Source organism: Pinus tabuliformis, chromosome X (assembly GCF_031772625.1).
Source record: "Pinus tabuliformis cultivar Carrire ecotype Pingquan chromosome X, CPIR1, whole genome shotgun sequence".
NCBI lineage: Eukaryota > Viridiplantae > Streptophyta > Pinopsida > Pinales > Pinaceae > Pinus > Pinus tabuliformis.
Window position 1 is genome coordinate 827,551,518 of NC_142308.1, and position 144,179 is coordinate 827,695,696.

A 144,179-nucleotide genomic window follows, 5' to 3' on the forward strand; every position below is an offset into this window, starting at 1 on the left:
CTGAGAAGACACGGGGGTTTGACATTTTTGTCGAACTGCGCCTTGACTCGTTTCTTGTGGGCTTCGTTAGCCAAAGCGGCATCACGACGGGTTTCATCCAATTGGATTAATTCCAAGAAACGGGCCTCTTCTTCTGAAGTTCCAGGGAGGATATCAATTGCAAGTTTAAGAGACGAGATTTCACACTGGACTGGTAAGACTGCTTCCAGGCCATATACCAGTTGGAAAGGCGTGAACCCGGTCGCATTCCTTACCGATGTTCGGTAAGCCCACAAGGTTGAGTACAGGATTAGGTACCACCTTCTTTTGTGAACTCCGATCATCCTTTGCAACATACGCTTCAGGACTTTGTTGATTGCTTCAACTTGTCCGTTGGCTTGCGGATAATACGGGGTAGAGCTGTCGTGAGATAGCCCTAGCTTGGCAGCTAATTCTACCATCATGTGATTGCGAAAATGCGATCCATGATCCGTAACTATAGCCTGTGGTACGCCGAATCTGGCGACTACATGATTGAAAAGGAAAAGGGCAGCTGTTTCACCAGTGTTATCTAATGTAGGCATCGCCTCGGCCCATTTGGTAAAATAGTCAACGGCGACTATAATATACCCATGCCCCCCGGTCGAGGTGGGGTTACATGTCATGAAATCGATGCCCCATTTGGCGAAAGGCCCAACAGCAACTATTGGCTGTAAAGGTGCGGGTGGTCTTCTGGTTTTGCTATCAAAAATTTGACAAGCATGGCAACTTCTGACTGCGGTTATGCAATCTTTGAACATGGTTGGCCAAAAGTATCCTTCTCGTAAGATTTTTTGTGCTGTAGCATATCCAGATTGATGCCCCCCACACGCGCCTGAATGACACTCATTCAGGGCTTTTTCGGCCTCCTCATGGGTGAGGCACCTTCTCAGAACTGTATCGATACCACGACGGTAAAGCGTATCACCGACGATCATGTAGTCTTTTGCTTGGTATCGTATACGTTTCTGTTCTGAGTGGGAGGTGTTAGGCCTGAACTTTTGGGTTTGGAGATAAATTATTATATCTCCATACCACTCATTGCTTGTAGATATCAGAAACAAATTCTTGTCCACGATTGATTCTTCGGATGTTTCATCGTTGGACGATGATGGGAGATCGCACAATAATTCTGCGAAAACTAGAGCTTTCTTTGATTTGGATTTTACAAATTCCAGATCAAACTCTTGAAGGATTGCTATCCATTTTGAATATTTTCCCCCCAGCAAGTGTCGCGACAATATATAAGTCATGGGGTTGCAATCAGACAAAATGGTAGTTTTCCGAAAGAGGACATAGTGTTGAAACCTTTGTATCGCTTGAATAGCTGTAAGCGCTAGTTTTTCAACATAATAATATTTACTTTCTGTATCATTTAAGTTTCTACTTAAATAATATATAGGGTGTTCAACTCCATCGACTTCTTGAACTAAAACCATTGCGATGGTTGTATCTGCTGCAGCCAGATACAAGTTAAAGTCTCTTTGATAATCGGGTGCATACATTAATGATGCTTTTATTAAGGAATCCCTTAAAGCATCAAAGGAAGCTTGCGCAACCTGATCCCAGACGAAGGGTACCTCCTTTTTCAAAAGACGTGTATAACCTTTAGCAAGTTCGGCGTAATTTGGAATGAACCTCCTCAACAATTTTAGATACCACTGCCTTGGAGCCGGTTTTAAGCCATACAAGCTCTTCTTCAACCTGCACAATAGTTTCTCCTTCCCTTTCACCTCATATCCTTGTGGCTGCTGCATATATATCTCTTCCTCCAAATCCCCATGGAGAAAGGTTGTCTTTACATCTAACTACTCAAGATGCAAATCTTCAGCTGCTACAAGACTTAAAATAGTTCTGATTGAAGTCATTTTAACAACAGGAGAAAATATTTCATCAAAATCAATACCTTTCTTCTGTGCAAACCCCTTCACCACAAGTCTAGCTTTATACCTCTGTTTTCCTCCATCTTCTTCCTTCAGCCTGTAAACCCATTTATTCTTCAATGTAGTTTTTCCTACAGGCAACCTGACTAAATCCCAAGTCTGGTTATGCATTAAGGAGTCCATCTCTTCTTCCATGGCTACCTCCCACTTCTTCCTGCTTTCAACCTACATTGCTTCTTCATAACATTCGGGTTCACCGAAATCAGTCAGCAATAAATAATATAATGAAGGAGAGTATCGTTCAAGGGGTCTACTTATCCTGGTAGATTTTCTAACACCACTTTCAGGTGTTTCGGGTGCCTGTTGTTGTTGTGGTGGTTGTTGTTGTTGTGGTTGTTGATTATTATTATTTTCAGGCACCTTTACTTTTTCAGTGATTTCATCAAAAACTGCGTATTCCTTGTTTTCCTTTTCCTGTTTCTTTTCCTGCAACTGATTCTTATACAAGACCTTTTCATTGAATATTACATCTCTGCTCCTAATGATTTTGTGATTTTCGTAATCATATAAGCGATAACCAAAATCATTAACACCATATCCAATAAAGGTACATTTCTTTGACTTTGCCTCAAGCTTTGTTCTATTTTCTTTATCAATATGGACAAAGGCCTCACAACCAAAAGGCTTTAAAATAGAGTAGTTTACCTTTTTACCTGTCCATGCTTCCTCTGGAACACCACCATCCAAGGAACTTGAAGGCCCTCTGTTTATTAGATAAACAGCAGTATCTACAGCATCTGCCCAAAACTGTAAAGGCAATCCTGCATGCAATCTCATCCACCTTGCACGCTCCATGATTGTTCTGTTCATCCTTTCTGACACACCATTTTCTTGTGGTGTTCTTGGAACTGTCTTCTCTCTGCGAATTCCATGCTCTGAACAGTACCTATCAAACTCTTTGCTGCAATATTCACCTCCATTGTCTGATCTAAGACACTTCAATTTCTTTCCTGTCTCAATCTCAACCAAAGCTTTCCATTTCTTGAAAGTATCAAATACATCAGATTTATTCTTAATACAATAAATCCAAGTTTTTCTAGTTGCATCATCAATAAAAGTAACATAATAACGAGAGCCACCGAGAGATGATACCTGAGCAGGTCCCCATACGTCTGTATGCACAAGCTCTAATTTTTCGTTCTTCTTTTCTTTCCCAACTCTGAGAAATCTGACTCTCTTCTGTTTTCCATAAATACAGTTCTCACAGAAGTCCAAATCAACATTCTTCAAACCCGGCAACAAATTCCTTGAGTGAAGAATCTTCATCCCCTTTTCACTCATGTGTCCGAGCCTATGATGCCATAATGCTGCATCTGCTCCTTTGGAAGTTAAAGCATTAACAGAGTTAGAAATACCATTGCATAAATACAATGTACCAACCTTTTCGCCTTTTGCTATTACCAGGGCTCCTTTGGTGACCTTCCAAGCTTTATCTGTGAAAGTTGTCACACAACCTTCACCGCCTAACTGCCCTGTTGAAATCAGATTTTTCTTTAGATCTGGAACATGCCTTACCTCCTTTAATAGCCATTGGTTTCCATTCTGCTGTTTTACAAGAACCTTATCCATTCCAACGATTTTACAGGGTTTATCATCACTTAGACGAACTTGTCCAAAATCTCCTTGAACATAGTCATGAAAATATTTCTTATCAGGTGTGGCATGGAATGAAGCCCCTGAATCTACCACCCAGGAATTAGTAATATTTTCGAAAGAAAGAATCAAAGAATCTTGTAACACCTCACCTGTCACATTTGCTTCATGATTGTTTTCTTGCTGTGCATCTCCTTCTTTTCCCTTCCGAGATCTACAGTCTTTCTTTAGGTGTCCTTTCTTTCCACATTTCCAGCACACTATTCCCAATCTGGACTTGGATCTGCCTTTCCTTGATTTACTGTGATATCCTGAACTCTTTCCTCTTTCCATTTTTCTTCCTCTAGACTCTGCACTCAAAGCATTTCCCGATGTCTCACCGGAGCTTTTCCGTTGCATTTCCTCGCTAAGGATAGCACCGACAACATCATTAAACTTTAAAGTACTAGATCCAGAAACGGAGTTACTAATGGCCATTACCAAACCATTCCAACTTTCTGGTAATGAGCACAAGAATAACAGAGCTCTAACTTCATCATCAAAGTTTACCCCTACAGAACTTAACTGACTTGTAACTGTATTAAAATCATTTAAATGGTTTGCAACAGATCCACCTTCCGACATATTCATATTAAATAACCGTTTCATAAGAAATACCTTGTTTGAGGCCGAGGGTTTTTCATATAGTTTCGACAATGTCTGCATCAAACCCTCTGTCGTGGTTTCCTTCGAAATATTGAAGGCGACTGACGCAGCAAGGCACAACCGTATTGTTCCGAGTGCCTTTCTATCGAGAAGGTTCCATTCTTCGTCTTTCATACCCGTCGGCATCTTTGTTTTTCCGCCCAATGGTAGGTATAGATCTTTCTGATACAGATAATCTTCCATCTGCATCTTCCACAGCGAGAAGTTTTGGCCGTTAAATTTCTCGACCCTAAACTTACCATCTTCCGCCATTGCTCCCACTCGAACCAGGAACCCTTCTTTCCTGCGAGTTTATCAGCCAAATAGACCTTCGGCTCTGATACCAGTTGTTAGAAAATTATATATTACAGAGCAATGGAACACATAAAATATTGCAGAAATATAAACACACAAAACGCACAAAACAAGAGAGACACAGATATACGTGGTTCACCCAGTTTGGGCTACGTCCACCCTGAACAGCCAGTCCTTCCTTTTATTATCCAGCAAAATGAAGAAACACAACCTACAGCAAATCCGCTGTAATATCCTCTGTTTTCTCTCACAGTCTCACCTCTATGTTTCTCGCTCACATAATACACATCTATCACACAGCCTCAAATACAATACCCTCATACAAATAGAGGGGTTGCCTTCTAGGGCAAAAAACCCTAAACTAAACATAAGTTTTACCGTCAGATCATCCGCCTAATGAACGACCCAGATTGACTAGAAATTACTATACTTTTACAAGGCAATTTTACAGTTGTTTTTAGCTTCGAGGGCGCTGCCCCCGAAACCCCCCGCCAGGGGGGGGCTCCCAAAGGTCGCAGCCGCCCCCCCCTGGACCCCCCCTGCAGCGAACATTTTACGGGCGGCGTTGCCGCCCCCATTTCGAACTGGGGTCCTATGTGGCGATACCTTTGAATATAGAAGATAATCAGGCTCCACACCCAACAGAATCTTATTTAAGAGTTTATTAAATCGCGAGTTGAAATCTTTGATAGTTTCTCTTGATTCAATTTTAAGATATGAGAGGTCATTGATTAATGTCGTTGTAGACCTATCATCATCGAACTTTGTCAAGAAATGCTCTTGGAAAATATTCCAACTAGTAATGAATCCTGAGGGTAATGAAAAATACCAGGACCCGGCCGCTCCTTGTAAGGTATATGGGAAAAGCCTAACAACAGCGTCTTCTTCCGTAACTCCATTTAAGTTTATTGACAACATAAATTTGTTTATGTGTTCTTCTGCCAGTATGCCTGCATTTGGGTTAAACTTTGGTAGCCATTTTTCGGGATGAGCCAGAAATTGACTTAAGGGTGCAGGCATTGTGACTGCCCCTGGATTGTTCCATGGTATCTGTGCCATTGTTGAGATACTAACAGAGGAAAGCGCAGATGAAGTTACAAGTCGTTGGGAAGACGATGTTGAAGTTCCAGTACCCTGTTGGACAACGATATGGAGTTGGGGAGTGGATGGTTGACTTTGTAATGGATTAGATGAAATGGATGATGATGATGAAAGAGTCTCACTATCATACCCTTCTGGTGTCTTCCTTGCTCTTTTTCTTTTGGGCAGAGGAAATTCTATTAGTTCAATACCAAGCTTTTCACTCTGTAATTTGGTAAGAGGATGGGAAGGAATGTATTGTGAAGTCACACTGCCTTGAGATAACTCAAACTTCTGCAGTGATATGGAAAATCCTTGAAGTTTATGAATTAAACACTGAAGTTCAAGAGGTTCAAGAGTGGATTTATCTGAGATGTTCAAGTTTTCAGCAGAGGTTGTTGTTTTCTCAACTTCTTGCTTAGAATTTGGAGATTCAGAATGCGATGGAGAAGTCGGAGGAGATGTTGAGGGTGATTTACTCTCAGAATGGGTTATGGATTTAAATTTGCTCGCCATTCATAGTTCAGGCCCTCCTTCTAGCACCAAATATGTTGAAGGCCCAAAATCAGGTTTACAAAAAGGGGGATAACCACCCGGTCTGGACCTTGAAAGTAGCTCCTTTTCTGTTTGGAATAGTGGCTCCGACTGGGGGTGATGGAACCAGTTTCCCAATTTGTTAATGATGGTACACTCAGGGGATGATGTTTTTCTTTTTAAAGGTTTATGGGGAGAATGCTTTATTCTAAATCTAATCTAACATATGCAATTTTATTCTAATGAAGGAAAACATCTAACTTAAACTATCCCGGGAGTAACACCTTGTTTATGCGATCTAAGATAACTTCCAACAACGATTGCTAATAAAAATCATTCAATCACTACTTAGAAAAGAATACATTAAAGGCGATTGTTTCATATAAGAAATTAGCCGAAACAATTATGATAAACACATCACATAATAAGTTATTCATACACTTAGCATAAATAGAATAGTTATCACCATACAAAAGTGCAAAAATGATAACTGAGCATTCAGGCTTTCATATATAAACAACTCGAAATAATATATCACTTGGTACATAAGCAAAAAGTATTAAGAGATAAAAGTACCATTGATAATAGGTTCTACTCATGAGCTTCGACAATATAGATTTATCTTCAAATAATTCAATATCCACTAAGAGTACAGAAGTGCATTTCAGTAGCAGACATTAAACTCAGATATAAATAAATCTTGTTCCATTCATTTATCAAAACCTCCTCAGAGGGGGCAAAAGTGCATGTTCTGAAGAATTGTTTTTTTACAAATTTTTGAACCCCTCTCTAAATACATGAGAGGGGTTTAAATACTACTCTAATGAAAACTAAAAATAGTTATTACAAAAATAGATGAGGAGGTTCAAAACGACCATCCTCATTTTAGGCAAAAATGAACTAAAATTAAACTAAAACTATATCTATGCTAAATCATGTATCTATTCTTTTAAGTTGCAAATGTCCAGCATGGGCTTCAAGAGCGTCGGTTGGCCGACTTCAGCCTTCAATTGACCTGCGAATACGGAATCGGTGAGCGCTGGTGCTATCTTCTCGGTGGAGGTTATGAGGCACTTCAAAGTCATCCACTGGCTATGTGGTTTTACTAGGAACTGCCAGTAAGTATCCCAGTTTAACTTGCTTATCTGTTTAATTGACTCTGCCTTTTCCTCTGTCGTTTTCTTCCACCTAGTTTGAAGCTGTTGTGCCTTTGGGAGGAATCCTAGAGTGGTCTTTGATATTAAATTTGTTGTATGCAGATTTTCGTTGATGCAGTCGATGACGTTGCTTGCAGTCGTTGTTGCCTCCTCCATCGCTTGCTCGGCTTCCTTGAGCTGTGCATCCCATTTCGCAAATAGCATTTCTTTGTGGGATTCATCAATCCTAGGAAATTCTGCTCTTTTTCCATCCTCCGATTTCTACCAATTCACAAAGTCAGAAACTTTCTGAAAAACTAAATCATAATCAAGTCGTAAGTCTACAACTTGATTTGTAATGTAGTCACTTTTTTGGCAATGGGAATTCCATTGTGAAATCCTTTGGCAAAGCATTTCTTCCTGCTGTAAGAGTTGGTCATTGAGGGCAAGGGCTTCTGTGACGAATTCTTCAATTTTAGGGTCGTCTTTATGCAGTTCTATTGTGGCCTGTAACTGTTGTTCTTTATCGGCCAAATTGTTTTGATAACCCAACTGCATTTGCTGGAAATCCTGTTGTAGCTTTGCCAATTGTATTTTTGATTCTCGACTGACACTGGCCTGCTGTAGTTGCTATTCCAAAAATAGGATCTTATCCTCCTTTTCTTTTAATAGTGTTTGAACTTCTGACACTTTATCAATGGTTGTAGAAGCATATGCCCCTACAATCTGAGAGAGCCTAGTGAGGTTTTCTGTTGGATCGGTGGTCGGGTCTTGCCAAAGAACATCCAAAGGTTCAGCCTCTGGAGAAAGTACAGTATCTATTTTTCGTTTCTTTCTTTGTCTCCTAACAACAGCCTTATGTTGCGGGCTATAAAATACATCCAGAGGAGGGATCTCCTCTATTTTCAGCACAATTTTAGATGACGGAGCAACAGGAATATGCTCTGTCTCTTGAGTATTAATAACCTCTTCTATTATCATCTCTATGGCTATCTCCCCTGGGTTTATTAATGGCTTTGCACTCTGTTCCTCGGTGTTGATTAGCTCATTAAAATTCTCCCACTCCTTTTCTAGGTCTACTACAATTGGACTTGTTGGCTTTGCGAGGGGAGTGGGAGTCTCAACCTGTTTTGGGGACAAAACCTGTTGGTCATGCTTTTCTATAGACTGAGTTGTATCTTTGATTAACGCTTCACTTCTGCTGTGATCACTTTTTGACTGTTCATCGGATTTTTCAACTGATTCCCTCTCGGACTTTGATTTAGACTCCTCTTCTCTTGAACTTCCACTTATGCTAATACTGGGAGTGGGCTCCCTTATTGATTCAATGCGCAATTTGTCCAATGGGACACTTGCCAATCTCTGTTCTCTATAATGGTTAAACTCTGGAAGCTTCGCTTGGTCAAACTGAATTTGTGCCATATGTAGAATCTCTCTGAGAGAGCTCTTCTGCAAAAAGACGTCATCGAAGATATCATCTTCTTTAGTAAACACTTCTATTTTGACCATCGTTGTAAAATTCTTGATAGTATCCAAGGGATCATACTGCCTCCCTCCGAGCTTTGGTAGCTTCAGACTTAGCATATTATTAACCTCTTTAAAAGCGTGTTCCAAATCAAATAATGTGAAGGCCCTGCAGACCACAGGGAATTGAGGCCAGATGGCCTTATTCTTATCCTTGAGTTCTCTGCTCATTCCCCCAACACCACAGGTCTGGTAAGCTATCTCTCGGGCCATAAGTTTGTCGGGAACATACAAGGGAAGCACATGAGTCAAGGCAATGCTCCCAAATACCCTAATGTAGGTGAATAACTCCTCCCCAAACCACCTTCCCATAGGGAGAATGTCAATTTCAGCTTCTGGGGAGAATCTTGGGGCGTCTGTGTTATATAACATTTTATGAATGGGAAGCATTACTCCATGACAAATCTTATAGAAATGTGGGACGAAATTAGATTCCCACAGTTCTTTATGGTAGACTTGAATAGGTAGAGGGTTCTGTACTATCCATTTCCACCCCATGGTGGGAAAATCAGAGACGAAACAAATAGCATCCATGACGTAGGCAGCTAAAAAGAATGGAGGATAAAACCTCTGAGCAAAACTTCTTTTAGTTTGATAATTCAAAATAGCAGAAGCTAAATTATCCGATAAAATTTGGGCCCAATCCATGATGGTGGCATTGGTGGTCGCATCCAATAAAGGCAACCATTCTGGTGAAAACTTATTTATAGTTGGCTTCCCAAATAGTCTACATAACATTGCAACAGCAAAACAATAGGGAGAAGCGAGGGAGCCAATGGTGTACATACCATTTTTGTTCTTCTTTAATGGTTCTTCCTTCGCGGACCATCTCTTTGTGCAGTTTGTCAAATCCTTGTTCTCTTTGGCGAATTTTTCCACAAACTATTTGTTATAACTGGCTTGGGGTTCTGGCAAGTGATACATATGCCTCAAATTACCTGGGGTAAATGACCCCATAACCTCCTGGTTTCGTGTCTTGAATTCCCTGTCAGATATATCAACAGGGTTTATAATCCATTTTACCATTTCCGTGTAAGGGAGTATCTTCGACCTCGCTGCAACACAGTACAGAAACGAGCATGCAAGCTTTGTTAGTGATGCTTTGGATGACCCACGTCCATCTGCCATAACTGTAACCTCCATAACTCTCGGTTTTTCTTCTTCTAACAGTTGGTACATGCCTTCCCAAGTAGATATCCCTGCTTCCCTGGTACAAGTGGTGTTTGTAAATAACAGAGTCATCTCTAATTTTTCAGATGCAGGAGCTTTGCCTTTCTTTCCCATTACGTTTTGCGTGTTGTTCTGCATTCTACTCTGCGTACTACTCCTGAAAATAGTAAGCAGAGAACAAAGATACAATAAGGATGATGGTGAATAATGAACAACAATAAGGTGACGGGAAAGCTTTTAATTTTTTAAAATCATATCAAAGATATCACCTTACGTGAAATAATCCTTTAAACCAGATCTGATTCGTTTTTAATAAATACCATCAATGGACCGTTAAGTTAACATTAATGCTCATAACTCTTGCATAGAACGACGGAAAGTACTATCATTGAACTCTAAGCCCTTAGATTTGCGATAAAGCGATTTTGCGATTTGCTTCGCAATATCGCAGATCACGATATCGCAAAACCTATTATCTTTAACAATCATTTGTTTCATCGTGCAACTGCGAGATGCGATTTGCGAGAGCTTTATCACATTTCGCAATATCTGGGCGGTTTGTATTAAGTGGCGCTGCAATCAATGGAATCTGCGATATGCGATTTGCGAGAGCTTTATCGCATTTCGCAATATCTGGGCGTTTTGTATTAAGTGGCACTGCGATCAATGGAATCTGCGATATGCTATAAGTTTGTAAGGCTTGTGATCTCGCATTCTCGCTTTTTCTCATTTCGAAGAGTTTCTTAGTAAAGGATGTCCACCGTTACCCTTTTTGCGATGCGATGCTTATCATTTAAGATTGGGTTTATTAAAGTTTTGCTTAGTACTCAAGACTTTCTGCTTACAAGGGTTTTCCTAGCTTTGTGATTGTATAACACTTTTCATAAGGGGGCTTAACAATTATAACATTTTTCATGCGCATGAAGCATGAAAAGGTAGAAATTCATATTGTTGAGAGTTTTGCTTTGATATCATGTTTTATTGAAAACAAAAAGGCAATCTTAAGTGCTCAGTTTTGATTTTTTAGAAGGGTCCCCATTTATTAATGTTATTGCTAACACTAATGAGGGGAGTTGTTGATGGTCACAACACATTCTTATTATTTTACTTTTATCAAAATTACCCAAATATATATCATGTTTATGAAAATAAATACATAGAAATTTTATATTTAAAATTTTAATTTAAAAAAAAAAAAAAAAGAAGAAGAAGAAGAAGTAAATTTAAAATTTAAATCATCATTCAAAAACACTCTCAACCCATGATTTACCCTTCATCGGCATTATAACTTTTATAGAATAAGATATTATTTTTATTTTTAATACTTAATGTAGTTTTGTGTCACTTGGGCACAATTCACCCTTAAGGCAAGTAAATAATATTTCTTGGTATTATAACTTTTATTGAATAAGATATTAATTTTATTTTTAATATTTAATGTAGTTTTGTGTCACTTGGGCACAATTCACCCTTACGATAGGTAAATAATATTACTATAAAAAAAATGGGTGCCTAGTCACACCTGTATCTCTTTTGAATTTTAAAGGATTTTGATTGGTTGACATATTATGGCGTAGAAATTCAATATTAACTTTTTAAAATCAAATTTCCTCATGGTGCACATGTAGAAGATTATCATAGGTAGGGCATGTTGCTATATCATCATAACAAACTTTGTATTCCTAAACATGAAAAGATCCATGTAATTAGAGAAGCTCGTACTTCTCTCATCTCAGGGCATTTTGAAGTAGGAAAGATTGTAGCTCATTTACAAAGATTTTGTTACTGGCCTCGAATGAAGGATATTGAGTCCAAATATGTAAAAGGGTGTGTGATGTGTGCCACTAGTAAACTCACCAATAAAAAGTTGGGTCTATATACACCTCTCTGTGTTCCTTCTCATCCATGGGAGAGTATCTCTATGGATTTTGTAGGGGGGTTACCTAGTCAAAGAATGGTCATGACTATTTGTATGTAGTTCTGGATAGATTAAACAAGATGTGCATCTTGATGCCATGTAAAAAGTAGGTGACGGTTAAACAAACCACATACTTATTATTTTAGCATGTATGGGTTCACTTTGGATTGCCAACATCCATTAATTATTATCGAGACTCATGCTTCCTTGGGGAGCTTTGGTCAAGTTTGTGAGGTATGCTGGACACCAACCTATAGAGAAGTATTGCTTTCCATCCATAGGCCAATGGATAAAAAGTTATCATTAGAACTGTGGTGCATTTGCTCCAAGAGTACTACAACAAACATCCTAAGCTTTGGGATGAGCACCTACACTATGTGCAACATGCCTACAACATAGCCTTGCATTCTTCTCCTCATAGTTCTATGTTCAAGACTTGCTTTAGGTACCTACCAAAGTCTCTATTGGATTTGATTTTTAGAAAAGATGATGATTCAGATGAGCAATGCAATGAAGACAAACCCTAAAAATTCATTCAAAAGATCTAAATGATTCATTAAACAGTGGAGGAATAGCTGGAGAAGAGTCAAGCCCAATAAAAATCATGAGTTGAGAAACATTGTATAAATCATCAATTTCAAGTAGGTGATCAAGTTTGGTTGCATATTAATAAAGGGAGGTTAAAGGGGGATGGTAAAAATCTCAAGTCAATCTGATATGGTCCATTCACAATCTTGGAGAAAATTTGCACTAATGATTTTTTGCAGATGTATTTAATGACCTTATTTCAGTATGAGAGTATTCAAGTTCCCGCCATTGATGATTTTTCTCCTAAGTACATGAATGAGTTGGAAGAAGATGTCATTCTAGACAAGAAGACTAGGACTTCACATAGAAGTGATGTGGAGTATCTATGATTAGGGATTAAATGAATAAATCCAAGTAAAGCATTGTGGATTGAGCTTTGGAAAGTGAGGGAGTTATACCCTCACTTGTTTGTTGATTAATGTTTTGGTGGTCCAAAAGTTTCCCAGTGGAGAGGAATGATCTAGGAGGATCTTAGATGCCTCAAATTTTAAAGATATCAAAAATTGATTCAAGTGCTTCCATGTCGAAGGGCTCGACAAGAGCTTTCCAACGCAACTTGAACGAGCGAAAAAGGACTTCATATGTGAAAGTTATGATGTTCTGAAGTTTTTGCAAAACAAGAAGAAAAAAAAGTAGGACAGTTGACACCCCCACACACACAAGGTGACACATGGCAGGCCATACAGAGGCCAGGTGGCAATCTGTACAGACACATGGTAGGGCCTACAAAGGATAGGTGGTAGAAAGTCTATGTGGCATGACAACATGGCACTAACATGGCTACATACTTAGCGGACAAGTGCCATTTTTCTGGCAGTGATTGCCACGTGGCAACCTTTGACTAGCCAATAAATAGTTCTACAAGTAGGGAAATTTGACGGACGGACTCGAACCCCTGAACTTGATGGAAATTTCGAAGTAGTTTAGTTGTTGTCCCGTGGTAACAAAAATTAACTATAAATATTTAAAGAATACATTTAATGTGATTGTGTTTGGTTAAAATGGGTTAGTCGGGGTCGAACCTTCCACCTCCAGCCAACTAAATCAATCCATGTCATCAACTGTGTTTTGAATGTCTATCCGCCAATCCTTTTTCACACAAGTGTTAACAATATATACAAGTGGAGGCTCACGGGTTTGACCTTGGGACCTGCCACTCGATTCAAACAATGTAATCCGCTATGTTTTCCATTTCAATGCTCGACAAATATTTAGTGTTGAGAACAAATTGTGGTCGGTGAGGGGTATGACCGACAGCCTCCAGGATTACCCCAGATATGTTAGGCCTAAAACATTATAATAACCTTTGGACCCTTTGAATGGAAGCTAGTAGAGAAGGGAGTTAAACCTGACCGGGTCGAATACAATTTTTTTATGCAAAGTTTGTGTAGTGTTCTTATGCAGACACCCTGGAGGTGATAGGGGTTTGGTATACCTATTATATTTGCTCAAAACCTTGTCTTTTATTAATGTATGGGAGAAAAGGAGCTGAGAGACGAATACAGGGACTCAATAGTGGTTCTATCGAGCCCAATTAGCAGTGGGACTATTGAGCCCATTAACAACATACTAGCAGAGAGATGAGGTCAAGCAACGGATCCACACACATCACTGTTTCTCTTTTGTAATTTCAATCCAATTTTATCCCTTTGGAGAATAGCAAAGGGGAGATTTGTTCAGTTCTTGCAATTCATCGTGTGTTTGTACAACAGAGAACTAGTAGAGCAAACTGATGTAATTTTTCCCTTTTGCATCATTAATAAAGAGGCCTTCCCACTGTGTAATAGACTAGGAAATGTAGCCCACATCTTGGGTGAACCTTGATAACAAATTGGTTGAGTCTTCTTGTTTCTTTGTTGTTAACTTCTACTCTTAAATTCTCTTTTTTATTCTTTAACTCTAGTATTTGCACCCTTTAAAAAGAACCTTCTAAGCTTATCAAAATAAGATCCAGATCACTTCTTCTCAACATATTTGATAATGCACACAACAATAGTCTAGCGCATATCTCTAACAATACACTACCCTAAGGGAGGGTACTCTAAAAATGTCTCCACAACCATGGTTTTGGTGGGAATCATTTGCATAAAGCCAACATCTCCATTTTTCAAAATCTTGAGTTCTTTCTCCACCTCCTTTCCAGATTGCCTATTCGCTTTAGAAAGAATCTCACCAAATTTCACAGCAATGTGAGAGGTGTGGCAATCTATTACAAGAGGGTACCCATTTTTAATATGGTCAGGATGGTTGGTTATAATACTTGAGAGGTAAAGTTTGTAGCCTCCTTAACAGGTTCTTTCTTAGAGTTGAAAGCCACGTGCCCTTGCTTGAGATTGTTGAAAACAACATGCTTAACATTGAAGCCAACAATGTCACTAGGAAAATATTCTTGCAATGCCTCGTGGTGCATCTCCACAGACTTAACTTCAATGGTGACCCTAATGGGTCCAAAAGTAACCACCATACTTGGCTAGAGATTTCTAGTGTCTACACTGCCAAAGGGCACAATTTCAATACAGCCAATTGTGTAAACATCCTGGAGTGGCAACCTCAAATGTTTATTTGAAGGATGCTTGGGCTCTTGATCATGTCCAAGGCTGCTAAGAGCATAGGTCCCTTGTACCAATACAAATTTGTAGAGCGGTCAATCATGTTGTCTCCCTCAAACCCTGAGATGGGAACAAAGGGAATCTTGTTTGTGTTGTACCCAACCTTCTTCAGATATGAAAACACCTCTTCTACAATTTCATCATAATCAACCTATGAATACTTGGGAGTAGTAGCCTCCATCTATAGAAATAGAAATATGATACAGAAATTAGGTGTAATGGAAAATAAATAACATAAATAAATTTGCATGGCAAGCAACTGCGTAGTCTATAACCCACCTTGTTACAGCAACAAATCATTTGCTTCATGAGTGAAGGCCAAGAGAGCATGCTCTAGTGTTTGGCTATCCATGGAAATTCCAGCTTCAAAACCACTAGGTTGAATCGATGATAAATATAGCACAGTTAGCCTACACCAAGAATCACCAACATGAGATCAATTAAACCAAACAAATTGCAAATTGATGTGATAATACAACCTGTAAAGGAAACAAATTTGTGAGAATACAACCCATGAGGTACCAATGATCATGTTCTTGGTGAAGTTGCGGTGACCAAGGGCATCGATGACACACCAAGACAATATGGAATTCCTATACGATGGGCAATTTTATAAAACATAATTTACCCAACAAAATTAGGAATAAACAAAGATCAAAGCTTGATTACAGAGAAATTTTGGGGCTTGTTGGTCTTTTCATAGTTACATTAAGAAAAAAGGGACTTGGCTAAAAAACAACAATTGGAAATGGGTTCAACTCAAAACAATAACAAAACATGGAAATCGCTTCAACTGAGAACAATAAACATAACTTGTGTAAGGATGAGTGACTAGCCTAGATCCATATTAACCCTAGATCTATCAAGCGCCGAGAGGGGTTAAATCTTCAGGGTGGAAACCTCTTTTTTGAGCGCAAAACTTGAGGAAATGTCTGAACCTCGAGAGATTTGAGCCCTCTCGACACTTGATAGGTTAGGGGTTAAGATGGATCTAGGCTAGTTTCAGTGATGCGCGATCACACCAAATTTGTCGAACATCTAATTATTCTTATCTTTTTAAATATGCTAAATATGTCTAAGATTAATATGGTCATTTCATTTTAATTATAAATTTGCTCAGTTACCTCAATTTGTTGAGATGGTAGAGACTGTTAATAACCTATTTAAGTCTCTCTCCCTGAGTCATCCAAAAAGCGCAATAACTTTTGTAAGGACCAATCATCCTTGCGCTTTGCGTGACACCTACGATCACTATTCCCATCATTGTCCTAGGTTACCTCACTTTTGGGCCGCCCTTGAGATGGTCCATCATGTTAATGCCATGCCTTTGCATGATGAAATAAACAAATTTGAATGCAAAGAGACAATGTAATAATGTTGAATTAGAAAATGTGAATAATAAGAATGTATTCAATTACAAAAAGTCTTCATTGTGATCAATCTCAAAGTATTTGCTTCTATTGTTCTTATTTGTCGCACCTATTAGTTTTGTCATCTTTCATATCAATCGGGCAGTTGAAATCGTAAACCATTCAAATCTTTAAAACAAGCTATTGTAGTAAACATCATACCTTGTCTCTCTTTCTCTCCAATATTAATAGTAGTTTTCTCCAAATTCAATCATTGTGACCTATGGTTAAACACCAAGTAATTTTCAATGGTAGTTGTTTTATATTACCTTGTTTGAATGCAAAGTGACTAACAATGTTGAATGATGGAAATGGGAATAATAAGAATGTATTCAATTACAAATAGTTTATAGTTTCAAGAAAAAACATTTCAGGTAAGGTGAACATTTTATTTAAGATGAAAATTCAAACATTTTATTTATGGTTGAATTATTGTAACACAGAAATCAATGCACGTCGTCAATAATTTTTTGTGCTTACATTGAAATCAATGCACACTATTAATCTAATTACTTTGAAATTAATGTACATCATACATCTAACTAGATCAAATCAGAAATCAACATCTACATTAAAATCAATGCATCTAGTATAAGCAACCAATAGAATTAAAAATCAATATCTACACTTTGCACATTGCATCTAGTGCAAACAATCAAATAGGGTTAGAAATCAACAATTACACTGAAATCAATGCATCTAGTGCAAACAATCAAATAGGGTTAGAAATCAACAATTACACTGAAATCAATGCATTTAATGCAATCAATCAAATAGGATTAGGAATCAACAAGTACATTGAAATCAATGTCTCATGTGCAATCAATCAAACAAGATTAGGAATCAACATCTACACTGAAATAAATGCATATATTTCATAGATAAACCACTTTATTCATAAGATGAAAGAGTTTGTCTCTCTCCCTCTAGTGCAAGCAATCAAATATCATTAGAAATCAATGCATCTAATACAAGCAATTAAATAAGATTAGAAATCAACATCTACACTGAATCAATGCATCTAGTGCAAGCAATCAAATATGATTAGAAATCAACAACTACACTAATCAATTCATCATGTGCAATCAATCAAATAGGATTAGAAATCAACATCTACACTGAAATCGACGCATCTATTTTGGTGAAAAATCAAAATATTCATAAGATGAAAGAGAATGTCTCCCTCCCTCTCTCTATCTCTCACTTAGCTGTCCATATCCATATCTCCCTCCATCTCTCCTTTATCTCTCTATCTCACCCCCCCCCCAAACACACGTGTTTTCTCTCTCTCCGCTGCCTCCCCCCCCCAAACACACGCGTTCTCTCTCTCCCCTGCCTCCCCCCCCAAAACACACACGTTCTCTCTCTCCCCTGCCTCTCCCCCGCCCTCCCCCAAACATACACTCTCTCCCCATATCTATCTATCTCTCTCTCCCTCTTCTTCTCCCTCTTCCTCTCCCTCCTCTTCTCTTTTTCTCCCCTCTCGCTCTCCTCTCTCCCTCACTCTCTTTCCATCTCTCCCTTATCACTCTATCTCTCTCTCCACCTTTCTCTCTGTAAGTTTTTCTTCTTTCCTCCCTCTCTCTCCCCCTCCAACTCCATCTCTCTCACTCCCTCTCTCCTCTCTATTTATTATATAATATAATATTAATATCCATAATTTTGAAACTTAATATTCATGCATATAATGTAATATTATATTATATTAAATGTAATATTTTATTACAACTCTTTATCCTAATATATTAATATATATTATAATATATCAAATTTAATATTATATAATATATTACAAAAATAAAAATTTTAATATATTACAATTAAATATAATTGATTATTAAATTATAATTTAGAATGTTAAGTGTTATTAACCATGTTTAATTAATCACAATGACCATGTATTAAAATTTAATCTAAGTGTGAATATGTAAATTATGGACTCACAATCTGGTGCGAATATATTAGGGTATAGTCAATTATTTATCATTGATCTAATTCTCTAGTGGAGGTAAGGATTGAGGGAAAACGACATTGTTCTGTAAGAATAGACGTTGACTACAATATCATATCAGAGAACCCATGCATTAAGATGCAACATCGACATATTATGAAGATTCATATATCAAGATCATTACAATACTAACTTCCAACTTGGTTAACATTCCCAAAGAATCCGGGAAACATTTCAATCTATGGCTATACCCTAGCCGCAATTCATTATCGTTGAGGGAGGGCAACAGCTCTTCTCACAAGGAGTTTTCTAATTCCAAAACTTCCAAATTGTAGAGGCTTTCAATAGCACAGGGAAATTTTGCTATATGTAATTCCTGGAGTGTTCACGGAAGTTAGAGAGCCCTCCATACCTTGTTACTCTCCCTAAACTGTCTGCAGAAGATCTTAAACCACAACGCCTACCGATCACCCCTCTCCCTCAACCTCAGCGACTCCCTCTCTTCTGGCCTTTCCGAGGGGAGATTTCCATGGTTTTTGGTCGAGAATATTAAATCAATGTTACCTCTTAGATTAAGATATTTAAGTCTAATTAGATCCTCAAAGAATTCAAAAGTCTTGCCAAACTATGGGAGGAGTCCAAATTGAGATGTTCGAGGTTGGTCAAATTAGCAATGAAATCCGATAGTGACTTCATTTTCACAGCGTTAACTTAAAACACTTCAAAGAGGACAACTAGCAATGATCTCATATTATTCCCTACGGGTAAGCAAATGCAAATTTGTTTGAGGTGCTTCAATTGTCTAATGGACTTCAAAAACTTTGAGAGAGGAGCCAAAATTTGTAACTCCTATAGCTTCAAAGGTGCCTACGAAAAAAATAAAGCATTTCAGCTATAATAAAGATACATATATTCAACCTTGTGGTGTAATATATCCATATTGATTACACCAAAACTCATTGACAAATTCTTATTTCTGTGTGCTTTGTCTTGCCACAATATCAAATTGATAGATAAATGTTAAAAAATATTGACATGCTTACATATAACATCTAACGCCTACACATCTCCCCTATAAAGTTGACATTTAGAAAATGTTGACATACAATCTTTCTTACATTACGCCTAACGCCTACACATCTCCCCAATTTTGGGTTTTAGAGCACCTCTCAGCGCAATTAGCTACTTACAAGCATGTTAAGTCATAGTCTGTCCCACGAGGAGTCAATTGAACAAGGAAAGGAGGGAATACTTCAAACTTATTTGATCATTTTGGCTTTGCTTTTGGTTTTGGTTTTGGAGGGGCAATTTGATTTTATATGAACATGTTTGAGCATAATAAAATGTTTGGGCATATTCAGACTAACAATCTCATGGTTCACAATCCTATCACCTAACCCCAAGTATTAGCAGTAATCCTATGCCACTTACTCTTAATCTTACTCACAAATTTGTTGTGTAGTGTCATGCTTTCTTTTTTTATTTTTGACTTCAATATGGCTAGCACTTGACCGCGCTACCATTAATGTACACCATGTATGAGTGTGGGTTATTCTTCATCAAACTCAATGGCACACTTGAGCAATAGTTTAGCGGTGACGCTAAATTTGTTAAGTGTGAGTGCCAAGGTGGAAACATCAACCCTGCATATGTAAATGGATGCCTTATTGGTTATACCAAACAATGCAAGTAATGGAAAATCTAATGCAATTGTTGATCTATTGTGAAGACATTGTCTCATCATGGAATGCATGTCCAACCATCCTATATATATATATATATATATATATATATATATATATTACTTCTCTTCACGGGTGGGAGATGTCAAGGTAAGGAGACGCAAGTTTTTTGAGGGAGAGATGATAAAAACCCTAAATTGAGCTATACATGTGGAGGCAAATTGAATTAGCTAATTCTAAGCCTACACTCATCTAATATCTATAGATCAAATTAACAGTCACTTGGCATTTTGGATTCCTTTCGTTGTTCAATTCCTTTGTTTAAGCTAAATTCCCCTTTGAAAGAAGAAGCCATTTTAATATTAGGAGAGTATGAAAGCATATATCCATTTATTTCAAGAATAAGTTGTGTTTTTTTAGATAGAGGCCACTAGTTCATATAAGAGATGAGATGATGAGCGTGCATCACTTTTAGTGGACCTAGGTATGTAGCCCATATGGATGAACTTCATTCTCAATTTACTAAGTATAGCTTGTGTTATTTCTCAATTCTTGTTTAATCCTCAATTAATTGACTAAGCATTTTTTCCATGAAATTGCAAGGAATTGAGAAGCGTGTTAATAGAATCTAAGTTAGTTGTTTAAACCAAAGCCATTAGCACTAATTTCATCGCTCATGGCTAGGATCTTATTAAATACCTCTCAGTGGTGGATGTTGTGAGGGAGACACCTAAGCCCATTTCCTTAGTGGGTGTAGCTCTAACCTCCACATTGAAGATATCTACCACTATGATTCTTATGGGCATGGTGTTAGCATTCCAAATTAATCTAAAAGTGTTAATACTATATTTGGGAGTGCTTCAATAAATTCAAGTTATATGGTGTATCATTAGCCCCTGAATGGTCTTTTATATATTTTCACATTAGAGATGGCTTCTTCAATGGTTTCTTAACTTTGTGGATGCTTGCACGACATTTTTCTTTGAAACATTAGATATATCCAAACAACTTGGTGGCATTTTACACATTAGCCAGATGGAGAAAGTTACTTGCATAGAGAATGCCCTATATTGGAGGAGAAATATTAGACTTTGCAAAGAAGGGGATTGAATGATAGATATCTTTGAAGCATTAGATATATCCAAACAACTTCGTGGCATTTTACACATTGGCCAGATGGAGAAAGTTACTTGCATAGAGAATGCCCTACATTGGAGGAGAAATATTAGACTTTGCAAAGAAGGGGATTGAATGATAGACAGCATGGGATATCTTGGATGTTTACATAGAAGCTTGGAGTTGACTTCGGGATGGTTGGATTGCAACAATAACCCTGCAATGGGGTGTGGACCTAGTGGAGCACATGGCTTAGGAGGAGCACTAGAGTATACAAATGTTGGATTCATGTGTCATATCGTTGCATTGGAGGCTTGCTTATCTATAGCAGCACCTTGGAGCTTGACAAATATACACTTGGACTATATTTCTCCACGTGTGGCCTTACTTATGGATTTCTAGGTTGTTTGTAATGGTTTTAGCCTAAATATATATATAATTGTTCTCTCTTGCCTTTCATATATAGAGAGGTAGGAGAGTATCCTTTCTTCATTCACCATTGTACTCTTTTCTTTGTTCTTGTCTTCTAGGAGTAAGACAATAGGGTTCATGAGGAAACCCTACGTGTTATTATGAAGAACAAGAGGACATTTTTGTTGGAGGAATCTTATGAGATACTAGGGTTTACTCTTGTGAACAAAATGTTTGAAATGATGATTGTAAGAATATCAAATCACCATATTGTGTTAGAGATTTGAGAAGAGGAGTTCACTTGCCTCTCTCTCTCTCTCTCTCTCTCTCTCTCTCTCTCTCTCTCACACACACATTATTTCAACTTCATACTTTATATGTTTTGGAGGTGTTAGGGTTTCTTAGAGCTTGTGGAGCATATTAAATACTAGGGCTAGAGTTTTGTCCCTTAGAGATATTGGAGCTAGAGTTTTTTATTATACATTAGATTGCACTAGTTAGAAGTGGAAAAAGAAATTGTCATGCCTCGGAGGACTTACTAGGGTGATGCTTTCTCGTTGAAGCATTTTTGGTGTTGGTTAGGGTTTTATTTGCTTTTCCCTAGCTATGGTTTTGGAGGGTTAGAGAATTGTATTAGATTTAATATGACAAGGCTTTGGTATTGTATTGGATTTAATATGACAAAGTTATTGAAGACTTTGATACACTCAATTGTTCATGATACAATCACCATGGACAAAGCCATTCTCACAGATATTAGAACCTGTTTACAAGGTTCACGTGACAAAATTGAGTTTCTGCAAATCAAATCTCAGCTCCAATGAGATGAACTACAATAGAAGAGTCATCATTCTAAATTTGTGTTTGTTCAGAACAACTCTCTATTTGAGATTGATTCCAATCAGCGACTAGCACATGATCAAAATAATGAGGCCATTTCATAAGCAAATTTGCATGAAGACGCAAAATTTCATCTTGCACTTCCCAAGCCCATCATCATACCTTAGGAAGAAGTTATCAACAACAAGGATAGAACTAGTCCTGGATATGAAAAGGAATCACCATACCTTGGGAAGAAGTTATCAACAATAGGGATAGAACTAGTCCTGGATATGAAAAGGAAGTGTCCTTTCATATTCCAAACTACACTAAACCCATCAAGCTTCAAAGTGTTGGGTTTCTTCAGGATGATTCATCTATGCTTGCTCCTCCTCCACATTCACATCAAATTTACAAATGTCAACATTATGATCAGATTGGCCACACGAAAGATCAATGTTTTGACCTTCACCCTTGTGAGCATTGTGGAAAACACACTCATCGTTCTGAGAGATGTTCCAGACACAAGACTCCTGCAAAAGAAAAAATTCACCTTAGATGGATCGCTTCTTGGTGATGGTCCTTAACAACCAAAAAGATATATCAATCATACCCCAGAGTTCATTCTCGAGTATTGCCATATCTTGTAGTGGAGATATCTTCATCTTCTCACCTTGTATCTAACAAGGATGGAATTGATGGTCAGCTACCAAATTCAAAGATATATCAAGTGAGCCTGAGCCTGAACTGAACTACAGCGAGTTGTCAAAGGCTAGAGCCAGAGTCAGCCAATGCCAAAATTGAAGTTGTATCTAGAGACAAACTCATGTTCTATGAGCATGATTTGGTTGGTGGCTAGCTTTAAACCGTCACCTGTAAAAGACTTTCGCTTTTGCAACCCACTTGATGATCAGGGAACACTTCCACTTCATAGAAGACTTCAACTTCTAGCCAAATTCGGAATTGTGCCAAGAACTGCTCCAGGCCAAGTTCCAGAGTTGGTGGTCAACCTTAAACCACCACCGATAGAAGACTTCAATGTCTGCTACCTCATTTGGTTTGTGGTCTCCTTTAAACCACCATTTTAGAGAGCACATTCAGCGATTGGTCGACATACACTTTTGTATTTCAGTTCTCTTCTTGGACTCATATACACCCCTTCAGCGTACGGGGGGGAATGTTGGAAGCATAATCTTTTGGGTTATGTGAACTTGGACTATTCACTTGAGAGAGCGAAAAGCCTGGAGTGTTATGGGAAATCCAAGAGACCTCTTGGAAGATGAAAACCAAAGGTCAATAGAATTGTATTAAATACATATATCTTGTGAATAAAATGCATCACACGAATTATCTAAATCTTGCCTATTATTTTTGTGTTTAACAAATAACATGATAAAATTTCATATTTGTTATATATTTTAATGGCTTTTCCTAAGCAAACCTATTTTGACATTACGTGCACAAAAAGCAATGTCACGAAAGACTCAATAACATTGAAATGCTGAGAGAAACTCTTGCAAAGTGTCTGTCGCAAATGATGGCATCCATCCAACATGCACACAACTCTATTGTGAATAATATTCATGTGAGAAATGCAGAGAGGATAGTTGAAATATACTCTCAGCTTGAATTGATATTGTATATGTATACACTATTTTAAAACAATACTCTTGGAAAACATATGCCCAATTTGTGGATCTTTATTTTGCCTTTATATACATTTCACTCAAACATGTTTTTTTCCCTGCGCTAAGTTGTAAAATTTAAATTGATACTATGAATGAATAATATTTTAATGTCCACAAGACTAAAAATAGTCTATGGGACAAAAGCTCCCCATTTTTATTGGTCTAAAGTGGAAGTCAGCTTAATCTTCTAGATTCTGCTGCCCTAGGGAGTTGAAGATAGTTGAGAAAGGATGCAGGTACCAAAACAATGGGAATTAACAATGGGAATTAAACCTTGACTAGTTAAGAAAAACTCCCACAGGTTTACTGCTGAACCATAGCCCAACTGGGCTTAAATTGGTATTTTATTCATGTAATAATTCTTTAAAACAACGTTCTTTTAACTTTATAATAATAATAATAATCTACCCAGTTTGTGAATCTTTATCTTTTATCTACATTGAATGGGTACAGTCTGAGACTTAGCGATCCCTACATTCCATGGGTACAGTCTATCACAATTAGCTATCTTTACTAAAACGTAAAGAAAACATAGAATATATGTCTGTTTGGTTCTATTTTGTAAAATGTAAATGAAGTGAGATGTTAAGCTGTCGTCTAAATTTCATTAGATGGATAGTTATCGCCACCAAATGCCATGACCGCAACTTTCAGACTATCCAGAGAAATGACTACCGTAAGGTGACCCTACAAGACAACACATCTCCATCCACAAGCTATTCTCCAATTAAAGTATTATTAATTCCATGCTTCCTTTGACGTTGCTTGAGAATATTCCAAAATACGTGATAGAATTGTAATATCAAGTAATATTTAGGCAATCCGCCGATAAAAACAGACATGAAAGGGGACAAAAGCTTATCATCTAGAAATTGTAAATCTGAAATAGTGCACTCCATTGTTTTTTAGGAAGATGTTGCATGCATGATTATACTTGAAAATTTCAGATGCAGAAAATACATATAATTTTTACAGCACCAAAAATTATGTTTTCTAAAGATGCCCTGTAGAAAAGAATGAGCATGATTAGTGTATGTTTGACAAAATTTCTTCTTAAGATTAAGTTTTTAGTCATGCTTTGAGGAAAACTAAGACCTGGCCTTCCCAAATAACACAATCAAGGGAATGATCAATATAATTTCAACTTAGGAGCAGTTTGTGTCCAACTAACGCGAATTTCAAATGTAGGCAAAAGTATAGTACTTCTGAAGGGTCATAACCTTTTTTCCCAAGATTAAAAATACATCTTCGATATTTCAAGGAGGGATCAAAATACACATAGCAAAGTCCCTGTCCAGCACTCCCAGAGGACAAATCTCTCTGCTTCTTCAACAAAAAACTAATTTACAAGACTGCTTATGTAAGCCTGTCAAAAAAATGCATGCGAAGCAGATATGAAGGAGCTGGCAATCTACAAAGGCTCTCAAATTACTATGGGCTCCAATTCAAAGGTAGGCATTGTACATCATGCCACATCAAGAAGGTAAGAAAAAAAAAAGAGACAATTTTCAGTATATCTCCTTTGCGTATTTACATAGAGAGGTGACCTGCTATCACAAGACACAAGACACTGCACAGGTATTATCAATTAAACTTCACATAGAGCACTCAATTGAGGGTCTCTCCCAGTTTTATTTTGAGAATGTATCATTGAGTTTTGAAATAAACAGCCCCTCAAAGCAACACCTGGAATGACAGAGTGACCAGAAGCCACTATGCAAGATGTTGTGGCAACTCTGGATAGTACCTACCATATAATTGTTGTATATGAGTACTACTTTTATAATAAAATGAGTAGGCCTTTTTTCATTTAGAAAATAAAGATCTGTCAATACAGAGTCCATTACAGGAATTTTATCCTTATTTCTGTGGATTATGAAGGGACATGACCTCCTGAGGGGGAGAAAATCCTTCACCTGTTTCAACTAAACTCAACAGACTCTTTATTAGTTTCAACTTTCTTTGAACCCAGAATCATATTTAGTGCCCAATAAAATATGCTCAAAACAAACAATAAAATTCAGATTTGATTTTTATACACCTAACACACTGACTTCTTAACTTAACATGCACAGCAAAACCAAAAACAACAATGAAACCAAACACATACACAGTATGACAGTTTTATCCCGGAAACCCCAATATAGGGAAAACCAGCAAACTTGGGTTCTATTCAGCTTCTAAAAATGGTGATTACAATTTTCCCAGAAAATTACAGCAGCAGGAAACTCGGTCTTTTCCCAGTACAGCTCTGCCCAAAACAACTCATGTGACCCAGCTGTACGGCCCAACAAATTCAGCCTGTTCAGCCCTGCAAATTCGTGGCTGTACAACCTGATATTTTCGCCCTATTAGCTGCTCCTGAAGTCAACTTGTGTGTTGTTCCTCTTTTGTTGTCAGTTTGACCCTCTACTTTTTTATTGAATGCCCAATCTCGCTTGTGCCAAATCAAATGCCCCCTCAACAAATCGATTTCCTCTTCATATAGCAGCTGACCTAATCTCCATATAGATTGAAGGATGAGATTGTTTCTCCACTCTTGAGATCAATGGTTACGACTTAATCTGTCATTGGCCTTTTTCCCTTTATGAAAAGTTTGTCTTAGCCTGAAGTTTAGACTTGGGAAATATTTAAATTTACTTGTAGAAGTAAATTTAGGTGACTGATTGATCATGGAATCTGACCAATGTGGAATCACCTTCCAAGCTACAGTTACAACACTCCCTCTTAGCAAAGAAAGTGTTCTGCACAACACCCAACTTATCCCTAAAGAATACACACTTACCCTTCATCAAGACCTTGGTCAGGATGTCTGTTATCTTTTCATCTGTAGGTATGCACTACAGCTTCACAGTCCCCTTCTGCACACAATCTCCGATGAAGTGGTACATGATCTGAATGTGTTTCGACCTGTCGTGAAACACCGGATTCTCAGAGAGCTTCATGCAACTCTGATTGTCACAGTGAATGACAAGCTCCAACTCCTCATCAAACAGCCCAATGAGGAGCTTCTAAAGCCAAATGACCTGACAGGTTGCCAGGCTAGCAACCATGTTTTTGGCCTTAGCAGAACTCGGCGCAATTGATCTTTGTTTCCTGTTGAACCAAGAAACAACAACTCTTAATCCTAGACTGAAACAGCACCTCCTAATCCTAGACTGAAACAATACTCGAAAGTGTTTTTTCTATCAGTTGTACTGCCTACCCAATCTACATCAGTGGACCCCTCCAGCTTCACTCCATTCTACTAAACATAACTCAGCCCATAATCGATTGAAGATATCTCAACACATGTTTTGCAGCTACCCAGTGAACTCGCTTAGGTTGTACCATGAACTGACTAAGTGTGTTAACTACAAAACAGATATCCAGTCTGGAATTGACCAGATACATGAGAGAGCCGATCGACTGTCTGTATAAGGTAGGGTCCACTGACTTTGATCTAGAAGTGTCAATTTTCTTCCAGTTGATCACTAGAGGGATAGCCATGGGTCTGCAGTCCTCCATCCTGAATTGCTTCAAGATCTCAACTATATACTTCCCCTGTCCAGGTAAGAACTCTCCCTCTTTCTGCTACACCTCCAAACCTAGAAAATATTGCATCTACCCTAAATCCTTCATCTTGAACTTTATAGCTAGGTCCCTCTTGCATTTTACTACGCCTCTCAAAACCTTTGCAAAATAGGTCATCAACATAAAGCACCAAAATGCGAGGTTCTCCCTTTATATGAATGTAATGCAAGTTCAGGTCTGCCTCACTCTTAGTGAAGCCCACGCCCTGCAAGTGTTGAGATTTGTATCTTGGGAGGTACTACAAGTCCTAGGGTTTGGGATTCAGGGCTCCAGAGGAATGGGCTCCACAAATGGATTTGTTGGCTTAGAACCCAAGGTGTGGGCTTTGCACACAAGCTTGTGGGTGTGAAACCACAAAGAGATTTTGACACCTAATCCTTGGAGATTGTAGAGGCCCCTAAAAGGATCTAGAGGACGCAAATAACACCAAGATTGGGTTAGTGGTTTGGGATATTTGAATTTATTTGTGTGTTGGTTGGGTTTGCAGTGTGCACAATAAAAAGTCAAGTCGGCTCAGGTAAAAACTAGCCCCAAGGATAGTTTGATTGGCACCCAAAGGAAGCATATAAATATGTGTGACATTGAGGCTTGAAAAGACACATCCAAGAGAAAACACATCAAGGTTATCTCCTCTATTTTTGGCCAGCAGATCAGGAGCAAAATTCAGCAGGGAAGGAGTCATTTGGGACTGTTTGAAGGCTAATTTGTTCTGTAGTGCAGGCCAAGTACTATAGGAAAAAGGCTGAGGGCATAGGGAGCAGATCTGGGTTGTTTAGGTGTGTTCTGAGTTGCATTTGGTTTAAGGTCTAGCCTGCAGACCCTTCTGAAGCAACAGTAGGCTTGGACACTTTGTTTAGAGGAGGTCGAGAGGCTTAGAAGCCAGTTCTGCCTAGGCTGCAGTCATAGGAAGGACCAACGAAGTTTTTGAGCCTATCTTGAGGGTAAACGCAGGGGTTTGTAGGAGGTTAGGTTGACATGTGCCCTAACCAGGTCTGTCATAAACTCAGAGAAATGTGCATTTGCCTAGGACAAGGAGAGATGGAAAAAATATGATTTGTCCCTTCTTGTTGATGTTGTTTTGCTAGGGGATGAGTAGTCCAGATTGGACAGATTGGTATTGGGCATCTTGTGGTTGTTGGAGGGCAACAAGTAGGTGCTCAAAGTAGCCCTAGATCAGCTTGCCAAGAAGGATATTGACAGCTGGAAGGAACGGTGAAGATTGGGTAATCTCCGGACTGATTCTTGAAGGACAAAGAAAGGAGGTCAAGGGAGCAGATTACATCAGCCTAAGTTCATTCTTGGAGGAGGACATATTGCAGTGAAAGGTGGAAGCCCTCCGGCCCGAAGTTTGTCTTCATTGGAGCAATGCAGGGAGGCATTAGAGGGAAGAAGTCCCAAAGGAGTTGAGGAGCAATAGTGGGAAGTTGAGAGTTGTTCACAAACGGACTCAACAGGAGTCTATTGATGCATTGATGGACTAACGATCAGCTAGAGAGTGGATTGGAGAGTTGTGTTTAGTCACTTTAGTGACCTAAAGGAATGGAACCATTGATAGAGGCAGCAGCTACAAATTGGGAGCACAAGGACCAGCAATTGTGTTCAAGGTACGATCGAGTTGTGATGGTGCGCAACATCAGCTAGATGATCAGTGTATCTTGTTCTCGTAGTCTTGTACTAGTGGATGTATGAAGGCCATTATCCCTGGTACAGGAGCCCTAGACAATTGTATTATCAATTTCTTAATATAACAAAGTTGGGTTTTGTAAAAAGTTGTCTATGTTTGTGCATGTGTTGATTTACTGCATTTTATATTTTGTTGTGCAAAGTAGTTTGTTGTGATACTTGGATTGGTAGCATCAATTATTGTAAGATTCTAACCTAGACTCCAGTATTGTGGAAAAACAACATGGAATCAGAGATACTTTGAAGGGCCAATGAATCAGAGTGTGCACAGTGAAGTACAACTCAAGCGGCAGTCGGTCCCATTTTTGTTGAAGGGCTCACAACAATGTCAAAGTTGTAGGTTGGTGTACAATATGAGGACAAGTTGGAAGGCTTGTCCAACTATAGTCCATGGAAGGAAAGGATCAAGTTGGTTCTAATAGTGAACAAGATATAGGACTTTGCTGAGAAAGCAATCAAGAAGCCAACAAACAGTAAGGAGTTGGAAGTGTACAAAGAGTTGGATACGAAGACAAAGTTGAACATTCTAGATGGTGTCAAGGATTCCTTAATACCTCATCTGTCCGGGAAGAACACTGCCCATGAGATGTGCGAGACTCTTCAAAATCTGTTCCAAAATAAGAATGAGAACCAAATATTGGTGTTATAGGATAAGTTGAAGGCCATCAAGATGATACACGATGAAGGGGCAACTTCTTATTTGACAAGGTTGTCTTAGGTTCGTGATGAGATTGTCGTCATCGATGAGACTATTTCATATTGTGAGATGGTAAGGATTGCCTTGAAGGGGTTTACTCCAGAGTGGAAGCCATTCATCAAGGGGATCATTGCCAGGGACAAGTTGCCAAACTGGAACAGGTTGTGGGATGACTCTAATCAAGAAAAATTGCAAGATGAGGATCTTCATCTGAACAAGAAGACCTTTGATGATGACGTGGTTCTTGCAGCGAAAATGAAGGGCAAGTAGAAGGAATTGAGTAAGATCAAGTGTCTCAATTGTGGCGAGTTTGGTCATTATTCAACGAAGTGTCCAAGGAAGAAGCAAGGAGATGACGAGAAGAAGAAGGGGAAGCAGGTTGAAGGTGTCACCACTTTCGCCAAGATAGATGATCTCTCCAGGAGATTGGAAAGTGAGGACTTTGCCTTGATCTCTCATTTCTCTCGGGGTACCATCAATGAGGCTGCATGGTACATGGACAGTGGTGCGTCAAAGCACATGACAGGTTCGTTGGATCTGTTTAAGAATCTAGCTGAGTGGGACTAGAAGTTGCACATGGTGTTGGGCGACAAGAGTCAGAAAGAGATCAGAGGATCAGGTGTTGTTCCATTCAAGATGGATTCAGGTCAGGTGATACGAGTTTAGGATATATTGTTTGTACCAAGACTCAAATATAACGTGATGTTTGTCTCAACGATCAAGCAGAAGCGGTTAGAGGTCTTGTTCCAAGGTGGGAAGCGCAAGACTCAGGCCCAAAGACTCTAGCTTCACAAGTGTTGTGATTGGATTCAGATAGCATGGTCTATATAGGCTGACGGGGAAGCCTATAGTGTTGAAGTATGTTACTAAGTTTGGTCTTCATAAATATGAAATGTACTCTTGATTCTTGTATATTGTAAAAAGAAAGAAAAATTATTATTGTTATTTTTGTAGCATGGGTTTCATGCTCAAGATCAATTTATTTGTAGGTCAAGCACCCATTGAGTGCTTTTAGGGTTTATGATGAGCCTCATCATTGGGTAATTATATGGGCCTTAATTCACCTCCTAGCTTAGTCAAACCAACTATTCTCATAACTTATTGCATACTTTTGATTATGTTTTGTTTATGGGATGAGTTAGAGTTGGATATTTTGCTTTGTGGTCTAATGTGCATTTAATGTAGGATTAAAGGATAAAAGCAAGGAATTTTGGCAAAGACCAAGGCCAAAACTCGAATGGGACAAGGGAGAGGGATTATAGGAGGTAAATCCTCCTCATTTACTACCCCTCCATTCGAATATTCCTCCATCAACTCGGAGTGCAAACAGCCAAATCATGAGGACTAGAAGGCAGCCAAACAAGTGAAAGACAAAGCACCAGTTTATCTCGAGTTTGGGAGTCGAGCCTCCCTAATTTTAAGGAAGTCGTGGAGACTTTAGATGTATAAGTAGATAGGCCTAGGACCTCAGTAGGATTCGGATTTTTTTATTGTAAAACTCTACTCTATTTTCGAGCTGCAAGACTTGTGACAGTTTTTTATGTTATCCATTGTTTTGGTAATAAGAATGAGTTTTGTTTTGAGCCAACACTAAGTTAACTCAAAGGGCTGAAGCTCTTGGGTTAGGGCCCAACCCTAGCAGCCAAGGCTCCTCTTTATTGTACATGTATGCTAGTATAGATTCATAGCTTAATTGTTCATTTGCTTAGTAGATGCATTTCCATTACAGCAGTATAGATTAGATTGGTTGTGTGATAGTTTGCTTCCATTTATGCCTTCTTTCAAGTAGCAGGTTAGCAAGGAGAAAAAGGATCACCACAAGGTTGGCAACAGGTGTCTCGGCCTCACTTCCTCCCTCTGGGACCATGACTTGAGGAAGGGACTCTTCAGCAGCCCCAAAAACATGGATTTCTAGTTCTTGTATGAGCTTTGGAGTTTGTTGTCTTTGATTCAATATTTGGTTCATGTTGCAAGGTAGATTTCATTGTCATCTTTTTCCATCTCCATTTCTGCAATAAGATCTCACTCATGCTTTCATTCCCTTCAGCAACTTTCTTCATGCATAATATAGGCAATTGATTCATTCTTTTCTAGTTTACGAAAATGTATCTTGTTGTATAGTTTTTGGAAGACACACATGTTTTATGCAGAGCAGGTACTTCAGGAGGAGACCCAGACTTCATCACCGGCAGCCACCTTCCACTTCATCCACCGTAGCCATCTCTTGTTTCACCATCACCCTCACTAGTTTTTCATCATTTTTCATTGAAATTCCCCTAGATACATTGAGCGAATCTAGCCATCTCTTATCTTGGATATTGACTCCTGAGTGCACTAGACCTTCTAACATCGCATTCCACTCATCACACACCTTTCCCAAGCTTCCCAACACCTCCAACACCTCACAATTAGCTCTCGGTTGTATCCTGTAGGTTTCCTGTAATTCCTACAGGATCATCCTGTAGGTTTCTAGTACATCCTGTAGGCTTTCTTGAAATGGCCTGTGATCCTGTAGGTTTCTAGTACATCCTGTAGGCTTTCCTGAAACGGCCTGTTTTGAGGCCAAATTGATGGGAAACCTCTAGGAAGTCACAAAAAGCCTCCTAGGACCCCTCCACACCATCCAACCACTTCATAAACCTTCTAGCCATCCTCAAACACCTTCCATCCACCTGTCACATCCACAAGAACAATTAGTTTGCATACTTGATTTTGCCTTAAAAAACCAAAAAAAGGTGAAAACAGATTTAGTTTGGTTTTTTGCTTGCACATTAGTATGGTTTGATGCTTTTTACTTCTGCAACTTAGATAGTAGCATTTGTTTAGTGTTGATTTAGCAATTCTGCTTAACATTGCTGCTTAAATGGTTAATTAGCGTATGGTGTGATTTAGCATTACATGTTGTTTTTTTCATTACTGCAGTAGAGTAGCTCTCTTAGAGTAGATTTGCCCTTCTTCCATCAAAGAATCAAGCTTCTTTTGACTCTATAGAAGTCTGGCTTGGAACCCCAGTGGTCTCTCGCCAACTGAACAATGACAACAAGCAGGACCATCACTTTTACTTGTGTATACAGCACTGCCACCTTCAAGTTTGTACGAAACCCGGGTTGATAAGTAAAGTTGGTAGCCCAGGAGTTGCAGCATCCTTGCTGCAATACTGGTGCTCATCACTTTATCGTAGAGTTAAGAAGTCAATTGAATCATTGTCATATATGAAATTCCCCATTGGGCATTTTGTATCATGTAAAAGAAATTAATTTAGAGTTAAAAGACTCAAAGAGTCAAATGTCCTCCTCCAAGACCAAGTTGGCTTGCATAAGTTAAGTCGGCCTAAGTAGAGACAAGTCGGCCTCATGAAGGGTCGTTAAACCTCTATAAGAAGCTTATATATAGAAAAGAATTCGACCTCATCAAGAAGCATCCATCCAAGTTAGATATAGCACAAGAAGGACAAGTATAGTCATCGAAAAAGAGGGAAACAAGAGGAAAGCTAAAGCGAAGCTTTTGGAGGACTTTTTAGGGACAAATTCCGCACACATGCGAAAAGGAATTAGAGCATCTCTTAATTGCAACAAAATTGAATTGCAGTCACATCCAGGAGCCGAATATAGTGCCAACAAGAATAAAGATTGAAGGTCGAATCATCAAGGAAAGAGAAGCTCATCAAGCAAAGGAAGAAGGAGATCAAATTCACCATCTTTTCTCACACATGCCAAATTAGTGTTTTTGTAGTAGAGGTTGAAAATTGCAGTCCTAAAGTAGCAGCAGAATTTCTGAAGAAGAGGTCGAAATCTGAAGTTCTGAAGCAAGTTGACTTGGGGTTGACTTTGTGAGAAGCAAGTTCATCAAGAAGAGGTTTCACTTGGTCTTGGAGGAGTCTTTGTCAAGGGTCTTAGGTCTTGGAATTCGTCATTTGAAGATTCTATAAGAAGAGAAGAATTCTTGTGGGGTTTCTTTCAGGAGGAGAGGTACATCAAGTTAAGTAAAGAACATCACAAGCAGTTATCAAAGTAAGAGAAATCACCCTAATCTAACTGCCCTTGATTTCTCAACATGGTATCAAAGCAAAGGTGACAAGAAGAAGAGGCAGCTTGAAGATCACACCATTGAAAAAGGATACATAAGGGTCGAACACACTAAGAAGCATCAAGGAGGACTATCCATCTCATCACAAGGATCATCCGATCATCTCATCTAGAAGGAACAACACTTTGAAGAAGAAGAAGACCTCAAGGACCCCACCTCCACTCAAGGACTCTACACTTGAAGCATTCTTGGGAAGCTTACACATTCATCAACCAAAGGAAGCAAGAAGAAGCACTTCATCATCATCAAAGGAATCAAAGTGATCCCCCTCACATTGAAGAAAATATCACATCTCAAACAACCTTGAAGAAGATCATCAAGCAATCATCATCAAGGAGGCATCTTCAATAGTCACCAACAAAGGAGTAGTGGAAGCCAACATCATCAAGAAGGCATCTAGTTGAATATATCATCATCAAAGGATCATCTTCACTTGACAAGTAAGTATTCTATATTTTATGTCTCAATCTACAATGACTTCTTTCTGCAAGGAGAACAACAAACTTGTTGGGTCATCGAATTACATTGCATGGAAAAAGAGAATAGATATTAGAGAAATTTTGAGGTCTAAAATGGGCCTCCTAAGGAATATTATAAAATAATAGTGGAAATAATAAAATAAGATTAGATTACCTCATCAAGTTTTGGAGGGAAAAAATAAAAAACTACTTTTTCATCTCATATTTTTAGTTGATCTCCCTACGATTTTACTCAAATTTAGAGTGGGAGCACTCGGATGCAGAATTAAATTTTGCATCCGAGTACCCATGTTGCATACTTTAGATGGACCCTACTACACGAAAAATATGAAATACATGAAAAAATGTGATTGCAATTATGTTTTTCATGTATTTCACATTTTCCGTGTAGAAGTGTCCTTTGAAAGTATGCAACATCGGTACTCCTTAGATGCAAAGTCAAAGAGTGCTTCCACTCTAAATTTGAGTAAAATCGTAGGGAGATAAGTTGAAAATACGAGTTGAAAAAATAGTTTTTTTTATTTTTTTATCTTTTTACCTTCTTACTCCAAAAATGGTGAATCATCCTCCATGGTTGACATCATCTTATTGAATCCTATCAGTTCTTTTAAAGTTTATTTTTGTTGTACACTTTTGTTTTGAGGCCCATTTTAGACCTCAAAATTTCTCTAACGTTTGATCCTCATACAAAATGAAGTTAGTGAATATGTCATGGATCAATCACCAAACCTTCTCAAGAGAAATCTCAAGCACTATAAAAGTATATGAAAGGAGAAGTAAGAGCTCAAAGAATCGTTATTGAGTCAATCAAGGATTCTCTCATTCCTTATGTAGCAAAGTTGAAGACATCAAAAGGGATCTATGAAAAATTAGTGGAATTGTTCTCTATAAGTACTGCAGGAGATTTTATATCGTTAAGAACCAAACTATACAAGATGAAGGTATCAAAGGAAGAAGCGGTAGCCTCATATCTTATGAGGGTATCTCAAATAAGAGATCAACTACAAGAGCTAGGAGAAGTAATGTCGGATCAAGAAATGACCACCATTGTGCTCAATGCACTACCTAATGAATGGGGCAACTTTGTATCAAGTATCGATGGAAAAAAGAAAACCATCCCATTCAATGATTTATAGTTATTACGCAAAATTGAAGAAACTAGGTTGAAGGCAAAGAATGATGTTGGATCAAATGAACAAACTCAAGCATATGTAGCGATGGCCAGAAAGAAAGGAAAGTCTCGAAAAAAAATTCAAAAGAAAATCGACATGTCAAAGACTCAATGATATGAATGTGATGAATATGGGCATTTCAAAAGGAATTGTCCTAAACTCAAGAAGGATAACAAGAAGAGAAAGGAAATAAATGAAGCCCATGTCACCGAAGAAGTGGAAGAACCAGAAAATAAGAAGTCAAAGAAGGAGGAAGTAAAAGGCCTCTACTATGACTGAGATATCATCATATACTTAGTTATTTTCAGTTTGTAGAAGATAGTAGTCATGATGGAAAGCATCACAAGTATGAAGGATGCATTGTAGAAGTGATTGAGATGGCATGAGATGGCATTGTAAGTAGTCATCATGATAGAAAGGAAATAGCATGTGACATCATCATAAACATAGAAGGACAACTAAAGTAAGCAACTTACATGGTTGGATAAAGTCATCTAGCAAGATAGGAAGATAAAAGTTTGTCACACCTCATATTCATTAGAAGGAAGCATTTGCAAAATGAGGATCATCAAGATCCTCCATTGGAATCTTCATTAAAAGATTCACCTCTACTTAGAAGAAGCAACTAGCAAGTGTCTCGCAGATAGTCTACATTCCACCTTATGTGGGATCCATAGTTTAGAAGGATGGTGGTATGATGACAAAGATGTGTAGCATGTCAAGTTGGTTGAAGCATTTTTCGTCTTCAAACAAGGAAAGGAAGTTGCCAAAGAAAGCCTAGATGACCACATGAAGGAAGAGGCATGTATATATTTGGTAATAGATAGATAAAGTCATGTCATCATATAATTGTAGATAGAATGGTTGAATTCTCTATCTCATGAGCATGATTGAAGAAGAATGGACTCTTCCTTATGAATGATAAATAAAGGTATGACTACAATGTACCTTGAACTCTTCTACATATTGACAAGATGAAATCAACATGGTATGACCTCATGGAGAATATGAGATGGTTCGCAACTATGGTTCCTATAATGAAGGAACTATGTATAGAAGATCCTTAGGAAGAAATGTGTGAAGAAGATAAAAGAAGAGTTCGTGAAAGATGTATCTATACTCACATAAGATAAGTGATCAACATCTAATAACAAGAAGGATTAGCTATGACATCTCCATGGAGAAGGTATGAAGACCCTAATATGTATGTTGGAAAAGGAGAACCTTGGTAATGAATGTCTTGGAGATGGATTCATACATGTGCAGGATGTTGATGTTGCAAGAAGTTGATGTCATGACGAAAGGCCATCATAAAGAGGTAACTTTGATTTAATGTTCATTGACAATTTTGAGAAATGCATCTGGTTGGGTTGTAACAGGGCTACCGAAAGAGGGTTGTAAAAAGTCACCTACAACTAGTACTCATGAGATTGGATGGAAGATCCTGAAAGAAACATGACTTGGAAAAGGTAGTTGTATGAAGGATAGCCAGATGTGGACTAGAAGGTCACTTCCCAATGAAGAAAAGGATGACATGACTATTGGTTCAACACTATGTTTCATTGAAGGGAAGTGATGGAGAAGATGGTTGATGCCCTACGAAGAAGTTCTAGAAGAATCTAAAGTTGATGCTCCATGATGAAGTTAAAGTTCATCCATGACATGATGCCGAAAGCAGGAGCTCTACAAGCAACAAATAGTACCATTATCTCCACCGAATAGCAGATAATTGTTGTTGGTAACAAGTACCTAGTTAAGAGGGAGCTTGGGTATATTTCTTTTAAAAGGAATAAGTAGATCCTCCCTAGTTGAGAGGGAGAGATAGACACATCATTCTTGTCTTCATTATGAAGAAAGAATAGAGTATTGTGTAAGCATTTGATACTGATATTGATACTCTTTGAGGATGAGGTGGGACATCCTATAGGTAAGAGTAGTCGAAGAGGAAATTCCTTGAGGATACGTTAATCCAAGATAGAAATGGTCCTAGAAGGACATACATTGTGAACATCCAAATGGGGTATGTGCCTTGAGAGACAATCATGAAGGTGTCTATAAATCATTTGTCTCCCCGACATTGTGCTCTAATCTTGTGGAGAGATAGAGTTGTTAGTCAAGGCCTTGCTATGTGACAATGTTGGTTGATATGATGAGATGCATTGATAGAAGTTAAGAAGATAGCTTATGAGATGGCTTACCAATCCAACTCTTCTTATGAGCATTCTTCAGTATGAGAATTTCCAAGTACCTTGTATGTATTATAAATACCTCCCTAGTTAAGAGGGAGTTTTGAAGTATGTGACTAGGTTTGGTCTTCATAAATATGAAATTTACTCTTGATTCTTGTATATTGTAAAAAGAAAGAAATATTATTATTATTATTTTTGTAGCATGGTCTTCATGCTCAAGGTCAATTTATTTGTAGGTCAAGCACCCATTGAGTTCTTCTAGGGTTTGTCATAGAGTCAAGAAGTCAATTGAGTCATTGTCATATATGAAAGACCCCATTAGGCACTTTGTATCATGTAAAAGAAATTTATTTAGAGTCAAAAGAGTCAAATGTCCTCCTCCAAGACCAAGTCGGTCTGCATAAGATAAGTCGGCCTAAGCAAAGAAAAGTCGGCCTCATGAAGGGTTGTTCAACCTCCATAAGAAGCCTATATATTGAAAAGATCTCAACCTCATCAAGAAGCATCCATCCAAGTTCGATATAGCACAGGAAAGACAAGTATAGTGATCGAAGAAGAGGGAAACAAGAGGAAAGCTAAATCGAAGTCTCTGGAGGACTATTTTAATGACAAATTTCACACATGCAAAAAGGAATTAGGGAATCTCTTAATTGTAGTCACATCAAGGAGCCGAATATAGTGTCAAGAAGTATCAAGATTGAATGTCGAATCATCAAGGAAAGAGAAGCTCATCAAGCAAAGGAAGAAGGAGATAAAATTCACCAGCTTTTCTCATACGTGCCAAGTTAGGGTTTCTGCAGTAGAGGTTGAAATCACAGTCCTCAAGCAATGGCCAAATTTCTAAAGAAGAGGTCGAAATCTGATGTTCTAAAGCAGGTTGACTTGGGGTTGACTTTGAGAGAAGCAAGTACATCAAGAAGAGGTTTGACTTAGTCTTGGCGGAGTCTTTGTCAAGGGTCTTAGGTCTTGGAATTCGTCATTTGAAGATTCTATAAGAAGAGAAGGATTCTTGTGGATTTTCCTCTCAAGAAAAGAGATTTTGGCTTTGGCTAGCAGCTTACATTTTGTTTCCTCTTGTCTCATTGATCTTCATAGTTTGGTAGTTGTTTGATGATAAGAACACTATAATGATCAAGTAAAGAAGAAGTTAACTACAAAGTACATCAAGTTAAGTAAAAGAACAACACAAGCAGTTATCAAAGTAAGAGAAATCACCCTAATCTAGTTGCCCTTGATTTCTCAACATATAGATCATGAGAAGAAGCAAAACCACGTCCAGGTTCCAGAACTAGGTTCCAGAGAAAAAGGCCTGGGTTCCAGAGAAGAAGGTCCAAGTTCCAAAAGTTCATAGGTAGTTGAGTTCTAGAGGGATTTTGTAGGTTTAGAGCGAGAATGTGTAGCCCAAAAAGAGTGCATGGTCAGTGGGGAATAAGGGTACTTCTACAACTGGCAGGAAGGAATCTTGCATTGGCTTGAAGGTTATCTCAAGGTTATCTCCTCTATTTTTGGACCACAGATCAGGAGCAAACTTCAGCAAGGAAGAAAGAGGCGTTTGGGATTGTTTGAAGGGTAATTTGTTCTATAGTGCAAGCCGAGTACTATAGGTAGAGGGCCGAGGAAATAGGGAGGAGATCTTGGTTGTTTAGGTGTGTTTTGAGCTACGTTTTGTTTTAGGTCTAGGCCACAAACCCTTCTAAATCTACAACAGGATTGGACCCAAGGCCACATCCATAGGAAGGACCAGCGAAATTTTTGAGCCTGTCTTGAGGGTAAACACAGGGGTTTGCAACTGAAGGTTAGGGCGAATATGTGCCCTAACCACGTTTGTCATAAACTTAGAAAAATGTGCATTTGCATAAGACAAGGAGAGCAGGAAATGGTATGATTTGTCTCTTCTTTTTTATGTTGTTTTGCGAGGGGATGAGTAGTCCAAATTGGAAAAATTGGTATTGGGCATCTTGTGGTTGTTGGAGGGCAACAAGAAGGTGCTCAAAGTAGCCCTAGATCAACTTGCCAAGAAGGATATTGACAACTGGAAGGAAGGGTGGAGATTGGGTAAGCTCGGGACTGATTCTTGAAGGACAAATAAAGGATGTCAAGGGAGCAGATTATATCAGCCCAAGTTCATTGTTGGAGAAGGAAATCTTGCAGTGATAGGTGGCAACCCTTTGGCCCGAAGTTTGTCTTCATTGGAGTAGCGCAAGAAGGCATTAGAGGAAAGAAGTCCCAAAGGAGTTGAGGAGCAGCAGTGGGCAATTGAGAGTTGTTCACAAACAGAGTTGTTAACAACTCAACAAGAGTCTCTAAGTCTTGATGCGTTGATGGACTAATGATCAGCCAGAGAGCAGATTAGAGCGTCGTGTTTAGTGACCTAAAGGAGTAGGACCATTGATAGAGGTGAGAACTGCAAATTGGGAGCACAAGGACCAGCAGTTGTGTTCAGGGCACGATCAAGGAGTTGTGATGGTGCGCAACATCAACTAGATGATCAATGTATCTTGTTCTTGTAGTCTTGTAGTCTTGTATCAGTGGATGTATGAGGGCCATTATCCCTGGTAAGGGAGCCCTAGATAGTTGTATTATCAATTTCTTAATATATCGAAGTTGGGTTTTGTAAAAAGTTGTCTATATTTGTGCACATGTTGATTTATTGCATTTTATATCCTATTGTGCAAAGTAGTTTGTTGTGATAATTGGATTGGTAGCATTAGCGATTGTAAGATTCTAACCTAGACTCCAGTATTGTGGAAAAACAATAGCAAGTAATTGTCTATCCCAGCGTACCTCGGGCCTAGGAGCCTACTTGAGTCCATATAAAGCTTTCTTCAATATGCACACATGAGAGTCTCACCTATGTAATTCAAAACACTCTGGTTGCTCAATATAGATCTCTTCCTCGACCACACCATTACGGAAGACCATCTTCATGTCCATGTAATGAATCCTCCAACCCATCTGTGTTGCAATAGAGATAATTGCCCTGATCGATGAGTACCTAGCTACAAGGGTGAGGGTCTCATCATAGTCAATCCCTTCCTTCTGAGAAAACCCCTTAGCTACGAAATGGACTTTGAACCTCTCCACAGTGCCATCTGCAACATGCTTGATCTTGCATACCCACCTGGAGCCAACCACTGATTTTCCCTCTAGCCGTGGCACTACCACCCATACGTTAAGCTTCATGATGGAAGAATACTCCACCATGGCATCCATCCACACTTAATGCTTGGACGCCTCCTAAAAACTGGCAGTTTCAGCCTCAATCAATTCACTCATCAGCACCATGTAACTAGAATAGCGTTGAGGTAGTTTGCTTGTCTAACTGAATATCTAGGGGTACCCACATACTCCTTGGCCCCTCTTAGTGTCTGCTCTTCCCACTTAGTTCTCTTCCTCCCTGTGCTGGGAATCTAGGTATAAGTGTGAGGAGCCCTTTTCCCTTCATCCTGTTCTTCTAGCTTGGCATGCTTGCTCTGCTCTCCACTCTACATGACAGTTCTTTAAGGGGTCTGTGTTATTTGAACCTTTAGCGCATGTTTCTCTTGAACCTCCATTGTAGATGAATTTGTGTTGCAAGACTTACAAAGAGCCCTTTCCTCTTTAAATTTCACATCCTTGCATATCATTTTCTTCCTAAGAGCAAGAATGTATACTTTGTAGGCCTTTGAAGTCTCGTTGTACCCCACAAGAATCCCCTTCTTTGCAGTAGGCTCCAACTTCATTCTCTTCTCTAAAGGAACATTTCAATACACAAAGCATCCAAAGATGCGAATGTGCCCTAGGTCTGGTTTCTTCCTTGTAAATGCCTCCTTGGGTGTCAATCTTCTCAACACCTTGTGTGGGATTTTATTTTGCAAATAGTTAGCAGTGTTGCAAGCCTCTGCCCATAAAAACATAGGTAGCTCCTAGTCATGAAGCATAGCCTTGGTCACTCCAACAATGGCTCCATTCTTTCATTCTGCAACCCCATTCTGTTGAGGGTTGTCAAGAACTATCAACTCCTTTTTGATGCCCTCACGCGCACAAAAGTCCTTGAAGGCATTAGAGGTGTACTTGCCTCCATTGTCAGACCTAAGTGTCTTAATCTTCCTCCTGGTCTAGTTCTCTACAAGAGCTTTAAACTCCTTGAACCGACTGAAAACTTTGTCTTTATTCTTCATGAAGTATATCCAAGTCTTCCTGGAGAAGTCATCTATGAAGGTCACATAGTAATGGTACCCACTTAAGGATATAGCTAACATGGGCCCACATATGTCTGAATGTATCAGGACCAAAATGCCTTTGGCCCTAGTGTCGCTGCTCGGAAAGTTGGTCTTGGCATATTTACCCAATGCGCAGCCTTGCACACTTCATGTTGCCGACCTTGAACTTTGGCAACCTTGTCACAATCTCCTTGAGCACATTGAGTCCATATTGAAGATGTGCCATCCTCTCCCCCAACCCTCAATTGTAACTTACTAGTGCCTACGCTAGCTCAAACTGCAGTCTGAACAAATTGCCCTTTTTTACTCCTATCACCTTGGTCGTCTTGGAATTCTTAGGTCGAATGTATACTTTACCCTCCTCAAAGGTCACAATGTAACCCTTATCCTCCAAGGTAGCCACTTGAATCATATTCTTGATCATGCCCAGAATGTACAACACATCCTCCACCAACAAGGGAATTTTGCCTCCAAAATTACAACTCGGCCAAGAAACAAGTCATGCCCCTTGGGCATCTCAAAAACACTATAAGTACTCATTCAACCCCTCCATTTGGGAAATCAACTCAGATCATCTCATAACTTTTGAGGTTATGTTCACACGTATGAAGGAGAGAAGTCTTCTGAGATTTGACTAATATTGACCAGCTTTGACCAAATTCTTTTGAGGCAGTTTCTGAAAAAGTTTTCTAGTTGTTGACCAAACTTTTCTAGGTTGTTGACAACAAATTTGACTAAGTATTTTTTTTACCTTCGTTGACCGCATTCTAGGCAAATTCTTGACCAAAGTTTGATCGAACTGCAGGAGGCCCAAATTCAGTCTGTTGAACAGATCTTGACCAAGTTGCAGGAGGTTGAAAAGGTTGTATGTTTGACTAGGTTTGACTTATTGGAATTTGTGGCTTGTTTGACCTAGTTTGAATGGAAAATCAGATTTTTACATTTTTGTTGAATTGAACAATTTCTCCTAAGAAAAGATTCATGGGTTTTTCCCTAGATAGGATTTTCCTAGGGTGAAAAATTGTGCCTTGTGTTTGGTTGTCTCTTCATGATCCTTCTGTCATTATTGTTTTACTGTTGAGATTTTCTATGTATAATTGCTTAATGAGAAGATGAAATAATTAAGAAATCATTGGAAAGTAATCATTATACTAGAAGATCATGAAAAATCAACAGGATTTACCAAACTCCCTTTAAAACATGACAATGCCAACTCTCATTGCATGGTACTTGGCATTGTCCCCCAGTTCTATATGGAAGTCCAAGTCTTTCTCCTTCAAACTGGGAAGCATTCCCTGACTACCGTCACGCGACAAGAAGCCTCGCTATCAATGTACCACACATTGGTGGTTACTGAGCTCGAGAGCTAAGCAATGAGTGAGAAATCATTTTCAAAACTTGCTACAAATTCGTCCACTTCGATTGAGGTCGCAACCTACTTCTTTTGTTTTCCCTTTCTCTTGTGAGGGCACTAGTTGGCGAAGTGTCCTAGATGATGGAAAACAAAACACTTTAACTTGCTTAGGTCTTTCTTCTTCTCACCCTTTGAAGTAGACCCATCACTTGGCCCCTTCTTGGCCTTAGACTTTCCCTTGCCTGCGAGGGCAAGATTCTCCTCCTCTCAAACCTCTTCTTCTGGTCACCACGTTGACCTCCTTCTCTGATTTCCTCTTGAATGAAATCGTCCCACATTCTCTCCCAGGAGGGCAGGTGCTCTCGACCAACAATACACTTCACAAACACCTCCCACTGCTTCGTAAAGCCATTTAAGGTTATACGCACAAGCTCTTCTTCAAGGAGTGTATCCTAGTAGTTTCCATATTATCCCTCAACTGTATGATCCTGCTCAAGTAGGCAACCACGCCTTCACCCTTGGACATTCTAATGCTATGAAGCTTGTCCCTCAACACCATTTTACGACTCTGATAGTCGCTCTGGTACAACTTGGTGAGTGTATTCCACATCTTTTTAGCAGTATCCTTCTCTGACAAATGGAGTATTAAGTGGTATTTGACGCCATCTAGAATGATTCTTTGCACCTTAGCCTCTTTAACCTTGTGAAGATCTAGGGCAAAGGGATTTGAAGTTAGCAAAACCATGGTTGTGACGAAGTTCCATAGCTTGTTCTCCATGAGAACTGTTGTGATTCGAACCCTCCATTGAAGATAGTTCAAGGAACCTTCTAGTTTGTATTCGTACTGAACGTTGTTATCCATGGTAAAATAAACCCTAGAAAATGTTTGTTCATTGAACTCTTGATCACTTGAGTTGGCACCTGTGTCAAATCGCTTGTCGTACTCAAGGTACTCTAACTTCGATACCATGTTAGTTTCTTTTGAACCCAAATTCAGATTTAGTGCCCAATAAAATATACTCAAAACAGAAAATAAAATTTAGATCTGATTTTTATACACCAAACACACTGGGTTCCTAACTTAACATGCATAGCAGAAGCAAAAACAATGAAACCAAACACATAAATAGTATGACACAGTTTTACCCTGGAAACCCCAATGTGGGGAAACTAGCAAACTTGGGCTCTATTCAGCTTCTGAAAATGGTGATTACAGCAAGGGAATTTTCCCAGAAAATTACAGCAGCAGAAAACTTAGACTTTTCCCTATACGACCCTGCCTAAAACAGCTTGTGCAACCCAGATAAATCGTTATACCAATGTTATTAGAACCGAAAAACCAAAAAACCAGACCGAAACCGGTAAAAAAAGGGGAAAAACAGTCTACCAAAAACACACAAAATATTCATATTTTAAAGAGAAAAAAATATATATATTCATGTGCATCCATATGAATCCAAACCTTTTGAGCACAAATATGCAAAAATTCTCATTTACATAGCATGTAAGGGTGCACATAACCAAAATAGCATCAAGTGCAATCCATCTATGAACTGAAAATACATCAAAAAATAGGCTCTAGATGACCTCTAGCATCCAAAAAAAATCATGCTACAATAAATGCCTACATATCATCAAAATCATTGCCTATATTGGGGTCTTCGCCATCAATATAACCATTTAGGCATTAAAATAAGATAGAAAAAACGTAGCATGTCATGTCAAGATTTTGTTTGAGTGATGGGTACATTTTTAGTAGAGTCATGATAGAGGAGTTCGACAACCAATGTCACTAACATCAAAGTACATAGAGGGATTGGTGCTCTTTATTAAATACTAGTTCCATACCCTCATACATGACAAAATCCAATGGAAACGTTGCAATCCCCCCAATCCTGAAATCCTGAAAAACTGTTAAGTCTGCTAGATTTTGAGTGAAATCTAAAATTCTACTTTCTCCATATGAAATCCAATGAGGTTGGAACCCCTCCCAAACATCTTGAGTCATTTCATGGTAATGTTAAAAATTTAAGTAAAAAGAGTCATTTTACTTTAAGAATTTAACATTACCATGAATTGCATAGAAATATTGGGGCCATATGCTTGATTATTAGTTTGAGGGCCATAGGCTTGAATACTAGGCTAGCCTAGGGGAGAGTAAGAAATGGGCCAACCAACTAAAAAATCAAAAAATATATATAAAAAAAGGCAAAAAAAATTGCACGGAACAGATTTTGGACCGGCCAGTTCAGTGAAATAAGTCGGTTCAGTACCCAACCGGTCTATTCTGGTTCGGACCAGTTTTGGACCAAAAATGGCTGGACCGACCGGTTCCAGTCCAGTTCTGATAACACTGCGTTATACGACCCAACAAATTTGACTTTTTCGGCCCTGCAAATTTGTGGTTATACGGCATAATATTTTCTCCCTGTTAGCTACTCCTAAAGTCAACCTATGCGCTTGTTGATAGGCGTAAAAATTCTTCATGCAACAAGGGAGATATCACCCGATCAAGGTCCCAATTAGACCCCTTTTCATTTGGTGTGGCAACACTCACTAAAATATAGGCCTGTTTGCTTGTACTAATATATCCTAAAGAAATGATTAAAACTAATCTAAACTAGGGAAAATATATGAAATAACAAATTATTTACAAGAAAATATTAACAAATTTATACAAATTGCTATTGTTTTAGATGGGCTTATATAATCCAATTAGCAAGGAGAGGGAATATTACCCAAGTGCAGTCCTTAAAAATTTTCATAGTTGTTTGGGGTAGTAATTTTCCCGACTAATATGTAGGCTCAGTCAGCCACCTGAAAAATGTGTGCTCCTTGTTAAGAAAGTTTTTCACTGATTATATATTTTCTTATTCTTTTAAGTTTATTTGCATGTAATGTTCTAAGCTAATTTCACTGAAAAGTGAAACTATCTCAAGAATGAGAACAAGTTTCTAAGCTATCATTTGAATACCATAAATGAAAATTTGATTTACTTAAAATTTCGGAATAAATCTAATATTCTAAATAATTCAATAAATCGTTACGTTAATCATTTCAAAAGAAAAGAGATACAATGCATTCCAATACTCTCTTCAAGAAATTATTTAGAGAATGAAAACCATGTAAATAGAAACTAGTAATGCATATAAAGAGATATAAACACATACAGTACTCCATCGCACAGAGATATTTTCCAAAAATCACTTCCCAAGCCTTCAAAACTTAAACTCCAACTCTAATTACAAATAATAGCATCGTTGTAGTAAGACCCTAGGGGGCAACTCAACTGGCGATGGCCGTGTAAATTGTTGGAGTAGCTTCGGAAGGTCTTCTACATCGACTTGGTGTCTTAACATGTGGAAGACATTATTTGCCTCTTCTAGTGATTTATGTCTTCTTTCCTAAGTCTAACTTAGGAAAAGTACAATAATTAAAGTAAATTAATTATTGTGGACTATTGAGTTATTTTCTAAGGATAAATAATTTAATTATTTAAGTGACTTAGAAATAATCTCAATCGTTGATCTCCAAGATGGTTCTAGAAGGGAGATTGGGGTTAGGGATTTGGACTCAATGAAGATTATAAAGGAAGCCTAGCGAGGAGGTGAAGACACAAGAAGAAGAGCACAATTTGTGTGAGTGAGTCATCACGAAGAGAGTGATTTTCTTTGCAGTGTGAGTGGCTCAGTGGACCAATGCACAAAGAAGAAGTGCGAGTGGGTTCATGCTAATCCAAGGTGGTTGAGTAGGAGATTGCATGGTCGAGTTACAGGAGAGAGATTTTATTTATCTGGAGGAGGTTGAGTTGTTGGAGTGTTGGGGTTTTTCCAATGCGCATTAGTGACAGGGGGGCAGATTTAGTTGTTGGAGGGCACTGCTAGAGGAAGAGTTCTTCAAGCCGATTTCATCTAGAGACACATTTCCTTGAAGCCGATTTCCCTGAGCCGAATTCATTCTGAAGGAGTCGAGTTGCATGTTCTAGATTGCATTTTTCCTTGTATCTTTGTGGGTCGAAAAACCCAGATTTTCTAGATAATGAAATGACGAAGAATTGTTGTGAATTGAATAATTTTGCAATGTGTGATGGATCTATCTGGTTTATTTACGCTACATATTTTTAATTCTAGTGTTAAAAATACTAGTGATTTTATTTTCGGTAAATTAATGTTTATATAGGTAAATAAATAAACTGTTGGGGATAAATTAATTTGTCCGGGGAATAAATCTAGCTGGTATTAGAAATTTAACATGGTATCAGAGCAATCTAGAAGACTCTAAAAGAGAGAACTAAGATTAGAAGGGTTTGCAGCGACGAGTTTTCCTTCTTGCTAAGGCAAAATTATTTCTTAAAATTTTGTAGTTGGGTTTTGTGGTTGTCGTTGATTTGTGGAGATGGCATCATTGTTCAATTTGAGATATGAAGATAGTTTGGATGGGGTATCAAATTTTAGTCACTGGAAGAAGCAAATTACCTGGATTTGGAGGTTGAATTGTCTCTGGGATTTAATTAGCAAAAACATGTAGGTTCCTTCAGTTCTAAATCTTACAACGAACATAGGGCGAAGGACATGAAAGAAACTTGCATAATTCCGAATGGTGTGAGGGATCTTATAATCCCCCACATATCAGGAAAGGACATCGAAAGACAGATGTAGTTTGCTATGACTGGTCCTTATCGAAGTACAAATGAGAATAGGAAAATGGTGTTGAAAGAGAAGTTGAAAAAGTATTAAAAATGAACAAATCTGAGAATGTGACATCTTATCTCACAAGAGTCCAACAGGCTCATGATGAGCTTGCAGCTGTTGGTGAAACTGTGCATGATTTGGAGCTAGTCAAAGTTGCTCTAAAGGGATGCGCAAAGCAATGACCCACTTTTGTGAATGGGATTTTTGCTCATCAACAACTTCCTAATTGGAGCCAGTTATGGGATGACAACACCTAGGAGATATGGCAAAATTCCTTGACTGGAGGACAGCGAAAGGATAGTGAGGAGAAGGATGAAGTTGCTATTGCAGCGCAAGCAAAAAAGGGCAAAGCGAAGGCCAAGTAGAACCAAGGTGGAGGAGCATCTTCATAGAACAAGAAGGAAAAGGACATGAGCAAAGTTAAATGCTTTGCTTTCCATAAGTTCGAGCATTTTGCTAGTCAGTGTCCTAAAAAAACGAAGGGCAAGGGCAAGACTGCTATTGCATAGATGGAGGAGATGGTGGAGAAGTTCGCAAAAAACTTTGCACTAGTATCTTGCCTTTTTGGAAACATCACGAGAGGTGTCTGGTTCGTGGAAAGTGGAGCATCTCGTCATATGACGGGATCTCAGGATCTCTTCACAAGCATGACCAAGGGGCCCAAAGATGTAAATGTGGAGCTTGGTGACAAGGCCAAGTATGCAGTCGAGGGCACTGGGAATATTGAGTTCCAAATGGACTCAGGTGGCATCATGGAGGTGAACGAGGTATTATATGTACCGAGGTTGGAGAAGAATATCCTTCAGTTTCGACCATGGGAGATAGAGGATTGGAGGTGAGTTTTACGGGAGGTGAAGTGGTTGTTGGGTCAAAGGGAACCGATTTCAGCGAGAAGCGGTTGATTGGTCGAAGGGAGAAGGATCTCTATTTGTTGCAAGGTCAATCGGTGAAGGCTCTCATCCATGAGTGACAACCATAGCAAGACTTGGCATAAAAGGATGGGACACCTACACTACAAAGCTCTTCCGATGGTACAGAGCATGGTTACTGGTTTTCCAGAGATCTAGGTGGAGTAGGATGGATTGTGTAAAGGGTGTACGCTTGGTAAGCATGCCAAGATTGTGTATCCTCACAGTGAGACCAAGTCAAAGGGCGTGTTAGACTTGGTGCATTCTGATATTTGTGGTCCTATGTTTGTGACATTGACAACAGGGTCCTTATATTTTGCGACTTTCATAGATGATTATTCCAAGAAGACTTGGATCTGCTTTCTAAAGACCAAGGATGAGGTCTTTGATCGGTTTCACGAGTTCAAGGCTCTTGTGGAGAATTGGAAAAGGAGGAAGATTAAGGTGTTGAGATCAGATAATGGGGACGAGTATACCTCCAACAAGTTCTAGGACTTTTGTAGGAAGGCAGGAAGGAATCAAGAAGGAGCTTACAGTACCTTACAACCCTCAATAGAATGGGGTTCCCGAGAGGAAAAATAAGACCATCATGGAGGTAGCGAGGGCAATGATCTATGATCACGAGTTGCCAATGTTCTTGTGGGTGAAGGCCTGCAATACAACTATGTATGTGTGTAACAAGATTCCTCGAGAGCGTTGGAGGACGTGGCCCTAAGAAGTTGTTTAGAGGAGTGAAACCAGTTGTGAGTCATTTGTGCATATTCAGTAGTCTAGTTTATGTCCATGTTCCTACAGAGAAGAGGACTAAGTTGGAGCCCTTATCTGAGAGGGGTGTGTTTGTTCGCTATAGTGAGGTCTCAAAGGCCTATCGAGTCTACATTCCAGGACAGAGAAAGGTGATCTTGAGTCAAGATGTTAGATTTGATGAGGACAAGACACTTAGGAGATCTTAAGCGAGGAAGTCAATAGTGGTAGAGGAGCAGGAGCGAGAAGCTCGTAAGGTTGGGTCGGGACCAACAGTACCAATAGGGGCAACCAATAGATTCGAAGGATGAGTTGGATATTCCTTCAAGCTCTATCGAGAGGAGGCCTAAATGGGTCAAACAAACATTAAGAGATGTTGAGGAGCATGTGGAGGCTCCTAGTGGCACTTTTGGGCAGAGCAGACCACCGACCAGCTATTCTAGTTATTTGGCACTATTTAACAGCGTCAACAAGTCTGAGCCTTCCACTTTTGAGGAGGTTATAGGTGAGCAGGTTTGGAGAGATGTCGCAATAGAGGAGTATAGCTCCATCATGAACAATGATGTTTGGGATATAGTGCCAAGACCGAAGGGGAAGTCTATGCTCACTTCTCGTTGGATCTACAAGATCAAACATGCAGTTGATGGCAGTATCAAGAAGTTAAAGTGAGGTTTGTGGCAAGCAAGCTCTCCCATAAGGAGGGAGTGGACTACGAGGAGACATTTGCATTCGTCGCCAAATATGCATCCATTAGAGCAGGTATGTCTATTGCTTTAGTGATGGGTTGGAGGATACATCAGATGGATGTGAAGATTGTTTTCCTCAATGGAGTGATTGAGGAGGTGTATATTGAGCGGCCCCAGGGTTTTGGGGTGCATGGGTGAGATATCCATGTATGCAGGTTCAAGAAGGCCCTTTATGGGCTGAAGCAGGCTCTACGTGCATTGTATGCCAAGATTGATGGATATCTTCTTGGTTTGGGCTTCACCAAGAGTGAGGCAAATCCCAACTTGTACTTTGTACTCATTGAGGGTGAACCGCTCATCTTGGTATTATATGTGGATGATTTCTTCTTGATAGGATTGGAGAAGCTCATAGGGATGTGTAAGGACGATCTTGCTTTGGAATTCGACGGGAAGGACAACGGCTTGATGCATTAATTTTTGGGATTAGAGGTGTGGCAATAGTATGGAGAGATTTTCCTTAAGCAAGGCAAGTATGCAATGGATATCTTGAGGAGATTCAGGATGGAGGATTGCAGGCCTATGTTTACCCCTATGATCACTAACCTGAAGAAGTTAAGCGCTTCTGAGGGTGAATTAGTGGATCCCACGTTGTATAGGAAAATGATAGGTTCTTTGATGTATCTAGTCAACACTAGGTCGGATATATGTTTTGTTATGAATACACTCATCCAGTTCATGGTGGAGTCAAGATAGGTTCATTGGGTGGCAGCAAAGCATGTGTTGAGATACCTGCGAGGAGCAGTAGAATTTGGACTAAGATATGCCAGAGTTGGACAAGTGGAGTTGTAGGGGTACATAGATTCTGATCACGTAGGAAGTGTGGTGGAAAGAAAGTCCACATCTAGATGTTGTTTTAGCTTGGGATCAACCATGGTTCAGCAGGAAGCACTAGTCAATGGCACTCAGTTCAGCAAAGGCAAAGTAAATGGCAATGAGTATGGCGAGTTGTGAGGCAATTTGGCTTTGCAAGATGCTTGCAGGATTATTTGATCTGCAGATGGGCCAATGATGATACACTGTGATAATCAGAGTTGCATTAAGCTCTCCAAGAATTTTGTGTTTCATGATCAATCCAAGCATATCAATATCAAATTTCACTTCATTAGAGATAGGGTCCAAAAGGGTGTTGTGATATTGCAGTATATTTCTACAGAGGAGCAGGTGGTAGATGTTCTCACTAAACCTCTAGTGAAGGGAAAGTTTGTAAAGTATCGAGATAAGATGGGGGTAGTGGAGAATCCCTTCCTTGCTTGGAGGGAGTGTTGAAAGTAGCTTCAAAAGGCCTTCTACATTAATTTGGTGTCTTAGCATGTTGAAGACATTATTTGCCTCTTCTAGTGATTTATGTCTTATTTCCTAAGTCTAATGCAAGAAAAGTACAATAATTAAAGTAAATTAATTATTGTGGACTATTGAGTTATTTTCTAAGGATAAATAATTTAATTATGTAAGTAACTTAGAAATAATGATGGTTCTAGAAGGGAGATTGTGGTTAAGGATTTGGACTCAATGAAGATTATAAAGGGAGTCTAGCGAGGAGGTGAAGACACAAGAAGAATAGCACAAGTTGTGTGAGCAAGTCATCACGAAGAGATAGTGATTTTCTTTACAGTGTGAGTGGCTAAGTGGACCAGTGTGCAGAGAAGGAGAAGTGTGAGTGGGTTCATGTGAATCCAAGGGGGCCAAGTAGGAGGAGATTGTAAGACCGAGTTGTCGAAGAGAGATTGTATTTATCTAGAGGAGGTTAAGTTGCTGGAGTGTTGGGATTTTTCCAATGCGCATTACTGGCAAGGCACGGATCTAGTTCCTAGAGTGTGCAGATCGAGTTGTCGGATGCCGAGTTCTTCAAGCCAATTTCATCTGGAGGTAGATTTTCTCAAGGTCGATTTACTTGGGCCAAATTCATTCTAAGGGAGTTGAGTTGCAGGTTCCAGATTGTATTTTTCCTTGTATCTATGTGGGTCGAAAACCCAGATTTTCTAGATAATGAAATGACGAATAATTCTTGTGGGTTAATTAATTTTGCAATGTGTGATTGATCTCTCTGGTTTATTTCTGCTACATATTTTTAATTCTATAAGTTCAAAATACAAGTGATTTTTTTTGGTAAATCAGTGTTTATATGGGTAAATAAATCAACTGTCGAGGATAAACTAATTTGTCGTGATAAAATAAATCTTGTTGGTATTAGAAATTTAACATAAATGAATTATTATGTGCGAGGAGGTTTGATGTTCAAATACCCCCAATTCACCTGTGTGTGCGGAAGGGGAATACGTATGCACCCAGATTTTATAGTAATAGCAATTGGAATCAACCATGTGTCACGCGCGTACATGAATGGCCCAGTTGTCGATTCCTCTAGTCAACAAAAAAAAATAGTATCGTTGTAGTCTAAATGATTTTCAACACCTTTTCACTAGTGAAAGGGTTGTATATACTATAAATAACAAAAATTACAATGGCATAATACTTGCTTTTTAAATATAGAGAATCCTCGTATCTCAAGAGAGGATTTTCTTGCATATAATGAGGAAGCCATAATATTTCATTGATTCGAAAGAGATAACTTTCTTGAAGCGATTGTTGCTAATCTTCTTCCATCTATTGTGTTGACTGTCCTGAATCCTTTGTTGTTTGAGGGGATTTCGTTTCTTTCTCCTTATCTTTAATGAATTGAGCCTACTGACTATATATCTTGGATAACTAGGGTAAATAAACAAGGCTAATATTTTTTTGATAGATTTGGCATCAATCAATATGCTTTTCAATGTACCTCTTCTTGTGCTTGTATTTGGAGGAAAACTTGGAAATCAGTTTCATGCATTCATGGGGAAATTGATGTTGAAATAAGTAACTAGGTTCGGTCTTCATAAATATGAAATGTACTCTTAATTCTTGTATATTGTAAAATGAAAGAAAATTTATTATTATTATTGTATCATGGGTTTCATGCTTCGGGTCAATTTATTCGTAGGTCAAGCACCCATTGAGTGCTTCTAGGGTTTGTCATAGAGCCAAGAAGTCAATTGAGTCATTGTCATATATGAAAGACCCCATTGGGTACTTTGTATCATGTAAAAGAAATTTATTTGAGTCATAAAATGTGTCAAAGTCCCTCCAAGACCAAGTCGGCCTCATGAAAGGGTTGTTTGACCTCCACAAGTATCCTATATATAAGAGGTACTTGATGTCATTTGAAGAGCATCCAACAAGTTTGATAAAGGACAAGAAGGAGATCTACAAGGAGCAAAGAAGAAGAGAGTGTAAGGAAGAAAAAAGTCGAAGTTTTTGAAGCTTGTTTTGGGTTACATAATTCCACACGTGCAAATATTTTAGCGAACAAATTGCAGCTACAAATCGGAAATTTCAAACCTTTAGAGAAGCCGAATTTTGGTGTCATAAAGTTCAAGTGTGCAAGCTGAATTGCCAAGGAGGAAGAAGCAATCCTAGCAAAGGAGAAAGAAGAAAGTTTTACCATCTTTTCCCACACGTGTGAGTTAGGGTTTCTGTAGCAGACGCTGAAAATTGCAGTCTTGGAGCAGCAGCCAAATTTCTAAAGAAGAGGTCGAAATCTGAAGTTTTGAAGCAGGTTGACTTAGGGTTGACTTTGTGAGAAGCAAGTTCATCAAGAAGAGGTTTGACTTGGTCTTGGAGGGGTCTTGGTCTTGGGTTATAGGTCTTGGAATTCAAATTTTGAAGATTCTATAAGAAGACAAGAATTCTTGTGGGTTTCCTCTCAAGAGGAGAGCTTTTGGCCCTGGCTAGCAACCTATATTCTATGTCCTCTTGTCTCATTGATCTTCATAATTTGGTATTTGTTTGATGATAGGAATAAAATAATAATCGAATAAAAGAAGCTAATTAAAAATACATCAAGTTAAGCAAAATAACATCACAAGCAGTTATCAAAGTAAGAGAAATCGCCCTAATCTAGTTGCCCTTGATTTCTCAACATGGTATCAGAGCTAAAGTGACAACAACAAAGAAGAGGCAGCTTGAAGATCACACCAATGAAGAAGGATTCATCATGACCGAGCACAAGGAGACCATCAAGGAGAACTAAGAAGCATCAAGGAGGATTATCCATCACAAGGATCATATCGTCTAGAAGGAACAACACTTTGAAGAAGAAGAAGGCCTCAAAGACCCTACCTCCATTCAAAGAAGGATTCTACTCATGCAGAATTCTTGGAAAGCTTACACATTCTACAATCATCAACCAAAGGAAGCAAAAAAGAGCACTTCATTATCAAAGTGATCTCCCTCACATTGAAGAACGGATCACATCTCAAACATCCTTGAAGAAGATCATCTCTCACCATCTTAAAGAAGAATTATCATCAAGAAGGCATCTTCAATTGTCAACATCAAAGGAGTAGTGGAAGTCACCATCATCAAGAAGGCATCAAGTTGAAGATATCATCATCAAAGGAGGTATCCTCACTTGACAAGTAAGTACTTCATACTTCATGTCTCAATCTACAAACCAAATGACTTCTTTCTACAAGGAGAACAATAAATTGGTTGGGACCTTGAACTACCTTGCATGGAAGAAGAGAATTGATTTGTTTCTCATGGAGAAAGAAGTTATTGAATATGTTAAGGGCTCTATCACCAAAACATCACAAGATCAATCTCAAGCACTATCAAAGTACATGAAAGGAGAAATAAGGGCTCAAGGGATCCTCATAAAGACAAACAAGGATTCTCTCATCCCTTATGTAGCAAAGTTGAAGACATCTAAAGAAATATACAACAAATTGGTGGATTTGTTTTTTGTGAGCATTGTAGGAAAAATTATATCATTAAGAGCCGAACTATACAAGATGAAGGTAACAAAGGAAGAAGGGGTAGCCTCATACCTTATGAGGGTATCTCAAATAAGAGATCAACTACAAGAGCTAGGAGGAATAATGTCTGATCGAGAGAGGACCAACATTGTACTCAATGCACTACCTGATGAATGGGGAAACTTTGTATCAAGCATCTATGGGAAGAAGGAAACCAATCCATTCAGCGATTTGTGGTCATTATGCAAGATTGAAGAAACTAGATTAAAGGCGAAGAACGATGTTGGGTCAAATGAACAACCTCAAGCATATGCAGCTATAGCCAGGAAGAAAGGGAAATTTGGAAAGTTTGAGCCTCGAAAGAAGTTTCAAAAGAAAATCAACATGTCTAAGATTCAATGTTATGAATGTAATGAATATGGGCATTTCAAAAGGAATTGTCCTAAACTCAAGAAGGACAACAAGAAGAGAAAGGAAAAAAATGAAGCCCATGTCACCAAAGAAGTAGAAGAACCAAAGAAGAAGAAGTCAAAGAAGGAAGAAATGCTAGACCTCCACTATTAGAAGGTCTCACATACTTAATCTATTTTCAAGTGCATTGAAGCTGGCAAGTAAAAGTAGGAAGCATCACAATCATGATAAGATGCATTATAGCAAAGATTGAGATGACATCATCATAGTGGCATGAAAGGATAGCCGAAGTAGAAGTCTATATGGTTTAAGCAGTCATAGTATACGATAGAAAGGAAGTAACTCATGGCATCTTCATTGGAAAGGACAACTGAAGTAAGCAGTTTATATGGTTGGAGAAAGTCATCTAGCAAAATAGAAAGATAACATTTTGTCACACCTCATCATCATTAGAAAGGAGCATTTGCAGAATAAGGATTATCAAGATCCTTCATTGGAATCTTTGTTAAAAGATTCACCTCTTATTAGAAGAAGCAAGTGTCTCGCAGATATTCTACATTCCACCTTGTGTGGGATCAATTGGTTAGAAAGATGAAGGTATCGTGACAAAGATGTGAATCATGACAAGTTGGTTGAAGTATTTTCATCTTCAAGCAAGGAAAGGAAGTTGCTAGAAGGAAGTCTAGATGACCAAAAGAAGGAAGAGATATGTATATATTTGATAGATAAAGTCATGTCATCATAGAGTTGAGCATGATGAAAGAAAAACTCTTCCATTAGAATGATACATGAAGGCATGTAGACAATGTGCCTTGAATTCTTCTACATATTGACAAGATTAAATCAACATAATATGACCTCATGAAGAATATGAGGTGGTTGGCAACTATGGTTCCTATGATGAAGGAACTATGTATAGAAGATCCTGAGGAAGCAATATGTGAAGAAGATGAAAGAAGAGTTCGTGAAAGATGTATCTATAATCACATAAGTGGTCAACATTTGATATCAAGAAGGATTAACTATAACATCTCCATGAAGAAGGTATGAATACCCTGATATGCATGCTAGAAAAGGAGAACCTTGGTAATGAATGTCTTGGAGATGGATTCATACGGTATGCAAAAGGATGTTGATGTTACAAGAAGCTAATCTCATGACGAAACGCCATCATAAAGAGGTAATGTTCATTTGATGTTCATTTTTTATTTTTGAGAAAACATCTGGTTGAGTTGAAACAGGGCTACTGAAAGAGGGTTGTAGAAGTTCATCTACAACGAAGAATGGATGGAAGATCCTAAAAGAAACATGACTTGGAAAAGGTAGTTGTATGAAGGATAGCCAGATGTGGACTAGAAGATCACTCTCCAATGAAGAGAAGGATGGCATGACTACTGGTCCAACACTATGTTTCATTGAAAGGAAGTGATGGAGAATATTGTCGATGCCCTAGAAGAAGATGGCTCCATGATAAAGAAGTTGAAGTTCATGCATGACATGATGCTGAAAGGAGGAGCCCTACTCGCAGCTGATAGTACCAAGATCTCCACCAAAGAACAAATAGTTTTGTTGTAACAAATCGCTAGTTGAGAGGGAGCTTGGGAAAGCCCCTAGAAAAGAGGGAGCTTTGGTATATTTCTTTTATAGGAATGAGTAGATCCGCCCTAGTTGAGAGGGAGAGATAGACACATCATTCTTGTCTTCGTGTTATGAAGAAAGAATGGAGGATTGGGTAAGCATCTGGTTTCCAATACTCTTTGACGATGAGATAGGGCATCCAATAGGTAATAGTAGTCGAAGAGGAAATTCCTTAAGGATGTGTTAATCCAAGACAGGAATGGTCCTAGAAGGACATACCTTGTGAACATATGGATGGGGTATGTGCCTTGAGAGACAATGATGAAGGTGTCTATAAATCATTTGTCTCCCCAACACTGTGCATTAATCTTGTGGAGAGATAGAGTTGTTAGTCAAGGCCCTGCTATGTGACAATGTTGGTTGATATGATGAGATGCACTTATATAAGCTGAATAGATAGCTTATGAGATGGCTTACCAATATGACTCTTCTTATGAGAATTCTTCCATATGAGAATGTCGAAGTACCTTGTATGTATTATGAATACCTCCCTAGTTAAGAGGGAGTGTTGAAATAGGTAACTAGGTTCGGTCTTCATATATATGAAGTGTACTCTTGATTCTTGTATATTGTAAAAAGAAAGAAAAAAATATTATTATTATTTTTGTAGCATGGGCTTCAGGCTCAAGTCAATATATTTATAGGTCAAGCACCCATTGAGTGCTTCTAGGGTTTGTCATAGAGTCAAGAATTCAATCGAGTCATTGTCATATATATGAAAGACCCCATTGGGCACACTTTGTGTCATGTAAAAGAAATTTATTCTAGTCATAAAATGTGTCGAAGTCCCTCCAAGACCAAGTCAGCCTACAAAGTGACAAGTCCACCTCATGAAAGGGTTGTCGGGCCTCCACAAGTAGCCTATATATAAGAGGTACTCGACCTCATTTGAAGAGCATCCAACAAGTTCGATAAAGGACAAGGAGATCTGGAAGGAGTAAAGAAGAAGAGAAAACAAGGAAGAAAAAAGTCGAAGTTTTTGAAGCTTGTTTTGGGTTACATAATTCTGCATGTGCAATGATTTGAGGACACAAATTGCAGCTACAAATCCGAAATTTCAAACCTCTAGAGAAGCCAAATTTTGGTGTCATAAAGTTCAAGTGTGCAAGTTGAATTGACAAGGAGGAAGAAGCAATCCTAGCGAAGGAGAAAGAAGAAAACTTTACCATCTTTTCCCACACGTGTGAGTTAGGGTTTCTGCAGCAGTGGCCAAAAATTGCAATCCTGGAGCAACAGCCGAAGTTTTGAAGAAGAGGTTGAGATCTGAAGTTCTGAAGCAGGTTGACTTGGGTTTGACTTTGTGAGAAGAAAGTTCATCAAGAAGAGGTTTGACTTCATACTGGAGGGGTCTTGGTCTTGGGTTATAGGTCTTGGAATTCGTCATTTGAAAATTCTATAAGAAGAGAAGAATTCTTGTGGGTTTTCCTCTCAAGAGGAGAGGTTTTGGCCTTGGCTAGCAGCCTATATTCTGTGTCATCTTGTCTCGTTGATCTTCATAATTTGGTAGTTGTTCAATGATAAGAATACAATAATAATCAAATAAAAGAGGAGGCTAATTAAAAATACATCGAGTTAAGAAAAAAAACATCACAAGCAATTATCAAAGTAAGAGAAACCACCCTAATCTAGTTTCCCTTGATTTCTCCACAATTGAAAGAAATGTTGAATATCATTAGTGCTCCAATTATTAATTTCCTGAATCTTATTATTACTACTCTCTGTTATCCTCAATTGATTGTGGCTAAGGGCAATGCTTCTCTGATTCCCGCTGGATGAGGCATATTAAATTCCTCAAGGATATTCAATGCATTGTCCAACAAAAAGTCACAACAGTCAGAAGCTTCTTTAATCCATTCCTTAAAAATACTACAATTAGATTTCCTTTGATCTAGATAAATCTACATGAATTTCTTCCATTAGAAAAATTCTCCAAAGCTTCATAATTTTCCACTTTTCCCCACATTACAATTTTATCAAATTGATCAAGTAGTACATTGTCATCTTCCATAAGTATCTCAACCTAATCTGTAAAAGATATCAAGTCATGATGAATATCATAGATTTTGCTCAATTGTTTTAAGAATTTTAGCTCAACTTGTTTAAGATGTTCATTTACAATAACAGCTTGATCTTTGAAAACTTTGATTTCTAATGATTATTTTCTCAACTGATTTATCTGTTCTTCAAGAGAGGTAATCCAAGATTCAAACCCTGTAGAAATTGTTTGATTATTTATTTCAAATTCTTCCTTTAAAATCTCGATTTATCTTGCTTGTGTTTGTCTTAGGTCTTCTATCTATTGGGCACATTTATTTTCTAATTCAAAAACTCTTCTCCTATGCTTCTCCTCTACCTCAGAGTTCTCTTTTTGATGGTTTTCTTCAATTTGTGCCATGGCTAGAGAAAAACCCTCTCTCAATACAGTGGCATGAGATTCCCACTCTTTCTCATGAATAATTCTACTGTTTGCTAATTCGATCTGCAATTCTTTGATCTTGTTTTGGCTTTTATCTAATTCTTCAGATAACTCCCATACTAAACCCTGATTGGCTGAAACATAAGCCCCAAGGGCTGATCTTGTCTCAATTGCTCTTTCTTTGGTATCATGTGTGGCTTGCCAAATCATTGTCAATGGGTTCTCAATCATAGATGAGTCGAGCTTTCTCTTTCTTGACCTTTTAACAACAAATTTAGAATGAGAATTATAAGAATAGTCCCCTAGAGACACTATTGCCTCTTGCACTAGTTATGCTTCATTGACATTTTTAAATAGAGATGAAAAATCTGGAACGTGTGATGCCAAAGGAGTCATGACTACTCCTAGGGAGATTAGCTCAATTATTTGGACAAAGGAGACTAGGCTTTGTACAATTTCTTGGACTGGATCTCCTTGAGGAATTTCTAACTAAACTTCTTTTTCTTGCTTTTACTGTAATTCTTCTTTTTGAGAGGAAGATTCAACCTGTTTCTTTGCTTGTTCTGTAAGCTCTGGTTGTTCTAGTTCCTTTTTTGCTTCTTGTCTGACTATTGATGCTCTCTATGAGGCTCTAATCAAATAAAATGTGATTGATCTATTTCCTGTTGAATTTTGTGCAACTAAGGGAGAAATTTCCCTAGAAAAACACTCTATGAGTTAACCCCTTTCACCCTTGAAGCGAATTATTTCTCAAGTGCAAATTATTTTTATAAGTGCAAAAGTTATTTCAAAATTGTTTTATAAAGGTATTTTGACATGTGCAAAATAAAATCACTTAAGTGATCTAATTCGACATGTGCAAAAATGGATCACTCTAGGAGCTTCCAAAAACCTAATTCGAGTTAGGGATTTTGTCTCAAAGATTCCTATATATTGAAGAGAAGCCTTCATTTGCAACACATCGAGTTCTCTCTCTCTTACTTTGGTGATCTAGCTCTCGCATTGGTGATCAAGCCCTCGCATCAGTAATTTATCTCTCTTATTGTTAGCAGATCTATTGTAGATTTGCAAATCTCTAATTATCAGTGGCAGATCTCTTATCATCATTGGCAAATCTCTTATTATCAGTATCAGTGGCAGAGCTCTTATCATCATTGGCAGAGCTCTTATCATCATTGGCAGATCTCTTATTATCAATGGCAGACCTTTGATTATCAGTCGCAGATCTCTAGTCATCGTTGGTGATCTCTTTTGCATTGGTGATAAAGCCCTTGCATCAATATTTTATCTCACTGTTAACAGATTTATTGGAAGCTTGTTATTTAGTTTCATCATTGGAAGATCTAGTGGAGACTTCTCTCTCGCATTTCTGGAGATTTCTTTCTTGCATTATTGTTTGGTAGATTTCATATTATTGGCAAGATCTCTATCTTGTATTATCATTGGTGGCAGATCTCCCTTGTATCAGTTTTTGCAGATCTCGTATTACAAGTCTCATCCTCTCGCACCTGGAGGATATTTACTTATTATTTGTGGCCATATCATCTTATTGAGAAGGCGTATTGTCTTGGATTTCTAGCACACATCTAGAGACTTGTCTATCTCATTTGTGAAAGCTAATCTTCTTCTTGCACTTGCAATTTTGAAGCTGATTTTCAATTCATTCACACTCATCTTGAAGCACGATCTTTGGAAGATATTTTTCTCATATCTGTGGCTAGATCACTTCGCACTAAAGGCTTCTTTTTTGAACTCGCATTGAGGCTCATTTGTCATCTGTTGGCAGGCCTATTGTAGATCTCCTATTTACACTTGTGATCTTTGTTGAAGGATTGAAGGATATGTTATTCTACACTTGGGATCAGATCTCACACTTCAGAAGATCTGTCTTAGTTTGAAAAGGAGTAATGTTGTTGTCATGGAGAAAAGGGTTGTGTACTCTGCTTATATATCTCTGTTGAACATTTGATGAAAATCTAATAGAAGAATATTCTTAAAGGGTTTTCCCCCACAATGGGGTTTTTCTTTGGTCTTGGAACAAATCTGTTGTCTTATTGTTCATTAATTGTCTTCTATATGGCTATTGGTTACTGTCTGCACTTAAAGGTTGAAGATCTAAGATAATTAATTTCAAAATTGCAAAATTTAACATGGTATCAGAGTTGTGGTGAAGATAAGCTCAAGAACAGTAAGTTGAAGGCAATTATTTGCTGAAAGACCTTATTTGTTGCTCAAAATACAATAGTAGATCAGTTTAGATGGCTACATCCTTCTTCAAGGACAGCAAGAAATTGACAGGGGCTTCAAATTATGTTGCTTGCAAACTCAGGTTGGACACCAACTTGGATGGAGAAGATGTTCTAGAGTATGTCCAAGGAGGTGTACCCAAGCCTCCTGAAAATACCGCTGTTACTGCTAAAGCAAGATACAAGAGAGGTGAGATCAAAGCCCGCAAAATTATTATTGATTCTTTGAAACATCATCTTCTTACATGTATCACCAAACTGAAGACATCTAAGGAAATGTATGACAAGATTGTTGGCATGTTTTAAGTCCAAAATCTAAATCACGTCCTTGACCTGAAGAAACAGCTCAAAGATATCAAATTGAATAAGGGAGAATCTATTCAGTCCTATTTTATAAGGATTACTGAAATCAAGGACCAAATTTTGTCTGTTGGAGAGCCCCTGTCTGATAGGGAATTGGTACACACATCCCTTGATGGACTTCTTGCACCCTGGGAAGTATTCATTACTACTATCAGCGATAACAATGTTCCGCCAACTTTTGATGAATTGATCGAAAGATGCAAGCAGGAAGAATCAAGGATGATTTCAAGGGGCAAAATTCAGAGACATGAAGAAGGAGAACCATATGCCTTCGTTGCACAAGCAAAGAAGAAGAAAGGAAAGGGAAAATCTTCTAAGCCAAAGTCCAAACCCAAGTTTTTCAAGAGCATGAGGAATGTTGAATGCTTTAACTGTCACAAGCATGGGCACTGTACTCGAGATTGTCCAAAAAGAGGATCCTCGTATAATCAGAGTAGAGGCAACTACAATAATCAGTCTCCTGATCAAAAAAGGAGGAATTATGGAGGAAGAAGATATGAAGGAAGAAGCAATGCTCGGATTGATCGTGATCAAGAGCCTCGTCCTCAAAAGAGATACAGAAATACAAGGAATGAAAATAATGTTGTTGCTTCTCAATCTGAGTACTTTCTGATTTTAGCTCTGTCTGGTGCTTCTCCTTCAGATTCTTGAATCTTTAGATAGCTGGTTAGTGGATAGTGGTGCCTCTAAGCACTTCTCTAGTTATAAAGAAGTCCTCTCTAATTTGGTTGAGAGGGAGACTACTTTAAACATTATCCTTGGAGATAACACTACATACCCTGTAAAAGGGTTTGGTTCAGCTTTTTTTCATTTGGATCCTGGAGAAACTATTCACCTTCAAGATGTTTTATATGTCCCTGGTCTAAAGAAAATTCGTGTATCTATATCTACCCTAGAAGATAAATGAATGAAGGTGGATTTTATAAAAGGAAACATGTTAACCTTGCCAGAGAAAACAAACATGAAAAATGCTTTTACTCTTGGATCGAGAGTCGAAGGGCTTTACGAGGTCAATGGGAGACCTATTAAAGCTATGGCTCCAGAATGCAATTTCAATCAAATCGAGTTTTGGCACAACAGATTTGATCATCTTCATTATAAGACACTGCCCAAACTAAAGAAGATGGTTTCTGGAACGCCAGAAATCTAATCAAAACATGATGGTGTTTGCCCTGGTTGTGAAAGTGGAAAGAAAACGAGAGAGGGCCTTTCCCCGCTAGAAGTACCAAAACTCATGACATCATTCAGCTAATTCATTCAGATTTGTGTGGACCTATGCCAATGACATCCATAGGTGGATATTTGTATTACATCACCTTTGTGGATCATTTCTCTAGAAATACATGGATATACTTTCTAAAGCACAAAGATGAAGCCTTTGATATGTTTAAAAATTTCAAAGCATTGATTGAAAACCAAACTGGAAAGAAAATCAAAGTCTTCAAATTAGATAATGGAGGAGAATTCATTTCAAATGAATTCATTAACTTTTGTACAGTAGCCAGTATCAAGAAAGAGACCATTGTACCATATAATCCCTAACAAAATGGTGTGGCAGAAAGAAAGAATAGGACTATCAGGGATGTTGCTCATGCCATGCTACATGATCAGAATGTGCCAAGGTTTCTATGGGGAGAAGATGCCAACACTGTCGTATATGCACAGAACAGGACTACTCATCGAGCATTATATGACAAGACTCCTGAAGAAGTATTTAGAGGCAAGAAACCTGATGCCAGTCATTTAAGGATCTTTGGTTTTCCTGTTTATTTTCACGTAACAAAAGAAAAGAGGAACAAACTTGAGGCTTCAGGTAAGAAAGGTATGTTCGAGGGCTATTGTGAACATTCTAAAGCATTTAGAATTTATATATCTGGTCAAAGAACAATAGACTTCAGCACAGATGTAACATTTGATGAAGATGTGGCTCTTGAAAAAGTAAGAATTAGTCCTCCTTCTATCTCTTCTAAAGAAACAAATGATGATGTGGATCCCTCTACTCATGAACCTGATCATGAGGACCTAGATGAACCTGTTGAGCCTATGGATCCATTAGATCCTCCTCCATATAGGAAAAGGCCTCTATGGCTTCATGATACTCTATAGGATGTTGAAAAACATACTGCTCCAAGGGGCACTTTTAGAGAAAGCAAGAAGCTCAGTCGATATCAAAATTATGTTGTTGTTGTGAGTTTTATCATACAGAGCGAACCTCAATCATTTGAAGAAGCAGTAAAGTACCAAGTATGGAAGGATGCCATGACAGAAGAATATGAATCCATTATGAAAAATGATGTATGGGAAGTTGTTCCTAGACCTCAGGGCAAATCAGTTGTGACTTCAAAGTGGTGGTTCAAAATAAAACATGGCATGTATGGCAGTATTGAAAAATATAAAGCCAAATTTGTGGCTCGAGGATTCTCTCAGAAAGAGGGAATTGATTATGAAGACACCTTTGCTCCTATTGCTCGTTATACCACCATTTTCTCTATTATTGCTTTAGCTGCTAGTTAAGGGTGGACTCTCCATCAGATGGATGTCAAGACAGCTTTTCTCCATGGTGCTCTTCAAGAGGAAGTATATGTTGAACAACCTCAAGAACTTGAGGTACGTGATAGAAGACCCCATGTATGTAGATTGAAGAAAGCACTCTATGGCTTAAAGCAAGCCCCCAGGGCTTGGTATTCTCGCATTGACAGCGACTTAGTAAAATTGGGATTCACGAGGAGCAGTGTTGATCCAAACCTCTACTTCAAAGTTGTACAAGGTATGCCTTTGATTTTGGTATTATATGTTGACAATCTGTTTTATTATATGTTGACAATCTGTTTTTGACAAGTAATGGACCTCGGATGATTCAGTGTAAGAAGGAGCTTGCCTTTGAATTTGAAATGAAAGACCTTGGGATGATGCACTTCTTTTTGGGCCTGGAGGTCTGGCAAAGACGTGGCGAAATTATTCTCTCCCAAGGGAAGTATGTTGTAAAGCTATTGGAAAGGTTTGGAATGGTAGAGTGCAAATCCATGAGCACTCCCATGGAGATGAACTTCAAGAAACTTTGTGGTGATGAAGTTGGACCTGATTTATCTAATCCATCTGAGTATCGTCAGTTGATTGGAGCATTGATGTTCCTAGTGAACACTCGTCTTGATATTTTCTATGTTGTAAACACCTTGAGTCAATTCATGACCAAGCCTTTACATAATCATTGGGTTGTTGCTAAACACGTGCTTAGATATCTACATGGGACAATTAACTTTGGTCTTCGATATACTGTTGGCAATATAAAGTTGCATGGTTATACGGATGTTGACTGGGCAGGCAACATTATTGACAGAAAAAGCACTTCAGGATGTTGTTTCAGTTTGGGATCCGCCATGATCTCTTGGATGAGCAAGAAACAGAAATCAGTTGCTCTCAGTTCTGCTGAAGTTGAGTATATTGCTACTAGCTTAGCTAGTTGTGAAGTTGTTTGGTTAAAAAAACTCTTTGGAGAGTTATTTGAGCAAGTCCTGGATAATACAATGATATTCTGTGATAATATGAGTGGGATCTAATTGTCAATGAATCTCGTATTTCATGACAGATCCAAGCAAATTGAAATCAGATATCATTTCATTCAAGACATGGTACAGAGGAGCAGTGAGACTCCACCATATTCAAACTGATGAGCAGATTGTTGATATACTTACCAAAGCACTGCCGAAGAAGAAATTTCTAGTCTTCAGAGATATGCTTGGATTAAGAGATGTACCCCTTCCAAGTCTGGGACCAGTTGATCAAGAACACTGAGATGTGTGCTCTTCCCCCCTGGTTGAACTCCCAGGGATGAGGAATTGAGCTAGTAAGCTCATGAAGATGAGGGATCTTCAATCAAGAGTATACCCCAATCATGCATCTTGTTCCCCACCTATCTGGCCAATGGGTGTTGGCTACTTGATATCGGATTGTGATCCTTACTAGTCATGGTAAGTAGTATCTCGCTCAAGTTTGAAGATGCTAGTGTTCTTGAATTATTATGGATTCTTAGCCTATGTGTTGAGCTATTATGGATTCTTAGTCTCACTGGTTGAGCAGTGGTTTCTTAGTCTTCATGACTGAGCAGTACTCAATATGAGTGGTAGCATGAGTCTCCCCGATGATATTTGTTCCAGGTTGTAGCATGTGGCTCCTTGATGCCGGGTGGAAGCATTTGGCTCCCCAATGATATTTAGGTCGGGTTGGAGCTTGAGACTCCCTTGTAATGGTTTCTTAGCCTTTATTTGGCTGAGCTTGGATTCAGGGTGGTAGCTGAGGCTCCCTTGCCATGTGTATTCTTCTTTCGATTTGAGAATGTTCAGCATGACCCATGATGATTTGACATTTACTGCACATCTTCTTCTTGAAAAGATTGTTGAGTTTGAAAAACTTCTTGTAATGTTCCCTATAAATTGTGAGCTACTAGAGGAGGAAATAGCCTATCTGACCCCATAGGCTATAGTCTTGATAAAGGGGTAAAAACCCCAATTTCGTCCAATGTTGGAGCATCATTGTGCAAATATTGGGTCGGTTGGGGCAAAAGAGACCAAAATTTTGGGTTGCTTACACAAATCTTCAAATATGGAAGCCCATGGAGAAAACTATAAATTCATTTGATCATCAAATTAGAATTGAATTGTCTTTTTTTTCTTGAGTCCGAGGCCCTAGGGATTTTAAGACCCCTTTTTCCTCTACTAATTTCAGTGGTGAAATATTATTATATTCCAACCTAGTTAGTAAATCCTTTCTATCTTTTGTTCTTTTCTATTCTGGAATCAGGGACTTTATTTTGTTTGGAGTACTAGCAAAGCTTGGGTGGAAAATCTAAGAAAATCTAAGTTGAGTTAATCGAAAAATCTCCTCAGCCTGTGCTGATTTGTTTTGTGGCAAGCGGTGTATCTTCCTGAGACAAAACATGTCATTCTAAGGGAATATTGGACGATTTCCTGAAGGAGTGCAGTTTGAAACAGGTTAGATTTTCTTCCTGAGGCAACTCGGATCTCCCAAGGGTAACTCGGGTAGACCCTTTTGATAGACCCACAGTATTCCTCAGGCTAGAATTTGGAGGGTTTACTGAGACAATTGGTGACAGAACCTCAGTCTTCATGCTGAGAAATTCATGTGCTGAGGTTCGCAGTATTTCTGAGGGCAAATTCGGAAGGGTTCCTGTGACATTTCGATAGCAGAGTTGGGGCAAATTTTGACACAGAAGTCGTTCTCATTTCTGAGCAGTTCAATCCTGCCCTGAGGGAAATTATCTTAAGGACAGCGAAGTGATTTTTGTGAGAGACCTGAAGCAAGTAAATCGAATTACCTTGAGGACACATGGATCTTTTCTAAGGCAGAATACAGACGAGAAGAAACGGGCACCCTGAGGCTAAGCCTATGTGTAGTTCTCCTGAGACAGACTTCGGAGGAGCTTCCTAAGGTAACTAGAAGGCGGAATCAACATATCCTAGAACAGAATCGCTTAGCAGTTTGAGGAACTCTGCCTAGACCAGTGATCCTTGGTTATTCTTCATGTAGCAGATTCAACCTAAGGGTATTCGGTATTCCATTAATTCTTCTGGCCAAAACTCGCAAGGGGAGACTAGTTGTGCACTACTTTAGTCTGCACATTTGTATAGACAATTCAGGTCATTGTTAGATAGGGTATAATTGCTCATTAGTTACATTCTGTTGGATTCGGAACTTCTTGTCAATTGGATGAACTACAATACTGTTGGATGGACCATTGCATTATATGTTCTTAAATGAGTAGTGGTATCGTTGTGGATCATATCATAATGCACTATTGAAAAAATTGTTTGTGTCATAACTGAATAGGCAAAAGAAATATTACTGGAAACCCTAGTCATCTGAGAGAAAAACCTAAAGCAAAAATATTCCTAGAATTCTACACCTGTAGTCAGGATTCCTTTATGCTATCATATCATAGAAGGGAAACATTGTTGGCCTGGTAGTAATTTTATGTAGCTTGGTCTTCTTAATGGCTTCAAAATCTTCAAAATTCAAAGACAAATCTTCTTCTAGGCTTCTCCATTTATTATTTTGAAAAAAATCACACATTTTCTCCCAAGATATAGTTCCTGCATCTTGAGTTTTAAACATCATATTAGAATAGAAGGTTAAATTAGGGTTCTTCTCATTGGACAATTCAGCTTCCATTATTTTCAGGCTTCAGCTTTGTCCTGATGTTTTGCACAGCAGACTTGGTGGCCTTGAATTTTCCCTTTCGCCCCATTGTTTTTTTGTACAAGAAACAGTGGAATTTATTAAGGAAACACGTATACTGATAACAGAGTAATATATGCAAGTAAAATCAGACCAATGTTACTTGGGAGCGGGTTACTTGGGAGCGGGAGCGGGAGCAGGGGCAGGGAGTGGGAATGAAAACAGGCGCGGGAGCGACATTTTCAGAAGCTCCCGGTTTGGGAGCGAATCCGGGAGCGATTTTTTAAAAATAAATATATTTTTTATATTTTTTAATTTTTGATACATATATGTCAACAAAAACATGTAAAATGATGAATTAGATATAAAAAACATAAAAAAACATAGATTGATCATTGAACCATATCACATCAATCATCTAGAAATTATAATCTTCTTCAACCATGTCCACAAGTTAGTAAAATACATATTACAACTGCAACATATTGAGTCTCATGAATCATGATTCATCAAATTCAATCTTAAAGTTTCAACTTCAAGCTTTCAAAATTGAAAATTCAATATATAACATTTATCATCATTGATCACCAAAGTTGTACTTGTAAGCTAAGTTTAACCATTACAATAAGTAATATCTTAGATATTTCTAAGTCCTAACTTCTAACTGTTAACATGAAATGAAATGTTATAAAATGAAACATGAATAATGAAATGAAATGAAACAACTTTAATCTTTCACGAAGCATCATATTCATAATTCACAATCATTACCAATGAGTTATAATTGCCAACTTCAAACTTCAAATTTTCTTTGTCACAGTCATATATTGTTTACAAAAAATATCATTATGATATGAAAGAGTCAAGAGTCAAGAGTCAAGGACTCAAAACTCAACAGTTATGAAAACTAATAGAAACTAGAAAAGACAAGTAAATTGTAAATCTACATGTGGCCCTTGCCACGAGAGTCTCCAGGAGTATAAGCAGGTCGTGGTGGTCTTCTAGGAGTCTCCTGCACAGACCGACGACCAGAACTAGAAGGCACATGCCCTCCACGTGAGGGTGTAGATGGAGGTGGCAACAGCAAAGGAACAAAACTCGGACCTCGAGCACTGCTACTAGATGGTGGAGGTGGAGATGGCATGGCTGCTGTAGCTGTAACTGCTTCATCTTCATCCCCTATAAGTTCCTCTTCTAGTTCTTCAAGATGCACTATACCATCCTCCAAATTGTCATCCTCTGGGTGATTGTCCCAAATTTTATATGTGGGATCCTCATAAGCCCAATCACAGTAATGACTCAACAACCTCAAGTTGTAGTGCACATAAACCAAGCTTTCTGCTCGGTTTTCATTGAGTCTATTTTTTTTCACATTGTGTATGAAACTATAGGTGCTCCAACACCTCTCTGCAGAAGAAGTATTCACAACCTGTGATAGAACTTTTTTTGCCAATTTTGGCAAAAGTCCATGGCCGCCATATGTTTCCCACCATGTGAGAGCATCAAATATGTCTCTGTTTTCCATTGCATGGAAGGTACCAAACAAACCAGTGCCACTGAAGTATTTGCCTATTTCAAGGCGCACAGCTGCACATTCCTCCCTGTCAGGTATCAACTTTTCTAATGCTTGCAAATATCCTCTCTGCATCTAAATGGGGTTTGGTCCTAATCCCACCCCCTGGTGCAGGTTGGCCCAACCAAGATGTAGAGTAGTATTTTGGCATAAGGATATACGCCAAGCAATGTAGTGGAAGATTAAGTTTATTCCACCGTTCACACACACAATCGTGAATCAGTTTGTACAAGTTGGGATCTCTGTTATGAACAATATCTTTTATTTGCCCCAACATGGTATCCATTTGCTCATACACCTCGCCAATCACTGGTTTGTCTGTATCTGCAAACTGAATCATGTGATAAATGGGCTTGGTGAAATCCAATACTTGCTTCACACTTGTCCAAAACTAACCATCAAGAGCGGCCTCCTCCACCAATTCAAAACCTTGCCTGTCAGCTGCATTTGTAGCCCTTTCCTTTAATACCTGCCAATGTGGACTTGATACCATGCTAGCCAATGACTCCCTTACCTTCAAAAGGCGCCTGAAGGTGAGGTAATAGCTACCAAATCTGGTCTTCGCAATCTTCAACAACTCCAATCTCGAGTGACTGCGGAAAAGGCCATGGGTATTGCTATGATTTGTAATAAATTTTATCATTTGTTTGTCTTTCTTGTACAAATCACCAATCCATTTGTATTGTGCATTTTTGTTCTTGACAACATCATGCATCAGAAGGTTCAATGTGTGAATCAAACATCCAGACCAAAATATGTTGGGGTATTTATCCTCAATAATTGCTCCCGCTGCCTTACAATTAGGAGCATTATCAGTGATGACTTGGATGACATTGTATGGCCCAATACGGTCAATTGTTTCAAGTAATGCTTCTGCAATGTTGATGGCGGTCCTGAACTTGTCTGAGTAATCATAAGCAGTTAGAAAGATGGCACCACTAACAGACACAGCAAAAACACTTATCAATGGCTTGCCTTTTACATTTGTCCATCCACCAGATACAATGGACACCCCATGGTCAGTGCAAGAACTTGTCATTCTATTCAAAGAATGTGATATTTTTACTTTTTCATGATCAAGTCCAACGGTTCTTGCCTTGTCATACCCAAGGCTCTTGTATCCTTTAGGGGCATAATTTATGGCAGAAACCATTTCGTGCCAATAAGGTGAGTGAAGAACATTGAATGGTATCCCACATGCATAGAGAAACCTGTAAACCTTTGAATCCACATCATTCCTACACCCCTCATCAAGGAAATCTGATATGGTTCTACGCCTTAAACCTGATGACCCTGTGCCTCCATATCCACTGCCTTGGGAGGATGCTGAAGGAGTTCTTTGTGTTTGTGATTGTGAGCTTGGTTCAAAGAAACCCCTTGATTTTTTTTATTTGTATTGGGCTTCCTCCTCTTCCCTTATGTATTTGGCTCTATCTACTGCTGACACCGCTGGACAAGTTTTGATTCCTATTTGTTTGTCTCCATCCCATGGCCTTTTCCCGCACGGGTGTATGAACCTGTGTAATCATTATTGCAATGGGGGCAATGAAATTTAGTGGTTCCACCCCCTCTCCCTGCTTCAGGCCTGTTAACATATTTCCACAATGGGGTTTGGTCTTGTTTAGTTTTTTGAGAGTCATGTTCACCCTCCTCCAGCTCCTCCTCACCGAGGTTTTCATCAAATCCACTTTCTCCAGCTTCTTCATCCCCCTCTTCATTTTGGCCCCTCCGTTTCCTACTCTCCAGCACCATAATAACCATAAAAGGGACCAAGAAGAGGAAAATGCCAAGAAATATAGCCAGGTCCATGATGTTTGATATTTGTAGGCTTTTGAATCTGCAAATTAATTTAATTTATTTAGATTAATTAATTTAATTTATTAATTTAATTTAGATTCATGATTTTTTTACTAAATATAGTTAATAAACTAAATTAAAATAACTAAATTACTACCTAACTAAATTAAACTAACTAAACTAACTAAATTACTAAGTTACTTACCTCTTTCCAGGCTTTCTCCTTGCTCCTCGGCACTTGTTCCTCGCTTCTCCTCGCTCCTTTGCTCTTGCTCTCATTCAAGTGATAATGAAATTTTTGTTTGCCCCATTGAGTTTTTAAAACATAATTTTTTTTTTTAAATTGGATTTCTTTTTCGTGTCCGCGGCTTTTTTCCTGCCCGGATCGCTCCCGGCATTGGTCGAATCGCTCCCGGAGTGAAAATTTAATGCTCGGGAGCGATCACTCCCTGATCGCTCCCGAGCTGTAATTTTCGCTTCGGGAGCGACAGGAGCAACGCTCCCGATGTCGCTCTCGAAATTGGAAGGGAGCGCAAATTTTTGCGCTCCCGAGCCACTCCCGCCCGGAGCGTGGATTGGGAGCGGGAGTGGGGGGGGAGCGCTCCCCCGCAACTCTGAATCAGAAAAAATACTAACCAAACAAGATGATATCTTTTGGTCAATAGTAATTCTTCAAGAAAATGAGCTTTTACAACATAGAAAACGCAGCAAATTTCCTAAATGTAGAATTGATTTCCGTGTGTGGACGTTTAAATGAGTTCCTTGAATGATATGCAAAAACTCCCCAAAAATTTGCTAAGTAGAGTGAATTTTAGCGCCCAAGGAAAATCGCTAATGTCCATCACATCTGAATTAAATGCTTAACTATCATTTCAAAAAGAGAAGTTTGAATGATCCAAGTATCCAATAGTCCAGGGTATTTAGTAAAATGTGATCTTTCACGAGAAGCTAGATACTGAATAAGTACTAATAAAACAATGTCAAACTATTTATTAATATTTCTTTTTAGATTTTATTGTGAAAATTCCTGAAATTTGGGCATCCAAGTATCTGAGTGTAAAACACTTTAGTGCAAAAATGATTTTGAGCTGGATACTGAATGGATTTATTGGAATATGAAATCTAAAAAATAACATTAACAAAGAAATCAAATTAAAACTAATAAAGCAGAGGTATCCCGGGATCTGGGTCGTAAGCGATGAGGTGTTTTTAGATAACACTTGGACTCCGGATATAATGTGGAACAAGAAATAAAAAATGGAAAATAAAATAATTGTATTCAAATAATCCGAATAACTGGGAAATTCGAGTTTGTGACAAAGATCGTTTAAAACCGTCTATATTTGTGTGTGTGTGAAAAGTTACTAAATAAGAAAATGCGCAAACTTCAAAAAATAAATTTTATTGAATATGGGTGATTCGGGTATCTAGGAGTCTGAGGTAGAAACAATGTGGCATTTTAAGAAAATACCCAGATACTGGATACAAATCACAAATGTCAGGGATGCCCGAGAATTATAACATGATCAACTATCCGGATACCTGGATATTTTAATTAAAAGTTATCCAGGAGTCTAGATAAGTTGGGATATAATTTAGATGTCTGGATTTTAACCAAAGAATTACAAAGATTTATATTATTAAACAAACAAACAAAAAAATCTTACATTTTTTAAATTTTATAAAGATATAAATGAAGCAAACAGGATTATTTACAATGGAAAATCTCAAATCTAATCAAAAAAAGAAAAATTTTAAAAGGGTACCTATTTTATTTTCAATAAAATTGGGGGTTCTTGTAGACCTCACAACAGCGCTATTCCTCTTTTGTTATTAGTTCGACCCTCTAATGCCCAGTCTCTCTTGTGCCAAATCGAATCCCCCCTAAACAGCTCAATTTCCTCTTCACATAGCGGCTGACCTAATCTTCAAAGAGATGAAAGGATGAGATTGCTTCTCCACTCTTGAGATCAATGCTCACGACTTAATCTGTCTTCTCCACTCTTGATATCAATAATCACAACTTAATTTGTCATTAACCTTTTTCACTTTATAAAAAGTTGGCCAGACTTACGAAATATTAAAATTTAGCCATAGAAGTGAATTTAGGTGATTGACTGCATGTCGTGGCACCTAATCAATGCAGAATCACCTTCCAAGCTACAGTGTCAACACCCTCCTGAAGTAATAGTGCTTTGGACCCTGGAGATCTTTATCTGCCTTCTCATTAAGTTCATTGGATACATGTAGAGAGAAAACATTTACAAACGTATTCCTTACTCTTTAATCCACATCCTGATCAGGAGGAGAAAGTTTTCCAACTTTGTTTTACCCTTTGCCCATTCAATAATAAGCTTGGAGACCCCATGATCTGAACATCAGTATTGCCTCTATCAGATGCAATTTTTAGCAGCAGCCATAAAGTAAACTGTTCAGCCCGGTCACTCATACAGGGCTCTTCAAACATGCAAGAATTTCATCCTCATTTCTTTAGATACTCGAAAAAGGGACATTAACCTCTTCTAGGATAAAACACCGTTCACCTCTTTCACCTAACCTCAACAGATACTCCTGAAGTAATAGTGCACTGCATAGCTTTATCTTCCTTCTCATTAAGTTCTCTGAATACATGTTAAAATAAAACATTTACAAGCTCGTACCTTACCTCTTTAACCCTGTCCACGATCACTGGTAAGTTATCCGACTTGTTTTTTACCTTTTGCCCATTCGAGAATGAGCTTGGAGTCCCCCATGATCTGAACACTGGTTATACCTCTATCAGATGAGATTTTTAGCAGCAACTGTAAACTTTAAAGTAAGAAGTTCAGCACTGTTATTTGTACCTTGTCCAATCACTGACTTCAAAGAAATAAAATGATTTTCTTTCAGGAATAATATGCCTCCTCATCGTAAGAAACAACTAATGCATTGACGCATTAAAGGAAAAAATGGCGAATAGGGTTTCGTTGCTTCTAAGATCACAGAACCTGGGCGCCGCATTCATCTTTCAAGACTCTACAATCGTATTTTGGCCAGGGTTTGAGTTTTGTTGGCTCGATGAAGGAGTCAACACTTTCGATCTGGCGTTGTAATACGCTGGCGGGGTTATTCATAATGGGGGGTTTTTCGCCAGGAAAGTGGCCCTGGTTGAGGTGGCCACGACAGAGAGCAGTAATGGAAATGGTGCTGCGAATAAGATGCAGACGCCCTCTATTCAAGATCCCCATATGATTGTGGAGGCCCCTCATTGGGCTGGGCGTAAGGCTGTTCATGAACTCCCTCCAAGCTTTCAAGCCCATTTAAAGACCGGCGTAGAGGAGGTAAAGATCTGTGATAGGACCGAGGAGACCGAAACAGTGATGTATACACTAGAGGCCCTTTTGGGCACCTCTGTGATTTTCCTCCTTGGGACAGTAGTTGCAGAACCTCTCCCCCAGCGCTGGAAGGCACCTGCATGTTCCAGTTTCCATGATTTTGACGAGAGAAAGGCATTCTGCAAGGGTATTGGCATGGGCGTCATGCCTGTCCGCGGCGCTTCCCCCTACAAAGCGGCCATCAGACTCCCATTGTACCTGGGACGTTTAGATTTCTGCCGGAATACGACCATGGGTAACATGTTGCCCTTGAGACCTATGCTGGTGGAAGCTTTTGTTTGCTATGAGATAAAGAATGGCGGCCATTGGGGCTCAGTTGCTAGGGCCTCTGGAGACTTCGGCCCTGAAGTCAGCCATACTGACATTTTCCCTCAGAGCCATGCGAACAGCAAAGAGGAGATTGCAGAATCCACAATGAGGAAAATAGCACCACTAATAGAATTTCGCACAACAGAGCACCTGGATCAACTCTGTCGGGACCAGACCTCGCCCTCTCAGATTGAAACAGATCCGGAAACGTTGGTAAGCCCCCTTCCTTTCCAAGTTTTTATAAAAACCCCATCTGGGAGGACACAACTGGCCTGGATACAGATAAACGAATCAGTAACGCATTTGAAGAATAGCATTTATCAGCTCACTGGTTATCCAACAAGATCACAGGTGTTAATCTATAGAGGCAGAGTTCTTCAAGACAACAAAACCCTTAGGGAATACAAAATACTACCTGAGACTACTATCACTCTCAACCTGTGGATGAGGGGAGGCGTGGCAGACCACCACAAAACAATTCCCACAGGCAAGGGCAAAGGTAGCAGCTCAGCAAAAACACCAGAAACACATCAAAAGCAAAAAAATGCAGGGGTATCCTTCAAAGACATTCTTGAAGGAAATAAGCCAGCCACCAACTCTACAAAACAAGCCGGCACAGCAGCCGCACCTTACATTGTGGAGCAACTGAGCTACATCCCAAAGATAAACATGGATATACCAGAAACAGACGAGAACTGTTCTACATTCGAAAAACAAGCAACAATCTGCAGATTCAACTGTTTCTGGCCCAAGCCTTTCGACCTTTTCCTTTGGGTTTTTAAGAATTGGACCAATACATGTGACATTCGGCTCTGTTCCAAAGGCTTCTTTATTGTAAAATTTCGTACAGCAGAGGAAAGGGACATCATTATGAACGCAGGACCATGGTTCATGGGATCCACAGGTCTCTTCATGACTCCATGGTTCCCAAAATTTGATCCAAATACAATGGTTGTATCTCGGATGCCGGTCTGGGTTCATCTACACAACCTTCCTCTTCACTTCTGGAGCCCACAAGTTCTGTCTACTATAGGAAACACCATTGGCAGATTCATTAAAATGGATTCAGAAAGAACGGAGGAAAGAATATATACTTTTGCTCGTATATGTGTGGAAGTCGACCTCAGCAAAGGGCTGCCAGATCAAATACAACTCAAGTATAAACAGGGATGTTGGACACAAATATTAGACTATGAAAATACTGCATTCAGATGCAGAATTTGCCGCCAAACAGGGCATCTTCAAAACACATGCCCAGAAGCCAAAAAAGATACGCGTAGGAAGAAGAAAGTAGGAAAACAGCCCAAAGGATGGCAATTCTCTCCACTAGAACCTGAAGACGACCCTGTTGAGGAAGAAGAAATGGAAAAGGAACACCACACTCCCCAAGAGAACAATCAGATGCACGAGCAGCCAGAATCTGTGGAATCTGAGCCACATGATAAGATGGACTCTTTGCCGGAGAAGATATTAGATACAATGGATACTAGTGGAGCCAAAAGACTCCATTCTTCAGACCACTCCGATTTAGACAAGGATTGCCCTCGCCCAGACGAGGACACCTCACTAGTTCTGTTTTCTTCCTTGCCTACTCAAGGGGAGTGGTGAAAGGTTGAGAAGGAAAAGGGGAGAAAATCATAATTTTCTCCCCATTTGTACATTATTTTTCCGGATTTTTCTTTCTGGTTTTTTCTTTGAACAGCAGTCTTGCCCTACTTATGGATATGCGTTTCTACATCTACAAAATGTAATTTTGTTATCTCTAATAAAATTACGATTTTTCCTAGGGAAAAAAAAATATGCCTCCTCATCAATTGGGTTTATCTTGGGTGGTTGGGAGGAATAATTGTTATCCTCGCAACCCAGGTTCAATTCCCACAAGAGACATGTTCAGAGCATAATGAGTAAATAGTTGTAATGGCTTCAAGACTTGTTGTTGATTGGCATTGTGTTCTGAAGTAAATAGTGTTTACCCTAGGTATCATCCTCAAAATGAGGGTGAAGTACCTGGAGGTTTTCCCCGGGCATTGTAACCTGAAATTAATTCAAAAAAAAAATGCCTCCCGCTTCACAGACACCTGGAATCCCTTTCCACGCTCCATCAAAGTTTCACCAAGCCTTTGAATTGTCTATATCTGGGAATTTTAACACTCCAGGATTCTTTATTAGGTTTCCAGTTTCCTCCATAAACAAATCTAACTTGATGACTGACCTGTATTGGTAGAATCCCTTTGCTTTGGAATATCTTTTCATTTCTTACTAAACATATTGCCCAAGCAGAGTACAAGGCACAGCCTTGGGCTCTGAAACTCTTTTGTCCTTATACCATCCTTCAAAATAGTCAAAAATATTTCCACCTTCCCATTTTCTTTTTCCATCCAGTCAATTTTAGAGCATCACACCAAACTTCTTTAGGTAAGGGCAGTGCACTAACAGATGATAAATATATTCATCCTTATTTTCTAAAAGAACAATAAATACACCTACTAGATCCCTACCATATCCTCTTCTTGCAATTGTCCCAGTTAAGTATTTTGTTGGATAGAGCCAACCATAGAAATATCCAAGTTTTTAAAGGATTGTTTAGATCCCAGATTGACTTCCACCACTCTTCTCTGCTTCTTCATTTTCTTCCATTCTAACCTCAGAGCATATTTGTTGTGTAACTTCCAGAAGCTTTATTCTTTGACCATCTAATTTCATCTTCTTCTTCCTTGAGCTTTAATGTATTGTGTTTAAAACACAAAAAGTGTTCCTTCCATTCTTTTTCCACCACCCTTGGAGATATACATGAATGGCTGATTTCACTCCTTTATCCCCTATGGAACTAGACCCTGAATCAACCACATCTACTAAAATATGTATCCCTAAGTAAGAGAGTGCATCTTTTAAAGGTTCAGAAAGTCTGAAATTGTCTAATTAACACATCCATGGATCCTCCCCTATTCTTACTCTGTTCCATTTTCCTACCTTCCAAATCAACCATATTCCCTAGCAATGGAAAGGTTTTCACTTAAGGCCTTCCAGATAACTGAAGCCCCTTCCATAGGGCATCACATCTCTTCTAATCAAATCATTCATTGACTCATGAGATATATACTTTGAAGACATCACTTTTCCCCATAGACTTTCATTTGGCATCATTCTCCAAAGACATTTTGTATCTAGTGCCTGTCGAAACAGTTGAATGTTCTTTAAGCCCCACCCTCTTATTTCTTTTGGCTTTATAAGCTTTGCAAGCCCCACCCTCTTATTTCTTTTGGCTTTATAAGCTTTGCAAGCCCCACCCTCTTATTTCTTTTGGCTTTATAAGCTTTGCAAGCCCCACCCTGTTAAAATTGGCAACTAGGGCAAAACTTCATGTGGGTCATCTTATTCATGGCTGATAATATTTTTATTAGATTCCTCTCGTCGAGAGGTGTAGGATTGATATAAATATCATCCGATTCCGATAAGTATTCATGAAGATATGAATTTATTTTGATTATGGAATTATTATCAAGCCGACCTACAACTCATGTAGGGTCAGAAGCCCAACAGTCGCATCTATTCAAACACCAACGTTTGTGTATAAATACAGGACTTTTCCTCATTTGGACTCATTCATCTCATCACATCTCTCTCTCTACTGCGCAGAAAAGAGTCTCTTCTCTACTGCGCAGAAAAGGGTCTCTCCCTCACACATGTGAAGACGAAAGCTACCGAAACTGAAGTTGCAACTACAAAAGTAAAGTTTGACCTGCGTGGACTAGAAGATCTCATCTGAACTGTGTTGTAGGCATAGTTTTAAAATTCGGCCGATTTGAAATGGAAACGACTGAGTTGATCCGTTTCAATGCCCAGAATTGTGACTCGGTGGAGGAAACAGTGCGGGAGGCCAAGTCAGCGATGACTCGGCCAACTCGGCCGTTTCCGTATTGACTCGGCCGAGTCATAGCCTGCGGCCCGTAACCCCATCAAAATAGCGATTTGTCATTTTTTAATGAAAATTTGAAGTGTTTGCTAATTGGTTTGGACTCCAAGGTGTTTTCTAAATTAGTTAAATGCTATTTGGGGTCCATTCCCCTCTCCTAGTATTGATATGATATTCAAATTTCATGGTAATGTTAAATTCTTAAAGTAAAAGTGACATTCTCCTTAATCTTCATTTTCATACTTTTACTTAAATTTTTAACATATGACTCAGGATGTTTGAGAATGGTTCCAGCCTCATTGGATTTCATATGGAGAAAGTAGAATTTTAGATTACATTCAAAATCCAGCAGACTTATCAGTTTTTCAGGATTTCAGGATTGGAGGATTGCAATGTTTCCATTGAATTTTGTCATGTATTAAGGTATGGAACTCGTATTTAATCAAGAGCACCAATCCCTCTATGTACCTTGATGTTAGTGACATTGGTTGTCGAACTCCTTTGGGATTCGCTCCCAAACTAGGAGCTTCTGAAAATGTCGCTCCCGTTCCCGTTTTCGCTCTCACTCCCCACTTTCGCTCCCACTCCCAAGTAACACTGAGCCAGATGATGTTGGCAACTCTAGCAGTAGCCAGTAGTACTGGTCACAGACTTTTGTTGTAGAGGCCATTTTAGCCTCCTTGGTTATGTGTTTTTGTTTTGATCTCTATATCATCATCGTGTATGTATTGGACAGTGCACTGGGTGCCATTTTAATATAATGGATATATTCATGAGCCTACTTTAATCATATGTTGTCTTCTATCTATATTCTAATGGTGTGTGTTTGGAAACATGAATGAAAATCTTTAAAAATATGTGTTTTTATAAAAAATAAATATTTAATGTTTTTTTTAGCACGACCGAGTCATTGAAATCGAGCCGACCGAGTCGATACCGAGTCGGAGTCGACCCTCAGCCGAGTCGGAGTCGGAGTTGGAGTTTTAAAACATTGGTTGTAGGTTCATCTAAACCTCCTCCGAAAGCCACAACTTTTGGTGGTGGAATCAAGTCAATCCGACGGACGGTTTGCAAGATATCAACTGCCCTAGTTTGAAGCCAGAAGCTGCCGAAACTGAAACTGCAACTGCAGAAGTAAAGTTTGACCTGCGTGGACTAGAAGATCTCATCATCTGAACTGCGCTATAGGTTCATCTGAACCTCCTCTGAAAGCCGCAACTTTTGGTGGTGGAATCAAGTCAATCCGACGGACGGTTTGCAAGATATCCAAGATATCCACTGCCCTAATTCGAAGCCGGAAGCTACCGAAACTGAATCTGCAACTACAGAAGTAAAGTTTGACCTGCGTGGACTAGAATATCTCCTCATCTGAACTGCGATGTAGGTTCATCTGAACCTCCTCTGGAAGCCGCAACTTTTGGTGGTGGAATCAAGCCGATCCGACGATCGGTTTGTGAGATATCATCTGCCCTAGTTTGATGATGAAGCTGCTAACGCTGATGCTGCTGATCTAGGGTTTGCTACTACTGATATAAATCAGATTTATTGTATTATTTCTCTCTGCTGAATTATTGAAAATAAAAGAAGATTTGATCAAAGGGTTTCCCCCACATTGTGGGGTTTGTCCCTGGCTAGCCGCCACATCTTGTGTCTCTTGTCTTGGCTTATTTTCTGTCGATCGTTTGATGTTCTATCTGCACTTTACTTTATGTACATGTGATGCTAATCTGTGGAATATAATAAGAAAAAAGAAGTAAACTGTTATAAGCATAAAACATACCATAACTTAACATGGTATCGGGGCTGAGGTAAAGACAAAGCCTGAGCAAGAGCAAGAGCAATCACCGAAGAGAAGATTGGCAAGGCTATCCTAAAAGAACAATGGGGTCCTCAACACTCTTTCCTGCCGAAGACAAGCTCCGTGAGAAAGCTGACTATCACAAATGGAAGATGTCTATCGATCTAACCCTTGAGGATCAAGGAGTGTTGGATCATGTGAGAGGCAATATTGTTGAGCCTCTATCAAATGCACCTCCTACTGCCAGGAACAAATGGAAGAACGAAGAAATTAAAGCGAAGAAGATCATCCAGGACTCTATCGACAAGCACTTGGTGGCCTACATCTCCAACCTGAACACCTCCAAGGAAATCTACGATAGACTGGTGAGTTTATTTAAAGTAAATGATGCAAATCAAGTTTTGTTTCTTAGAAATAAGCTAAAGGAAATTAAGAAGGGTAAAGATGAGAGTATGCAAGCATACTTCTTAAGAATCACCGAGATCAAGAACGATCTCCTATCCATTGGGGAGACTATTACTGACAGAGAGATGGCACTCACAACTCTTGCAGGATTACCATCCGAATGGTACGTGTTCAGGACTACTCTTCTGAACAATAATGTAATTCCTGGTTTCGAGGAATTAATGGCTGGATGCATTCAAAAAAGAAACAAGGGTAGAAGAGCAAGAAATGCCCATGCCTAAAGGTCATCCTGCTGCCTTTTCTTCAATCAAAAGGAAAGGCTGGACCTAAGGGTGGAAGAACAGGACGATGTTACATTTGCAATAAAGCAGGTCACTATGCAAGGGGATGTCCTGATAGAAAGGACTCTCACCGTGACGATGATCAAAATCCCTCTCATGGTAATCGAAGGGATGGAAAATTCAATAGCAAAGGTAAAAGGAATGTTGGAAATCAAGGAAGAGGACAACCATTCAAGAAGGCTAGAAATTCCAGGATGTATTAAATGCACCTAACCTCCGAAAGAACCTAGTGTCCATCTCGGCAATGGAAGACAAAGGCTAGAAGGTAACCTTCAGCGATGGCAAGGTACGTGTATCGAAAAATAATGTTAAAGATGCCTTTACTCTTGGGTTTCATGTTGATTCATTATATTAGGTCGATGAAAGTCAAGTAGGTGTCATGTCTCATGACACATCTCTTCAATCCGAACTTTGGCATTGGAGGATTGCCCACCTTCATTATAAAGCTCTACCCGGTGTAAGACAAATGGTGACAGGGATGCCCGAATTCGGAGTAGAGAAAGAAGGTGTATGTCCAGGATGTGCCGAAGGAAAGCTCAAAAGGGGACCATTCCCCTCAAGCCAAAGCAAGACCTCCGATATATTACAGTTGATTCACTCAGGGATATCTGAGGCTGGCATTAAGAGGGAGACTACTACACCACATGCTCCTGAGCAGAATGGTGTGGCGGAAAGGAAGAACCGTACAATTGTGGAAGATGTCTCTATGGGTAGATGATGTAACAATGCCTGATGTGGAGGAACCCATGGAACTTATTTATCCACCTGAGCCTCCCTCTTCTAGAAAGAGGCCTTCATGGCTTACGGGGATACTTGATGATGCTGAAGGACATGCTACACCCCGAGGAACCTTCCGTGAAAGTAAGAAACCTAACAGGTATCAGGGATACCTGACCATCATGAGCACGATCATACAAAATGAGCCTCCTTCATTCTCAGATGTCGTCAAGCATCAAGTATGGAAGGATGCTATGACCAAAGAATATGAGTCTATTATGGAGAATGATGTCTGGGAAGTAGTTCCCAGACTGATGTCTGGGAAGTAGTTCCCAGACCCCAGGACAAGACAATTGTCACTTCTAAATGGCTTTACAAGATAAAGCAAGTAGCAGATGAAAGTACGGAAAAGTATAAGGCTCGTTTTGTTGCTCGTGGTGTCTCCCAGAAGGAAGGTATAGATTATGATGTAATATTTGCACCTGTTACCAGATATATGACCATCCGCTTGATCATAGCCCTTGTGGCTTCACAAGGATGGAACCTACATCAGATGGATGTCAAGACCGCGTTCTTGCACGGTTCGATCAAAGAAGAGGTCTATGTGGAGCAACCCGAAGGAGTTGAGATTTATGATTGAAAATCTCATGTATGCAGGTTGAAGAGGGCTCTCTATGGGCTGAAGCAAGCACCCCAAGCATGGTATGCGAGGATCGATAGCTACTTGATGAAGTTGGGATTCACTAGAAGTGAAGCCGATCCTAACCTTTACTTTAAGGTTGAAGATGACAAGCCTCTCATACTAGTGTTGTATGTGGATGACCTCTTTCTAACAGGTGCATACTCTCTCATTCACAAACAAAAGAGGGAGTTGGCTTCTAAATTTGAAATGAAGAACCAAGGTCTTGAAGTGTGGCAGAAGCCAAGGGAAATTTTCCTATCTCAAGGAAAATACGTGGTGAAGATTCTAAAAAGAGTTGGTATGGTGGACTGCAAGCCTGTGACTACCTCGAGGATCTTAACTTTCAGAAGTTATATGGTAGCGATGTTGGACCAGATTTAGGAAATGCCTCTGAGTTTCAAAAACTCATTCACGTTGATGTTCTTGGTGAACCTCCGTCCGAACATGTTTTGCAATTACCATTGTGAGCTCATATTTGGTTGAGCCTCACTAGATTGGTGCCAAGAATCTTCTGAGATATCTTCGTGGCACAATTACTAATGGGTTAAGATACACTGGCGGAGATGTGAGACTACTTGGATATACTGATGTTGAATGGGCAGGCAGTGTGGTGGACCGTAAGAGCACTTCCGGATGTTGTTTCACCTTGGGATCTGCTTCGATATCCTGGATAAGCAGGAAGCAGAAGTCGGTGGCTTTGAGCATCGCCGAAGCAGAATATATTGCTGCTAGCATGGCCTCCTATGAGGCAGTCTGGTTGTGAAAGCTCTTCAGTGAGCTATCTGGATTTACATTAGATACCACTATGATTCTCTGTAACAACCAGAGGTGGGATTTGATTATTGAGGAATCCCGTATTCGTCGATTGCTCCAACAGATAGACATCATCTGGGACATGGTAAGTCGATGAACAAGGAGGCTCCATCGCATTAAGATGATGTACATATCGATACACCTTGTCAAAGCCCCGAGGAAAGATCTAATCTGTGATTTTCCCAAACGACTTGGAGTCATCAAGAAACCCTTGTACAAGGGTCCTACATGTTGCATACATTGAGCTCTGGGAGCTCTGAGGGCTTGCGGTTCTTACTGGAGCAACATACGACCACAGGGTGACTCACCCTCCCCTGGTGGTGCGCACTGGAACAAGATGATTCGCTCTCTTGTGGGACAAGATGATTAGCTCTCTTGTGGAACAAGATGATTCGCTCTCCTGTGTAGCAGGATGATTAGTTCTTCTGTGAGGCTTGGATTGATGTATTCTCCATGGCGATTGTAGCAGGATTGATGTGTTCTCCTGTGAGGCCTGGATTGATGTGTTCTCCATGGCGATTGTAGCAGGATTGATGTGTTCTCCTGTGAGACCTGGATTGATGTGTTCTCCATGGCGATTGTAGCAGGATTGATGTGTTCTCCTGTGAGGACAGGATTGATTAGTTCTCCTATCAAGACATCCTACCCATGCAGTCTAGGACTCATGGGAAGTACCTCTCATCTGATCAATGAGCACGAAAATGAAGTTAGGGACCATAGTAGTACCGATGGACGCATCGCTGTATCTGCCATACTCCCTACGCTAGGATGACCTCCATTGATCTGGGACCAGTGGTACACTCTTTGAGACTACGATACTGGTCTGGGACCAGTGGTAGGAGTGGTACTTACTATGAAGCTGACTTCGGGTCGATTGAGACAGGTCTGGGACCAGTGGTATGCACTCTGAGACTGACTTTGAGTCAGTGGAGGATGATATTGGTCTGGGACCAGTGGAGTTGTACTCACTATGACGCTGACTTTGGCTTGGTTGAGACTGGTCTGGGACCAGTTGTACATACTCTGAGACTGACTTTGAGTCAGTATCATACATCCTCGATCATTTCTTCTTCTTCATAATTTGGACAAAAGCAGAGCAAAACAAAACAAAGCAGAGCAGCGCATAACAGAGCAGAGCCGTACAGATTAGTATAGGGCAGAACAAGACAAAGCAGAATAGAGCAGAGCAGGGCAAGGGTTAGGCTGTACAGGGCAGTGCATTTGATGGATAAATATTAACGACCGATAGGCAGATTGCAGATGAAGTTCTCCCTAGTTGAGAGGGAGTGTTAAAATTGGCAACTAGGGCAAAACTTCATGTGGGTCATCTTATTCATGACTGATAATATTTTTATTAGATTCCTCAAGTCGAGAGGTGTGGGATTGATATAAATATCATCCGATTCTGATAAGTATTCATGAAGATATGAATTTATTTTGATTATGGAATTATTATCAAGCCGACCTACAACTCATGTAGGCTCAGAAGCCCAACAGTCGCATCTATTCAAACACCAACGTTGTGTATAAATACAGGAGGACTTTTCCTCATTTGGACTCATTCATCTCATCACATCTCTCTCTCTACTGCGCAAAAAAGACTCTCTTCTCTACTGCGCAAAAAAGGGTCTCTCCCTCACACATGTGAAGCCGAAAGTTGCCGAAACTGAAGCTGCAACTGCAGAAGTAAAGTTTGACTTGCGTGGACTAGAAAATCTCATTTGAACTGTGTTGTAGGTTCATCTGAACCTCCTCTGAAAACCGCAACTTTTGGTGGTGGAATCAAGTCAATCCGATGGACAGTTTGCAAGATATCGACTGCCCTAGTTTGATGCCGGAAGCTGCCGAAACTAAAACTGCAACTGCAAAAGTAAAGTTTGACCTGAGTGGACTAGAAGATCTCCTCATCTGAACTGTGCTATAGGTTCATCTGAACCTCCTCTGAAAGCCGCAACTTTTGGTGGTGGAATCAAATCAATCCGATGGACGGTTTGCAAGATATCGAATGCGCTAGTTTGAAGCCGGAAGCTACCGAAACTGAAGTTGCAACTGCAGAAGTAAAGTTTGACCTGCGTGGACTAGAAGATCTCCTCATCTGAACTGCGACGTAGGTTCATCTGAACCTCCTCTGGAAGCCGCAACTTTTGGTGGTAGAATCAAGCCATTCCGACAGTCGGTTGGTGAGATATCGTCTATCCTAGTTTGTTGATGAAGCCGCTAATGCTGATGCTACTGATCTAGGGTTTGCTACTGCTGATATAAATCAGATTTATTGTACTATTTCTCTCTGTTGAATTATTGAAGATAAAAGAAGATTTGATCAAAGGGTTTCCCCACACATTGTGGGGTTTGTCCCTGGCTAGCCGCAACATCTTGTGTCTCTTGTCTTGGCTTGTTTTCTGTCAATCGTTTAATGTTCTATCTGCACTTTACTTTATGTACATGTGATTGCTAATCTGTGGAATATAATATGAAAAAAGAAGTAAACTGTTATAAGCATAGAACACACCATAACTTAACACACCCTCTTATTTCTTTTGGCTTTATAAGCTTTGCAAGCCCTGCCAAGGATATGCCTTGTCTCTTTTCCCTATCCCCAGGAAGCTAAAGCATTTTTTCCAATATTCACATTGGTATTTGGGCTAGGGATAGCCAATAAACAAGACCTCCCTTTGATAATCACTTCTAACACCAGTTAGTCACCACCCCTACAATATTTTTATAAAACAAATACCAGTCTTTCAATCTGTAATCATTAAGCTTAAGATAGAACCCAAGATATTTTAGCATATTGTTGAAAGACAAGCAAGTGTTAGGCAATATTTGTGTAAACTGCCTCTCTAAATCTTCCCCAAGTCCATTGAATAAATTTAAGACTTGTCAATATTCAGTTCTATCCTAATCACTTTGCTATATACAAAGGTCAAGAATTTCCGTGTTTTATTCTTCTTTCCTTATTGTTCCTAAACCAAACAAAATAATACCATCTACAAATAGTAAGTGGGAGACGATACAAAGAAAGAGAATTCCCCATTTTGATGCTCTTAACAGTACCTTCTCTTTTGGATGTTGTTACCATCCTACTTACAACTTAGCACAACCAATAGAAATAGAAAAGGGAACATTGGGCAACCCTGCCTGAGACCCATAGTAGCATAGAAAAGCCTGGATGTTGAACCATTTATCAACACTGCAAACAACACTGAGGAGAGGCCCCCCCCCCATAATCTAGTTTACGACTTGAAATGTCATCCCTATATGAATCAATATTAATCTGAGAAACAGCCCATTGACTTTATCATAACCTTTGGCCAAATCTATTTTCATAACCATGGCTGTAATTTTTTTCCACCTTAATTGTATGTAGGCCTTCTTGCATTGTTCCAGTTACCACTTGATTTGTTTTGCTAGATATGCAAGGTCGACACTCGAAACAAAACAAGGAAAACTCGGAAGGGGGGCCTCCCTTAGTAACAATCTCGCAATCTAGCTTGCAAAGAACTAGCACAAAGGGGAAATGACTCTTCTCTATTTGCTTACATGCATGGAATAAGAGAAATCTACTCAATGGACATGGAGACCACTCTAAGCTCTAAATTTGTTTGGGAATATATTCATAAACAAACCTCTTGTAGCTTTAAATGATGGGCCCTGGAACAGCTCTAAATTGCACCGAGGGAAAAGAGTTCAATTATTAACCTTGTAAACATAGACTTCCAAGTCCTATGAAAAGATCTCCACTTAAGCACATTCTTCAAATGCCTGAATAGTGAATTTTCACAATTGCTTCAGGCTAGAAATGAATGCATAAACATATAAAGTTCTTTAATACACATTGAGAGTGAATCATAAGGCACGAAGAGGACTTAATCAGCATACAAGTGTAATCTCAAAATCCACATTCAAAGATGGAACACAAGGCTGTTTAACAGATGCAAAATTTCCATATGACTTAGGATGCACCCTGATTTATGTTGGTCATATAAACAATTGTGCATAATGATCCGGATTGGATCATTATATTATTTGGCATCCATCTCGATGCATTTGGAGTGGAAAAAGAGGAGGAATCAACTCATGAGACTGCTTTTAATGGTGAGACCCAATTTGGCAAAACGGGGTCTGAAACCTTCAAGGAGCGTTTTGAGGCATCAAATGATGTTTTTTGGGGGTAAAACTTTGCTAGTTTGGTGGAGCACCATTTCATGCTATTCTACACACAAAAATATTTCCAAGAGCACAAGAAGTGCGTCAATTCAGAGTCTGTATGCAAAAGTTATGCCACTCAAAAGTTGACCTTCATGTTTTCACACCTATAGTTTAGGAGGATGTCGCGTCAACCCTCATTATTCATGGAAAAGGGGCTAGCCACATGATTATGATGTAAATGACTCCAAAAGAGTCTATATTGTAACTCTAGTTAAGAGTTGATGTAGTCAAAATTAACCGCTAATAGGCTATCGGGTTGTGTTATAACCAAGCCACTAAGAGGAAGAGGCATTCCATTCTTTTGAGAGAATTTTGTTCCATAGTTGAACAAAGATAGCCAGGAGAGATAGGTGATAGAGCACACAAAGAGGATTTGTGCATTGTAGCATCCCACAGGCCACAGTGATTACTTCTTTGTACCTGCAACCATATTTCCAAAGAGAGAAAGAGAGTGAATCGGCCTCACCTTCCAGCTGGGTTTTCTCTCGAAAGGGTTATCTTGTGTCTTGTGTGTGTGTGTATGAACTTATTTTGTCGTTCTCTGCTTTTCTGCATAATTTCCATTCGCATGCATGCACTAATTATAGTTAAATCTACAAATCTTAAAATTTAATAAAACTGTAATAGAGTAGAATCTCATATTTTTAATATAATATTATCAGATCTATTGTGACGAACTATCCAATGGAATATCCACGGCAGTTTACAAATCATTTGGTATCAGAGCAAGTTTCTTTGGGTGTTTTGTGGAGATTGCGGGGATCTAGATCAGCGGGGTTGAAAATCATAAAACGTTAATCATGGTACGAATCTGTAAATGAACCTCGTGGTCCTGCAGAGGTGAGGTTTACAGTGTTTTAAAAACCGGCTGGTTAGAACCGATAACCGGTCAAACCGGCTGATTCACTAGCCAACCGGGTCAAACCAGCAAAAAAACCAAGTTGGACCCCTCCCTTCGCCCAAAATTTAGAAAAATCGGTCCTAACTGACAGGTTTAGGACAGAACCGGTCGGTTAGCTGCCAAGGCCACAGAGGACTAAGCCAGTACAGAGACTAAGATTGCCACAATATACACTTATCCAGGGGTTCAGTTTTTTAGGCCCCAATTTAGTTTGAAATTGGCTCTCCAACATTGGACCAACAAGGGATATGGTTCACTATCACTTCTAAAGTGAAAGTGTTTTCAACACCACTTACAAGAACTTTGGTCCAAGATAGAGCTTTTGGACAACATTATCAAGCCCATCGTTTTATACAGCTCTGAGGTGTGGGGATTGAATCTTTTAGAGAAGGACTAGGCCAGTACAGAGAGGGCTCAAGTTCTGTTGCTCTACTACATCATTTGTTGCAAGAGGATTTTTCCCTAGCACATCATCTAGACAGAGTTTGCAGCCAACCCTTTCCAGGTCAAGGCCACCTTTGCAATATTTTCCCTCCTTCATCGAGTACAGAGATTTTCATTGATTTAGCTGCCAATAGGGACCAATAACCTTACCTTTCATGCTGCTCCTTGGAGACCTTGGCCACTACCTCTACTAGGTCCTTTAATGGGTCCACTATAGGTTCGATGAGGTTGCATGCCTGTTACAGTGAATAGGCATCTCAATGGATAGGGTCCCCCTCTTTATTTACTCCCTAGATGACCCTAACCATCTCGTATCATTAGGGGGCATTTATAAATAGTGCATTCATATCACTTGTGTCAATTCACCCCACTTGCTCAAGCACAAGATGGAATTCTACACAAAGAATTTCTTAGAGACGTGAGATTGCCTCATTAGACTAGCTTATACTCTTCAACACTAGATGCATGCCCTTGAGATACCTCTTAGCCAATTCCAAGTTGGTTCTAATTAGCATCAGGAAGAAGTTGATCACCATATTTCATAAACAAATAGGGCTTCTCACCTCTAACACCTATAAGAGACCAAGACAAAGGAACATTTTGTTTTCCATTTCCCCATCTATTATGAGATATGTTGTTGATTTCACTACCTTTTGGGGAGTCCCAAAACTCCCTCTCCATCTTCTTCAAGTATCTCAATCAGTGGTGCTTGGGTTTATACATGAGGAAAGCTTCCAAGTTTCAATCATCTATGCTTAGACCACTCACACCATTGAACACAACCAAGATGATCACCTTCTTCCTATTGAAATTAGCGAGAAAAGTGATTCCTTGATTTGTGCCTTAATTCAAGGAGTCAAAGTCGAGTTCCTTTTTATGCATGGTCGAGTTCCTCTCATAGTTTGTAGCATTGTTTTTGGACTTTATAGGCCATTTAGAGCCTCATTGCTTATGTATTTTGTTGATGATATGTATTGCACTCTGTGCCATTTTGATATATTCACTTTTACATGGTGGGTATATAAATGAGCAAACTTTGCATATTTTGTCTCTATTGGCTTGGAACCATGGTTTTAAATCTTAAAAATAGTTTTTTCATTAAAATATAATTATTTAATGTATTTTTTAAAAAACTGGTTCATTTAGACCTGACCAATCTCGGTTCGACTGGTTCCAGTTTGAAACCCAGTTTATTAAGTGGATCAGTCCAATCACCGGTCATAGTTTTTAATATTATGGGTTTACGCGGTTGGAACAAGTCGCAGATATCAACCGCAATGTAAGCCTCCTCATGGTGGCCTTGAATAGCAAGTTGGGGATATTTGGAGAAGATGGGGGTTCAAATGCAGGGAACAAATCAGAACAAGGATCAAAAGATTTGAGAGAAACAGAGAACCATTCGAAGAAAGGACCCGAAAAAGATCAACCCAATTCAAGTGTCGTGAACCAATCATAGTCCCTGTTTAAAATGGAAGCAGAAGTCGATATCAAATCGTACCACACCGAGATCGACGCTCTAAAGCTGAACCATTGGTCGTAGCAACTAGAAGTTTATTTCAGTGTCCATCAGAACAAGGAAGGGCAAACGATCTCATTCGCACAGTGGAAATTAGAGGGCCATGCACTGACTTGGTGGGAGAGTCACACAAAAACCCTAAGGTTGGAGGGAGAACCTCCAGTGATTAAGTGGTCGGATTTCAAAACCCTCATTAAGTCAAAGTTTTATCCCATTGGGTACGTGGAGGACCAGTGACAAGTGGATTCGGTGGCATTACTTCAGGCAAAAGTTCGGCCAAAGCGTGCAGGAGTACACCACAGAATTTAGGAAGATGGCTATAATGTTGGGTATCTCTCCAAAGAACCTAGATGTACTCCTCAAGTATTTGGGGGGTCTACACCGCCATCTGTGTGAGCAAGTGATGTTGTTCAAGCCCAAATCAGTGGACGAGGCTTGTGTACAGGCACAGTACCTAGAGAACATAGGCCTAAAGAGAGTGCAATCAAGTGAATCGAAGCAGGAGAAACAAGAAGCTTCCAAGGGGGAGAAGAAGAAGAAAAAAGGGGGAAAAGATAAGAAGACGACAACCACAGCACACCAGTGCAAAGATCCTAGCAACCACTGCAACATCGATGGCCATACAAAGGAAAAATGTTGGAAGTTGCATCCAGAGCTAAACCCGAAGAAGAAGAAGAAGAAGAAGAATTGCATGACCACTTATTCGAGCAACCAAGTTGAAAGTAGCTCGAATGTGGATGTGAAGATCTTTGTACGTCAATACAGAAGGAGGTGAATTTGAGTCCTTCAGCAACAGGAAGAGAAAGAAATGACCAAATTCTTCCATATAAAGATACAGGTCAAGAAGACAAAGATTGATGCTCTATTTGACTCAGGGTGGCAGGCGAATCTCATTGCAGTAGAGCTGGTCAAGAAGTTGGGGTTGGAAGTTCGTGATCATCCAAACTCATATCCATTAGGATGGGTAAATAAGGATGCAGAGTTGAAGGGAACAAAACTATGTAAATTTAGATTTGCTATCAATGTTGATTTTATTGACGTAGACCTAGATGTGGTTCCCATTGATGTATGTGGAGTCGTGTTTGGTGTAATGTCCCAAATATAAAATTTGCAGAAAATAACTTCAGAAATTTAAGTTGTCAACAACATAAACAATTTGCACAAATTAAACCACAAAATTTATGGCAAAAACGGGAAATAGAATTTGCAACTAAGTAATAGACAATATAAACATGCAAAAGATCTCAACCTTATTTTATTAATATGTAAATATGTTGGTACAAAAGCAGGAATATGGTTGAGATAATGGCCCCAAACATATCTACAATAATGTCGCAACTCGCCTCCAAAACAAACTAAAAATCAATAAACTAAAACCTATGAATCCTGAATGGATCCGCCAAGAGAAGAGATGGGTGCTCACCCACTCTCACTAAATCACCTGATGGTTTCTGTCCTAGGGCTACTGCTGAAGTAGAGAATCGAGTTCACAAACCTCACCACAAAGACAATACACAAATCCAAGATGTCCCAAATGATCTCCTCCTCCTCCTTTTAAAGACTCCATAGATAGATCTCCAAACTTCTAGAAGTATTTTATTTTATTATTTTATTATTATTCTAGAAGCTCCTCCTTGACTTTGTCTTAAGTGACTTTTTAATTTATTTAAGTCACTTTTGGCCCTTTCCCCTTAATTAATATTTTCCCTTTTTAATTAAATGACTAATTAAAGTCATTTTTAAGCTGGGAAAATGGTAAATCGCCCACCATACTCTCTCCGACCACTAGAAATCACTTCTCAGCATCCCATCCTGTAGATCTTCTCATTTTGGTTCCAACGAGCTATTACACTAAGGTGTTCTGTCAAATATTCCTCTCAGAATGCCACCTTGAGCGTAATTAATTAAGTTATGCCCAATAATAACCTGGTTTTACGGGAATTAACAAAAAGCCATAGAACCAAAAACAAGATGTGAGGAACTGCTCATGGTGATGAATATGCCAAGTGAATGCCATCGAACCCCATAAAAAGTCCTCAAAACTCCCCCGGAACCCATGATGATATAAACCTGCTCCCATTACCTATCCATCCTATGCCTTGGAAATCCAGCTTGGTTGTACTATAGAGGAAAAAAAAATGGGGACATGACAAATCTTCCCGCCCCAAGATTGCTTTCCCTCAAGCAATCCATACATGTCCTTTGTAGAGGCATTTGCAAGCTGATACCGAGATCCCATATGAACCACTGAACCACATCATGCCTCCATGCAATCCAAACATGAACCGATTTCTCAATATCTGGATCCCAAACAAACCGTTGACTCAATCTGCCATCCATGGATCCACCTGGATCCCAAAACCACCATAACCAATCATCCTTGTCCATCCCCCATGGTTGAGTTGTGCTCTGTCTCTGACTGTAGATGTTGCTCCACTAGTAGAATACCAACTCATCACCTCTCTCCAATCCAACCTTTGGCATAAGCTAAGATCAACCCCACTCTACTGATGTTGGGCTAGTGCTACTGGAATACTAATGCACTGTCGATCCTCATCCCACTGCCCACTAAAACATGCAATCTAAGGCATGGACAGTGATGAAAGAAACAAGTTTGTTACGCTGATATTGGTCCACGCTCAACTCATGCTTCTCTGTCTAATCAATCAACAATATCCACTGAGAAAACCTTGCCTCTATCCCTACAATGGTTACAAGTGGCCAAACTATGTTGCATGCCATGTTTAGGTACTCCTGGAGAGGGTTGCTCTGAAACTCCCAAGTGTACTCCTCTTACTGCCTCAGTAGGACCCTCAGCCACCCCTCAACATTAGACAACTTGTCTGCTGACTCGACACACACCTTTATAAGCTCCTCAATTTTACTGTTTTGTTGCAAGATGGTGCCTCAGATTATCTGGATCTTTTGCTTCAATGCCATAAGATTTGTCTTGAAATGCTCAATCTTCTTTTGGTGGCTACTAACTGAAAGTGCAACAATTTTGTTGGTTTCCTATGCTTATCCTCCTCTATCATGGGCTCAACATGAACCTCCAACTGGCTCTCCACAAAAGGCTCATCATGCATACTATGTATAACATCCTCCTCAGTTGACTCATGCTCCTCTATGTTCTCTCCATCTTGAATCATCATTGGTGACTCATCACCCTAAATGTCTCCCATAGGATCCACTGACTGCTCATCATACACACCGGAATATAAATCTGGCCTGTTGTCAACAACTCCACATGACTGCTCATGCTCCCCATAGGCATCCTCATATGACCCCATGGACTCATCCAAAGAAGAATCCTCATCCTAGAAGTCAAAAGGAATCTCCTCCTACTCTACCCCTATCATCTCCTTAGTGTCACTCAAGCATGAGTGGTCAGGTCCCCAAGGTTCCTTGCAAATGAAGCAAAGACCCTTCCTCCTCAACTCATTCTTGCTACATGGTTGGTCACCACCAAGCCTATGCAACTCCTCCTAAATCAATAATCTCCTGAACAAATCAGTGTTCTACTTAACCAACTTTTTAGCCAGTTCATAAGCCGCATGTGAAACCATTTGTTCCTCCCTCCAAATGGCCAACAATATAGACTATAACTCTCTACAAATGGCATCACGTCCTCCAATACATGAAGACAAAATGGACTGCATGTGTGTTATTACCGTGTCAAGATGATGTTTCCTAATGCTGACGAAGCATTGAAACATATGCAGGATCAAATCGTCACACTCCAACTCAAACATGAGGTCATAAGATCTGACCAAGGCCATGACTTCTAAAATCTATAGCCTCTTCCCAAAGGTAGGGCCCTCACTATTATCCAAATCCTGAAAGGTATCCACTATCAGCCTAAAGACTCTATTCATAATGTCATCACTGTAAGGAGGTATAGGTGCGATCAACAACATGATACCACTGAGACAAGAGGCAACTGAAGTTTGACCCGTACATAAGGATGCTCCAAAAACTTGTGTTGTATGAGAGCAAGCATAGCTGGTTTTAAAGCCCAAATCAAGCTCTTCCCATCTCACTGATGCACCTTGGAAAGGAGTGAAGCAAGTTCTTCTAGTTTGAGAAGGGCTTTTGTTGTAACCCCCATACATCTTAAATTTGTTCCAAGTGCATAAATTTTGGGTCCCAATTCATGTTCTTTCTGTGGCTGCTCTTGTAGCAAAGTAACTATCCCCTTAAAAAGGGATCTGCTGATTTCTACTGCTAATTTATAAGGGAAATTATGAAGTTTTGATCCATGTTTTAGCTTAAGAATGACAAGTACATCAAGCTATTTTATGCATGATTTTGACTGACAGCAACAACAAAAGTACATAATAGTAGCTGACTCGATACAAAGGCCTCTCACTTCAATTAGAAAGAGGTCCAAATATGAACACCTCATGTAGACTCACCATACTCTCTCACTAACTTAAAAACCTTCTTTGAGAAATTTTAACAAACAATTAGAAGTAGTACTTTTTCCAAACATCTTGCAGATAAAGTGAAAACACTTGCAACATAAATAAGTATGAGAGGAAAATACTTGAGGGAATTATAATGCTCAAATGAATTTGATACAACACTAAATGCATGCAAAACCCATGTGAAATGAAGTAGACACAAGTGTTGAAAATGACCGAAACATGTAAACATGCACTCCCAGAAAATACTACAGTTGTTGCTGAAGAAGAACTAGAGTTTCTACTCTCGAAACTGCTCAGAAAATTCTGAAATTTTAACCCGAAGCTCCTCACACCAAACCCATGAAAACCCAGAAATGGTTTGGCTTAACTCCAAGCCAAGATCAAGCTCACCAAGTGGTGTGAATTACCCAATTCACTAATAAACGCATTGTGGAAGGAATATCTATATCCAACTGAATATTGCCTGGAAAATTCTAAAATTTTTACCATGGACTCTTCTCACAAAACCCAGAAAATCCAAAAAAGTTCTTGGGCAAATTCTAGTTGACCTGGAAAGTCCCAATTTAGTGTGAGTTTCCCAGTTTACCCAAATCTACACACTGCTCCAAATAAGATAAATTTGTACCACAATGCTCCAACTCTTTAGTCCTACAATTTCACTAGAAAATCACCGACTCAAATGAGAGAAATCTCCTGCAAGACCTCTAGTAAATAAGCCAGGCTCCGACAAATAAATTGGGCTCCAGCAAATAAAATCAACCCAACAAATAAACTTGCCCCAATAGATAAATTTGGCTCTCAAAAATAATTAAGATAAATGGAACAATAATACGGTCTCAGCAAATAAAATTTCTTCAGAAAAATATCCAGAAGTAATTTTGCCGAAATTTTAATAAATGCCAGCAAAAATTGGAAAGTCGATGAACCACAATTTTTTATTGAAAAAAAATGCCGCAACCGTAAACCCAACCTAATTTATTAATAATATTGAGGAATAATCTCTTCACCAATAAATTCAACTGCTGCAAAATAATTCAACCCAACAGAGAAATTCATCCTGGTGAGAGAAATTTGGCACAACAAGATAATTTTTCCCACCAAGATAAATTTGGCCCAACAAAATAATTTCAGCGCAGTAGAATAATTTTTCGCAAAAAGATCATCAATTTCAGCGCTACAAACCAATATTACTCCATCCAATATGTTCTCTTTGGTACCTCGTGAAATCATCTACAATAATGATTCTCCGACAAATAGATTAAGAAAGTTAACCCCGAACTTGGATCCTTTATTCTTTAGAAACAATAAGACAACTTTGATTTTAACCCACAGCTGGCCAAAATCATGCTCTGATACCATCGTAAGGTCCCAAATATAAAATTTGCAGAAAATAACTTCAGAAATTTAAGTCGTCAACACCATAAACAATTTGCACAAATTAAACCACAAAATTTACAGCAAAAACGGGAAATAGAATCTGCAACTGAATAATAAACAATATAAACATGCAGAAGATCTCAGCCTTATTTTATTAATATGTAAATAAGCTGGTACAAAAGCAGGGATATGGTTGAGATGATGGCCCCAAATAAATCTACAATAATGCCGCAACTAGCCTCCAAAACAAACTGAACATCAATAAACTACAACCAGTGAATCCTAAATGGATCCACCAAGGGAAGAGATGGGTGCCCGTCCACTCTCATTGAATCACTCGAGGGTTTCCGTCCTAGGGCTACTGCTGAAGTCTACTGAGTTCTCAAAACCTCACCACAAAGACAATACACATATCCAAGATGTCCCAAATGGTCTCCTCCTCCTTTTAAAGACTCCATAGATAGATCTCCAAACTTCTAGAAGTATTTTATTTTATTATTTTATTATTATTCTAGAAGCTCCTCCTTGACTTTGTCTTAAGTGACCTTTTAATTTATTTAAGACACTTTTGGCCCTTTCCCCTTAATAAATATTTTACTTTTTTAAGCTAGGAAAATGGTAAATCGCCCACCATACTCTCTCCGACCACTGGAAATCACTTCTCAGCATCCCATCCTGTAGATCTTCTCATTCCAGTTCCAACGAGCTATTACACTAAGGTGTTTTGTCAAATATTCCTCTTGGAATGCCACCTTGAATGTAATTAATTAAGTTATGCCCAATAATAACCTCGTTTTACGAGAATTATCAGAAAGTCATAGAACCAAAAACAAGATGTGTGGAACTGCTCATGATGATGAATATGCAAAGCGAATGCCATCGAACCCCATAAAAACTCCTCAAAACTCCCCCAGAACCCATGATGACGTAAACTTGCTCCCATGACCTAGCCATCCCATGCCTTCGAAATCCACCTTGGTTGTACTATAGAGGAAAATAGAAATGGGGACATGACATTTGGGAGTCCATACATGTACATGCATGATGCAATATTCATGAGGAGAGCCAACCAGTATCGGCTCGTCAAGGATGGAAAATAGTTCATCATCAACGCGCACAAAGGCAAGTCGAAAATCTCACTACTAAGTGCCAACCAAGCTAAGAAATTGATCAGTTCCATCAAGAATTATGTTTTATTGTTTTTAAGAGAAAATCAGTCTTAAGAGGAGTCAATAAGAGGCAAGGCATCCCTGGAGGAGTGTACTAAGAAACAAAAACAACAATCAGAGGAGCTGTTACAGGCATACAAAGATGTGTTCCGAGAGCCTAAATGGTTGCCACCTAAGAGAGAAGTGGAGCATGAAATCCAACTATTGTCAGACTCCCCATTGCCAAATATTGATTTGTATAGGCAATCTGTTATAGAAGCATGTGAGGTGAAGAAACAGTTGCAGCAGTTGTTGAAACAAGGTATCATTCGACCGAGTACATCACCATGTGGGTAACCCATCATCATTGTGTCGAAGAAGGAAGCGACTTGGCGGGTGTGTATAGATTACAGGGCGTTGAACAAAATCACGCTCAAGAACAGATACCCCCTGCCCAAGATAGATGATGTGCTAGATCAGTTGCAGCAAACAAAGTACTTCACCAAGTTTGACTTGAAGTCTGGATATCACCGAGTTCGAGTCAAAGGAGAAGATACATGGAAGACCGCCTTCAAAACCAGGTAAACTTTATATGAGTGGTTAGTTATGCCATTTGGCCCATGTAGTGCACCAGCGACATTTATGAGATTAATGAATGATGTAATGCACCCTTTTATAGATTTGTTTGTTATTGTCTATTTGGATGACATACTGGCTAAGTCACCTGACACGGGGATTCGGGACTCGTAGGATTCGAGGATTCGAGTGTCGGATTTGGACACGTTGACACCTCGGAATAGGACACGTAGGATTCGTTATATATTATTTTATTAAAAAATATATATATTTAAATATATATATATATATATATATATATATATATATATATATATATTAAAAATTAGATATTTCTTGCACAAATTCTAATTAATGATACAAGTTCTGATTTTAAACATAGATCTTCATCTATAGCATGCATAGTACATACAAAATTCAAATACATGTCAGTGGTCACATAAATCATGATTCATAATTCATATAGGAAAGACAACTTACAACTACAAGATAGTAAGATAAAGACACTGGCAACTGTAGTTTTCTCATTAAGTCATCAAATCAAAATGTGTTACATAGGTAGCGTTGGTGCAATGCCAATGGCAAATAGAAATAGAAAATATAAAACAACTACAGGTATACAAGCCTCAAGGCAATAGGTAGTCATCAATCCTCAGAGTCATCATCAAAACCAGCATCAATGTCCTCATCATCATGGTGACCACTGCTCTCCTCTGCATCCTCCTCCTCCCCTGTATCCATAGTCGCCTCTGCATCTGCTGGTGTGGAGGATGACCCCTCAAAAATATCACCGTCATCAAATCTAACAGGCTTTAGCATTGGATCATTGAAATCCATGTTGGCCAATACCAACTCAACACTGTTGTCCAGACCCATATCATCAGGAAAGGCATCCCACATCTTTGTCTTTCCCCTCACCCACTCTTCCCTCTGCCTGTAAATAAGACGAAGGTTGGTGTGCACATACACCATTGTCTCTACCCTGGACTACTCAAGCCTGCTCTTCTTCACACTATACAAATTCCCATATGTGCTCCAATTCCTCTCGCAACAAGACGATGAAGTCACCTGAGAGAAGAGCCTCGTGGCTAACTGCTGAAGAGGACGGCTTGTTGCCCCATGATTTGCCCACCAAGAATAGGGCTTCTTAGCCCCCCTGTCTCTAATCACATCATATCCTACAAATCGACCAATGACAGTGGAAGACTCTGCGAAGGCATCCTCCACCTCATCAAGTAATGCACTATCCTGAAAAACCCGCCTGAATGCCTCTTTCCTCCCCCTGTGAGATTTCACCATCCATGTGAGGAGGGAATTTGCGGGAAGGTCCACCATTTAGCGACTCATGGCTGTAGTATTTTGGGTTCAATGAGTGAGCCAAACAATGTAAAGGTGTACAATTCTTGTCCCATCTGCTGACAAGAATATCCTATAGAGTATCACAGAAGGCCTCTAGTGATGTCTCATACTCGGGGCACTCACTCTGTAGAATAATGCTCCTCATAGACTCAATCATGGAATCCCATCCCTCATAAACCTCTCCTAGGATGGGTTTGTCTGTATCTACAAATCGAAGCAAAGAAATGATAGGGTCCATGATCTGAATAATTAGATCTACCCTCTCCCACCAAGTATCATCTAGCACTGTGTCCTTCACTCTTTTAGAGGCTACTTGATCTGTCTTTCTCCAAAAAGACCAAAACTCAGAAATAACCATGGACCCAAGAGCGGTCTTGACCTCCCTCAAACTCTTCAACATCATGAATGAAGAGGCAAACCGTGTATCAGCAATCTTCAACAATGATAGATTGGTGTACTCCTTGTAGATAATGAAGGCATTTGTATGATTTTGCACAAAGTTACGGATATGTTCCTCAATAATGTTACCAATCCAAAGCACATCAGAAGCAATGGATTTCAGTGCTAAGTTCAATGAATGGACAATGCAAGGTGTCCAAAACACTTGTGGATATTTAGCTTCCACAATCATGCCAGCAGCCTTGCAAACAGGTACATTATCTGTAATGATTTGCACACAAGAATCAACACCTACATCTTCAATAACTTTAATAAATAACTCACCAATAAATTGTGCATCCTTGTATTCTCCAAGTGGATCCACTGCTTTCAAGAAAACTGGACCATTCAAGGAAGACACCATAAAGTTGATGACTGGGTGTTGTACTGGATCTGTCCATCCATCAGAAACAATGCTAACCCCAGATGTTGGCCATGATGCTGCAATAGGCTCAAGCATTTTTTGCACCTCTTTTTTTGCCTTCATCAACAATGTGGTTCTAAGCTTCTCTAAACCAGGAGGCACATACCATGATGGAGACCCGTGAGTTAGAGCTCAACACATCTCAATAAATAAAGGTGAGCATGCAACATTAAATGATATGAAGTTTTGATAGAAAAAGAAGGCAATGGTGAGATCAAGCTCTTCTCGTTTCTCTTTTTGAAAAATCTTGTCCATTGGACCAAGTGTAATTGCTCTTCTTTTTGTTGCTTGTCCCCCAATAGAACTCTCAAATGGAAATTTGGTGGTGCTTTTCCTCAAAAATGGAAGGGGGTCTTCATTCTTGGTTTTTCTTGATTTTGCAGCCACATTTTCCATACCAACAGTGGACTCCTTTTCCATTTCTTTCCTCTTTTGTAAAGGAACAACTTTACAAGCTCCAATTCCACAACTCGGTAAAGCCAACAAATGGCCTTTCACACGGAAACATGTGCATTTGAAAGCAATGTGACAAAAGTTGCATCTCCATTGCACATTGCCTCCTCCCTTCCCCTTGGTGCTTGTCCCATCCTCTCTTGTGACATATTTCCACAAGGGATATTTCTCAATGTTGTCTTTAGGTCCTCCTCTTCCCTCAACATTACTTGCAACAAACTCTGATGATATTGGAGGAGGAGGGGCATCTCCAATGGAGACATTCTTCCCCTTCCTTTGCCCCCTAACTGCTGCCTTTGATTGAGCCATGAATACTGTAAAAAAAATGAACAAAACATGCACAAATTTGTAAAAAAAAATCATATACAAACTGCTGTAATAGAATAAGAAATGCAAAAAAATGGACCTGAAATGCACTTACCTGGTGCTTGAATCTCCTTGTTGAACGCTCTACTCCCTTAGCTCCTTGCTCTAAACCCTTAGCTCCTTGCCCACAGCTCAAACTATGCAAAAGTGAATGACAAATAAGATGAAAACAAAAATTTAAGTCCGCGGAAGGCATATTTAGGGGATTCGAATCCCAGAATCGGGATTCGATGTGTCCGTACACGTCGAATCTTGTTCTAGGATTCGAATTCCTAGCGAATCGTATCGGATTCGCAGAGGGGTTTGGACGAATCCGGTTACTTAGCATACTGGTATATAGTGCTACCTGAGAGGAGCATATGCCACATTTGACGCAAGTGTTGGAAACATTAAAGAAGCACCAGCTGCTAGCGAATCTCAAGAAGTGCGAGTTTACGCAGCAGTCTTTGGTGTATCTAGGGTATGTGATCGGTGGAGGAGAACTGAAGATAGATCCTTCCAAGATGGAGGCCATCATGAAATGGTCGGTGCCTACTAATATTTTTGAGGTCAAGAGTTTCATTGGGGCAGCATAGTACCTGAGGAAGTTCATAGCCTCATTTTCAGTGGTAGCAACACCGCTCCATGCCATAACAGCAAGTGGCAAGAGATTCCAGTGGGGAAAAAGTCAACAAAGGGCTTTCGAAGAGCTAAAAAAGAAGATCAGCCAAGCACTAGTCCCGACATTACCAAACTTGCAACGACCCTTTGAAGTGGAGACAGATGCGAGTGGGTATGCTATGGGAGTTGTCTTGATGCAGGGAGGAAGGCCTGTATGCTACCATTCTAAAGTATTTCATGGGGCAGTCCTTAACTATCCTACCTACAACAAGGAGCTCTATGCCATGGTGCAAGTTGTGAAGAAGTGGAAGCACTATTTGATGGGAAAAGAGACAGTAATCCACACAGATCAGCAGTCGTTACAATATTTGCAGGCCCAGAGTAAGCTACAGCATACCACACATTACAAGTGGATAGGGTTTTTACAGCAGTTTCATTTGGTGATCAAGTATAAGAAGGGAAGCACTAACAAGTTGACCGACATGCTTTCAAGGCCAACCACATCAAAGATCACAGCTTTGGGGACTCTTATGCACATGGAGCCATTCACCCATGATGCATACAGAGAGGCATATTCAGAAGATGAGGACTTCAAGGAGGTGTATCAGCGATTGCAAAGTCAGAGTCATGTGCACGATGGCGATAGCACGGTTGACTACCATCTGCAAGATAGGTTACTCTACACGCTGGATAAGCTATGTGTTCTTAAAGGTGAGCGATTGCAGCTGATCAAAGAGGCTCACACCTCCAAGGTTGCAGGGCACCTTGGTAAGGACCCTAGAACCACCTTTGTGCTGAAATTATCTCCACATCAACTCCAGAACATAACTAAAAGGTGATCCAACCTTGTATAAGTATGTGGAACTCCAACATATACTGTAATAGCCCATACTAGGCCTCCATCCGCAAACGTAGAAAACCTTCCAAAGCTTGGCTCCCCATAAAACGTTTGGTTAGGGATTTTTTCATTAGGGCAGAAATGTCTTCCATTCCCATGTCTTCAGCCAAGACCAGCCTTACCTTATTCTTTCATGTTTTGATACACTTCCGCTTCCTTTTACTCCTCAGGCAGCCTAAGTTTGAGAGATTCTCCTTCCTCCTGATTTCTTCCTGACCCCCACCTGACAATTCCTCCTGGGTTAAGGCTCCAAATCCCTGCACAATAATGGTTCCTCGCCTAGCAGATAGCCTACTCCCAAAACTCTGAACCTCTCTCAGCTCTTTGGAGGTCTGGAATGTCCTGGCCTTCTCTTCTACCGGTGATAGGAATGGAACCCCCACCACAAGACAGTCATAATTAACTCCTTCCCTAACAAGTCCTCCAATTTGTCAATGATATGGAATGTACCTCCCTAACATCATCAGGTGCCTTGCCGCCCTGCTCATAGTAAAGGTTTGGTGCCCCCCAAACCTTCGTTAATAACTTCACAATAAGGCCTAGACCCTATCCAAATTTCAAGCAACTCGTCTCTTGAACCAAAGATAAACTTTAAAATTACCTTCTCTACTAACTCTTCCCTCTTGATGTCCCTGCTGAAGGGTCATAACTATTTATTCTATTTCCAATTTTTGGTTCTAATGCTCAACAGCAAAAGGTTCACACAAATGTCATTGATAGATAAGCAAATAAGAGTATGCAGTTATCATGACTGCCATTTCCCACATATCAGAGTCAACGAACAGGTAGCATATGTCATTTGTCTGTACAGAAAAATTTCACTCTCACTTCCCTCTTACTTTATAAGTTCATCCCCACTAGAATGGCATAAATTAGCATAAAACTAAAAATTGTCCAAAGTGAATTTCTCTCTTACATCTATGAATCAGTGTTGATAGTAATCAGCTCCAAGGATCAAGCTCGGACTAAAATTTTACCAAACCCGTTTGCCTGTTCTATCAACTCCTCGCCTTCATATCACTTCGGAGTGCATCAGAATTTGTAAAATCTTATACAATTCTATTTTCTCAGGCTACACCAAACAAAAAAAACATAATATAAAAAATAGCATCTATATCTATTGCTCTTGTGAAGTATCTAATCTATTTTTGGATGTTTCGGTTTTGTAAGATAGCCCATAAGTAAACTCTAGGATAAAGATGCCCTATTCAACATTACATCATCAGAACCACAACAGCCCATCCTTAGAATGCACATATACTCTCAATATAGAAAAGTTATGAATGTCAATTATCAACTTACTAAGAAGTTTAGGATATTAACATCGTAAAGCATCCTCTACGTAAGAAGTTTAGGATATACCAAGGATATTAACCTAATGAAAAAAAACTAGGATAATGCTTTACTAAAAGAAATTTCTATAAACAAGATGTTCAGGATAATACCAATTTATGGGTGCCAAATAATGTGCTCGACAAAACTCAATATCTCCCTCGTGAAAGAATGAAATTGTACAACATGTTTCCTATGTACGTTCCTTTGAGAAACAATTACAATACACAGAATTTCCTCATTTCTCCAAATGTGGAGTAGAGGAAACTATTACTTCAGTGATTTTTCCAGACTGTTCAATCCACCCCTCTAAGTCCCCGACCAATGGAAACAAAAGAATGATACCTCTGCTCAACTACTCCAATTACAATTGGCACAATTCCTCTGGCTAGCAATTATAGGGAGTACTCAGGGCTCCAATAGCATATGTACAATAAACTATCATATACACCTACTCACCAAGGTTGCACTGCTGCATGAATATATGGTCATATTTCACATACTTGGTCCAATGTTGTTTGTATCTTGCAATGCCAATTTCAAGCCACGGTTTCATGTTGCCATTGTAATGTATCACTGCTGCCTTCACAATATCAGTCCGACTAACACTAGGATTGTAGCCAAGGCCTAGAACATGCCAAGACTTATCAAGTGCATGAGTAAGGTTGTAAAAAGTGATTAGCCCAAGTGGCAGGCTGCCCAGCTTCACCAACTGTCTGTCCTTGTTCTAATACAAAAAAGTATCACACATAAGAGTCATTGTAGACAAAACAAAATGCTAATGTCACTTCGTTGCAGAAATCACTAATAAAGCACCAGGAAACTAAAAGCAAAATGTCAGTCTAGGCTTACCAGATTTTGCCATTTATGGTAGATCGCTGTCAAGTCCTGTTTTTTCCATTCTTGCAAATCAAATATATTCATGCCATATCCCCATGCACAGGAATTTGGGTCAAAGTCCCTCGCAATAAGGGGATTTGAAAAATTCAGATATTTATCAAGTCGAAAGAAATTTTCTCCACATATTTCCACTGCAGCATTTACCTTACCATGCGTGTCAATCCCCCAAAGAGCAGTCAAATCCTTTTGCACTACAACATCATCGTCTAAGAAAAGGACCTTATTGAGCTTTGGAAAGACCTCTGGCAGGTAGAAGCGAAGGTGATTAAGCATATTCAAATACTTTGGATTTCGATAATTCAAGTTAGTAGATCCTCCATCTGGGCTCATATACTGCGACTTCAAATAATACTCTTTCATTGATGCAGACTCAAGTTGCTTCAAAATTGGAGAATAGCTGGAGTTCAACCATGTGAATTCATCAATATTCTGAACTTGAATCGTAGCATTACCAGGAGGGTTTGCTAAAAACCACATTCGCATGGCCGCATAGTTTAACTTGTCAGTGACTAGGTGAAACACAATTTTTTCTGATTCCTGTCAAACATTTAAAATGTAGGAAACGGGCACACAACTCATCATGTTAATAATATCAGAAGCAAGTAAGAGGTAATTCCGTTTAGAAAGCAGAAAATCCACAAAGACAATGATTGGCCCTTCTTATACCTTAGAATGAAATACAGTAGAGTTCACAACAACTGCTGCTGCAAGTATATTGTCAGAAAATATGGCATGGTGGTAAAGACTTGGATCATCCAACTTCCCTTTGTTTGGAAATTCCTGTTCGTTTGGAGTCAATGCATAGTACTCTGCGGTCAAGCGCATCGGTAAACAATGAAGGCCTTTAGGAAAGCTTCTAGCAGCAAGCTGAATCAAGAATGTACTCTGCTTCTTGTGCACACGAAGTTGTTCTTCTGTAGAGTGCATCATAGCTCGAAGTTTCTTAACCATAGCAGAACAGTCATTAAAAAGCTTGCTGGCTTTAAAAAGAGTGCTCTCCATGGATCTTATTCTCTCAGGGGCTCTAGAAATCAAAATAAACATAAAGAAAAGCTTAGACATGTGATCCTTATTAGCAATTAATGGCTAGATCTACCACAGATAAAACATATACCTTCTTGAAAGTTCAGTATCCTTGGTTGCTTCACCTAAGGCTCGGTGTACATCTCTAATCCGCTGCCGCAATTCTCTTACAATGGGAGCATTATTGCGAGCTGGTGCAAGGTTTAAGTATGCCTTAGCTCTAATAATCTGATCACGCATCTGCCGTACATGAGCATCTGGGATCAGCCGTACATGAGCGTCTGGGATAATTTTCTTCTGATCACGCATCTGTCGTACATGAGCATCTGGGATTATTTTCTGACTGATTTGCCTCTCAATTCTCATTTTCTGAGACTCTCTTGCACTTATTTGCTGAGAACTATAAGTGCCCTGCAATTCAAGTTTTACTTGGTCCTGTTACAATTAACCTGTCAGGTCCTAGTTGAATCAGACTACAATAATATGGTCACAAAAAGGCAGCTAACCTTCTAAAACTGAAAACCAGGACCTACACGTTGAAAGTCTACGTGACAGAAAACATATTGATATCAAATATTAAATGAGAAGCTTCTCCTAAATTATTGTATATTATTCTTGAGGTTTCTTCAAGGAATTTAATGCTTCCTTCCCTAGTAGTCTGAGAGTGTTCAATCACCCTTAGCAACCTCTTAGCCTCTAGCGATTGCATGAGGATAATCTTGCCCTTGAGTTGAAATATCTCTCCCAAGGAAAGAGGGACTTGAAAATAACTCATGGCCAGAAGTTGACTGTTGTATTTACCTATATTTTCCAATTAGACTTACAGAAAATGGATGGTATGGACTCTGAAAGGCTAAAGGGAGAGACACAAAGGCAAATCTCACCTCTCCTTTAGCAGCAGTGTTGGCAACACTCTCTGTTCTTTTATCTCCTTGTTCCAAGAGAAATATCTCAGGTTTGAATTCTGAAAATAGACACTTTATATATTAGATATATTGAAAAAAGTTCTGAGAGTTGAAGTTCCTTGTCTAAGTCAATCACAGGCAGAAGCCACACCAGATCATCCGATATTCCTTACCATTTTCCTTCCGTCCAGACTGTATCTTTTCCTTAATTTCAGAGTGCTCTTTTGAGAAACCATTGATATTAACTGAGGTATTAATCCCATCCTTGTAGATGACTCCAACAGGTTTTTTAAGAACAGCACTCGGTTCCTATGTAAACAAACAAACACAGAATGTCCACATTTGCAATGAAGCCTCCAAACATCTAATGAACCAAGAACTGAAAAAAGAAATGGACATTGAAAAAAATCCCCTGGACCAGAACATGTTGATTGAAGGGTCAATCAATGCTCCAAAATGTCCACAGAAAGAACATAAGTCGTGCAACCATATTGCAAACCTGCTCAAGTGCCCTTAATTCTTCGGAATCGGTACTGACACTCTGCACGTAAGCAAAATAGTGAGAGTATTGGATCCAGAATATCAATTAGGCAAAATAACTGAAAATAGTGAAACTCAAAGGAAAAAAACTCCCCAAAAAATGAATTTCTGAACCTAGTTTTAACTTACAATACTAGAAATATTGTCAATGAAGTCCTTTTGCCCTGATACAAAAAACCCGTCATAGTTTTCCATTAGCACAACAAAGGACAATCTATAGATATTCAAATTCCAACAGCCCATTCAGGAAAATAGTACAGTACAGGATATGAGATCCTATAACGTTAAAGCTACAATTCATGCGTGTAAAGGAGTTTTTCAAATCATGACTCTCATAATATAGCGCAATCGAGGTTCTTTTCATGCTGCAAGATCATCTTGTAGACAAATCAAATCTATAAAGTTAAACAAGCACACCAACAGCGATATAAGGGGGAAATAACCAGAAAATTAAGATCTGAGAGCCAATAAGGAAGAGGGTACTTGCCAGAGGTAGCAGAGAAATCGGCGAGTCTATCCGCTAGAAATACGAGAGATGCTACAAGTGAAATCAAGAGGAGACCAGTAATAGTAGCAGGCCTCTGCAATGGACCACCCCGCCTTTTCACTGCAGAATGCATCGTGAATTTCTAGTCATGCATATTAAACCGATCCAACAAACCATCAGAGGAGGGAGCTATAACTCATCCCATTTGCACGCATATGAAAGGGATGTAGATAAGATTCGCTGCCCCGGAAACCATACACCGTTCTCCCGAGAAAACCCGTTGGAAAAGAAAAGATGATACTGTTAATCTAAGAATTGGACGGAGCGAAAAAGGGAAAGAAAACGATGATCAGAATTATATTTTGTTCATAAATATAATTCAAAGTAAGGCTTTTGCAACTGCAATTAGTTACAACAATATCCCATCCTTGAGCACTCTGCCCCATGATTCGAACAAAATGGAAGTGGTTGATGATGCAATTGCCACTAAATGGGGCATTGCCATATTTATTTATATTTAATTTAAAAAAGGGATGTAAATAGGGCGCAATGAATATTATTAATAGTTTTTCTTCTTAGTCACACATTTCACAATAAATAAGATACAATGAATATTAATAGTTAGTAATTGCCGTTTAATTTAAATATAGTGGATTGGAATATAGAGGGTTTCAGATGATCAATTAAAGTTTTTATAAGAAAAATAAAAATGAAAGTAAAATTATTGTGCTAAAATGTTTCTTTTTAGTGAGCGTACAATTTTATTGGTGGTAATAAAGCTTTATAATTTTATTTCTTTCACAGCGTTTGGTTCAAATTGATATGGAGAAACATAGTTTCAACTCAATGGTGTAAAATTAGTGAGCACACTACCTCATTGGTTGTAATGAAGATTTATAACTTTATTTCTTTGGGAGTGTTTGGTTCAAATTAATGAGATGTCAATTCCAAGAAACTTGCTTTGCACAACCAATTGTCTCCTACAAAGTTCATGGGAATTGTACATGATTGATATAAAGTTGAATGCAATTGTGTTTGTGCCAGTGAAGGCATGGGAATATGGAACAAAACTTTTAATGTTATCTCTCAAATGGTATCTCGTTTTAAACAAGACTTCTTTCTTTTTTGCAGAGTAAATTGGAAATGGGATGATCTATAATTTGCAATTTATTATTAAATTAAATTGTAAAGACGAGTTAATTAATATTTATGAATAATTCTTAATAACAATTGTTTTACTATTAATTTAACAACTAAATTATGACTAGCACAGTTATATAAATTAAATCACTAGTAACTATAGATGGATATCAAAACACTTAGTTTCTAATCAAAATACTTAGTTCCTAAAACATTTTATATCATGGAAAAAAAAAAAAAAATATATATATATATATATATATATATATATATATATATATTAAAATTTTATCATTAGCCATTTTCAAATATTTTTTAAATATTATACTTTTGTCTAGGATTTGTGATTTAATATTAAAATAGATGAATTTGACACAGTTACTTTGAATAAAACCAAGAATAAAGTTGCAGTAGATTAACTTTTTGCACGGTAACTGAGACCAATCTTCTATGTTTGGTTCGAGGAAAGAAGATAAAACAACTTTAACAAACCAATTGAAACAAATGAGAAATTGAAGGCTAATCTCCTAATAAATGACGAGCAAACTCCAACGACTTGAACCAGAACATGGAACTTCAAAGTGGGATTCTGGTAATACCTAGTGGGAGTTTTGAATCCTTTGACTTGCCAAAACAACAGACATTAAATTCGCAAGGGGCTGATGGTATCTATTTGGGCGAGTTTGTTATAAGACTTCTTTTGTATAAAGGGGGTCTTATTCTGATTGCTAAATCTGCTCTTGGTTTGCAAGAGCACTTATTATCTATTGCATTTTTGTAGAAGGGTGGGGATGCAAGTCAATATTAGCAAAACAAAAGTAGTGGTTTTCTATAAAAAAAACATAACCAACATAAGTTCTACTTTGAAGGCAATATTCTGGAAGAAGTTGCGGATTACAAATACCTCGAAATTGAATTCAACAAAAATCTAAGTTGGGATAGTTGTAGAAAGAAAAGAACTATGGGGGGTTGGAAAGCATTTTATGCTTTTCATAATAGGTGTAGAGAGACAGAGTTATGGGACTCGAAAACCACTCAAACTCTTTTTGGGCTTCTAGTGATTTTAGTGATTCTCTATGGTTGTGAACTGTGAGCTAACAATACATCCGACATGCAATGAAAACGAATTGAGAAAATTCAATTGTTTGATTACAAACAAATTCAAAATTAAAAGTATAGTTCTTTATGATATCTTGTTAAGTGAAACAGGGGCTGCTCTTATTGAAATAATTGCTATGGTGTGAGTCATAAGGTATTTAAAAAAAATTAAGCAAATGGAAAAGAGCAGATGGCCTAAGGTTGTCTTTAATGACATAGTGTGCAAGAGAAAAAAGACTTGGATGTAACAAAATAACAAATGGTTTAGTAAATGGGGTAGTAATTGCTATGGTGTGAATCATAAGGTATTTAAAAAAAATTAAGCAAATGGAAGAGAGCATATAGCGTAAGGTTGTCTTTAATGACATATTGTGCAAGAGAAAAAAGACTTGGATGTAACAAAATAACAAATGGTTTAGTAAATGGGGTATTTGCTTGAACGTGCGTCCCATAAATAGTAAAGAGATAAAAGACTTTGTTATGGATAAGTTCCACAAGGACTAATTCTCATTTGTGAAACACAGCCCTAGAAAAGGCCAAAAGAAGTGTGGGAGTATGTATTTTTTGTTCTTCCGGAAAAGTGGAAACAGAAAAGCATTTCATTTTAGAATGTGAGGCCTTCAAAGACAATTGAGAAATTTATGCAGATATTCTCGTAGCTAGCTCTTGGGATAATCTATTTAGCGAGGGGTTTGTCGAGAAGTTGGGAGCATTTGTTGTGAAGCTTTATAAGAAAAGGGCCGATCAACTAGATGAAAAAGCAATCTGTCCCATAAGCTATCTTTTAGCAGTTAAAATAATGGACACACACGAAATGATTAAAAAAATTATTTAATTATTTAATTCAAGAAGATCAATTTCTTGAATTCTTGAATTCAATTTCTTGTTTTTTTTTTTTTTGACAGAAACCGTTATGTTGTATATATATTCATCCTGGCTTGAAAGCCGTAAATCTGGTTACATTGAAGACTTCTATGTCTTGATACATCTCTCTGGTAACAATGAGAGTGCTGTTGAATCTTGAAGTTTTTCCTTTTGATAGGGATTCTAGTTTATCAATTTCAGAGATATTCCCCAACTTGAAGATACAAACAAATTTATTTAGAAGCAGACAGAAAAACATGGCAAAAGCTAGCTTATGGAATGGGTTCCCATGTTTCTTCTTCGTCTTTTATCTTGACCCCGGCAGAAAGGAGGACTGCTTTGTTGGCTTCCTTGTCTGCCTGTTTGTTGTGCGTTCTCAGTACATGGAAATAATTCAGCTTCTGGAAAGCTTTTCCCAGGCCTTTGATTCTAGAAACCAGTCTAGCTAGATTAAGATCCAGCGCTGGAGAGTTGGAGATCATTGCATTTATGAGGACCTGCGAGTCGCCTATCACAGTAGCTTCCCTTATGTTTAGCTCTTTGAGTATCTTTAGGCCTTGGAAGAGGGCCAATGCCTCAGCTTGTATGCTGGAAGCATGGCCAAGTCCCCAGGAGAAGGAATGAATTTTTTCCCCCAGAGGATTTACAACAACACCTCCTGCTCCTGCTATGCCCGGATTACCCTTTGCTGCTCCATCAAAGAAGAGTGAGTGTCTTGAGTGCGATTTAAGCCAGTCATGGAATTCAGATTCAGGTCTCCTTATTTGCCAGTCTTTAAGGATGGGGGCAGTTCTGACTGCTGGTTGGAATTGCAGGCCTAGGGATGAGCCCCAGTCAATGTCTTGTTGGCTGAGATTGGAGTCATTGTTTATATCTGTCAAGCACTCCTTTATGAGGCATTTGATTTTGATTTCTAAAACCTTATGGTTCAAGCTGGCATTTCTGAAGATTCTTCTATTCCTTTCAAGCCATATTTGCCAACAAATGATCTTTGGAAGAATGGCCCATGCAGTTTTGATAACTTGATTTTTGGGTGGCTGTCCGGGGTACCTGTTTGTCCAATTTGAGAAGAGGTCTACCATAGATCTAGGCAGAGGGAAGTTGGGATCAAAATTGCTGGTAAAGGAGGCCCAGATCTGTTTGGAAAATTTTCACTCAAGCATTAAGTGTATTGCTGTTTCTGTGTTTTCTGTGCATAACGGGCATCTGGAGGGGCCATGGAATCCTTTCCTCTGCAAAGCGTCATAAGTTAGAATTCTTCCATGGCAGAGAGTCCAAGCGAAGAAGTCGATCTTGGGCCAAGAAGGGATGTGCCAGACTCCCTGCCAAGGTGTTGGGTCAGGGGGGACGTGTGGCTTCTCGATCAACTTGGAGTAGCCTTTAGAAACAGCGTATCCGCCTTCCTTCAGCCCCCATCCTTTCGTGTCTTTTTTCTTCATATGCGTGGGAGCCAGGCCGTGTAGAAGATCCAGCAGAGCGATCCATTCATTTATCAACTGATCCGGAATTTCAATACTTTTCCAGCCTGCCCATATGAAGTCGCTCCATTGGGAAATGTCCCACAACGAGTTCAATCCTTCTCTGTTCATCCAGCAGCGCAAATCGTTTAGGGAGGCTCTATCTGTAACTGGATCCTTGTTCATAATTCTATCAGTCCATATGTTGATTTTTTTCCCATTTCCTGGGATCCAAAAGGAGTGCTCTTTAATCAAGGAAGCCGCTTTAGCATACAATTTAAGGAAGGACGAATTTGGAAGCTGAATCATGTTTTCTAAGCAGCAAGTGCGTGGGCCTCTGAAATACTTTTTCCAGAGAGCCAGTTGGGCCCAACCTGGCTTGGGCGCGATGATTCGCCAGATCACCTTGGCTGCCATAGCCACATTTTGCTGACTGAGATTCTTGAAGTTTAGCCCACCCTCTCGCAAAGGCTTGGAAATGGTTTCCCAGCTGATGAGGGGAATTTTTTTTCCATTCTGCTTTCCTCCCTTCCAGAAGAATCTGCGCATGAATTCTTCCATCTTTTTTAATATGGATGCCAGAGCGAGAAGCCCTGTGAATTGAAACAGTGGAAGACTGAAGAGCACGGATTTTATTAAGACCGCTTTGCCAGCAGCGTTGAGCCAGGTAAAGCCCCAGGCTTGAATTTTGGATTTGAATTTCTCAAGCTGGGGAAGCCAATCTTTGGTTGAGTGTTTCTTATGGAAAACAGGAAGGCCCAAATATTTAAATGAAGTCCATGAAGAGGAGGCTGCGAAGCCCAAGCATCTTGAGATGGCAGATAGAGTTCTGGGCGTAGTGTTCCAACTGAAAATATGACATTTATTCTTATTTACCATGCTGCCTGAGGCCTCACTGAATTTGTCCAGCACATCTTTAAATTTGGAGGCAGAGGAAAGAGAGGCAGTGTCTAATAGGAGGGTATCATCCGCGAATAAGGCGTGGTTTAAGTTCTTAACCCTTCTAGCTATACACAGCCCATTAATTTCTTGGTCTTGCATCTTTTTATCTAGCAGGAAGCTGAGTACTGAGGCTTGGATGACGAAAAGCAGGGGGGAGAGGGGACACCCCTGCCTAAGTCCTCTCGAGGCTTTGAAAAATTCAGTGGCTCTTCCATTAACCAGTGGGGCAATCCATGGCTCTGAGATGCATGCCCAGATCCATTTTATGAAGTTTGCTCCAAAACCAAATTTGCACATGACTTTTAACAGAAAACTATGATTTACTCGATCAAAGGCATTTGCTAAATCGAGTTTGATCACCATACCTTGTTCCTTTCAGAGAAGACTTGAATGTATTGCCTCTTGAACGAGCGTGTAGTTGTCCACGATCTGCCTACCCTGGATGAAGCCTCCTTGATTTTCCGGGATTATTCTGGGTAGAATGGGCTTCAGTCTATTAGCAATGACTTTGGTGATTAATTTGTACCCTGTGTTGCATAATGAAATCGGACGAAATCTGCTGAAGCTATTGGCGCCTTTTTCCTTTGGAATGAGGGCTAAGAAGGCGGAATTTGTGCTGCCTTCTATTTTCTGAGTATTTTGAGACTTTTGTATCATTTTGAGAAGGTCCTTTTCGATAATCGGCCAGCAGATTTGGAGAAATCGGGCAGAGAAGCCATCTGGCCCCGGGGCCTTATCCAGGTCCATATCAAAGAGAGCCTTTTTAACTTCCTCTTTAGTAATTTTGGCCTCTAGAATCTCGTTCATGCGAGGAGAGATAACCTGAGGAATGATGTCAAGCAGCACTTGATGATGAAATGGCCCGTGATCATCACTGTACAAGTTTTGGAAATGAGAGAAGGTTGCTTTCTTAATGTCTGTGAATTCCTTGTGCGTGTCATTATCTTCCTTGATCTCAGAAATGGTGTTGAAGCATTTCCTAGCCTGGGCCTGCTTATGAAAGAATCCCGTGTTCCTGTCCCCTGCTTTAAGCCACAGGTTTCGTGACTTTAATCTCCAATATTCTTCTTCAGCTAAGCAGGCCTTATGGTATCTCTGTTGCAGCTGAGTTTCTTGATCTATCATATCCTCTGTAACAATAGCACTCTCCATATGGGTTTGATGAGAGACAAGAGAGTCTTTGATGGCTTTCCTTTCCGTTGAGGGATTGGACAAGGTTTTGGCCCAGCTTTTCAGAGCTCTTTTTACCCTTCTGAGCTTTTCCTCCCAGATGAAAAAGGGCGAGCCTTTGACAGGCTGGCTCCAACAATCTTTGACTGTTTGCATGAAGAGAGGCTCCTTAACCCAAAGGGGACTAAACCGGAAGGGAATAGGTCCCAGATCTAGATGGGCAAGGAGCTCTAATTTTACAGGCTTATGGTCCGAGACGCTGCTAGCGAGGATATGCATTCTGGGTTCTAATCCAAGTAACAGGAAAGAGCTTTGAATGAAAAATCTATCAAGCCTGGCAGCAATATGACCAGGACCTACTCTTTTATTAGACCAAGAAAACTTACCGGATGAGGGCTTGATGTCCAGTAAGTCCCAGTCTTGCAAAAGATCCTCCGCCCATTCTCTTGCCGGGTCTTGGACTGCACTTCCTCCCCTTTTTTCAGTCGAATGAAGAGTGAGGTTGAGATCTCCAGCAATGATTGTGTTTTCTAGGTTTGTCAAGTCTGCCTGTCGTCTTATAGTGTCCCAGCAATCCTTTTTCTCCCGGATGTTGACTGGAGAATAAACATTAAAAAGGCTGAAGGTTTCCTTTGTGTCCAGATTCTGCAGTTTTAGCAGCAACCAGTGAGTGTTGCTCGCTTCAAAGATGACTGCATATTTATTGGAGTTCCATAGTGTACCAATCCCTCCCGAGGCACCCCTGGCAGAGATTGCTCTTGCTTCACTTTTGAACCACAGATTTTTGCTTGCTTGCAGGAAGGTTTTGTCTTCCAGCTTGGTCTCCTGGACTAGAAGTATGTCTGGGGTTTCTGTTCTTATTAAGCTTTTTATTGCTTCTTCCTTAACTTTACTCCCCATACCTCTGCAATTCTAGGAGATGACCTTCATTATTTATGTTTCTGATGGGCTCCCTTGGAGCCTTGGGGTTGATTTTTCAGCATCTTGGGCTTTGAGGCTAGCAATTTTTCCAGGGTTGGCTGGTAGCCTTGAAGCTTGTCTTTGTAGGTCTACTGCTCTCTTTTTTCTTTGTCTGTTTTACGGCCTCTTGTAGATCTTCTTATCGAAGTTTGGGACTCTCCTATTTCTCCTTCTTCTTCTGACTCTTCAGTTTCCTGCTCATCTTCCTCATCCTCTAAGGCCATGCCTTTGGGATTTTCAGCTTCTTTGGGGGAAGCTGATGGAGTACCTTTATTTGGAGAGACTGATTTTTGGGTTTCTTCCTCCAGAATGTCTTCTTCCGGCTAACTTGGAGGAACGAATTTATTTTCTTGCATCTTTTTGGGAGGGGGACGCTGGACATTAACCTGGGGATTACCTTTGCCAGAGTATCCACCCTGCTTTTGCCCCTTGTGATTGGCTCTTGCTCGCTTGACCTGGTTCCAACCCTCTTCGTTCCCTTTCTCTGGCTCTGCATTTATCGGACAGTTTCTGGCAAAATGCCCATAAACGTGACATTTCCTGCATTTGAATGGCAGCTGTTCATAATCCAGGATCTGCACGTGAGACCAGCTGCCGACTTTGATTTTGATTGCCTCTGGTAGACCCACCTCTAGATCTACCTCTACACAGATCCTGGCGCAGTCGTACTGATCCTTGTTGCTTGCCCGATCTATGAATTTTCCGAGGGAATTGCCAATGTGCTTCAAGGAATCCCAGTTCCAGCAATGGACTGGCAGATTTGGGAGACGAACCCATACTGGAATAGCTTTGGGAACATCGACCGCCGGATCGAAGTCTGGGGTCCATTTGTTCAGATAGAGACCCTGAGGACCCATGAAGTACGGCCCATTTCGGAAGATCAGGTCTTTGTCCTCTTTGGAGGTAAATTCAAAGAGAAAATACCCTCGCCCTAGGAAGTATGAGGTTACACTTTGATTAATCAAGGGCGCCCAGTTCCTATTAACCCATTGCTCAGTGGTTTTCGGCGAGGGCCAAAGTCCCATGAATTGGCCAATGAGCCCACGTTCCACCAGAGACAGTGCTACTTGAATGGGGGTCTCCGGAGGCAAAGAGATCTCAGGAATTTCATCGAGTTTCTTTTCGAATTTTGCTGCATCACTTCTTTTCTTCGGAGGTAAGCCAGCCAGGAGTTGATTGAAAGCATCCAGGGACGGATCAGGGGGCGGATCCGTATGATGGCCCAGTGACTCCATGGGATCTGGTTAGATGCTGGACGCCCCAAGGGCAGCGCCGCAGCAAAGACCAAACCCTAGCCAGAGAGTTGTTGGCTGTTTCGAATCTGGAACTGATCTTCTGCAGACAGGCCCACAGTGGAGAGGAGCCACAAAGTGCGGGCAGGGCCGCAGGCTTCAGAGCCCGCAGGATGCAAATCACATGGAAGGAGCCGAGGCTCTCAGGTTGCAGAGCTCCCTAGTCTTTTATGTGAGAAAAAGACGAACACATTCGAATTCAATTTCTTGTTATAAGATTAGTTTTTTGAATTTTTGATATGCTTAGAGGGTAAAAGTATAAAAGCTATATGTAAATAAAACAAATTCAACAAAGTTAAGAAAAAATGCTTGGATCCTAAAAATTAGTAACTATACATCAATAAAAAAAAAATTAATAAAATTAGGAAAGAAATACTCACAAGATTCTAAATACTAATAGCTAATTATCATAATAGTTATTAACTATAAAAGCGCTATTTGTAAACAAGAAGAAAAAAAAATTATGATTAAATTAATTGGAATTGAAAAAAAAAAAAAAAAAAATAGAAACTACAACAACAAAAAAAGTACAAGTCAAATTAAAAAATAATAAAACTTACAGATATACATATATATTGGAAAAAGTTTTTTAATTATTTTTTCCACTTTAAAAATTGTTATCTTAAAAAAAATATATAGAAAAAAATAATAAAAAATCATATAACTAAAAAAAAATTATTGGAAAAAGTTTTTTTTTTTAATTATTTTTTGTTTTTTAAAATTTCTCAGTGTAAGTTGAAAATATGGAGAAACTCTGTAATGCATTAAAATTGAAATAATAGAAAAAGAGAAAAAAAAAATTTGAAAAGGTTAAATAAAAAATGAATAAAATTAAAAACAAAAAATTAGTAACTAATAGAAATGGAAGTTACTAAACAATCCATAATAAGACCTAAACCAATCACCTTACAAATAGATCAATTTAACTAATAATAATAAAAAAATGAATTCCCAAGTTTAAACTATGGATAAGCGAAGTAAATTTTTGGTCAAAAACAAACTAATAGGCAGTGAAAAGCAATTATAACAACAATATTACCCTGAATCACTTTTAAAATATTTTTGTTATAGTTATTGATTTGCCAGAAAGTTTTGAAGCATGTTAAATTTTATCAAGATTTAAATTTTGTTATATAAAATATGTAATATTTTTAAGGATAATAAAAAATTTAAATTTTGTTGATTGCTCCTAGATTGGCGCTCTGCGATCGCTTGAGAAGCCCAAGCCCTGCCCGACTGATCCCCGAGCCCTCGCCCCCAGGCCCGGCCTGGCAGGGCCTCCTCTGCTCTCCTGCCCTCTCTGCGCTGACCCCGCCTTCGGGGTTCCCGTCTTTGGCCGTCCTGCCCTCCTGCTGTGCGCAGCGGACCTGCAATGGCAGGATCCGCTTCCCCCCCTCCGACCTCTGAAACCCCTGAGGAAACATTCGCTGCCCTCCTAACAAACCATTCAGAAGCCAGATCCCGTCCCTCCCAATCCAAGTTCATTAAGAAGTTAGATGAAATTCCTGAAGTAAATCTGCCCCCATCTCTGCCCAGGAAATCGGCAATAGCTCTATCTGAAAGAGGCCTGGTAGGACAGTTCACAGGTCTCTGGCCTTCTCCAAGAACGGTCCAAAAATGGGTGGAGCGTAACTGGAGCACAATGATTCAAGGGAAGATTGCCATCCGGTTCTGCGGGCGTGGATACTACACCTTCTTATTTGAAACAAAGGAAGACAAGCACCTCATCTTCCGCAACGGGCCTTATTTCATGGACACAAGAGGTCTATATCTGAACCGTTGGACCCCGGACTTTGATCCGGAAATGGATATCCCCAGCGCGGTCCCTGTTTGGGTGCGCCTCCCCCATCTGCCCTTGCACTGCTGGGGGGATGAATCGGTCAAAGCGATCGGCAACGCAGTTGGAAAATACATAGACAGATCGGAACCAAGGGAGAACATGCATGCATGCGCTAGGATCTGCGTTGAAGTCGATCTTGGAAAAGGACTGCCGGAAGCCGTAAAGCTAAGAGTGGATCAATGGATGCACATTCAACAGCTGGACTACGAACAACTGCCCTTCAAATGCAAGGTATGTCATGAATACGGTCATTTTGCTAATAGATGCAGTAAGCTGAAAGAAAATGAGGCCACACCAAATGAGGAAAACACTGAAGGATCTTGGGAACAAGTCAAAAGGAAAAAGCCCTCTCCAAACCCGGGTATCAACACCACAGCTCCTCCAGCATCAAAACAACCCCCCCCCTCCCCCTCTTTCCCCACCCTTCCCTTCCTCCTCCAACCCCTTTGAAACCCTAACAGAAGAAGTCCCGGCCTCCCCTCCCCTCTCCCCTCGCCCTGCCTCTCCCCGCTCTAACCCTCCTCCCTCCCCCCCCCCCCACCATTGAAAGAATCCTTACAAGGAATAAAGCCAAGGAAGCACATCAGCCATCGGACCCCCCAAGAAAAGTCGGTCGAAAGACAAACAGAGAGTTAAGAGATGAAACAGCAGCAAAGGAAATGGCAACCGACACCCAACAACCAATGGATTCCTTCTTAGGCAAGTTAAAAGGAAGTGGCGAGAAGGCCAAGGAGAAATCAGGACCCCACCTCAATACTGGTAAATAATGAATTTGGTCTCTTGGAATTGTAGGGGGCTCGGCACACCTGTAAAGCTGAAAGCAATCAAGGATCTCTTAAACCAGGAAAAGCCAGATATCCTCCTAATCCAGGAGACCAAAACCACCGAGCAAGACTTCCTCCTTCAAACCCAAAGATTCAGGAACTACCTTGGCATCTCAATAGGCTCATCAGGAGCTTCAGGTGGAATAGGAACCTTATGGAATATAAATAAATGGGAAATCATCAGCTCCCAGCTTTGCAATTGGTGGATCCGAACAGAATTAAAGAACAAAAGCACCAGAGAATCCTACCACATCTACAACATTTACGCTCCTAACCATTACAGAGATAAAGCAAGCTGCTGGAACACTCTAGAAACGGATCTTAGCACCACGCACAGCAGTGGGGTAATCCTTGGAGGAGACCTGAACCTAATAAGGCAGATAGATGAAAAATATGGGGGAAATTTCCATGCTGATCAATCCAGAGATAAGTTAGAATCCATCATTCAACATTTCAAACTGATTGACCCTCCACTAACAAATGGCAAATACACATGGACAAACAGAAGAGCAGGGATACACAACATAAAAGAGAGGTTAGACAGGTTCCTAGTTCAGGAAGGAGTAGCAGAAAATTACAAAGTAATCAGGAGTCACATAATCCATGGCACAGCATCGGATCACAAGGCCGTGGTTCTCTCCATGGACAAAGGAGCAAATTGGGGCCCTCTTCCTTTTAAATATAACAGAGCCTGGGATTCCCATGAGGATTTCCGCAACCTTGTAAAGGACCAGTGGTCGATTGAAGTCATTGGCTCACCCCATTTCGTTTGGGAGTCAAAGCTAAAACAACTCAGGACAGCCATAAAGCAATGGGCTAGGGAAAATGCAACTGCTGAAAAGAAAAAGAAAACAGAGCTGCAATTCGAAATGGAGAGATGGCATAAAGAAAAAGAGCAGGTGCAATACACAGCCGAGGACCTAGACAAGGAAAAACAGCTGTATAAAGAGCTTTACAGGCAGAACCGCATAGAGGAAGAAGAGCAAAGAATAAAATCCCGCTGTCTTTGGTTAAAAGCTGGGGACAAAAACACCTCTTTTTTCTACAATAATGTGAAGATTAGAAGGGCAATCAATCAGATAGACCGAATAGAAGTTGAGGGGAGAGAACTGAGGGATCAAGAGGCCATAAAAAACGCAGCACATGCGCACTTCAAAGCCCTCCTTTCGACGAACCAGCATCATGACAACGAAGATTTCCTAAGTATAATTAAGAGCAAGATAACAGAGGAACATAACACCAAGCTGGAGCAAGAACCTACAATAGAAGAAATCCAAGAGACTATCTTTGGCATGCAGCAAGACAAGGCCCCCGGGCCGGACGGTTTCACAGTTGCATTTTATAAACAGCATTGGGACATTATAAAGAAGGACTTTGCAAGAATGGTAAAAAATGCATTTAGAAAACATAAATTGGGGGACAACACAAAGTCTTCTCATATAGCCTTGATCCCCAAGGAAGCCAACCCCAAATCCTTTGATAGATTCCGGCCCATCTCGCTTTGCAACGTCTCTTATAAAATCATCACAAAAATAATAGCAAACAGGATAAAGAATCTACTACCACTCATAATCTCAGAGAACCAGGGAGGTTTTGTCCCAAAGAGGCAGATCATAGATAATGTTATTCTAGTCCAGGAAGCAATACACAGCAGTTACAACAGAGGAGAGCGTGGGATGATCATCAAACTGGACATGGCCAACGCTTTCGATCGAGTAGATCATTCCTTCCTTTGTTCGGTCTTAAAGAACTTCGGCTTCTCTCCCAATTTTATCAGCTTGATTAGAGCTTGTATCTTTGATTCCTGGACCGCCCCGTTGATCAATGGCAGGCCCAGCACCTCTTTCAGAAGTTCCAGAGGCCTGAGGCAAGGCTGCCCCCTCTCCCCCTTCCTTTTCATTATCATGGCGGAGTCACTCAGCATCCACCTAGAAAATCTGCGCAGCAAGAGAGAAATTACAGGCATCCGCATTGAGAGAGGGATCAAGGAAATAAACCACTCATTGTTTGCAGATGACACTCTACTAATTGGGGGTGCCTCCAGTCTAATGGCTAGAAGGTTCAAAAAGGTCCTGGATGCTTTCCTCCAAGCCTCAGGAGGTAAACTGAATAACAGAAAGTGCAAGCTCTACACCTGGAATGTGCCCCATCAGATTCAGCAAAGAATCTCCCAAATCCTGGAGATCCCTCTTCAAAAAAATTGGAGTTCTTTCCCTTATCTGGGCCTGCCCCTGGCAAAGGAACACATTAAAGCAGAAGTATGGACAAACCACATGGAAAAAATGAGAGGTCATCTTCAAAACTGGGGAGCCTCTTGGCTCAACCTAGCAGGCAGAACTATCCTCATAAAGGCTGTCCTCTCTGGACTTCCAATCTATCAATATGCAATCATTATGGCCCCTGCTAGTATCCACAAACATATGGAGCTCATAATGAGAAGTTTCCTCTGGCAAGGAGGTAAACAAGACACCAAAAAATTCAGTCTAGTTAGCTGGGATCAAGTAACCCTTCCTTATGAAAAAGGAGGCCTATCTATAAAAATCCCAAGCCTCTCCAACCAGGCGCTGGGGCTCAAGCTGATCTGGAGGATTCTCATAGGAACTGGCTCGTGGTGGGTGGAAGCAATCAAAAGGAAGTATCTTAGAGGACTAAATTCCAACATCCTCAACGACCCAATAGCAGACAGGCCTTGCACACCGATGTGGCGTCTAGTGAAGAAAGTTCTGCCACACTTCAAGGAAAATGTCTCCAAGCTCCCAGGTAATGGTCAAAGTATTAATATATGGACTGACAGAATATTGAACTCCAACCCAAGAACCTTTTTTCAAGAGCTCAGACCTTTGCAAAATTTTATGGAGGAGCGACACATAATCACCTTGCATGACATATCCTTATGGAACCAAAATAGATGGCAGGCTTGGAAAGAACTGAACCTACCTCCGGAATTAAAAGCTCTGTGGCACAATCTGAAGCTCTCATTAACTGGATTAGCTCCAACAAACAAGGACAAAGAGGATAGATATATCTGGGATAAGGGGGGAGGTTCCTTCACGGTCAAGGAAGGATATAAATCTCTCCAAAACCCAACCCCCACTGCCAATTGGAACCTTTTCCCAGCTGCCTGGAAGACCGAATGTCTTCCAAAGGTAAAGCACTTCAATTGGACTCTACTAAAAGGAAGAATCCTTACAGCGGAGAACCTGAGAAAGAGAGGGATACAAGGACCTTCAATCTGCAGCTTCTGTGGGGAAGAGGAAGAGTCAATTAAGCACTCCTTCCTCCTCTGCTCGTTTGCTCAAAGTTGCTGGAACAGGATAACAAGACCCCTGAACATTAGAGAACTCCCTGATCAGATGCATAACCTCCAGAAGAATTGGAAAAGAGCCTATCCATACTCTAAGAAGGGCAAGACTAATATCATTAGACTCTGGAAATGCATCCCCGCTACTTTATGTTGGAACCTCTGGCTCGCAAGGAATAACCATGTTTTCAAAAACAAAAGGCCTAACATGGACAGGGTAATAGCCAAAACTATAGCAAATATCTCGGAGGTGGTAAGTGCAAATTTCATAGTACTCCCAGACCAGGAGAGTTGGGCACAAGAGGAAAGGGATTGGTACAGTAATTTCAATGTGAACCACGCTCTGAACCCTCCTACACAGATTAAAGCCAATCAGAATCAGGCCAATTGGAAACTCAGGGGAACTAAAGACGAAGTAAGGCAATGGATAAGCAAGCAAGACCGCCCACTTCTGTTCTTTGATGGAGCATCGAAGAACAACCCCGGAGCAGCGGGAGCAGGAGGAGTAATTAAAGATCAAGAAGGAAAACACATCTGCAGCTATGAATGGGGATTGGGAAAGACTTCGAACAACGCAGCTGAAGCTTACAGTCTCCTCCTCGGCACCACAATTCTATCCAACCTGGGACTAATGAATCCAATTATAATTGGGGACTCGGCTATCATAATCTCAGCAATGATCAATGACAAAGATTTTAACAGAGAAGGTCTCAACAACATCAGAAAGAGGATCACAGAGAACACACGAAATTTGGGGGATGTCACCTTCAGGCATGTGCTGAGGGAGCATAACGATGAAGCTGACTCCCTTGCCAACAGGGCGGTAAGCCGACAGCAGGGACAAGTATGTGAAAATGAGAAAATCTATGACAAAGATATCCCATAACCAGTCAAGTAGTCATTCAGTCCATCAGCACAGTCCCTCTGAATATTGTCAAACCAGTTATCATTCTATCTGCCAATCCTTGGACGCTCATCCCATTCCTCACACACTTCCGCCCTCCCCCTCTCTTCTCGAATATAGCCACACCCGTGATCTCCCCCCTGGCCCGGTAGGCATACGTCTCATCAGGCTTCTCGGACGGAGATCTTCGTATCCGCAGCAAGATATGCAGACAGAGTCCACAGGCTCCATTATCCCGCTCCATCATTCAGTTTGGCTCCCCCCCTTCCTTTATATACCTGCTCCTCCGAGCTTTCTTCTCATTCAAACATCGCAGCCCCTGTCTCAGCTAAAAAGATTTCGAAGCTTGGAAGGTAGCGAAGCTCAGAAGTTCAGAAGTTCGAGTTCAGAAGTCCGAGTTCCTCAGTGCGCGTTCAGAAGTCCGAGTTCCCTTCGTTTCCTCAGGCCAAAGCAAGCCACCACTCAGAGTTTCGTAGCACAGTATCCCTCCTCGGCCATCCTCAGGTATAGCACAAGACATTTCTTAAAACTTTGTTTACTAATCTGCTTCTTTCAAGCTATGGCAGAAAATAGACAACAACAAGTAGCACAGGAGGGCGCAGCGCAGCAAGGAAATCCCTTGGATAGAGTGTTAAGGAATGACACTTGCACTCTGTGTAAACAACATGTGTTCATGATAGCCCGTTTTGTCAAACACCACAAAGAGCTGAGGAGTGATTTTCAGGCAGACAGTCGTTCCAAAAGAAAGAAGCTGGTTAAGCAGAGAAAGGAAATTGAGGGACTCAAGGAGAAGTGTCAGCATCTGGAGGAGGCTATCAACCACATCAAGCAACTTACGGACAGCATGCAGGCGGAGGCATCCACCAAGGCAAGCCAAAAAAGATGAACAAAGAGATGATCAGAGGGATGAAACAGTAAACCAATTCTGGTGTTAGTCATATGAATAGTAAAGTAAAGCTCATAGATGGTTTGTTTGTAAGGCAGTATAGTAGGTATCTTTTCCAGCACTTTCTTTTCAAGTTAATCTCACAGAAGTCACGGGCTGCGCCCCGATTTTGGACTTCACTTGTGACTGTTCTTCTTGAATCTTATGTAATAGCTCTAGCTTACACAGTTTTTTAATATATGAGTAATCGATCTTGTGAAAAAAAAAAAAAAATAAAAAAAAAAAAAAATAAATAAATAAATAAATAAATAAATTAAATTTTGTTATATAAAATATGTAATATTTTTAAAGATAATAAAAAATTGAGAAATGAGTTTTTTTCTTTTAGATTAGATTGATGCATTATGTTGAATTTACTATTATTTATTTTTAGTTTTACATAATTCATTTTTATTTATTTTTAGTTTTACATTTGGTTATATAAAATATATAATATTTTTAAGGATGATAAAAAATTTGTGAAATGAGATTTTTTCTTTTAAAGTAGGTTGATGCATTATGTTGAATTTATTACTATTTATTTTTAGTTTTACATAATTTACTGTTATTTATTTTTAGTTTTGGTTTTCTAGTATTTTTAGTCCCTGCCATCTGGCAATGGCTAGGGACTATAGTAATCGAAATGGGTCACTTTAGCATTAGTTTGTGTGATATTTTATGACTTATATGACTTATAGCTTAATGTTTTTTCTGAGTCGAGTTTTTACGGCCAATGAAATTTCAGTTTCAATTTTCATCGTCTTATTTGGCCTCATACCGAGGCATATGAGGCCAAAGCTTATGGTAAAATATATATTAAACCACCATTTGAAACGATATGAATTAATATTAGCATTAAATCTTAAACATTTTATGCTAAAGCACATGTACCACTGCTACAATACAATAGCATATGTACCCCTCCTACCGCATGTAGGCCTGCCACCGCATGTACCACCGTTAGATGTACGCCTGCCACCACATCTATGCCTTTTGTGGGCATGTAACAGGTGCCAACTTTCCTCTTTACTGTGCGTTAACAATATTAATATTTCTTTGCTTAAAGCGCTGCAATAAAATTCAAATTCATTCACTTGAATAGGTAGAGAACTCACCGGATGAACCAGGCACCAGGCGCAGGGCGAGAGCAGCCATCGATTCTGTAACAATCCTTCATTATCAGGGAGACTAGTTCAGTAGACCCAGCAACAACATCCCTTCGCTTAGAGCCCGCAGCATTCCTTCCAGTTACAGATCGATACCCAGCCCTATTAGATTATAGACATGGAGAGCCAGTTACGGACCTTCATGAGTGAGATCCATATACAGTAGCTTCTTCCCTTCGCTCAGTTCCATACGTAGATCCTCCAGCATCAGTAACATACCTAGAAGCGTAGATAGAGACAAAGGCAGGGACAAGGGAAACTCCTGCTTCTGGGTCATCAAATGAATCAATGGATCATGGGTCATCAACTGAATCTCGAATAGGAAGGGGTGCCGGGCGAAGTGATGGCTCTTTAATAGGCTATTGAACGGGGATGTCGGCTTTGCCTTTGCTTAAACCGCTTATTCCGCTGATTATGTAGCTGGATCTTTAGACGGTGCTGCTTCACCGACTGGAACTGTAAGATCCCTGAACCGCATGGGAACTGTAAGAGTATGCCTTCGCTCAGCGAGAGCTGGGAGCGCCAAATCATCTCCACTGGTCTGCATTTTGTGTTGTAAACTCTCTGGAACCCCATTTGCAGAAAAGCTGAATAACTCTAGACAATGTGTTTCCTGTAGTTTAAATCAGTGTGAATAATGGTCAATATTATCATTTCTTAGAAATTTGAAAAATGTCCATGACGTAATTGTATTTATTGCTATGTAAATGTATAGAGATCTTGCTTAAAATTTAGATTTCAGTGAAAATTTTGAAAAACAAAGTAAATACAACAGGTTTGATTTAACTCATTGTAATATTTTGAGAGTGGTATCCAAAACTAGGCTCGTTGTAATTAAAATATGCTATCACAAAGCCTTTCATTTTTATCTATTTTTTGTCATTACATCACTGAATGATATGCCAAATAATAGACTTAATAGTAGTCCTCAAAAGATGATGATGAATGATACCTTGATTAACTGGAAAGGTCTCAATATAGAGTTGCTGTTACATGCCACATGCAATCCGCAACCAGCCACGTGCAATTTTCTCAATGATCTCAGCCCTTCCAAACCTGCAATACGTTTAACATTTTCACATTTTGAAATTGAAATGTTTTGCAAGGATTGTTGGGATGCAAAATCAGGCAATTCAACAAGTTCTCTGCAGTTGTGTATTCTTATTCAAATATACTCAAAATCTTTTGCAAATGATCTTTGTCCTGCACCCTTTCTTCAACCAATTTCTCCATAATTGTCCCCCTCTATTAATAATACAATAAAAAGTTGTCCCCTTCTGTTAATAATACAATAAACATGAGGCAAAGAAGATTGCAATGCTGAAAAATAAAACCAAAAATTTGAGGAAACTGGTAAATGCCCACCTCTGGATCGTCCAGAATCCAATGACGACTATTGTTCTCAGCAGAAGCGAGGAGATCCTTCACCACTTCATTATAAATTTCGATGGCATAAAACTTAAAGAACTTATTTGCACTTTGTTCCCAGACCGAACTTGAGACTAGGGATAACAACTAAAAATATTAATATCTGGTGGAAATGTCAGAAATCAAATACAATATGTGGAACTTGCAGATTAATTAGAGCAGCTCTGTGTCGTCCATGGAAGTCTTACTTTACGAGCTACCTTTTCTTCTGTCCCAGCGTCTGTAACCTCTGTGGTTGCCTTGCTCCTACTTCTAGAACTTGCTGCATCTGGTGGAACTACTCGCTTTGATTTTGCACCTGAAATGCCAGACTGTTTGGTATACCGTTGGTACTTTGTGAGATGGCCGCTGCTGGTTCAAGGTCTTCATATAGACCATGAGCAGAAGAATTGAAGCTAGAACTAGTTAGCATATTCGAGAGAGATAAGGGATTGCTCCATTAGATAGGTTTTTACAGTCGAGAGCTAGCTGGTAATGGACATTGGAGCCAACAGTTAATGGACGTCGCTGACAGCCAAGCTAACCTTTGTTCCACCGCCCGCTACGAAATGATTTCTTTATGCCAGAATGTGGAGAATAAAACACAGTGACAAAGCAACAAAAGAAAAATCTAGCCCCAATACCTCGTCAATATCCCTGTAAATATCCATCACGACACTATCTGTGATGCCCTTCATCGTATATGTATTTCCACTGCTGGTCTGTACATATGCAAATATTGTTGTTGTAACACGTGTAATACATGCGCCATGCTCTCCACATGTAATACATGCGTCTTGGTGCTCCATGCTGGCTATTACAAAACAATTAAATAAATTTTTGGGCCTACATTAATTTATTAATGTATTGTTATATCTCTTGCTTAGGTTACTGGTTATGTTTTATTTTTCATATAACATCAACATATCATTCTGATTAATAATTCCATTCACTCGGATCTAGTGTCCTATTCTGATAATGGCACAATAATAGGGAAATGTTGACTCTGCCGTTGTACATTAGATTATTAGAGACTTAAGGATTGACCCCTGGATCGAGATTTGAGGGTTGTTGGCAGACCCCCGGAACCCCTAAAGATTGTTTCCAGATAGCTAAACTGGCATCGCATCATCAAGTAGCGTGATCAATTGCATCAACTAGCGGCTATATACAATGACCTTCTGGCAATGATGACTATTGGACTGGTTTATCGATATGCTCATAAGTAAACAAGCATGCCCCAATGGCTCAATCTCATCTGTTGGGAACATGGGCAATCTCTTGAATCTGGCGATCGTTCAAAGATCGTTCAAACTAGGCAGGTCGGTGCTCCCCCCGAACCGACGGCAAGCAACGAAGCAAGTAATGAAAGCAGTACTAACTTTTCACTCAACGGAAGGGGCTTGCTAGTCTCTGGCTACCGTGTTTTTTCTTCGCTCAATAGCAGGGACTTGCTGCTTAGCAGCCTCCCTTGTTTTAGTTAGTTTTTATACTTTTGAATTTTTATAATGGTGTTAATTTTGGATGATCAAAAAGTTTTAGTTTGGTTAGTTTTCATAATTTTGAATTTTTATAATTAATTTTTAGAGGCTCAAAAAGCTCTAATTTTGTCACCGTTTAATTTTTTTATTTTTTTTAACGGTATATCAACGCAAATCAATTTGTATGTTTTATTTTGTTTCTAATGAAATGAATCTCTTTTACTTCTAAAGCAATAAAAAATATATATATATATATAATTCAAATGTTTATTAATAAAATAAAGTTTTTTTTAATAATTTAATGAATTAAAATTGTAAATTAATATATTATTTTGGTAAATATAAATAAATTTAATTATAAGTTTAAGTTTTTGGATTTAGGTTTTATAGGTTAAACTAATTTACTCAAGATCTTTAGAGAAATGGATTAGAAACTCAAACAAAAAGTCTTGTTCTTACTCGGAAAGTGAGCCATAATTATTTTTCCCTTATTGATAATTGGCTTATTTAGGAAGTGGGGAACGACCAAAAGGCTCTAATCGAGAAAGATCCTTGGATTGGTTGTTTCAAAAACCATTTCCTCCCTACCCATTGGCATGGAAGATGACTAAATTGGCAAGAAGTTGGTCTTATGGAAGATGAGGCTCAATACGGGAATAATTGCCATCTATACTCTTCAATCCTCCACATTTCCCAAAGACTAGAAAGATTAGCTCATATGGTCCCCAAATCCTTCTAGCCATTATAGCCCCAAAATTGGCTACACTACTTTATCCTAAAGTATAGAGGAAACTCCTTCCCCTTGGTAGGGGAAAAGAAATTGGAAGATAAGTTATCTAGAAAAGGTTTTTATGTGATTGTTATTAAACAACAAAGCCCCTACTGAGGACTATCTTCAAAAGAGAAACTTCAATGGTCTAGGAAGATGTAGCTTGTGCAAATTAAGTAATGAAACAGATCAACACCTCTCTTTGGATTGTCCATTTACAAATGTTGTTTGGAGGTAATTTCAACAATCCTTTAGTAGATCTTTGCATTTGGGAAATTGAATCTATTAATATAGCTTTAGAAAATTGGCTACCAATCCTCATTCATAGAACTATAAAGCTCTCCCATTTATAGCAGCTTGGGAGATTCGGTTTGTTAGGAACCACTCAATATTTGAAGATATTGTTATGTTACGCTCCCAAAGTGCAACGCAAAGTCTGGCTTTTCTCTCAACGTATGAAGTTCCATCATTCCACTCAAGGGGTCCCAGACCTGTGCCCATAATTGATGGGGCCCCTCAAGGATCCCCACTGATGGGAGGAGCAAGTGGCATATTACACATCTTAGAAAATCCCATTTTCTCTTTTGTGACAGGTCCGGGACCAGCCTCAAACAACCATATTGAATTGATGGCCTTGAAAAATTTGCTTCAGATTGCTAAGGAAAAAAGCCATAGTTAACATACACATATATGGAGACTTTATCCACACTATAATTTGGTTGACAATAGTGAACTCTTTACAAAATTATTCTCTCGTCCCCCTCTTTCAAGACATAAAAAGGATTTTCATCACTTTCTCATAGATCACATTCACTTATGTCCATAGAGAGTAGAACCAAGTAACAAACATGCTCTCAAAAATTGGAGTGGACCACCACCAAGGAATATGAAAAATAATTGAAAAGACCTCGATCAACATAACTAAGTATATTCACACAACTTGGATCTAGCTCTCGTTAAAATAAAAACACTATGGACGCTTGATCAATGTATGACATCTTACATCAAATTTTTGGACAAAATTGAGATATCGAATCTTACGAACATTGGAAGGAATTTGGATTTTTGTCTATGTAGATATATTTTGAGTAGTTCTGTTAGCGCTTGAAATTTCACCTCAGGCTGAGAAAGGTAAACCTCAAGGCTACATCAAACCATTTAGCCTCGTAGTTAGCCCTACGGGGCAGGAGAAGGCTCTCTCCGGTCAATCTCGGTAGATCTGCAATGGGATGAGATGACCAACAAGGTAACACTGATATTAGGCTAGTAAACTGATTAAAAGGTTGATTTGGGGTTTTTTGGGTTTTGGTGGCAAATTGAGGAGAGGGCAATTTTGGGTGCGAGGATTGGACACAGTTTCTGCAGGGGGTTCCTTGGGGCGAGGTAGGAGACAGTGTTGATGCCTTTAACTGAGGTGGATGGTCAGGAATGAAAGATAAAGAGCTAAAGAGAGCAAACAATAACTTTGAATTCTCTTTAGACAGAAGAAAACATTGAAATTAAACAAACTTAAAAGCAGAGCATGGCAAGCATGAATTCTTACTTTAACACTTCATTTGTTTAATGTGCAGAAGGGAAAGAAGGAAATGATTCACATAACACACTTACAAATACATAGAGAAATACACCATCAACACATGAGTCCACAAGAATCCCAAAGAGGACTGCAAAACCCTGGTCTTCCTTAGCCAAAAATTGCAGAGATACAGTGAATAATACAATGATAGCTTCTCCCTCAAGAGTCCAACCATGAAAATGAGCAAGAAAGTACATAATATAGATGATCTAACCTCTTTCCCTGCCTCCATGGGTCGAGCTCACTATCCTAGGAGCTGTTTCAACAACTTCTAAACTAGACACTAGAAAATAGGCAGTCAAAACAACTTGCCTCTATAAACTTGGAAACTAGTTCATACATTCAATTTTTACCCTTTACATAAATGAATCTTCTAGAAGTGTTAAACAAGAGTAAAAGTATCTAAAAAGTTTCACAATTACATCCAAGAGGACCATCATTAACCTCAAAAATTCAAAAAGAGTCAAATCTGCGTTTTCTGGGCTGAACAAGTCAATTCTGGCAAAATCTGCTCAACGGGTCGCGCCCCCCTGCTCAACGGGTCGCGCCCCTTTGGAGCTCTGTTTGAGGCACTTGCAGGTGTCAGAATTGGGTGCAGGATAGCTCGTTGGAAAGGTCTATGAGTCTACTTTCCAACCCAACTAGAATTTTTGGATTTGGAGGTCATTTGCTCTGTCAAAACTTAATTCTCCCAAGACTGGTTTCTGCAACTCAAAAAAAGGGGCAGAAAGTCAAAATTTGCATGTATTTTGACCTTTTGGAGGCCCAAAACTCCATAAAAACTCAAGTCCATCCATAGGAATATGTAACTTTGCATGAAAAATCTAGAAATGCTGAGTTTTTGCAAAAAGGAGCTACCATGACAAAGGGTCTCACCGGGGGTGAGACCCGTTGAGGAGCCAAAACCTGTAAATTTCCACAAATTGCCAAAATTACCCAAAATTTTCAGAATTTTTTGGGATTTGAGCTGTGGCTAGGCTAATGAGTGCCATGATCCTTGAGTGAAGCCTCAGCCAAGATACGGAGGGGATTTGGCTTCTTTCTCCGTTTTTGAGCCTCGGTCAACCTCCTTTGAAACACTTTCATTTTGGCTTTGCATACATGCATCCTTGCCCAATAATGATTTTTCATATTCCTCAACAGCTTTTTCTCTTGGTTGGCCTTAGCCAACAACCTCTCTAAGTGTGCATTCACCTGGATGAGCATTGACTCTCGGTCTGCAGGCAATGGATCACCGGGTCTTCTTCGGTTCAAGACTCGGTCACTACGAATCCTCCATAGCTCATCAAGTGCTTTCTCCTCCTCCAGCTGTTTGTTCCACTGCTCCAAGTAAGTGATAGTCCATTGGGCACCCTCAAGTCTCCTCTGCAAAGCATCATTTTCAGCCCTGAGATGCTGAATGATCTCCTTTGCCTCTCGGCTAGGAGAACTGGCCTCAAGATCAATCATTTCAGTGTCTGGAACTGTTGCTGAGGTACTATCACCCTTAGAGTGGGATAGGGTCATTCCGTATTGGATACTTTTCCCACGGAACGGAGCTAATGATTTTAGTGGAGGTGGAAACAATCTGTGAAATATGATTCAGGGTGGCGATCATGGGTGGATGAAAGATAATGTATGGCAGTGGATGGGACACGGTTGACTCTTTCTGAACATCATCTCTTGAACATATAACGACACTGATGTGATGGATCGGTAGCATTACCCCAAATGTGGATGGTTTGGCGAGGACCATGGTGATGAGACCGGTGAATGAAACAACCCAACCTGATGTGATACGGAGGACAAAGTGTCATGTTCAAGAGCGACTTGCTACCATTAAAGTTTTGAGGTTCTCCCAATTCTTCCCCAGTCATTTCTGACCAGTACCTCTTTATTTTTGTCAAGCTTGAGGAGGATAACATATGCTTGTTCTATAACCTGCCCTTCGGGCAAGCCCATCTCTATGTTTTAACGAGCCTAGCGATAGGGAAACTCGTTCTCGTCTAAAGACAAGTTTGTCGCTATTTAATCATTTTAACGAGTCTAACGACAAGGAAAACTCGGCCCTTTTCATTTTTAGAGAGTCTGAAAAGGTACAGAAAGTTAACTCCAAAATTCCTTTTTCGTCATCTAATCCCTTAAGTCCGAAAAAGTATAAAACAATACAGAAGGGATGATTTTTCGATAATTTTAACGAGCCAAATAAAACAAGCGCTCGACCTTTTTGTGTAATAATCCCTCAGGTCCAAAAAGATTAAAATCTAGAGGAGGGATAGCTCTTCCGGTCACTTTAACGAGCTGGAAGGCCAAAACTCGGCAAACTTTTCATATTTTACGAGTCAAATGAAAAGAGCTCAAAGAAGACTCGTCTTTTGAGGAACGAGTGATAAACAGGGATAGCAGCAGATTCCAGGTACAGGTTGGAATTTTCCAATCACGGCAGTGTCACAAGGATGGCTAAGTGAAATCACTCTTCGCAGCTGTTCCTCAAAATGGGTAAACAATCATATGGAGGTGAACGATTGGCCAAATGAAATGGAGGTGGCAAGTGCAAAACACGACCAAGGCTTTTGTGGCTAATAAATTTACGATCACAATGGTTATTTACCAGAATAGGTTCATTTTTTAATGAGCTTGAACTCTGGAGGAAACTCTTGCTCAAAAGCTTATGTTTATTTTTTAACGAGCATGAACTATGACGCTAAAACTGCTCGGATCTCGCTTTTCTATTTTTTAACAAGCATAAATTCCACGGTAAAACTGCTCGATATACCAGTCATAGGATAAGAAATGTCTTCCTGCAAGATTCCAATTTTTATAGAGCTTGCACCTCACATAAGCTATGCTCTAAATTTGGCAATTTTTGACCTTTGCCCCCCATCCTTTCTTTATGTAAGTTAGGAAACGATCAATGACCGCTCTTTGCTTATACTCCAAAAGGTTTGCATGCCCCCAGGTATAAGGTACAATTTCAAGGCTGCCCCTACTTATCCTCCAAAACATTTGTTTTGATGGGTGAGGCTTGCCTCTTTCAGGTTATCCAAAAAATGGTTTTATTTGCTGCCGCAAATGAAACTCTTTCTTTGGCGATGTCTATCATTAGGTTATCCAAAGATGGTTACTACTTGTTGTAGCAAAGGAATCCCTTTCTTTGGAGGCTGCCCCTACTTATCCTCTAAAACATTAGTTTTAATGGGTGAGGCTTGCCTTTTACCCAACGATGGTTATCATTTGCTGCCGCAATAGAATCTCTTTCCTTGGTAGCCTACCTGTTTAGACAAAGGTGAATGACTAAAATCATCAAACACATAACTTTGACAAAAGAGTCATGTTCTAGAACAACCCCTCTTCCATCCACGGACGGGGTACGGACTAGTCATACTTTTTCGCGGAAATTCTACCTTATACCCAAGGTTTCCTCTGCCCGAAGCAGACCAGGATGCATGCCCCCTGGGTTCCAGCCCTATCTTTCCGAATCACTCGCACTCATCGGGAAGGAGGACTGGGGGTGGAGACATTTCTTGGGTGAATAGACCATTCAGGGTCGGTATTTGACTATTTGCGATGCGTGATCCCGAAAATGAAAGTTGGTCTACGAGCTTGACCATTCTTCCTTCGTGTGGAAAACACATTACTCTAAAGAGTGAGGAGACTATAGCTCCCATGCAATATATATAGTCTCGTCCAAGGAGTAGGTTATAATCCAAGGGTCCTCGAATGACCATCACGTTCAATTGAACGGTCTTCCCTTTCAATGTAACAGGTACACTGGGGAGGATCCCTAATGGTCGACTGGTTCCTTTATCAAAACCCGAGAGATTTCTTATCTCAGGCAAAAGCGCCGGGGAACCCAGTGCTTTCCAAGCAATAGAGGAAAGGATACTCACAGATGCCCCTTCATCAATGATAGTTCCAGCCATTACCATTCTGTAGATTTGGACTATGATTCTGAATGGTATATTGGCTGGTAACCGGGGTCTGCCTAGTTGGTTCCAATCAAAGGATACGACCAGGTTGCTTGGTGGTGGGACCGAATACACGGCCAGATACGATCCTGATGATGTTCCTTCCTGCGATAAAGGAATGGGCGCATTGCCCTGATGCTCATCAGAATCTGTGTTGATGAAAAGAATCTGGATGGTGTCATCCTTTTTCTCTTCAGTGAGGGTGTCACTTGAAGAGGAATCTTCAGTGACGGTGTCATTTGAGGATGAAACCTCTGAAGGAAGAACCGGGTCAACTGCCGTATCGACCTTTAGACTCTCGTCTGGTCTGGATTCAGTAGGTTCATTTTCAATGACTGACGTTTCAGCTGACCACTTGAGCGGGCCAGCTGTATTTTCAACCAACGAAGGACTTGGCACGAGTTTTTTGTATCCAGGAGGAAGTATTACCGGTGAAACCGGACGATCTTCCAAAACTCTCTTCGCTTCGTCTAAGAAGGGACAACGGTGGATGGCGTGACCGCCTTCACACAGTCTGCAGGGAGATCTTGATCCCCCTCTTCGTCTTGAACCTTCACTTTCGCTGGTTGACGGTAAGCAATCAACATGGCTATCAGAGGTTGATGCTTCCGAATTGTGCAACCGAGGGGACCAGTCCCTTAGTATCCGGGGAATACAGGGACAATCTCTATGGAAGTGGTCTCCTCTACATATGACACATGGCGATTTAGGCCCGGTCTGTGCTGTGTGTGGGTTTTTGTCAGATGTCTTTTGCTTGCCCCCAGTCGCCTTAGGTTCCTTCTTCTTCTTCTCTTTCTTCTTCTTTTCCTTCTTCTCCATGGGAGCTTGGCTTTTGCCAGCCTCACCTTGCGAAGATGGAGGATTAGAGGAAGAGTTATAAGAAGTGGAAGGCTGGTGGGCAGCTCTAGACTGATCTAACTGTTGACTCGACTGATCAGGAACCATGGTGGTCTGAACTACATTAGTTGAGAAAAGCCAAATAGGCAGGCCAATTGTCAGTCCTGGAAGCGACAATGTGGCCATGTGGGGCGCACCAACTTCTCCCCAAGAGGAGAATGGACTAGGATTTCCATCATGTGGAGTTCCTTGGTTGGGGCGTTCCATGTTCTCAACTTAAGATCAACGCGGGAATAGGAGGTGATTATGTTCCGTTTAAAATAAATTTTATAACGACGCTTAGACACAACTTGCTTTTTCACTTTTTAAGAGTCGAGAAAAAGCTAAAGATGACTCTAGTCTCCTTCGATGTTTTAACGAGCCCGAAGTGACAAATGCTCGGATGGACTTTTTCAGTTATAGAGTTTGAAAAAGGCTAAAAGAAACTGCTCTGGAGTTCTAGGCAGAGGGTGTGCCAAACTTTTCGCAAAACCACAGAATACGTTTTACGGTACGAGTGGTCGATCTTCGTGAATGCTGTGTTCACTGCATTGCGATCAGTAGGGCGGCCGACACGGTTTCCTATTGGATAAAGGCTTTATTCCTATAGGGGTCTCCCAATATATACGCGACGGTACGTGGGAGCACAAGTCCGTATTGATACTTATCGCTTCACCGTGGAGGAATCACCCAACCACTCAACGCTAAGATATCACGTTTAACGACACCGGAACACGTCTCTAGCTTAGACCTCTAGATGTTTGCGTTATGTTTCAATGCGTTGTTATGTAAATTCAATTTATTTTAAGGTTGATCTTGTTTAGCAGTTTGCCTTTATGGATCACCACGAGATGTATGATAACACTCCTAAATGCAGTCTAAGATGATAAGCAAGCTTTTCAATCTTTCAACTTTGAAAACCTTAACTACTGAGGGAAAAGAAAGATAACACCTTTTCACACAGATCATAAAACACACACTAATGCACTTTTTCCTAAATCAACATGCAAGCTGTCATAATGCGCATGCACAATGCAAGTATTTCTTTTCTCTTTCTTAATGTTGGTGAAATGCAAAAAGAAAGCTGTTGTATAATTTTGAATTCAATTTCAGGTGAAAGAAAACAAGCTTGTCCAAAATCAAAAGACACCTTAAGATTTACTTGTTTCGACACTAGAAATATATAAACTCAAACCAAATGACGAAAGCAAAAGCTCAATCAGCTATGAACAGCAAACAAACTAACTCTTAAGATCAAAACGACACTTTATCACAGGTCTAGATCTAAGAGGCCACAGCAAGACTAGTTCACTTTCGTTATGGGAAACTGTAAATGTATAAGAAATACACAAAGAACAAACACAATTTCTTTATACAACTGAGGCGGAATAGTGACAAGGAAAGTTGGTTTCAGATAGGCCTACTGACTGGTAACAAACAGCAAAACAAGAGTGAAAGCAGGGCAAGACACAGCAGGAAACCCCAGCAGCACAAGGCAGGACTGGTCCAGCGCAGGTGGAACACTGCCTGTTTGACCTTCAGCGCAGGTAGCCCCTTCGGGAACTGCGCTGAAATGCAAACAGCCTTTGTACAGCCTGCACTGAAGAACGAAACTTTCGTTTCTGGTGGTTTCCGGGTCACAGATTGCTCAAAAATTCACAGTTTTTGCTCAAATCAGAAGCTATCAGTCAAGGACACACTAAGGGATGACAAGGAGGATGAAAAGCTATCACTAAGAGCTTATTAGAGTCCTTGTGAATCAGCTCTTCAAATCATAAACTTGCCCAGAAACTGAGCTAGAGTAGCTGCCCTCTACTTTGTATTTGAAAGATTCAAACACAGTTCGATTCGGTACTCCCTTTGTTTATGAAATGAATAGCAAAAACACAAACAACCAACAAGATACGATCCCCAGCGGAGTCGCCAGTTTGTTGTTGGGAAAAGTATCCAATACGGAATGACCCTATCCCACTCTAAGGGTGATAGTACCTCAACAACAACTGAATGCAAAGCTATTCAAGATTACTTCTTTATGAGATGAGAGAGAGAAGAGAAGGATGATCTACTAACCGTTATCTTGCGCTAATAGTCGATCCAATCCTCGCTCCTTGCTGCTTGCTCCTGGCTCCTTGCTCTTTCACCGGCCCAGCTACACAAAGATCCTGTAAAAGCACAAGAAAAGGATACTACAAGAAGCATACATCCATAACTGATTTAAGGATTAGAATAAATCAAATATACAAGCATCAATTCACCATAGAGACACATGCATATAGAAGAACCTCAAATACTTTATTAATGGAAGAAGTAAAGTTCTGAGAGTGTTACAACCATAATAGGCCCAATCCAGCAACACCTCCCAGCAGAAAGAAATCCCCTCTTCACCTCCTTCAAAGCAATCACCCAATAGTTCTATACACAAACCAACAACACTTCCTTACTTGCACAAAATTCCAGCCTCCATAGACCTCATGAGAGAGCTCTATATATAGAAGTTTTGGAGAAAGCATGAGTCAGCTTGAGACTGACATGAAGCTGACTAGTGTCCTCTCCTACTTCAGTTAATCTTCAGTTCTTGAGTCCACTTGGAGTCTCTTGCCTCCACTTGGAGATCTAGATCCTCTTACTCATCACAAGGCGAATTCCATGATCCAAGTGTCAGTTTGGAAGCTTCCTGGGCAATTGACACCTTGCAGAATGACTGTGCCACTTGGCCAATCTCGCCTAGCGCAGGTAGCCTTCATTAGTTTTGACATTCAGCGCAGGTACAGGGTGGAGCAGTTGACATTCAGCGCAGATGCTCAGTGGAGCAGCTGACATGATCCAGAAATAGCCTGTTTTTGAGTGTTTTCAGGTGGAGAACTGATTTTCAGTGCTGTGGTTTGCTGACCTTGTTCCTCTAAGGGTAAGAACAACATGTTTAGGGACTTTGGATCCCTCAGATTATTGACATTTCATGCTCCATGCTGTTAGGCACAAAAATGTCTATAACAGGAACTCCTGATGGACCCTCATGAATTATGGGTTGTTTGCCCCTCTGTGGTATCTGTGCTGGTGAAGAAAGCGAGGCCCCTTCCACCTGATGTGGAGATAACACTCGCTGTGCTAATGATGAAGGCGAGACCCCTTCCACCTGCTGTGGAGATAGTACTCGCCTGGCTGCTGCAAATAAGGCCCTCTGGCCTCTCTGATAAGTGAGCTGAGGTGAAGAACTAACATGTCGAGTGACCGGAATATCAGGCTGCTGAGATGGTCCTCCCTCCTCCTGAATGACCTCTGGATGTGGCTGGGGTGGTGCTGTGAAAAACTCACGGGAAATGAACTCCTCCCATGAGATGCCCTGCTGAGTCAACTGATGCAAGACTATGAGCTGAATCAAACCATAATGACATAAGCTCCTGTACTGCTGGGCCGGGGTCTTCTTCTGCAACATGGGCACCATCCTCTGAATGTTATGAAAGAAGAAGACCGGGATGTTCATCATCCTCACTCGGGTGAAATGCATCAAAAGGCGAATGTGATATGAGTACACCTGTGAAAATCTGCCCTCACAGGTAAAATAGTGCATAATAAGCCTCATGATGGGAGCATACTCGCTCCGGAGAAATCTGAATGGAAAAACACCCGCCAAATGTCTCATGAATGGTGGCCGGACATAAGGCTCAAAGTGAACAAAATCTAGCAACCTGCGCTTAGGCCACACCTCACCCACATTCGGTATCCCTGTAGCATGTGAGATCACCTCGGGTGTCAATGTAAAATCTACCCCTGCTAGGTTGACATGTCCATCATGCAAATGTAAAACAAAGAGGCGAGCCAACTCTCTGTGATGTTGAATCCGAGAGATCCTCTCACAAAACTGATAACAAGACATGTACTGAAAACAAGTGACTGCCATAGGACAGGCCTGTAATTCTGCCAAAGAGGTGGGCTCCTCTCGCTTATGATGTCCACCCTTACCCCCTTTTCGAGGCCTCCTCTGTACCTCAACCTCTGTAGATGATGAATGGTCATCACTTTGCTCATAAGTTTCGGTTTCTGACATGGTTTAGGAGCAAAGTGGACAAACTGAACTGCTGTCTCTGCCTGCAAAAAGTGTTGAACTCTATGCTGTTTCAAGGGGAAAAAGACATGAGGGAAATGTTAGGGGAGGGATCTTTTAACAAGGAATGGGAATATATAAATATAACAGGGAATTTTTAAGGGAAATTTTGCAAATCATTATGCATATAGGAACACATATTTGTAATTGGGAAATCATTTGCAAAGATTATTGCATATGGGAAAAACATGTATGAAAGTGAACATGGGAATATGTATACATGTTTAATAGGGGAAAAAGGGAAACCATGCACAAAACATGCTGACATATTTACCAACATTTTTATTTACACATGCATATGGTAGAGGGGGATTAGGGTTTTGAATTTTGTTTTTTGATGCTTTGGGAGAGGGGTAGGGTTTTCATTTTAGTGATTAGGGATGGGGAAAAATTTGCATTTAATTTACAAAATAATATGGGAAAAGAGATGAACATATAAGTGTGAGTGAAAGGGAAAGGAGGGAAACAAACCAAAGGGAAAAATAGCTTGAAACAACACAAACCCTAGCACAGTTTGCTCATTAACATTGCAGCCATATAATGTCCTTTCACTTACATGATTTGAGGTTATAATACAAGCATGAGGGCTTACATTCATCACCAACCACAAAAATAATGTGTAAATAGCCTACCTCGAACAAATTAGATGATTTGGAGGGAGATTGGGAAATTTCTTTGAAGTTTGCAGCAAGCCGGTTCAACGGGTCGCGCAGGCCGCCCAACGGGTCGCGCCCCTCTCTGCTGCCCAAAATCGCTGTGCCTTTGCTCCTTTCTCTCAATCACTCTCTCAAACCTCTCTTGCAAGCGTTAGGATGCACAATGAGAGTGAAAGGAGGGAATTTGAACTTTTATAAACTCCATTTGAAAAAATTTCATTCATAAACCCACTTTCTAAAGTTTATTTTTGACACTTTTATAACACTGATTTTTGGTTTCCTTTATCCTGAATTTGACTCATTGAGTGCTTTGACTTGGTTCTTTTTGCAGGTAGATCATCTGAGGGACCTTGGCAAGGGGACCAGGGTTGCATTTTGTCCGCTGAAGATTTTTGAAATTTCATCACTTATTTACAAAAACTGAGAAAATGACCTTGGCTTTAAAAACAGAGTTTTTAAATCCAAGGTGAAAGTTCACTGTACAAGATAAAAAATATCGAAGAAACATGTTTACAATCCTCCCTCTGGCTTGCTGAGCACTCATGGATTTTCAGAGACATGACCTTGCAGAGATAAATGACCAAAACCCTAGACCTAGGACTTTGACCTCAAGACAAAACAAGACAATCTTGAAAACACTTAATGGCTGATATAACCTGATCCAGCAAAGCCAAGAGGGGTATAAATAGACCAGCTCCTCCATCAGGGTTATGGCATGCCTAACGGGATGCAAAATTTGACACTGATGAGACACCTACTAATGCAAATGCAAAGAGTTTTGATCGCTGATGGAGGGCTTTCAAGACCGACACTAACAAGTTCAACTGATAGATACTATGTCTCAAGTTTCAACTTTTGTTTACATCAATGAATGCATATGATGTGTATATTTTTGCATTTTTCTTCAGCTACAAGCCATTTGAATGAAATGTCGTAGATATTTGAATATATAATTTTGTTATCCCCATAATAAAATTACTTACTTCTTTTTCTATATATATATTAAAAGTTAAAAAATAAATATTATATAATAAAAAGTATATTAAACATATAAAAACATTACAAATGTTGAATGAAGTTAGAGAGCGAGGGTTATGCCTAGTCTATGATGCCTAGACTAGTAAAGGGACCCACGGATTTCCACTATTGTAGATTTTAATTATATCCTATGTATTGACTTAGGAAAAAATTATTTGTCCAAAGTCATATTATAATTTGATCTTAGCATAATGTTAAAAAGTATTCTCAACCTCTGGGAGTGTTTGGTGGGGCCCAAGTCAAGTTATAAAGGGGAGATAAAACAGTTGGTGGACAGAGCGAATTAGTGCATTAGATGTGTGTGTGTTCTACTTAGCATTTGCAACCAACGTGCTCAACTCTAGGGCATCACTTCTAGTGCATAAGGGTGGAATAAAAGAGGTTGTACGGTCCTTAGAGTTTCCAACTACATATATCCTACAACCAACCCGAGGTCACCTGTGCAGAGGGTCACATAGAGGGTAGTTGTGCAAGTTCCATATTGTGCGCAAGAGGGTCATTCCGAGAGGGAAGTGTGCAATCCAGGAAATGCGCACAGGGTTTTAAGGTGTTGTTGAGTGCAAGGGGAAGTTTTCCCTCATCATTTTAATTTTCTAAAAGAGCAATTTCTGAAGAAGAAATTAGGACACACACATTGCAGGTTATCCCCAATTGGGTTTTCCTGGCTAACTTTTAGTGTCAATGTGTTTATGGTGTTATTGCCTTTAAATTTTATTTTATGTTGTGCATGTTAGGTTAGCATACTTGTTTTTTCCCCAAGGAAAAATCGTAATTTTCATTGATAGTAAGAAAATTACATATTGTAGATGTAGTGTCACATATGCTATATAGTGAGGTTGTTCGCCTATAAAAAAGAATGTATTAAAAAGATATATGAATCTCCACACAAGGAGAATAGTTCTTCGATAATTTCAAAGATCAAAAAACACCACACAGGGACTACAGTTTTATCTTCCTTTATATACAGCTATTATGATCGAGATATACATATGTACTGATAAATTATACAAAAAAATAAACATGTAAATCAGGCCCCTCTGGGCCAGTTAAGCTCTGTAGTCCATGTATGGGCGATGGTAGTACTGATAGTGTTCACCGTCCCTCTGCTCCTGAATCATCCATGTACCACGAGGCTGATTCGCAGTTTCCTTGGATAGCTGATCAGAAATCTGGTTGCGTTCCCTGTATATATGGCGACAAACAAAGTGATCAAAATGTGTAATGAAACTGTGTGCCTCTTCCAGAATGGGTCTCAGAGAATATGCATGACAAATAGATGTATTGTTTATCTAGTTGATAACATTCTTGGAGTCCCCAAAGATTTGGATATTCCTGCAATGTTTCTCCATGGAGAAATGAAGGAGATGTCTGAGGGTGATCAACTCAGCATAATTATTGGTGCCCCTTCCCAGACCCATTTGGATTTTAAAGAAATGTGAATCAGAGAGGTATAGGATAGCTCCCCCCCCCCCCCACACCCTTCATCCTGGGCAGAACCATCAAAATAAGCCCAGGGGTAGTCTCGAATGATGGTGTTAAAATTGGAAACTAGGGCAACTCCATGTTGGTCATATTATTTATGGCAGCTGATATTTGATTGGATCCCTCTCATTGAGAGGTGTAGGATT

The 144,179-nt window shown here is 39.6% G+C and overlaps 2 protein-coding genes and 1 pseudogene across 3 annotated transcripts; all 3 read right to left on the reverse strand.

Moving 5' to 3' along the window:
- Window positions 1-14,458: 14,458 nt before the first annotated feature.
- On the reverse strand, window positions 14,459-41,271 carry LOC149142318 (elongation factor 1-alpha-like; annotated as a pseudogene).
- On the reverse strand, window positions 25,423-109,251 carry LOC149142319 (putative galacturonosyltransferase 4). Of its 2 annotated transcripts, XR_016265074.1 has the most exons (11): window positions 108,817-109,251; window positions 108,459-108,493; window positions 108,289-108,330; window positions 107,963-108,098; window positions 107,769-107,848; window positions 106,976-107,319; window positions 106,528-106,885; window positions 105,814-106,398; window positions 105,075-105,688; window positions 46,362-46,440; window positions 25,423-26,113 (listed from the first exon to the last, which is right to left on the reverse strand). XR_016265074.1 is itself a non-coding variant. In XM_089451038.1 (9 exons), the coding sequence occupies exons 1-9, from the start codon at window positions 108,947-108,949 to the stop codon at window positions 105,413-105,415; spliced, it is 1,989 nt and encodes a 662-aa protein (XP_089307164.1). In that variant the 5' UTR covers window positions 108,950-109,251; the 3' UTR covers window positions 104,871-105,412. The 2 variants fall into 2 exon arrangements, 1 of the variants encoding a protein (XP_089307164.1); XM_089451038.1 differs by lacking the exons at window positions 25,423-26,113; window positions 46,362-46,440 and having other exon boundaries at window positions 104,871-105,688.
- Window positions 109,252-116,770: 7,519 nt separating this feature from the next.
- On the reverse strand, window positions 116,771-117,682 carry LOC149142320 (uncharacterized). The gene has a single exon (XM_089451450.1). The coding sequence runs from the start codon at window positions 117,680-117,682 to the stop codon at window positions 116,771-116,773; it is 912 nt and encodes a 303-aa protein (XP_089307576.1).
- Window positions 117,683-144,179: the final 26,497 nt, after the last annotated feature.

Bases quoted from the DNA above. Each gene is read 5' to 3' on its own strand.
- LOC149142319 (XM_089451038.1), bottom strand. From the start codon at position 108,949: ATGCATTCTGCAGTGAAAAGGCGGGGTGGTCCATTGCAGAGGCCTGCT. The intron at 108,331-108,458 runs GTAAGTTAAAAC...GCTTACGTGCAG, and splicing joins TTGACAATATTTCTAGTATT to AGTGTCAGTACCGATTCCGA. The intron at 107,320-107,768 runs GTGAGATTTGCC...TAATTGTAACAG, and splicing joins ACACTGCTGCTAAAGGAGAG to GACCAAGTAAAACTTGAATT.
- LOC149142320 (XM_089451450.1), bottom strand. From the start codon at position 117,682: ATGGAGTCACTGGGCCATCATACGGATCCGCCCCCTGATCCGTCCCTG.